General features: G+C 44.8%; 4 protein-coding genes and 3 pseudogenes across 11 annotated transcripts; 3 read left to right on the forward strand and 4 right to left on the reverse strand.

Annotated features, from left to right (window-relative positions):
- Positions 1 to 17,673: 17,673 nt before the first annotated feature.
- On the reverse strand, positions 17,674 to 21,286 carry LOC307107617 (leukocyte elastase inhibitor-like; the record flags this gene model as incomplete). The annotated part of the gene is made up of 2 exons (XM_079784972.1): positions 17,674 to 19,092; positions 21,041 to 21,286. 2 exons carry the CDS (start codon positions 21,284 to 21,286, stop codon positions 17,911 to 17,913), a joined length of 1,428 nt encoding a protein of 475 aa, XP_079641098.1. The 3' UTR covers positions 17,674 to 17,910.
- Positions 21,191 to 33,332, forward strand: CNBP (CCHC-type zinc finger nucleic acid binding protein). 4 transcript variants are annotated; one of them, XM_079784975.1, is made up of 5 exons: positions 21,191 to 21,325; positions 30,716 to 30,832; positions 30,961 to 31,051; positions 31,218 to 31,421; positions 32,075 to 33,332. In XM_079784975.1, exons 2-5 carry the CDS (start codon positions 30,730 to 30,732, stop codon positions 32,190 to 32,192), a joined length of 516 nt encoding a protein of 171 aa, XP_079641101.1. In that variant the 5' UTR covers positions 21,191 to 21,325; positions 30,716 to 30,729; the 3' UTR covers positions 32,193 to 33,332. The 4 variants fall into 4 exon arrangements, with proteins under 4 accessions (XP_079641101.1, XP_079641099.1, XP_079641102.1 ...); XM_079784973.1 differs by having other exon boundaries at positions 30,716 to 30,853; positions 32,075 to 33,324; XM_079784976.1 differs by having other exon boundaries at positions 30,961 to 31,053; positions 31,223 to 31,421; positions 32,075 to 33,322.
- An 11,226-nt stretch (positions 33,333 to 44,558) lies between these two features.
- ISY1 (ISY1 splicing factor homolog) lies at positions 44,559 to 65,741 on the forward strand. Its single transcript, XM_079783572.1, has 11 exons — positions 44,559 to 44,846; positions 47,433 to 47,455; positions 47,948 to 47,999; positions 49,788 to 49,853; positions 50,027 to 50,069; positions 51,957 to 52,069; positions 54,612 to 54,729; positions 56,989 to 57,111; positions 57,906 to 58,027; positions 60,477 to 60,563; positions 60,950 to 65,741. The coding sequence occupies exons 1-11, from the start codon at positions 44,844 to 44,846 to the stop codon at positions 61,055 to 61,057; spliced, it is 858 nt and encodes a 285-aa protein (XP_079639698.1). The 5' UTR covers positions 44,559 to 44,843; the 3' UTR covers positions 61,058 to 65,741.
- Positions 54,752 to 56,333, reverse strand: LOC307107411 (small ribosomal subunit protein eS1-like; annotated as a pseudogene). The gene is made up of 2 exons: positions 56,282 to 56,333; positions 54,752 to 55,585 (listed from the first exon to the last, which is right to left on the reverse strand). The product of its transcript is annotated as a small ribosomal subunit protein eS1-like (transcript).
- A 4,500-nt stretch (positions 65,742 to 70,241) lies between the features above and the next one.
- On the reverse strand, positions 70,242 to 71,166 carry LOC307107387 (small ribosomal subunit protein uS2-like; annotated as a pseudogene). The gene has a single exon. The product of its transcript is annotated as a small ribosomal subunit protein uS2-like (transcript).
- A 1,536-nt stretch (positions 71,167 to 72,702) lies between these two features.
- On the forward strand, positions 72,703 to 101,141 carry RAB43 (RAB43, member RAS oncogene family). 2 transcript variants are annotated; one of them, XM_079783574.1, is made up of 3 exons: positions 72,703 to 73,264; positions 91,408 to 91,585; positions 94,663 to 101,141. In XM_079783574.1, the coding sequence occupies exons 1-3, from the start codon at positions 73,067 to 73,069 to the stop codon at positions 94,911 to 94,913; spliced, it is 627 nt and encodes a 208-aa protein (XP_079639700.1). In that variant the 5' UTR covers positions 72,703 to 73,066; the 3' UTR covers positions 94,914 to 101,141. The 2 variants fall into 2 exon arrangements, with proteins under 2 accessions (XP_079639700.1, XP_079639699.1); XM_079783573.1 differs by having other exon boundaries at positions 72,764 to 73,264; positions 91,402 to 91,585; positions 94,663 to 101,139.
- Positions 85,792 to 88,002, reverse strand: LOC307107412 (keratin, type I cytoskeletal 19-like; annotated as a pseudogene). The gene has a single exon. The product of its transcript is annotated as a keratin, type I cytoskeletal 19-like (transcript).
- Positions 101,142 to 102,767: the final 1,626 nt, after the last annotated feature.

The following is a 102,767-nucleotide window of genomic DNA, read 5'->3' on the forward strand; positions in this document are numbered from 1 at the left end:
GTCTCATTTGATTCTCAAAACAATACCAGGAAACTAACATTCAGAGAGGCATATATGCGTTTACCCAAGATCACATAGCAAACCAGGGACATAAAGCAGCCAGAGTGTGTTACATGGCTGCTGCTCTCCCAATCTGGCTCAGCTGAGTGGCCACCTTCTCAGAGAGGCATTCCTGACCTCCATAGTTAAAGTACCACCCCCTATGTTTACCATGATCTTGTTTTATGTTCTTCATGGAAATTTATCGCTGTCCAAATGATCATTGGTTTGCTTGTTATATTAGTCAGGGTTCTGCAGAGAAATAGAAACAATAAAGTGTGTGTGTGTGTAGAGAGAGAGAGAGAGAGAATAAGGAATTGGCTCATGCAGTTCTGGGAGCTGGCAAATCACAAAGTCAGCAGTCAGCATTCTGGAGACTTAAGAGAGCCAGTGATTTAGTTCCAGTCAAAGTCCAAAGGTCTGAGAACTGAGAGAGCTCATGATATAGTTCATGTCTGAAGACAAGCAAGCTCAAGACCCAGGAAGAACTGATGTTTCAAATCAAGTCCAAAGTCAGGAAAAAAAGCTGATGTCTCAGTTAGAAGGCAATCAAGCAGGTGTAGGTCCCTTTTATTCAGCCTTTTTGTTTCATTCAGGCCTTCAACTGATTGGATGAGGCCCACCCACATTGGGGAGGATTCTCTGCTTTACTCAATCTACTAACTTAAATGTTTATCTCATACAAAAACACCCTTGCAGAAACACCCAGATATCTGGGTGCACCATGACCCAGTTAAGTTGACACAAAATTAACCATCACACTAGTCAATTGTTCTCTCTCTACCTTTAGCTGCTAAGACAGTTCCTTGACACCTGGCACATAGTAGGTGCTCAGTAAATAGCAGTTGAATAAATAAATATCAGAGCTCAGATTCCAGCCCTGGTCTTAGTAACTCCATGTTTATTCTTTTTCTGCAATAAGAAATCTTCACGTTGATCACTGATTTACTAAAAAGAAAAACATTACATCTAAAGTCAAACCAATGTTTGTGTGCAGATGTATGATATTCTTTTTGTGTTATGTTAGCACCCTGAACTGGGACTCTGAGGGTAAATCAGCTTCTTGTGGATCCTCAGTTCCTAAGAAACAAATAAACATCCATCTTGCCCTTCTCTGTGTGTGTGACTGTAAGTCTAACGGGCCTGCCACAGGGCTGCAAAGTTACTGAGAGTTTTCCTGCCACTACAAAGTAGGAGGAGAAGCAATCATCTGCAGGCTCTCTCCACCCTCCAGGAAAGGTGGCGTGGCTGAAAAGTTATTAAATGACTCATTGGAAACTTGTGACAGTGACTGGAAAGGCTTTAGAACATCTCCACCCACCAGCAGACTGAAGAATAATGATGGTCTAACCAAAAGGGAGCGTCTGTAATGAGCTCTGAGGCCTGCACTCAACCCTTGTAAGCTCCTTTATACAATCCGTAACACCTGGACACAGTAAACATTAGATTAAGCCTGGACCTGGGGGTTTTGTAGTCAGGTCCCCAGAACAAGTTTGTCTTTACATAAACAACTAAAACACACACACGATATGGTGGAGTGAGCACAAATCATACTTGTATAAATATAGAAGGAATATATTTCATGTAATAAACCTCGGCACCTGAGTTCTGGCTAGGAAAGGATTCAGAGCCAAGACTCAAATATAAGAGAACATTTATATATATATATATATATATATATATATATATATATATATATTTACTTAAGTTACTATATATATATTTATTGATTTCAGAGAGGAAGGAAGAGGGAGAGAGAGATAGAAACATCCATGATGAGAGAGAATCATGGATCGGCTGCCTCCTGCAAGTCCCCCACTGGGAATCGAGCCCACAACCCGGGCATATCCCCTTGACTGGAATTGAACCTGGGACCTTTCAGTTCGCAGGCCGACGCTCTATCCACTGAGCCAAACCGGCTAGGGCATAAGAGAACATTTATTTGGAAAATCACAGAGGTAGAAGAAGTAATTTGTAGAAGAAATGGGCTTAGGAAACAAGTTTAGAGGCAAAGCAAGGGCCCCCGGAGTTTGGGAGTGAGGAAGGTCAAGGTAAGGAGCCTGTGGGTAGGGAGAAGAGAAAGTGGGCCTGCTCCCAGGAGGGAGGGTGAGCTGGGTCCTCTGTGCTAAGGGGTTTAAGGGCAGAGATTTTGGGGGAGGCCCCAGGGCAAGATCTCAATAGAATATTCAGCAGCTTTCCAGGTGTGTCCTTTCAGGATCTAGGTCTTCACTGATTGGTTGGTCTGCACCAGGACAGGGGTCATTATCCAATGCAGCTGGTCCTGAGATCAACCATGGGGTCACTCTGGTTTTGTTGCTTTTATGGGCCTGGAGCTGAACTATAAGCGGCCTAGATGTTATCTCTAGGGAGGAAAGATCAGGGGGTCCAAACTGCATGACTAGTGATATGGTAGTGGAGGAAAGGTCACCCTGGGGTGAGGTCCCACCTTACAATTGTCCTTTGCTATAGGCATCCATGACTTTCCACCCGGTGACCTTCTGTACCTGGCCCATCGCCCTTGCTCTGCTCATGTCTGTGTAACTGCCTACCACAGATCCATTTCAGATATATTTTGGAAGTAGAATTGACACAATTTGCTGTGGGTGGGTGTAGCAAGGGAAAGGAAAGAATCAAAGAGGATGCCAATATTTTTGGCTTTAATTAGCCAACTTTATTGAACCGGGAAACCTAGAACACTACCTAGTATAGGGAGGGATAGAAACAAGATTCCCAGTGGATATGCCCAGTAGCCCATTTTCTGCATTGTTGCTTGTCCCTCCCTCCCCACCGCCACCCCCTGGTCCAGGCTGTTAGCCTGTCTCCCTGGACTTCTGCAATAGCCTCCATCCTGTTTCATTCCTCTCCAATCCTCCATCACGCTACAGCTGGAGTGGCATTACCCACACAAACCTTCTTCAGTCACTCCCTGACAAGCAAATAATTGCTTAGTCTAAGACTTCAATAGGTGCTATTGACTTACCGATTTATAAGCTGTTAGAGCCAGAAGGGCCCTTAACAGCCGTTTACCTCAAACTCTCAGTCAAGTGGTCTTTATGCTTCCACATTCCTCAACCCCCTGCTCTGTCATTACAAGAGGCAGTGCAACGTGGTGACAGGAGCCAGGTTTTCAGAGTCAAATAGAACCTGCATTCAGTTTAGGTAAGTTACTTACGTTCTGGGGGCCCTAGTCATTTTGTCTGTGAGGGGAAAAAAACTTCCCTTTTTAATTGGTGTGTTGGGGGTCAACAGAACACATTCAGGTTCAGTGATTGGCCAGAGGATTCATACAACTCAGAAAAGCAATTATACTCGTGGTTACAGTTTATGACAACAAAAGAATAAAGATTAAGATCAGCAAAGGAAAAGTGCATAGGGCAGAGTCTAAGAGAGATAAGAGTGAGCTTCCAGGGTGTCCTTACCCAGAAGAGTCCTACAGACAGTGCTTAATTCTCCCAGCAATGATGTGTGACCATATGCTCAAAATGCTGCCAAACAGGGAAACTCACCTGAGCCTTAGTGCTTAGGGGTTTTGTTGAGGGTCAGTCACAATGGCATGGAGCACCGGCATGACTGACCACAGGTATTCAGTCTCCATTACCCCCACCCCCAGGCCAAACTGAAACAGCATGGTCCTTGGCCTCGGGAAATAAAAACAGGTGTTCACCATAAATCACATTGTTAGCATAAGCTATCTGGCATAGCCCAAGGCCCCAGCTATACACAGACATTCTTATTAGGTGGGATATTCTAAGGGTTTCTGTTGTGTCCCAGAAGCCAGTCAAGTCCTTCTTGGAGTGTGCAGAGCTTAGCACCTCAAGCCTGCTGAGTTATCCTTTCACTGCATACTTGTTTTGAACACTTGCCATGGGTATCAGCCACAGTCCAGTCAGGAAAACTGAACCCACTATAGTTATTTTAAAGAGGGGGAATTTAATAGGGATTGGTCACACAGGTAATAGAATAGCTGGGGAGCTAAGCAGGAGACACTGAGGAAACCCAGAAGTTGGGTGCAGAAATAGGAAACTCCTACTGCTCCTAGGACTAGAGGTGGTATTACTAGAGCCCAGAAGCTGAGTCATTGTGGGAACTGATATGTGGGGGCCTACCTGGTGGGCAATGGGCCCACAGAGGGAGGGGATGTCCAGTGGGGAGTGAGAACTACAGAGGAACATCAGGTCCCATTTCACCCCCAAGGAGAGGGAGAAAGGAATAAATACCCTGGCCTCTCACTTCCTCCTGTCTGTCAGTCTCCCACTTGAATGTCCCATTAGCTAAACCCAGCTATGAACCACCTGGTAAGGGAGCCTGGGAAGTGTAGTTTCCACAATGGGGCTGGGAGGGGCGGGTTCCCAGGAAATGAGTCAGACACCATTTACTTAGGACCTGTTCTTTTAAAAAAATTTTTAATTTAATTTATTGGGGTGACATTAGTTAATAAAATTACATAGGTTTCAAGTGTACAATGCTATACTGAATCATCTGTATATTGTATTGTGTGTTCATCACTCAAAGTCAAGTCTCCTTCCATCACCATTTATCCACCTTTATTCTCTTCTACCTGCCCCCATCCCCCTTTCCCTCTGTTAATCACCCTGCTGTTATCTGTGTCTCTTGAGTTTTGTCTTGTTTTCTTAATCGCTTCACCTTTTTCACCCAGTTCCCAACCTCCCTTCTGACAGCTGTAGACTGTTCTCTGCATCTATGACTCTGTTTCTATGTTGTTTGTTTTGTTCATCAGAGTCCACAAATAAGTGAAATCATATGGTATTTGTCTTCCTCTGACGGCTTTTTTCACTTAGCATAATGCTCTCTAGCTCCACCCATGCTGTCCCAAAAGGAAAGAGTTCCTTCTTTTTTATGGCCCAGTAGTATTCCATAGTGTAAATGTACCACAGCTTTTTGTTGTTATTGTTAATCCTCACCCAAGGATATTTTTTCCTTGATTTTTTTAGAGAGAGTGGAAAGGAGGGAGAGAGAGAGAGAGAGAGAGAGAGAGAGAGAGAGAGAGAGAGAGAGAGAGAGAGAGAAACTTCTATGTGAAAGAAGCACATTGATTGGGTGTCTTCCACATGGGGCCCTGACTGGGGGCTGGGGAATGACTCTGCAACCCAGGTGCATGCCCTTGCCTGGGAATAAACCAGGGACCCTTCAGTCCGCAGGCTGACATTCTAACCGATGAGCCACGCCAGCCAGGGCAGCCACAGCTTTTTTATTTACTCATCTACTGATGGCACTTATGCTTTTCCCGATCTTAGCTATTGTAAATAGCCCTGTAAAGAACACAGGAGTGCATATATTCTTTCATTTAGTGTTTCAGGTTTCTTCGGGTATATGCCCAGAAGTGGGTCATAAGGCAGATCCGTTTTTAAATTTTTGAGGAAACTCCATACTGTTTTCTTTTAAAAAAAAAAAATATTTTTATTGATTTCAGAGAGAAAGGGAGAGGGAGAGAGAGATAGAAACATCAATGATGAGAGAGAATAATCATTGATCAACTGCCTCCTGCATGCCCCCTACTGGGGATCGAGCCCACAATCGGGACATGTGTCCTGACTGGAAATCAATTCATGACCTCCTGGTTCATAGGTTGACACTTAACCGCCGAACCATGCTAGCCAGGCAATAACTATTTCTTTTTTTTTTTTTTAATATATTTTATTGATTTTTTACAGAGAGGAAGAGAGAGGGATAGAGAGTTAGAAACATCGATGATAGAGAAACATCGATCAGCTGCCTCTTGCACAACCCCTACTGGGGATGTGCCCGCAACCAAGGTACATGCCCTTGACCGGAATCGAACCTGGGACCTTTCAAGTCCGCAGGCCGACGCTCTATCCACTGAGCCAAACCGGTTTCAGCCAATAACTATTTCTTAAGGTTGTTTTCAGATTTAAAAAGGTTATGTAGCATTCAAACAAGTGTACTATAGCTCTTGATAAATATTGTTTTGTAAGTAGCTGTTCCTTTCCACCTATAGACATAAATTCCTCCAGAGTCTAGACTGAATCTTTTTATATTTTTATCCTTAGTGTTTAGCACAGTACTGGCACTTAGAAGATGCTCAGTAAAGACTTACTGAAGGAATTGGAGGTGAGAGATAAAGTAGAGAGAAGGGCCACAGATGACTCCAGAACTTCTAATCTGGACAAACAGATGGGTTGTGACTGACAGGGACTTCAAGGTGGGAGCAGATTTCATTTTGTTTGTTTATATGAGTAAAGTATATTCTAGTTTATACAAAGTGCATTTGAGCCATCTGTAGAATACCCAGGTTAATTTATCCAAATTTTAATGAAAAAAATACAGGTCTCAAGCTCAAGAAACAAGTGTGGGGTAAAGCTAGAAAATGTGCCACAGGTTGCTAAACAGTGGTCTGTGGGTTAAATCCATGCTATTAATGGGTTTCATTTGGCCAGAGCAATTTTTTAAAATAGAGATTATTTTTTAGAGTACTTTTAGGTTCCCAGCAAAATTGAGCAGAAGGTACAAAGAATTCCTTCATACCCCTTTACCCCCAACACACACACAGCTTCCTTAACTATCAATATCCCCCATCAGAGGGGCACATTTGTTTCAGTCAATGAATCCACATTGACATCATAATCAACCAAAGTCCATAGTTTACCTTAGGGTTCACTCTTAGTGTACATCCTATGGATTTAGGAAAATTTATAATTATATGTATCTGCCATTATAGTATCATATGGAGTGTTTTCAATCTTCCCTAACAATGTTCTGTGCAATTTTTAAAAATATATTTTTATTGATTTCAGAGAAGAAGGGAGAGAGGAGAGAGAGAGAAACATCAATGATGAGAGAGAATTACTGATCATCTGCCTCCTGCACGCCCCCTACTGGGGACCGAGCCCACAACCCAGGCATGTGCCCTTGACCGGAATTGAACCCGTGACTCTTCAGTCCGTAGGCCGGCGCTCTATTCACGGAGCCAAACCAGTTAGGGCGTCTGTGCAATTTTTAAGATAAATTGCCAACAGTTTAAAATTGGGAGATTTGTTATAAAAACCAAGAACTTTAACTTCTGTTGAAAAATAAGACAACTGGAGATCCTAATCCATGTTCTCCAAAGGCAACAACTAGCTGGAGCTTTTAGGCAGGCAGGTTCCCGTGCTCAGGTTTGTTTCAATCATTTTCATTCTACCCCCAAGTTACCTTAGTTGGCTCCTTTGTCTTAGATCGATGGTAGTTAAAACAGGGAGATTAGGGAACGAGGAGAGACTGCAGCCAAGAATGGATCCTACTAAAAATTAAGAGGTAAAAGAAAGTAGGCACAGTGGTAGGTCCTGTGTTCACTGGACCCTTCTACCTCTGGACCCTTTTCTGGGTTTCCCTAATGCTTTACTTGGCTTCTTGTTGCTTCATCAAGAAGCTAATCATTGTTGATCTTGTACTTGGAATTCCTTTCCATACTTCTTTTATTCTCTTTTTTCTTTCCCAGCGGAAGGTTATTGAAAGCTAGAAATTAAAAATAGCTCTGTTCTTCCCATTCATTTTAATAAAACTCTTGGATTGCATACTAAGAGTGAATGAGATAGCAAGTCTTGAGGTATTTTGCCAAAAGGATTAACTGACCAAAAATATTGGAGAATACTGCTTTGTCGCGTAGAATAAAAATGACCTGGAACAATTACTCTTCGTAAGGGCCTATGGGTTGTTTTCTGATATTCTAATCATGACTAACATGTGGATAGCAATTTACAGTGTAAAAAGCACTTCTTACATACATAAGTCTAAACTCACAGCTCTCTAGTGAGATAAGTATCAACCTCCCCTTTGTGTGATAGTTCTATTTGTATTAACATTGATTCTGGATTCTGCTTACTACATCATTGCAAAGGCCAGCATAAAACACTTGCCAACTGATGTCACCAGAAAATCAAGGTTGGAAGGTATTTAAAGAAAACAGGAAAAGCCTGTGGAAAATGCCTTGTCTTAGCAACTTCAGAGTGAGATATAATAAATGCTGGCTCTAAGGACAATGAACAATTTGGGCAGTCTCAGGCCCGATGCCAAGAGGAAAAATGAAATCCTCGTTTACTCAATAAAAATTAGTCAGACTTTGCCAACCTTTGACCTTGGAGGGTCTATAGTTTAAAATCATATAATTAAACTAAAACGTGTTTTCAAAGACTTCCTATGATTTTACTTTTCAGTGTTAATCTGTTTTCTCTGTTGTGAATCTTTTTTTTTTCTGTTGTGAATCTTAAACTACAGTTTCATCATTTATGTCCCTAAACAATAACCCAATATTATTGGGTTTTATATTATCCCTTATATAGGAATATATAAAGATCTTAAAAGTGGGGAGGGGAAATAAAGGTAAGGGTCTGTGGCTATGATGTGAAGAACCCTGAGGAGACTGTACTGTATTAGCCTATCTGTGAAATCTACCACAAAGAATGGAATTGAGGTCTTCAAAAAGGACCCAGAAATCAAGAAAAGCTAAGGTCCTTGGTTTACGTCTCCTAACCTCTCAACAGGAAGTTATTTATTGGCTCTTATTCAGCTGGGACCATTACCTAAGAAGAGTAGAAAGATAATAGTAAGGGGAAAGGGAATTTTGAAAAAGAAGAGGGACAGAAATCAAAGACAAGTTTCACCCTCCAATTGTGTCTTAGGTCTCCTTGAGGCTCCATTAACCCCCTTGGGATGATTTATCTCCATGAGGCTTTACCTCCTGTTATTCTTCCAATCTTCCAATAATCAGGGGCACGTGAAGTGCTGCATGCAGGTGTGGGCGTGCACACACACAGACAGACAGTTGCTCTGAACTTGGGATGATGCCTGGGGCTAAGGAGACTTTTCACCTACCATCTACACTGAATTTTGAAGACATACACATCATTTAGAAATGGAAACTCTTCCATATTCCTTCTATTAGCCCTTTACTCTCATCTTCACCCCAACAAACAGTCCCACGGACAGTTTCCTCAGAATAGCAAACAAACACGAAAAGCTGGTTGAACAGACGGTCTGCAAAATCCTGTACTCCAGATTCTTCTGCTCGGAAGACTGCACAGAAAAGGAATCAGATATAGACACTTGGTTCAGTTCTCCCCAAATTTAAAAACATTGTTCCTCCTCAAGAATAGCTGGCCAAAATGTTATTATTACTCAACAGTTTCATCTTCAAGAGAGAAGACAATCTTGTGTTTTACTTTTAATGATGATAGCATATTTTTAAAAAATATACTTTATTGATTTTTTACAGGGAGGAAGTGAGAGGGATAGAGAGCTAGAAACATCAATGAGAGAGAAACATCAATCAGCTGCCTCCTGCACACTCCCCACTGGGTATGTGCTCACAACCAAGGTACATGCCCCTGACCGGAATTGAACCTGGGACCCTTGAGTCCGCAGGCCGATACTCTATCCACTGAGCCAAACCAGCTAGGGCTGATAGCATATTTTTTGAAGGTCTTTTCTTCTACCATAATCATCACATACATTATACAGGTGATCCCTAAGGCTTGTCAGAGTCTGAAGGCAGATGCCCAAATCGTATTAGGTTTAGAGGCTGTGAAAATGCTGTTCACATACGTCGTTTCTTCTCTTCCACCATTAAATATTCCATTAGATTTCACTGGGTTTCCCCCACTTGTTCCACTTGCATACCATCCACTCCATTTTTGCCAAATTTACCCATCATTGTGCACTATCTTTGTGATTGCTTCCATTTTGTTGTACTTATGCTCTTATTTACTTCACATTTACTTTTAAATTAACTCACACTTTTCTTATTTTAAGAGAAAACTTTTGGAAGCAATCTGTGTCCATTGACAGATGAATGGATAGAGAAAAACTGTACATATATACAATGGACTAGTATTCAGCCATAAAAAAGAGTGAAATCTTGCTATTTGAAACAACATGGACAGACGCTGAGGGCGTTATGCTAAGTGAAATAAGTCAGACAGAGAAAGACAAACACCCTATGATCTCTTTCATATGGAACCTAAAAAAAACAAAAACAAAAAAAAATGAACTAATAGATACAGAGAACAGACTAGTGGGGGATAGAGGGTGTGTAAAATGAGTGAAGGTATACAGGCCATTTTACTGTAAGTGTGCTCTCAGTGCAAATGGGAAAGACTGCTCACTGAGCTCAGGACACTGCTGCCCAGGCCAGTGCGTATAATCCACAGCTTTGTGCCAGGATTGCAGAAGTGTGGCTTCTGCTTCTATCAGGGGAGAAAGAATAAGCAGATGAGAAAGAAAAGAAAAAAACAACAACTATTACCTGAAATTGTACTGACTTTGGCTTGTTCAAAAACTACTTCCCCTTTCAAAGTCACTTTGTGAGCATTGACCATACCAGAATAATGAGCATTCTCTGCGGCTGGCTGAAGGGTGAGTCAGGATTCTAAATTCTGGCTGCAGTGCCGGGGAAATGGAAACACCAGTGAAGGAGTACATCATGATGTCAGCAGTTTCTGAGGGCTGGTCAAAATGCTTAAAAAAACACACACACAAAAAGTGGCTTTGTGATGCAGTAAAAACATCTAAATGCCCCACTGCCCCCAAATGAAGCAAAGGATTTGCTAAAAGCAAATCTAAGGGCTCACAAAAAAAAAAGATGTTTTAAAAAATCTAAAGGCTCAGGGCATCTGTCCTGAAGCAGGAAGAAGTTTTGCTGTTTTGCCTAGCATTCAACATGCCACCATTTAAGCATACTGTGGCATTTAATAGATGCAAAGGAGATGGTACAAAGTGTGGAAGTGCAGCAGTCTCCCCAAACTCTGTGGACAGCTCTGAATGGCATTCCCTGAATAAAACTCCTCTGTCCCTTCATTAACGACCCAAATCCAAGTTTCAGAAATTCTTTATCCCTAAACTTCACATCACTTTGAAAAACAATGATCACCAAAATGTCAACACATACAATCTCGTATAACTGACAAAGGATTGGTATCCAGAACATATAAAGAACTCTTTCAATTCGGTAAGAAAAAGGCAATAATAATCCAATAGAAAAAAGTGAGCAGAATTGGCCCATCTTAAAAGAAGAAACTTGAATAGCTTACAAATATATTACCTCACTGGTAATCTGGGAAATGCTAATTGAAAAAATGAGAAAAATGAATTAAAATTCATGTTCACACCAAAAAACTGTACACGAATGTTCATAGTTGTATTTGTAATAGCCCAAAACTGGAAACAGTATGAGTCTTTCCATGGATTATGGTTAAACAAACTGGCCCATCCGTACCATGGGACACTATTCAATAATGAGGAATGGACTGGGGTTTTTTGTTTTATTTTTAAATAAATCTTTATTGTTGAAAGTATTACATATGTCCCCCTTTTCCTCCCCCCAGTGACTCCCTCCAGCCCGCTCCTGCCCCCACCCCAGGTCTTCAGCACCCTATTGTTTGTGTCAGGAATGGACTGTTGATACACACAACTCAATGACTCTCCAGGAAAGCATGCTGAGTGACAAAAAAGTCAATCATAAAAGGTCACGTACTGCATGATTCCATTTATGTAACATTTTTGAAAGGACAACATTTTGGAAATGGAAAACAGGGATTAGGAAGGAAGGAGAGGGTGGGAGGAAAGTAGGGGTGGCTATAAAAGGGCAATTAGGAGTGAATCATGTGGTGGTGTAACTGCTCTGCACCTTGAGTATAGACCTACGTGCACATGAGATATAATTGTATAGAACTGACTAAAACACACACAGAGAATACAAGTAAAATTGGGAAAATATGAAAAAAGTTGGTGGGCTGTATCAATTTTAATATCCTGGTTGTGACATTATACTATACTTTTGCAAGATGTTACCATTGGGGGAAGTTGGGTAAAGGATATGTGAATCTCTCGGTATTACTTCTTTCAAATATGTGTGACTCTACTATTATCTCAATAAAAACAAACAAAAAAGAGATACCATATTTCATCCATTAGATTGGCAAAAAATTAAATAATCTCACAATATAAAGTGTTGGCAAAAATTTAAAAAACATGATGCCCTTATCCACTGCTGCTGAGAGTATGATTTGGTATGGTCACTTTTGAGAGTAATATGGCAGACAACCAGAGATATTTAAAATACACACTTTCATTTCCCCAGCCATTTTCCTCCTAGGTTTATATACTCTGGGAGACTCTTCCACATGTCCTGAGGAGACCTGTATACAAGGGTGCTTATTACAACATTGTCCAGATAGTAAAACATGAATGTCCTCCAACAGGTGAATGGCTAAATACAAAATAGTATATTTATAATACACAACAAAAAAAATAATGAACTAGATTACATTTATATATCCTATATAGTAAAACCCTATTATGCTAAGTGTCCAGTCGGCCATTCAACCAATCAAAGAGTAATATGCTAATGATATGCTAAGGCCACTCAACCACTCGCTATGACGTGAACTGATCACCAGGGGGCAGATGCTTTGACCAGTAGGTTAGCCTGCTGCTGGGATCCGGCCAATAGGGACTGAGCAAGACAGGCCAGACACACCCTGGAGCCCTCCCATGGTCCTTCCCTGGCTGGCCAACAGCCTGCATCCCTCCCTGGCCCCCATTGATTGTGCACCGGTGGTGTCCCTCGGCCTCGCCTGCACCATCTAGCAATCTGGGACCCCTCGGGGGATGTTGGAGAACCGGTTTCAGCCCGATCCCACAGGCCAGGCCAAGGGACCCTACTGGTGCATGAATTTGTGCACTGGGCCTCTAATATATATATATATATATATATATATATATATATATATATATATATGAAAAACAATATCAGCCGTGGCTGGTGTGGCTCAGTTGGTTGGAGTGTCATCCAGTACACTGAAATATCGTGGGGTTTGATTCCCAGTCAGGGCACATACCTAGGTTTTGGGTTTGAACCTGGTCAAGGCACATCAATGTCTCTCTCTCTCTCTCTCTCTCTCTCTCTCTCTCATCAATAAGCATATCCTTGGCTGAGGATTTTTTTAAAAAAGAAGCACAATATCAAATTTGAAAAGCAAAGTACAGATTGATATTTATTTATTTAGAAAATATTTAAATGCCTCCCCTGTATATGCAGCTGTTCTAGAACCTGGGAATATAGCAGAAAATAGACAAAGTCCTTGCTTTGTGAATATTATGTTCTTGTAAATGTAAGGGGACACAAGTTAGTAAACAGATATGATACTATTTATGTAAAATTTTAATTGTTCATGTATGGTCTGATATATATGTGTATATATAATTTTTAATATACATATAAAAATAGACCAGAAGGATATACACAATTTTATATCAGGAGGAAAGAAAAAAAGTGGGACTTGGGGTGAAGAGGGTTAAAGGGAACATTAGCTGTATCTCTAATATTTGGCTTGCCTAAAAGCCATTCTATTGCCAGGTATATAAATTCAAATGTTCTCATTTGTAGTTACAATGCATAATTGAGAGACATTTTCCTAGCATAAGAATTTACAGTCTAAAGTTAATGTTTCTTAAATTGAAGTCTGAGTACAGCTCTCAAGATTGAGAAATTGATTATTGATTCATCCTTTCCAAACACATGACTAATTTATAAACAAAATGTCCATTTGTGTAAATTTCCAAAGAAAAGGGCTGGAGATATAGGAAACAAATGTATAGATTAGATTTTGACTCTCCTTTTCTTACCACCATGCAATTAATTGGATTAATCAGGTTATGAGTATAGCTAACAGTCCCTTATGATATGTAGGTTAAAAACACCAGTCCAAAAAAAGCAACAACAAAAATCAGTTCTTTTTGGGACTTGTAGGAACTCTGTGCAACTCTATAGGTCTCCTATTTTCATTTAAAATTAGGAGATTAGACTAAATAGTCTGAGATTAGACTAAATATTCTTCTTGATCTTAGATTCTAATTCACCCAATTATATGAGTTGTCAATTTAATTTTGGAAAATCAATTACATTATTTTGTAAATTATGAGAGCTACATGATAAAATTGTACACTTTATAATACTGTCTCAAAGAATAATTTAAGACATCCCGTCAAAATAGTATTTGGAAATGATTTAAACACATTATTTTTCTATTCCTACCTATTTCAAAGTTTCAATAATGTAGGTGCTTAATAAGAAATTACTTTTTAAGAATGAATGCATCTTCCTAGCTGGAGTTTCTCAGTGGTTAGAGCATTGGCCCGCTTCAATTCCTATCAAGGGCATGCACCTGGGTTGCGGGTTTGATTCCCCACCCAGGTGAGGGCGCCTGTGGAAGCTAATCAATAGATGTCTCTCTCTCTCTCCCTACTCGCTCCTTCCCTCCCTTTTACTCTCTCTCAGGTGAGGACAAAATAAATAAATAAAAATAAATGGGTAGTTTTCTTTTAAGAATGGGTAGTTTTACTTTAAAACTTTTAAAATTATTTGCAAATAAAGTTTTTCTCTTACCAGTTAGTTTGCAGAAGTAGAGACAGTTTCAATTTGAGGTCACAGAGGGCAAAGCCAACTGATGGAGCACTAAGTTATTTTTTAAGAATAGTTCTCGGGCCGAAACCTGGGCATGTACCCTGACCAGAACCGAGCCTGCAATCCTCCAGTTCATAGGTCGAAGCTCAATTGAGCCACATGGATCAGGGTGGAATGCTAAGTTATTAATCAGTGTTTCACATTTTCCCTATCATTAGTCAGCATTCCCTATATATCATTTTAAGGAGTCAAATGGGAAATTGTAGGATTAGGTCTCAGTAACTACTGGGACGCTGGAAGCTTTGTGTTCAAGCACTCTGCCTCTGTTTGAAGCATGTCCTGTCATTTATTTACTCTATTACCTTTAACAGATTACTTAAATCCTCTGGACTTTTTCCTCATGGGGATTTTGTGAAAACATATCAAAAGGTTATAGCCTGGCTGGTATAGCTCAGTGGTTGAGCATCAACCTATGAACCAGGACATCATGGTCAGGACACATGCCCAGGTTGTGGGCTCGATCCCCAGTAGGGGGCATGCAGGTGGCAGTTGATCAATGATTCTCTCTCATCATTGATGTTCTGTCTTTCTTCCTTCCTCTCTGAGATCAATAAAAAATATATTAAAAAATAAAATAATAAAATAAAGAAGCTATAAACAATGCCTGGCATATAGTAAGTGCTCAACAAGTAATAACAATCATAATGGTTAACACTTTAGTAGATATTACTCTATGCTAGACACTGTTATAAAACTTTATACTATTAGCTATTTATTAGTATAACTGATGCCTATTTCAGGATTTAGCTTAGTAAACTAAGTTTCTGCTTCAGAAGCGGGCAGGATAGGTGGAAGCAATTTATTTTCCTTAACCTTAGCTGCAAACATTCCAAGTCACACAAAGACTATTTTCCTGCTGGCTGAGATAAGACATAGAAAGGGTTTTAAAGGATATATACCATTTCCTTTCCTTTTATCAGCAGAAGCTAAGGCATATACTATGCAGTTGAGCTCTTTAGCAGAAATTAAGAGTTGGCAAGTATTGCTCTCAACTGGTACGAATTTTAAGAAATCCTGAATCATGCTGAATCATAGCATTTTAGTTGGTCCTCTTAATACTTTCTTATGGCCCTTGTCATCCTACAAGATTACGGGCAAGGTCTGTGACTTAACTAGTCACCTTTGTAATCACTACAATGTTGAGCACAATAACTGGGTAATACTGAACACGAGGGAAGAAGGGGGATAAAACACATTTACTGCCCTAGCTAGTTTGGCTCATGGACTGAAAGGTCCTAGGTTCAATTCCGGTCAAGGGCACATGCCCGGGTTGCGGGCTCAGCTCCCAGTGTGGGGCGTGCAGGAGGCAGCAGATCAATGATTCTCTCTCATCATTGATGTTTCTATCTCGCTCTCCCTTCCTCTCTGAAATCAATAAAAATATATTTTAAAAAACAGCCAAATTTACAGAGGAGGAAAATATAACAGGAACATTTTTTCAAATACAGTTGGCAGTTTATCTTTTTAGTAGATTGGGTTTTTTTCTTTCTTATTTTTATTTTTATTTTATTTTTATTTTTTTATTTTTTCTTTCTTATTTTTAAACGTCTCTGTGAATAGGTGTACCCAAGGGCATATCCAGGCAGCATGAGTAAATGGAGTTAAATTCCATCATAGACCTTCTCTGGAGATAGTCAGACTGCCTCATGATCAGTTGGGTTCTATTAATAATAGTCATTATGGAAAGCTGGATGCCAGGTAGAGAAGAGCCATTAGCTATTACTACTCCCAAAGCCAACCAGCAAAGATTACATTACATTTCCATTCCTTCTACTTAAGTCTTTTAAATCCTATAGAAGAACACTATGTCCAGTGTATTTCACAGCCACCCTCATTAAAAAACATATATTAGGAACATTCATCCTTGAATAGCAAACATTTTATGAAGCTCTATGGTTGGAATTGTAAACAAAAGTCAAGCCAGGAAATATTAATTTGTGTTTCTTGAGACAATTTTAACTTGTCTTCCTAGTATGGCATGGATGCACCCAAGGTGGACTCCCTGCCTAGTCTCTTGCACTTGTTAAAATCAAAGGCAAACAGAGACCAACGTTGAAGATTCCCTGAGCAGATAAAACCAGTTTAGTCATTAATTTAGCTTAATTACCAATCACTGCAAAAACACTACTTTCTCACTGCATAAGCTGCTTTGTAACGGTAAACCCCTACAGCTCATTTGAATGCTCCTAGTCTATAAACTGTCTTTTTGGCATGTGCACTGTAAATTTTTTACCAATTACTACTTCAGTGACTCTGGTTTTATTTTGGCTATTTCTGAACCTTTGACACATTACACTGACTCACTTAGGAAAGCACTACTAAAATGTCTGCAATTATACTATTCCTTACCTCAAGATATTATAAACATTGATCAGTCAGGGAGGGGAAGTCTATAAAGCTGTGTAAGCTTATTGGGAACAAAAGGTTGTTATATTATTAGTAACTCTGTGTTACAACTCAATACATCAAGTAGTAGACAATTCTATCTTATTGGAAATGGGGCCTTTTTATTCTGAATTTTAAAATGTTAACTTTAAATTGTGTTCTTCAACAAAAATTTTAAAAAGATCATTAGTCTTTAAAATAGTCCATTCCCTTGCCCAGCCGGTGTTGCTCAGTGGTTGAGTGGTTGAGCGTGGACCTATGAACCAGGAGGTCATGGTTCGATTTCTGGTCAGAGCACATGCCCAGGTTGCTGGTTTGATCCCCAGTGTGGGGTGTGCAGGAGGCAGCCGATTGATGATTCCCTCTCAACATTGATGTTTCATTTCTCTCTGCTTCTCTCCTCTCCATTCCTCTCTGAAATTAAAAAAAATAATAAAAATAAAAATAAAAACATTTTAAAAAAGAGCAGAGATGCCAAAACCGGTTTGGCTCAGTGGATAAAGCGTCGGCCTTCGGACTGAAGGGTCCCGGGTTCGATTCCGGTCAAGGGCACGTACCTTGGTTGTGGGCACATCCCCAGTGGGGGGTGTGCAGGAGGCAGCTGATCAATGTTTCTAGCTCTCTATCTCTCTCCCTTCCTCTCTGTAAAAAATCAGTAAAATGTATTTTAAAAAAAATAAAAAATAAAAGAAGAGCAGAGGTCTTAAGACTTCAACTTAAAAATTTTATTTTATTTTTTACAGCAGTTTCTTAGTTTACTACACTGTCAAGAATCCACATATCTGCTTGGTGCATTCAAAAGCAATCACTGAATTTTTCAATATAAAGAAAGGAAAATAGATACTTATGCCAAAGTTAATGCGTGTAAACAGCAAACAGAGCTGACATTACAAAGGAAGTTAGAGATTTGTTTTGGGATGGTAGATTTGTTGCGGAAGATATATGAAAACTATCACCATTGAAAGGGCCAGTGACAAAGCTCTGAGCTTGGCCTTGGATTTCCACAGTCTCTACGGGGAAGAAAGTCTGCCTAAGAACAGGATGTTAGTTGAGGGATTGTGTCGAATGAAAAAAATGAATGGATGGTCGGCCACAAAATTTTCCTCTGGCGTAAGCATGCAGAAGGTGGCAATTCCAGCGGTGGCAGCCGCCGCCTCTGTGCCCTCCTCATTGACTTCCACAAAAGACTTGTGGACAATTTTTGATATAAAAAGACCTCCGGCTCTTGACATGCCAGACAGATCAGCCCTGCTAGTAAAGAGATCCTCTATACCCAGGCTGGCCAGGTGAGAGTTGAGGTTGTAGTTCTCTTCCAGCTTGAACCTGGGCAGGTAGACGTTGACTTCAATGGAACTCAGATTCTCAGGTTTGGTCCACTCACGCAGTTTTTCTAAGGTCAATTGATCTTCGATCTTCTTCAGACCCATGGCCTCGTCCTCGATGTCATCTGGCAGCAGGATGACCATGCTGAGCTCCCTGCCCTGGTAAGGCAGCTCCAGCACCCGGCACTTAAGGTCCTCAATGTAGCCAAATGGGAATTTGTTCTTCTGATACATCATTTTCACTCTTTTTGTGTCTTTCTTATTCAATTTGAAAGGTGTATCGATTGTGGCCATTTTACTGAATTTCTCCTGCCAGTTTCCTTTGAAATAGATGGCATTAACTAGCACAAGTTTAGTCATATTATCAACCACGCCTGCAGCCAACAATTCTGGAATTTTCCCTTCAGTCTGCCCTTTGACCCACTCATTTATCACCTTTCTTGCACCTTCAGAGACTCGCTGAAAATCTACACTGGCCAGTTCAACTCCATACATTTTCTGGGTTGAAGCTAAGAACTCAGGGAGGAACTCATAGGTTTTCTCTCCATATAACCTATTAGCAAGTTTCAGAATATAGGGAGCTCCGCGCTTGTGGATATCAGAATTCAGACTCTGAAAACTGGAATGAATCTTCTTAACCGCGTCGAAGTGAAGAGTCTTGGACATCTGTGCTGCGGTAGTGCCTCTGGTCCCCAGAAAGACCATGGCCAGCGCTGAGGAAATGCTTATGGGGGAGAAGAAGATGTTCCCAGAGGGGTTGTTGTCCTTCAGGGTGCGGAAGAGGTCCACTGCGAACTGGGTGTTGGCCAAGCTCAGCTGCTCCATGGTGAGGCAATCCTGACTTCTCTCAGAGCTTGCTTCCACAGAGATCTGCAAGGAAGAATAGTTGTGCTGGCTGCTTCCCGAAGGCCAGGGCTGAGAGAGGGGTAGGCAGCTGGCAGATCCCGGCCCTGGGCAGCCCTCACTGGCTCAGGCCTTAAAAAATTGTTTTTTAAATGAAATTGTCCATTCCCTCTTTATGTTGACAATCTGCTAAATGCTTTACAATGACTAAGTAAGCCCTAGTGATTTGAACCCAGGTTTAATACCTGACCCTTAATATCTATGCTCTTAACTACTTTATTGCCTCTTCACAAACATGATTTAAAAAGTCGCACTAGCCGAAACCGGTTTGGCTCAGTGGATAGAGCGTCAGCCTGCGGACTCAGGGGTCCCAGGTTCGATTCCGGTCAGGGGCATGTACATTGGTTGCGGGCACATCCCCGGTAGGGGGTGTGCAGGAGGCAGCTGGTCGATGTTTCTCTCTCATCGATGTTTCTAGCTCTCTATCCCTCTCCCTTCCTCTCTGTAAAAAAAATCAATAAAATATATATATTTTTAAAAAAAGTCACACTACCTTGAGACTGGAAGGATTAAATGAGTTGAAACTAGGGCAAAAGAATAAGATGGTCATTAAAGGATAAAATGGACATTGCTGGGATATACCAGCCACCAACATGGGTTGCATACTAATCTCAAGCTGCATTTTAAGTCTGTATGAGACTATAGTAATTTCAGGACCTTCTAAAGTTCAAGAGACTGGAGATGACACTTCATTGTTGTTTTTTAAATATATTTTTATTGATTTCAGAAAGGAAGTGAGGAGAGAAACATCAATGATGAGAGAGAATCATCATGGGCTGCCTCCTGCATGCCCCACACTGGGGATAGAGCCCACAACCTGGGCATGTGACCTCCTGGTTTGTAGGTCGATGCTCAACCACTGGGCCACACAGGCTGGGCCTTCCTTTCTTTTTCATTACACGAAAATTATGCAAAATTATGCAATTCTTTAGTTCGCATTGAACAACTTAAGTTGATGTCATCTTAACAGTATCTATGAACATATATATATATATATAACACACACAAATACACTGAGTGGCCAAATTATTATGATCTCTGAACGCAGATATATAGATATTAGAAGCCCAGTGCATGAATTTGTGCATGGGAGGGGTCCGGCCTGCCTGCTGGTCAAACTCCTGGTCAGGGGACAATTTGCATATTAGCCTTTTATTATATAGGATTATATAGGATATACACTGAGTGGCCAGATTATTATGCGTTCAGAGATCATAATAACCTGGCCACTCAGTGTATATATGCAATCGCTTTCGGAGAAAACACCAGATCTAAAGGCCAATCAATTCTGCTTGGGAAAGCCCAGGCTAGATGGATCCCCTAGCACTCACTATTCCACCTTTAGGTCGCAGGGAATGATCATCAATATTCTAAACCGGGCACAAGGTTTGTTGGAAGGCGGTTAAGTCTCAGCGCCATCCTTTCACCATCCTCACACCTTCCCCAAGGCGGGCGCCTTTCCACTTATTTTGAGGCGGGTGTATGGGTCCCATAGGTGAAAGCAGGCAGTTCTTCCGGGCTCTGCCCTGGCTCACACAAACACTAAAACACATTTCAGGGCCTGCGGCCTACAGCCCCAGCCTCTTCTGTGACATGACAGACCACTTTCCCCCCAAACTGATGCATCCCGAGTCGGGGCCTGCCTCTGAAAGCGCGGCCTCGGCAAGAGTCTAAGGGCCGACACTCTTTTCGGAGCCCAAGAAGGGGAAGGAGTTTGTCCCGGCCCCACGCTAACCACAGACCCGTTCCCTGGCATCCCTGCTCGCGAGCTGAGGGGAGAGATCGCCGAGGGCGGGACACACAGGCTTGCCACCCCTCCCCCGGTCCGGCGGGGCGTGGAATAAGCGAGAAAACCGCGAGAGGGGCCGGTGACTGGAAAGCCGAGATGTAAGGGCCGCGCGCGCGGGGAACTGACCGCCGAGCGCGGAAGAAAACAGCCCCGCGCGGCGCCATCCCGCCCCGAGGCCGGGCTGTCTTCCCGGCGGGAGGCTCTGATTGGCCGCCCGCGCCGTGCGCACTGATTGGCCGCGTGGGCGAGGCGGCGGAGAGCCGTGCGCAGCGGCGTGTGTGGGGCCGTGTGCAGACCAGCGTGTGGCGCAGGCAAGGACCCTCCTGAAAATAAACAGCCGCTACCTTGCGAGCCGCTCACCTCGGCCTGCATCTCGTTCTCCGTCGCTGCGGGCCTGCCGGGACGCAGAAGGTGAGGACCGGGAGTGAGGGGAAGGGAAAACGGCGCGGTGGGCCCGTGTCCGAGGCGGACGAAGAGGGCAGGGAGCGGTGAGGCGGCGATGGCGGCCTCGCTTGAGCCTTTTCCGCTGCTGCGTCAGGCGGGAAACTCGGCTGCCACCGCCGTCTCCGGGCCAAGTTTCCGGCCTCCTGCAGTCGGGGTACCCTCCCGCCCTTCCTTCCGACCTGGGAAGCTGGGTCCCCGCGCGTCGGGGCCTCTCTCAGGGCTGAGGCCGCACCCCAGGCCGTATAGCCTTTACGGCCGAGGAGGCCCGGGCTCGTGCGCTCTTGGGACTGAGGCTCGGAGACTTCGAGGGTCTCGGAATGCGGGACGGAGGGTCATTTTGGCGGGAACTTATTAAAAGGAGGCCTTGTGGTGGGAAAAGGCCCTCGGGGCGGATGGAGGGGGATGGGGTTGGGTACTTAATGCAGGCCATGTGCTGGTGTAATGGGCTGGCGGGCCATGTGCCAAGGGTGCAGAACGGGCCTAGGAAAGGGTCCTTGAAGACGTTCTTGCGTTTAGAGGGGTGGCACACCCCGCTGGAAGGCCTGGAAGTCTGGAATCATACTCTCCATACTTGATAGCTTCCCGACTCTTGAGTTTTTATGGTCAAGCGTTAACTTACTTGTCTTAACATTACAATTCGAAAAGGGGCAGTGAGAGCTCGCTTTCATGAATCAACACTATTTAAGTTAGAGGGCCCTTTTTAAAAAAAATCTCGTTATCAAAGGGGAACAAGTCGCCAAACCTCCAAAATCATAGCATCAGTTATTGGATTAATTAAACCAATGCTGTTTAAAAGTGAGACGTGGTTAATTAGCCAGCCTCCCTCTAGATTTTCCAAATGTGAAAACCTATTTTAGAAAGGCATCATCGCCCACATTTGGGTTCTCACGTTAATTTTATTATGGGTAAGGATTTTGCTTGTTGCCACATGTCAACCACGTGGCCTCAGACACAGGGCACTTCCGAGGAAGTGACATCTGTTCATGGGGGTAGCGGGGGGTCTTAGAAAAAGAAAACATTGCTCATTGTGACTTCAGATAGTGTGTAAAAGTCTGTTTTCATTTTTTGTTTCTTTTAAGGTGAAGGAGGATTAATTACATCATCTTGCCCCAAAATTTCAAGTTTTTAAAAATAGGTTTTTCTTTTTTCCTGTTATTTCTGCATCACTTTCTCTTTAATCAATTAAATCAACAGCTTTGTTCCTTTTTTGCTTAAGCACCATAAATTGCAAGTTAGGATTTGAGGGTTTTTAAAAAAGTATGAAATGAAGTTCTACCTCTTAGGCCCCCCCCCCCAAGCAATTATTTTCAAATACTTTTAAAAAAATGACTGATCATGGCTTAATCAAACACCTACAAAATGCCACATACATAGGTGCATGCTCTTTTTAGCTTGTTGAACCTGATTCTTGCCTACAAGGAGCTCTGTGCTGGAATATAAAAGGAATAACTTATTAGATCCCAAGAGCTGGACAAAGAATTTTTCTTTCTAAATTGCAACTCTTGGCAACAGTATTTTTAAAAAAGCTAACCGTTTGAGCCAAATTGGTGGAAAATCAAGGGTCAATTATTACACCAGCATTTGAATACCAGGAACAGGCAGAGTGATATATTTTTTAAGGTATCATAAATGGTTTTGTAATGTGATTTTATGACTGTATTCTTTTTATCTTTTAAAATCTAATAAGAATACGTGGTATGTACATGAGAAGGTACCAAATCAGTGTTTACAAGCAATAGAGCCACAATTCGACCTCAGGCATACCTCATTTTTATGGCATGTCACCTTATTGCAGCAGATGTTACAGTTTTTACAAATTGAAAACAAGACCCGCCCTGGTTGGTTTGGCTCAGTGGATAGAGCGTTGGCCTGCAGACTGAAGGGTCCCAGGTTCGATTCCAGTCAAGGGCACATGCCCGGGTTGTGGGCTCGATCCGCAGTGGGGGGCGTGCAGGAGGCAGCCGATCGATAAGTCTCATCATTGATGTTTCTCTCTCCTCCTCTCCCTTCCTCTCTGAAATCAATAAAAAAATACATATATATATTAAAAAGAAAAGACCCTCCAGCAAAAAGATTAAAAGATTTATTGCTGTGATCTGAAACCAAACCTAAAATGTATATGAGGTGTTCCTGTAATTGGAAAAATAGGTCTGTTGGTTAAACACTTGACCACAAAAGAGATTTTTTGCTTTTTCCCCCTGCAGGAGTGAGAGGTTTTTTTTTTTTTTTTTTTTTAAATATTGGCTTCTTTCCTCTTCCTGGCCTCCTGACAGTAAGTGGAGAGCCAGGAGACTGATGCCAAGGCATCTTGGCCTGCTATGTGGAGAACGCTCTTTCTCTACCATCTCACTTAATAGAACTATTCTGGCAGTGTCAGATGCTGTTGCAGTAAGGAGACGAGTAAACTGCATCCTTTTCATGTTGTAAGTAAAAAGCTTCTGGAATAAAATGAGAGCTTGTGGCCACCAAAATTCAAGTTGTAAGCCAGTGGAGTCTATTAATTAGGAGTATGAGAGTATGGTGCAGTGATTACCTGGTGTTGTTCCATAATTGCAAATTAGAGCATTAATGGGTGAAATCAGGTTGCCACAAGCCCTGGCTAGGTATGTAGGTTGGTTAGAGCATCATCCCAATAAGCAAGGTTGTGGGTTTGATATCCGGTCAGAGAACATACAAGTATCAACCAATGAATGCATAAATAAGTGGGACAAAAAATTAACTTCTCTCTCTTGGAAATCAGTAAATTAAAAAAAGAAATCGGGTTGCCAGTCTTTGGGTCCGTGGTGGCACTCTTTTAAGTTATACCTTGAAGGTTAAGAAAATCTGTCTTGGCTTAAAATTCAGGAAAGCTGTGTGATTGTATACTATGAATAAATTCATTTATGGCTGTGGATTTTTAACTGCTTTACAGTTACTTGCTATATAGCAGTCATATGCTGTATAATATTTTTGAAGTAGGGAGTGAATTGGTGTATTCTTCTGATGATAGCATTTTCCTGTACTTTATTACCACTTAACCCTAGCAAAGGACTCTGCAGAAGACTGTTGAAATGCTGACTTGAGAACTTTCTAGTTATAAGGCTTTGGGTAAGTCACTTGGTCTCAGATCTCCAGTTTCTTTGTCAGTAAAATGGGAGCAAGAGTACATAACTTGCAGGGTTGTGAGGATTATAGATAATATGTTTATTAACCCTTGACTCATAGTAGATATTTAGCTATTAATTAAAACCCTTCGGGAGTAACGAGGGCAGACAGCAGTGTATGTAAATACTAATCAAGGTCATGTAGTAAATGCAGGAACCAGGATAAAAACAGAATTGCTCCCAGTATTGTACTCTGTTCTCCATTATTCTTGTCAGAATGCAGGTAATAACACAATATAACTTCCCTCCAGTTTATCATCTGTAGTTTGTTTTTGCTAATAGTCTGAAGTGTTTCAGTACCCTGTTGGAACACTAAACTGATTCATTAGAGCATAAAAATGAGTGGATACATTCATGGGGCTCAAGCTCTGCTATAGTCTAAATGCAGTTAGGTCAACAATGTTGGATGAGTCAAGGATAACCTTAAGGTGAATATATATAGCTGTGTTGGGAAAATCATATAAAAAAATCTAGCCAGATCCCCACACACACACTTTCCTTTTGCTACTGTGTGTGTGTGTGTGGAGTGAGTTACAGGATTCATTGTTAAGTCTTGGGCATGTACTGTTAAGATTTAAGTAGTTTACTGGCTTTGTTCTTAGTACCAAAAATATGGTTCAATTACTAACATTAATGAAGACAAATCAATATAACCATTTGTGTTTTGATACCAATTCCAGGATTTAAATCTTAAAGCCTAGATGAGTGCAAAATCTGTAAAATAGATCTCTTAGTTTACACTAAGTGAATCTTCAATCTTTTCAAGCAGGATCTTGACTGCCTATAAGTACTGTTGCCTGATTGCCCTGTGCTCTTACCATCTTTAGGTGTGGTTTGTGTCATGAAAATTTGACATGCAAAAATCGAAATGAAAACAGGTAATCTGATTGTTGAAAATATGAAGTCATTTTTTAATTCTCTTTTTTTTTTTTAAGTTGGGCATAACTGATTAAATCACATTAAGCCCAAGTCATTTAAAAAGTATATTTTTATTGATTTTCAGAGAGGGAGAGAGAGAAACATCAATGATGAAAGAGAGTCATTGATCGGCTGCCTCCTGCATGCCCCCTACTGTGGATCGAGCCCGAAACCCAGGCATATGGCCTTGACCGGAATCGAAACCAGGACCCTTCAGTCCGCAGGCTGAAGCTCTATCCAGTGAGCCAAACCAGCTAGGGCTATAATTCTCTTCATTCCATTCTGAAAGTAGACTTTATGAGATGGGAGAGTTGAGTATATGCAGAGTTAGCCTGCTATATAGACGTTAGACTGAGTTCTATCCACTTTTAAGCAGTCTAACTTAATTGGGGGAGGAATGGAAAAGTAACTATATAAGCAGAGGACATAAACCCTTGCAGTTTTTAAAATTTAGAATCTGTTAAGCACTAGACACCTGGCAATAATTCTCATCACAGATCAGTTTTATCATCCTTTTCCAAATAAGGACAGGAGAAGGGGTCAAGTGCCTGAGGTACCACAGCAAGCAGATCCTTAAGCTGGGTCATATGGTTAACCCAGAGTTACCTATGGACTCCAAATCTTGCTATGTAAGGATACATTGGTATAGATACTGCTATGATTTTTAGTAGCAAAAGGAAGAAAATATATGCTCTCCTACTGCCTGACAACAGTGAAAATACAGTATTTTGTCTTGTAAGTGAGTATGTATGTGTGTTTTGTAGCATTCTGTAAAATATTACTGAGGATGTGAATTCTTGGAGTAATAGGAAGAGCCTGGGTGGCAAGTTAGGGGTCCTGGCTTGGCTGCTAACTTTTTTAGTAACCTGGAGTGAAAAGTTTCTGTTACACAGGAGATTTTATTAGATAGTCTGAAATATTCTTGAGTTTAGAGTAGTGGTAGTCTATCCTTAATGGGTACCTAATTGAAAAGACATTGTTGCTTTAAACCAGCAATTTTTTAGCTGGTGCATCCTAAGAATTTTTATATTTTTTATTGATTTCAGAGAGGAAGGGAGAGGGAGAGAGAGAAACATCAATGATGAGAATCATGAATCGGCTGTCTCCTGCACGCCCTCTACTGGGGATCGAGCCCACAACCCGGGCATGTGCCCTTGATGGAATCAAACCCTGGACCCTTCAGTCCCCAGGCTGAAGCTCTATCCACTGAGCCAAACCAGCTAGTCCCTGAGAATTTTTAAAACATGCAGTACCTGACTAAATTAATACATTTTTTGGTGTGCTGCGGCATTTTAGTAATTATTTTACATGTGCCGTTGGTTGAAAATTGCTGCTTTAAACTAATGGTACAGTGACTCTTGATAGCAAGAATTTAGGTATTTTATTGTCAGTACTCAGATTGGATTGGGTCTATACAAGAAACACAATTTGTTTCATTTAGCAAATGACTGTTAGGCCTTTCTCTCTCTCTCTCTCTCTCTCTCTCTCTCTCTCACACACACCCCCCGGCCAAAAGCAGTTAAAATATTGAGTTATACTATAACTACTAAAGGATAATCATGGGGTGTTGTGACGATTCAATGATGAATTACTTGGTCTCTGCCCTAAAGGAATGTTGATAAAGGGCAAATATAGTAGTGCCATCAGACAGATATTAACAAACTGTCCTGAGTCTTAATAGGAAGGAGAGTTCCAGGCTGGGAGATGTCAGATTTTTTTATAGAGTTGGCATTTAAGTTGGCCCTTGAAGGTTGGAAAAGGTTGTGACAGGTGGAGGGGGCAGAGGCAGGACAGTGGAGCAAAATTCTAGCCAAGAGCAGTCATAGGCCTTGAGAATCACGAAGCCTTAGGTCTCGATTCTGTCTTACTTTACTGCCTCTAGTTTTCCTAAGGAATAGCATGAAATTCTTTAAAGACCTCTTGGCTAAATGCAATCTTGTTTATGATGATTAGGATAGGGATCTCTCCCCTCCTTCTCCCCCCCAGGATAAGCAGCATGCCTCTAAACCGGTCGCGCCAACTGGTGGTCCACGGACCACTGGTGGTCGTGAGGTCCGAAAGGTTGGTGACTGCTGCTCTAAAACATATTAGGAATCAGTTGGTTTAATGTTACTATAAGTAAGGAAGATAAATCTATCACAAGGGGCTGAATGAAAATGTAGGCCAGCTGATTGGCTGTGATTGAGCCAAAGGGGAGAAGGCAGATTGCATACACATTACCTGAGCCCCACTGGGATGTGCCCTACTGATGATAGGTCTTTGGACTATTAATGAAATTAATATTTTCTTTACCTTTAAGATTTAGTGGGTTTGTTTATTTTTATTGGTTTCAGAGGGAGGGGGAGAGAGATAGAAACATCAATGACAAGAGAGAATCATTGCTTGGCTGCCTCCTGCATACCCCCTACTGGGGATCAAGCCCACAACCCAGGCATGTGCCTTTGACCGGAATCAGACCCGGGACCCTTACGTCCTCAGGCTGGTGCTCTATCCACTGAGCCAAACTGGGTAGGGAGCTAGTGAGCTTTTTCAAAACCTTAATTTATGTGAGAATAAAATTTGTTGATGTTAACTCAAACATCTAAAACTAGTTTCAATGTGTAAAGTTCTGCCTTTGCCACTGAACTGTGCATGTCTGTTTTGCAGAATAGTTTAATTGCAATCTAATTGGGAGAAATACTGCTTTTCCTAAAATTGAAGTTCATAGAGAAATCACATTATGACCAACTTTTCAATTAGGAATTAGGGTAGGAGGAAGTAGAGTGTTTTGTTCATCTGAAAGTGTTATTTTAGCTAATTGTCTGCTCTCCAAAATACTACTTTTCCTGTCATTTCTTTTTTCTCCGTTCATTTTGGATCTGGGTCCCATGAATGGAGAAGAAAAAGAGTTCGTGAAAAATCTACATATAGGTTAATTGGTTCTTGAGTAGCTTAATTTAATATTTCTGTGCAGAAAGTAAACCTAAAATTTTAACTACTGACTTTATTCCACTGATAAAAATCTGATGATTCATTATAACATGTTTTATTTGTACATCACTATTGTGAAATAAACAGATTATTTTAAAGCAACAGTCTAAAGTGGGGATTGCTCAAACTATCTTTTCTTTAGTTTTAAACAGTTTTTTTAAAAAATATATTTTTATTATTGATTTCAGAGAGGAAGGGAGGAGAGGGAGAGAGAGAAACATCAATGATGAGAGAGAATCATTGATCAGCTGCCTCCTTCCTGCACACCTACACTAGGGATGGAGCCTTCAGCCTGGGTATGTGCCTTGACCAGAAATCGAACTGTGACCTCCTGGTTCACAGGTTGACTCTCAACCGCTGAGCCACGCCAGCTGGGCCATTTCTTTCGTTTTAAAAATGCATGTTGAATTGTCATGTTTTCTAAAAGATAGTATCTTGTTTAAATATTAAATTTTAAAATACTTGGGAAATTTCAAATTGCCTGGATTACCTTGTATAATAAGGTAGTGATTGTTTCTGTGCAAGGAACTCATTGAGAGCAATAGGTAAATGTGCTCAAATTGGTCTGACTGTAAATTGGAGAAGATTGTAAACTGCAGTTCATTTTGTAAACTGCAAAATGAAGAAAATAGGAATGAGGGAAGTATGAAGTACCATAATCAGCTTTTTTTCTGTGATTTTTATGTGGCATTCATTTTTTCATTCTGACTGTTCTTTCAAATGGAAATTAGCACTTTACATGATTTAGACTGACACCAGTATAAGAAAGCAAATGTAATCTCAAATTTTGCAAAAATACATTTTTAATCTTCACTGGCTGGTTTCTTCTGACTAGAAATGTACATTATGTATCTGAGACCAGTACAAATATTGCATGATTTTTTAATAATGACAAGTGGCAAGAGTTGGTAGAAAGATTCCTCTGAAATTTTATACTGAATCTGATTGCAGAGAGTTAGGATAAGTAGACACTGATTTTTTTAAAAATGACAATGGAAGCTTTTGAAACTCAACATTAGCTTAAATTTTTGGTCACTAGATTTCTCTACAACTTGATGAGTCATTTATGCACCATGTACTGACTTTTGGTGCTTTGATGTGTTTGGATGATTCCACTATCCTGTCCATTTTAATTGAAACTATGTTTTGCTAGGTCATGGTGCTAATTATGCTTGGCTTTGAGAGGGTATTTAAAAAACTTGGTGTACTATTGCTTGACACTGGAATTAAGTAAAAATGTTTAGATATGGAAGTATGGCAATGTAAAGGTTACATTATTTTTAGCTAGTTCCTTTTTTAAAAGCCACTATACTAGGAATTTGTCCTGCAACATTCCATTTCCATTTCGTTCCAGGAATAGCCTGTTTATTTTTAGATTGTTATATAAAAAGTATAAAATCCACTTGCTTTGTTAGGAGTTTTGCTTTAAATATAAAATTACAGAAAAATTTGAAAATAGAAAAAATATAAGTGGTCCCAGTTCTTTAGATGGTATCAGCATGTTGGTTTACTTCTTTGTTATTTTTCTTATATATATACATATTTTTATATATTTTTATTGATTTCAGAGAGGAAGGGAGAGAGAGATAGAAACATCAATAATGAGAGAGAATCATTGATCGGCTGCCTCCTACAGGCCCCCATCTTGGGGTCAAGCCCTCAACCTGGGCATGTGCCCTGACTTGGAATCGAACCGTGAACTCCTGGTTCATAGGTCGATGTTCAACCACTGGGCACATCAACCGGGCTGTTCTAATATTTTTAACATACTGTACCCTCTATAGAGAAAATTTATATCCTGCATTTTATCTGCTCTGAAGACTCAATCAGCAAGCAAGAGCTCAGTATAACTAGGCACTGTTAGGTGCTAAGGTTATGGAGAGAAATTATTTTTCTTCACCTATTCCTCACAGAATCCACACTACAACTCCATTGGTTTGGGTTATTCCAATTTTATTACCAGTATATGACTTCCATTTGCCCAAAATAAAGTTTACTGGCTTATAACTATGAAGATGTGTCCATTAAGTTGGACCTGGAAAGAGGTATTATTAATTGTTTAATGAGTTCGTTGGATACGCTGAAAATTGCATAATCTTATTTTTTAACGAATTCTATGAAAATATATAATGTTTTACTTTATTCACTTTTAATATATTTCATAATTAGGTGTATTATGCCTAAGCATATAGTTGTGTGGTTATTTTTCTAAGCAATATATTTGTTGGCTTTTCCCCCAGAATAGTTATCAAAAAACACTAAATGGGGAATAAAAGCTAAAAAGAATTTCAAGTGGTCAAATGTTCTTATTTTTAATATTTTGAAGATCTAACTGCAGCCATGAGCAGCAATGAGTGCTTCAAGTGTGGACGATCTGGCCACTGGGCCCGGGAATGCCCTACTGGTGGAGGCCGTGGTCGTGGAATGAGAAGCCGTGGCAGAGGTGGTTTTACCTCGGATAGAGGTATTTTTGTCGAATAAAAAATTTTGAAGTACTAGAATATTCATTAGTATCAAGACTGGTCTAATTCGTTAAAATTTTGTTTGTTTGTTTGTTTCTACCCAAAATAGGTTTCCAGTTTGTTTCCTCATCTCTTCCAGACATCTGTTATCGCTGTGGTGAGTCTGGTCACCTTGCCAAGGATTGTGATCTTCAGGAGGATGGTAAGTATTTAACACTTCTCATATTCTTCTAGAACTTGGAGAGGTGAGAATGCACAATGCATTGGAAAGATTTTCCACTCTTGACGTTTCCTATTGTATGATTTAAAACATAGCAACATTTTGTAAAGGTTTTATAGTCTTGGTCTGCTTCTTTTTCTTATTGTTGAAGCCTGCTATAACTGCGGTAGAGGTGGCCACATTGCCAAGGACTGCAAGGAGCCCAAGAGAGAGCGAGAGCAATGCTGCTACAACTGTGGCAAACCAGGCCATCTGGCTCGTGACTGTGACCATGCAGATGAGCAGAAGTGCTATTCTTGTGGAGAATTTGGACATATTCAAAAAGACTGCACCAAAGTGAAGTGCTATAGGTAAGTTGTTAGAATGTTGCTGCAGGAAATGCTCATTGAAGATACTGTTTTAGAGATAAATTTGCTATAAATGGAATGACCTTGTGAATCAGTTCAGTGTTTAAAAATAAGAATGGTAAAAGCTTTGAGATGTACATACCTGTGAAATCTTAGAAATTATTTTGCATAAAAATATAACATCTTGGCCTGTTTTTTGGTTTTGATGTTGGTTTATACCTTTTGGTGAAGATTTTAATTTTGTGGCTTTGCTATACAGTTGAGTAGCTTTGTTACCTAATTCCTTCTTGCTTTTAGATTAGGGGTTAATGATAAGACTTAGTGTCCTGAAAACAAAAATATGTTGATTCACTTGTCATTGCATTTTGTTCTGCAATGACTTTATTTTATGTATTTCAGAGAGGAAGGGAGAAGGAGAGAGATAGAAACATCAATTATGAGAGAGAATCATTGATCAGCTGCCTCCTGCACGCCCCAAACTGGGTACTGAGCCCACAACCTGGGCATGTGCCCTGACTGGGAATTGAACCCTGACCTCCTGGTTCATAGGTCAACACTCATCCACTGAGCCACACCAGCCCGGGGTGCAATGACTATTTCTTTAGTACAGTTTTACATTTTCTGAACACCATTGTGAAATTTTTTATTTATTTTAGGTGTGGTGAAACTGGTCATGTAGCCATCAACTGCAGCAAGACAAGTGAAGTCAACTGTTACCGCTGTGGCGAATCAGGGCACCTTGCACGGGAATGCACGATTGAGGCCACAGCTTAATTATTTTCCTTTGTCGCCCCTCCTTTTTCTGATTGATGGTTGTATTATTTTCTCTGAATCCTCTTCACTGGCCAAAGGTTGGCAGATAGAGGCTACTCCCAGGCCAGTGAGCTTTACTTGCCATGTAAAAGGAGGAAAGGGGTGGAAAAAAATCGACTTTCTGCATTTAACTACAAAAAAAGTTTATGTTTAGTTTGGTAGAGGTGTTATGTATAATGCTTTGTTAAAGAACCCCCTTTCCATGCCACTGGTGAATAGGGATTGATGAATGGGAAGAATTGAATCAGACCAGTAAGCCCGTTCTGGGTTTGTTAAATATGTTCCCATGTAGGAGGTAAAAACCAATTTTGGAAGTGTCTGTGAGCTTCCATAAATAACTTTAATTTTAGCATAATAATGGCCTTGGATTGTCTGACCTCAGTAGCTATTAAGTAACATCAAGTAACATCTGTATCAGGCCCTACATAGAACATCCAGTTGAGTGGGAGTAAACAAAATAAGACAAATATGCCTGTTAATGTCTATAGGAGGAAAATCGGGATAAAAGCCTAAATACGAACAACTTAACAGCATTGATGCTGGATATGCAGATGGTGATGGCAAAGGTTTAGAACACATTTTTTGCAAAGACTAAATCTAAAACCCAGAGTAAACATCTATGCTTAGAGTAAGCATAATTTGGAGCTATTCAGGAATTGCAGAGAAATGCATTTTCACAGAAATCAAGATGTTATTTTTGTATACTATATCACTTAGACAACTGTGTTTCATTTGATGTAATCAGTTTTTAAAAGTCAGATGGAAAAAGCAACTGAAGTCTTAGAAAATAGAAATGTAATTTTAAACTATCCAATAAAGCTGGAGGAGGAAGGGGAGTTTGACTGAAGTTCTTTTTGTTTCAATTTTCATTGATGTATATAGTACAAAATGCCATATTAAAGAAGGGAATGTGGAGTACTGAAAGCTGACAGTTTGGACTTTTCTTTGTGTATTAACTCAGTCATGTCTTCAGTAATGAAAAATATATAAACATAGGCTTAACTACCTTGGTGTCGGTTTGCAGGGATATAGAGAAGAATTAATTTTCTTTCCTTGCCATTATAACAGTGCCCTAATTTAGTTCATTGTTGATACTGAACAGTTATAATACCTTTGCTATGTTTTAGCATTTCATATTTTTCCTGGGCTTCACAAGGATCTGAAATGTTGGATTTCTTGTTTTTTCTTTTTTTAGGATCTGATCTAGAGTTGAGATGGACTTTGGAAGTCATTTAGCTTAATGAATTCACTTTATGGATGGGTTAACTAGAAGTTTAATTTGCTTAAAGGATGTATAGCGACCTAAAGCCTAGAACCTCAAGTGTCCTTCCCGCCCTATGTCCTCTATTCTTTTTTGTCCCCCCACTAAACTAAATACAGTTAGTGGCATGATTTCCCAATTTATTTTTTTCTCTTCACAATGCCATGTGATTTCTTTTATCTATTGTGAATTTTTTATCCTTCAAGTGGAATTTGGTCAATTTATGATGGTATATCACTGTAGTGCCACGATGTTGGTGTGTCAGCTGTGCTGTGTACCAATTCAAACTTTGTCAAATAGTCCAACGCAGGCAAGAAAGAAGTCATGGCAGGTTCATTTCCTTATGAATACAGGTTTACATGTACTGTCTCTGATGCTAACTAAGCACATTAAATATGTTAATAATCTTGGTTTCTACCACAGTATGAAGCAGCAAAACAGAAGACCTATTGTCATATGTACTATTTAGAGTTGGGGTGGTGGTGCATGTACATGGGATTGTTTTCCCCCAAGGTTTCTGGCCTCAAGTAGAGGTGTTATGTATAATGCTTTGTTAAAGAACCCCCTTTAGTAGAAAAACCATAGCAAATGAGATATTTAGAACTACTTTGCTTCACACCGTTCTTTGGGCTGCATTTGTACCTAGTAGCCTTTTGTTTTGAGACCTTTTGATAAGAACATTTATTTGTATTGCCCTTAGTTACTGAGCAAGTGCAACATGAAAATATGTTTTGCAGGGAAATCAAGCTAATAACTAGAACCAATAGGTAAGAAACCTAATTCTGAAATTGGAGGGGAATCTTCCAGGAGCTATGAACTAGGAATAAAACCACTCCCCCTGTGTTTCTCATCTCTGCTGATATTCCTATCCCTGTAAGCTAGATAAAAGATCAGGATGTCTCTCTTGCAACATGGGTTGAAGGGATTGATGAAGGAAAGGTAAGTGGGGTAATAACAAATAATTTTGCCTTGTCTAAAGGCTAAGACTTCATCTTGCTCTTGCATCCCTGTTTTACCTACTTCTAGAATAGCTATTTCTCCTTACCCTTTTGAGGCTTTATCACTGACTTAAATGAGTGAATCAAAAAGTCTTAAATAGCCAGTTTTTCCAAACGAGCTTCAGTCAGGGTTTATAAATTGCATTTGGTTAAATTTCTTTAGTCTCTTAATCTCTCAACAATTGTAACCTTGATTTTTTTCCTTCATGGTGTCATTTAGTTTTATATCCCCTGTGTTTCCTGATCTAGAGACTTTATTATTGGGTTCAGCTTGAATTTGCTTTGACAATGTTTAAAAGTGTAATGTTGCTCTGCTAGCATAGCTCTGGCTGAGCATTGACCTATGAACCAAGAGGTCATGGTTCAATTTCCTGTCAGCGCACATGCCTGGGGTTGCAGGCTCCATCCCACTACAGAGCATGCAGGAGGCAGCTGATAGAGGATTCTCATAATTTAGGATTCTATCTCCCACTCTCTAAAATCAATAAAAACATTTTTTTTAAAAATAGCCCTAGCCAGTTTGGCTCAGCTGTTAGAGCGTTGGCCTGAGGACTGAATGGTTGCGGGTTGTATTCTGGCAAAGGGCACATATCTAGGTTGCAAGCTCAATCCCTGGCCTCACTCCGGGCTCCCTGAACCTGCAACCAAGGTATGGGCCTTTCAAACCTGCCACCCTTGTCTGGGCTGACGCTCCACCACTTGAGACAAACCAGCCAGGGTAATATTACACTTTTATTTATTTTTGTTTACTTTCTGTTAATCCTCACCCAAGGATATTTTTTTCCCATTGATTTTTTTTTAGAATGGGAGAGAGGAACATCTGTGGGAGAAATATCAATTGGTTGGTTGCCTGGTGTGTACTTAGATCAGGGCCAGAGATTGAACTCTTAACCACTGAGACACAACGGCCAGAACATTTCTAGGACATTTTACAGAAACATTTATCATAGACATAAGAAGTCTGTTATTTATGGACTTGTAGAGCTCAGGCAAAATAAAGCATGAACTTGAAAAACATTTGAATTAATTTCTGTCTGAGAATTTTAGAATAGCCAATTCTTAAAATTGCTTGCCTTTAAATTTTTTTTAAAAAATATTGATTTCAGAGAGGAAAGGAGAGAGTGAAACATCAATGATGAGAGAATCATTCATTGGCTGCCTCCTACACACCCCCTGCTGGGGATTGAGCCCACAACCTGGGCATGTGCCCTTGACCAGAATCGAACCCAGGATCCTTCAGTCTGCAGGTCAACGCTCTATTCATTGAGCCAAACCAGATAGGGCTGCCTTGAAATTTTAACAATACCATTTGGAGGTAGTAAAGTGTCTCACATTTACAATATATCCTATCTAATAAAAGAGAAACATGCAAATTGACCATACCTCTGCTACATCCACCAGCCAATCAGGAGCAAATATGCAAATTAACCCAACCAAGATGGTGGTTGATTTGCATATCCAGGCGCAGAGTGAAGACTGAAGACAGCATAGAAGGAAGCCAAGTGCTGCAGAAGGGAGCAAAGCTGTGGAGAAGCAAGCAGGCAGGCAGGGCGGGGGAGACGGGAGGGAAGCAGGCGGAGACCGCCGCAGGAATCTTCCTGCAACGGGCCTCTAGTATATATATATGGACTCACATGCAGATACATTTTAGCCATGAGAAAAACACTAAAAGAACAGTGGGATTCAAATTTTGCCCTGGAGGCCTTTACAATTTATGTTTGTCATTGACAAGTCAGGACCCAAATGACCTTCCCTCTTTTAAAATAAGACCAGCCATTTTTAACACTTCAAAAAACTGGGTTGACACCTAAACATCATAGGTTGATCTGTTTATCTAAATCCTCTTCAAAGGTGTGAGAGGCCAATTAAAAATGCTTTCCATTCATTATGCCTATTTTATCATTTTTCTATATTTGGTGCACAAAAATTAATGTAGCTGTATTAAGAATCCTCATTTCAGCCATCTATTTTTCAAATATGTTTAGTGATTTCAGAAAGAGGAAGGGCGAGAGAGAAACCAATGATGAGAGAATTATCAACTGGCGGCCTCCTGCACCTCCCCTACTGGGGATTGAGCCCAAAACCTGGGCATGTGCCCTGACCCAGGATTGAACAGTGACCTCCTGGTTCATGATTTGATGCTCAACCATTGAGCAACACTGGCCAGGCTCAGCCAACTTAGTATCAATGAAGGGCAGATAGTCATGGGACTTACTGGCTTCTGGGAATGATTTCCCATGTTAATTTTGAGTTCTGTAAAGTCTGAACAAACTTCCAGGAAAAACCATGCCTTATGTGTACTCCAGTCACTAAGAATACCCAAGTCAGGGCTAGTAAAAGCTTCCCAGATGCAATGGGAATCAAAAGCATGGATCCCTCAGGGTGCACTCATTCCAAGGTGCCCTGCCCTTCACAAGGCTCCTGTTGGCTTCGGGATCGGGATCAGCTGCGCTACTGCACTGGACGACTGGATGCCCATCTCTGCCACTCCAGGTTCAGGGATCTGGAAAACCCATCACCCCATCGGCTTTTCAGGAACCGCTCAAAAAAAGGCATGGCCCTGCTACTTGAAGCAAGGAGGCCCGGAATTCCAAGAGAAACCCAAGTTCACTGGATGTGTAAAAGGAACCCAGTGGGGCACAATGGGCCCCTGCTGGTACCTCGCATCAGGTCTGGGTCCATTGGGTGGTCCTGGGTGGGCTTCTTTAGAATCCTGTGTTATGCCAAGTAAATTGATGAACTTGTAGAGAATTCTTTTAAATTTTAGAGGAGGGGAGAGAATTTGTTTTTCCACTTATGCATTCATTGGTTGATTCTTAATTTTTTCTTTTTTTTATTTCAGAGAGAGCAAAGAGAAATAGAAACAACAATGATGAAAGAGAATCATTGATCAGCTGCCTCCTGCATGCTCTCTACTGGGGACTGTGCCCTGACTGGGAATCGAAATGTGACCTGGTTCACAGGTCGACGCTCAACACTGAGCCACAATCAATCATTGGTTGATTCTTGTATGTACCCTGACGGGATCAAACCCACAACCTTGAGGTTTTGGGACAATGCTCCAACCAACTAAGCTACCTGGCAGGGCCCCTATAGAGAATTTTTATGAGTTTATTATTTGAGCCAAAACTGATGACATATGCCTGGTAGCAAGATCTCAAATGCACTCAAATTTCATCGAATTTTGATATGCATAGCAAAGCTATCATTTAGCTGTTTGCATATTTTTGCTTATGTAGCAAAGCATTTTTAAAAATTTCTTTATTGCTTTCAGAGTGGAAGGGAGAAGGAGAGAGAGAAACATCAATGATGAGAATCATTGATCGGTTGATTTGTAAGAACTCACCATATTAGAGATGGCAACCCATTGTCCTGTATGTTGCAAATATTTCCCCTAGCTTGTTTCTTTTCTTAGGTTTTCAGTTGTGCATGTAGTCCTATGGGGATGTCCTTGGGATTGGGGTTGTTTCTGTTAGGTCTGATCAAATAATTGAATCAGTACTCCCTCCCCTGGGAACTGACCTTTAGACCACTATGATATTCCCTTTCACTTAAACACATTCCACTTGCCAAGACCACATTCCATTTGCTAAGACCATTATCTTTCCCCTCTGGACCTTCCCAGGATCTGGACCCTAATTCTCCACCCAGAAAAAGCCCACCTAGAGTCCTTTAAAATCTCTGAATCACCATCCCTGGGTGCTGGCGCCATTTTGGGGATCAGCCCATCTGGTCTCCAGATGACCTAATCTATACATATAAAAGCCTAAGTGACCTTTAAAACTGGTTGACTCAATGACTGGTCGCTATGACGGTGCAGTGACCACCAGGGGGCAGATGCTCAACATAGGAGCTGCCCCCTGGTGATCAGTGCACTCCCACAGCCAACCTCCTGCAATCCCTCACCTGCTGGCTGGCCCCGATCAGCCCAATCACCAGCCAGGCTGAGGGACCCCACCCGTACACAAATTTGTGCACCAGACCTCTACTACACTTATAATTCTTTACCCCTTTGGCCTTGTGTGACCCTAACACCAACTTTCCAGTGACCACACCTGGTGCTTAGTGGGAAAACCCTATAGATTTAGGGCTATTGGTTTTATGTGGACCAGTCCTTTCAGTGTTTTGCTTGCTTTTCTCTCTTATTCTGCACCCCACACCCCCAGCCAACCTTCATTTTCTGTGGGAGACATTTTGCATCTGAGGATTACACCCAGCTGGTGCTTTTGTTCTTTTTCCTTGCTAAAGGTAAAATGGCAAATTTTCTTGTAGGTTGCCAGTCTTGGCCCTTCCTTTGGGTTTTCAGATCAGCTCGCTGAGCCACTCACAGGTCTCTCTTTTTTTGTTTTGTTAATCCTCACCTGAGGATATTTTTCATTGATTTTTAAGAGTCTCATGCTCTACCGACTGAGCTAGCCGGGCACTTCTTTTCATTGATTTTTAGAGAGAGTGGAAGGGAGAGGGAGAAACAGAAACATCGATGTGAGAAAAATACATCGAATGGTTGCCTTTGCAGGCGCTCCCTGATCAGGGCCAGGGATTGAGCCGGCAACCGAGGTATGTACCCTTGATGGGAATCGAACCCAGGACCGACTTCAGTCCTAGGGCTGATGCTGTAGTCACTGAGCCAAACAGGCTAGGGCCAAAGGTCTTATTTTCAGTGTCTACTCTTCTAAGCTTGGGGTTATGTGGCTACTGCTGGACCATTATTTGCTAGATTTGGTTCATGTTGTTCAGTTTGGGGAGAAGAGACTTGGTCAATCTGTATCTATGCTGATTTCTTTTCCAGAAACATAAACTTCACTTTTGGTATTTCTCTAGTAACTACATTCTGTCTCTTGGGTCCTTCAAAAGCCACCCTTGCTTAGGGCATGGTTTAAAGTGGGCCAGCAGCATGGCAGAGACAACATGAGCAAATGTACACTTAGGCCATAGTGAAAGAGTGAAAGAAATTTATTCTCTGGCCAAGCAAAATTTTCACAGAAGGTTTTGAGACCTAAATGGTATAGGATCTTTAGAAGCATTCAATATTTATAAATCCCAAGCTATTTTTTTTTTATTTTTTTACCGAATTAGTAGTCCTTTATTTGCTTCAAAAGTGCATTTAGGAGACTAAATGCTTCTTTCATGAAATATTCTTGGCTCTAATAACTGTTATGTTAAAAGACATTTGATGTGGCGAACTCATAAGCGTGCACTGGGTAGTAAAGCCAGTCTTTTCATCTCCAGCGTAACTCACTCCTTCATGTTCTAAGAATCATCTGGGAGCCCTTGCAATCCATTTTCCCTAGTCCTGCCCTCAGAGATTCTGACTTAGTAGGTGGAGTCCAGGAATTTGCATTTTTAAAATATTTTTATTGATTTCAGGGAGGAAGGTAGAGGGAGAGATAGATAGAAACATCAATGATGAGAAAGAATCATTGATAGGCTGCCTCCTGCATGCCCCCTACTGGGGATCCAGCCTGCAACCCAAGCATGGGCCCCTGACTGAAATCAAACCTGGAACCCTTCAGTCTGCAGGCCAATGCTCTATCCACTGAGCCAAACCAGCAGGAAGGGAGAGGGATAGAGTTAGAAACATTGATGGGAGAGAAACATCAATCAGCTGCCTCTTGCACACCTCCTACTAGGGATGTGCCCGCAACCAAGGTATCGAACCTGGGACCTTTCAGTCCACAGGCCGATGCTCTATCCACTGAGCCAAACCAGTTAGGGCAGAAATTTGCATTTTTAATAAGCACAGATGTGGCTCTCATATCTGTGGTTCTTAGTACTGGCTTTGAGTACAGAGCAAGATATCTCAACCTCAGCACTTTGATATTTGGGATGTGATAATTCTTAGTTGGGGGAGGCTGTCCTGGATACTTTAGGATGTTTAGCAACATCCCTGGCCTCTATATATTAAATGCAGTAGTACCCTCCCCCACCATGTAAAAAATGTCTCCAGACATTGCCAAAATGCCCCCTGGAGGGTCAAATCACCCTCAATTGAGAATCGTGAACCTAGGAGAAAATACAATGAGAAAATGTTAATTAAAAACAGTTTTTATGCTCTATCCAGTTTGACTCAGTGGCTAGAGTGTCAGCCTGCAGACTGAAGGGTCCCAGGTTTGATTTCGGTCAAGGGCCCATGCTTGGGTTGCGGGCTGGATCCCAGTAGGGGGTGTACAGGAGGCAGCTGATCAATGATTCTCTCTCATCATAGATCAGTGATGGGCAACCTTTTGAGCTTGGTGTGTCAAACTTCGCCAAAAAACTGAGCATAACTCGGGTAGTGTGTCACTTTGAGGAAAAAACTAACTCCAAGACTCTAGTCGCAAATGTTTCATCCTCAGGAGCAGCAAATGTTTTATCCTCGGCATGTGGCCGCGTGTCATCAGAAATGGCTACGCGTGTCAGTGCTGACATGCGTGTCATAGGTTCGCCATCACTGTCATAGATGTTTCTGTCTCTCTCCCTTCCTCTCTGAAAGAAATAAAAATATATATTTTAAAGTTAATAAAAAACAAAAAAACTCAGTTTTTACTTTTGAATGCAGACAGACATTCATACCCTGGCATTGATTTCATTGAACAAATTAAACAAAAATTTCTGAGCACTTGGTATGTATCAAGCCTTTTATATAAAAACTAGAGGCCCAGTGCATGAAATTCATGCACAGGTAGGGTCCCTAGGCCTGGCTGGCGATCAGGGCCTCTGGCTGCTGGCTGGGGCCTCCCTTCCCTGGCTGCCAGCTGCTGACTGGGGCCTTCCTTCATTCCACGCTGCCCCATGGGGGTCAGGGCACATCATAGCAAGTGATCAGTCTCCCGGTCAAACTCCCGCAGGGACAATTTGCATATTAGGCTCTTATATAGAGAGACTGGAGACCTGGTGCACGAAATTCGTGCACGGGGTGTGTGTGTGTCCCTCAGCCCAGCCTGCACCCCCTCCAATCTGGGACCCCTCGAGGGATGTCCAACTGCCCATTTAGGCCCAATCCTCACAATCCAAGACTGCTGGCTCCCAATTGCTTGCCTGCCTGCCTGCCTGATTGCCCCTAACCACTTCTGCCTGCCAGCCTGATCACCCCCTAACCACTCCTCTGCCTGCCTGGTTGCCCCAGCTGCCCTCTGCAGGCCTGGTCCCCCCCAACTGCCCTCGCCTGCAGGCCTGGGTCCCCCCCCCAACTGTCCCCCTGCGGGCCTGGTCCCCCTGCAACTGCCCTCCCCTCCAGGCCTGGGTCCCCCCCAACTGTTTTCCCCTGCAGGCCTGTTCACGCCACCCCCCCAACTGTCCTCCCCTGCAGGCCTGGACCCTCCCCCGCAACTTCCCTCCCCTGCAGGCCTGGTCGCCCCCAACTGCCCTCCTCTGCTGGCCCGGTCACCCCTAACTGCCCTCCTCTGCAGGACTGATCACCCCCAACTGCCCTCCCTTGCAGGCCTGGTCCCTCCCAACTGCCCTCCCCTGCTGGCCTGATCACCTACAATTGCCCTCCCCTGCCAGCCATCTTGTGGCAGCCATCTTTGACCACATGGGAGTGGCCATCTTGTTTGTTGGAGTGATGGTCAATTTGCATACTACTATTTCATTAGATAGGATATTTAATTTAATCATGGCTACCTTTTTCAAATCTTATAAGATGGAAGAAAAGGAAGTGTTCTTGTAAATTAATATGTATTGAATAGGCATTTTTCCTAAATTAACCTTTTGTACTCGGATGTCGAGTGTGACTCGACACAGTTAGCATCGGTAGCAGCTCTTTTTATACTCTTTGAATGTATCAATAATTTGAAATATAAAAAAATCCAAATAAATAAGTTTGTATGAAAAGAAACTCCAGTTTTTTATTCTACTGCTGCGCTTTGTAAAATCTGGGGTATTTAAAAAATTAAATCCCGAGTAGAATAAAGGAATCGAGAAAAAAGCAAGCGAGTGCAAAGGGTTAATACTCCCAATCATTGTCTATAGGATATACCAGAATGTTAATATTAACAGAAAATTAATATTAATTAACATTGAAACCAATGTTAATATCAATATTAATTAACATTGACATTGCTTTAGGAAAGAACTAATTCAGAATAAAGCCAGTGTAAATTGCTGTATTTTTTTCTAATAAAACAAATTTGATTTATAAACTTTATCCTTATTAAAATATAGGAAAATATGAAGAAAGAGTGATGCTACACCTGTGAAAATACTGTTTATGAAATCTCACCTCTACCGTAATTTTAGACTCTTTCCTTGGTGAGTTTATGGTCCATATAAATAAATAACTGTATCCCTTAAAAAAAAAAACACTCTGTGACTTTCTAAATAAACTTTCATTTGTATTTGAAAAAAAAAAGCATAAATCTTATCAATAGTCTTATGGAGTAGGTGTCAGTAACTTCTTTGCTAGAATTAGAGATGCAGACATTTGGCTTGAATTTGTCGTGGGTCCTAAGCATCAGTATTTTATGATTCCAGATGATTCTAGGGTGGTACTGGATTGAGAACTACTGGGATGAGTAACCAGGGCCATAACCTTTGTGGTACAGTTGGAATTTGAGAACAATTCACTCTATTGCTTATGCTCTTAATTGCAAGTGGTTTACATGTAATTATACTTTTTTGCTTGCCTTAGAATTGAAAGAGCATTCATTAAACATAAATGCTTCACATGTATCCATTTTCAACCCCACTGAAAACCTTGACAAGGAATTTAACTGCTATTTGTACTCTTTTAGTAAGTATTTTGACAGCAAGCTGTGGTATTAAACCTGTCTCCTAAGATAGCTGATACATATCTGATGGCAAGTGTGCTAGGAGTGGTTTCTTAAAAAGAACAAACTTAGTCTTTTTCGCATTTCTGTTTCTCCTCTTTCACTTGTGAAAACATACTTATTTTCCTAAATGGGACTGAGGAGACCAGGGCAGTTCCACTGAGTCGACCTGATACTTCCTGGTCATTTTTCTCCCTGCTCTTGTGGTTCTCCGTTTCCAGCATTGCATTTTTCATCGAAGATACTTTGCAGTATGACCCACACACCAGAGGCTAGAATCTGACTACTTTTGTCTTCCCCACAGAACATCGCTAAGTGACCAAGCTTAGCAAAAATAATTTGGTGGCAGACAGACAGGTAATTAATTCAGTGATATCCCAGTAAGAATTTTTCAACTCGAGGGTTTACTTGTATACTTCATGGAGAACAATTAGTGAAAGGACCCTAAAACGTTTAAAAAGGCAAGCCAACGGTAGAATACCTCGGAAATTAAAGTGTGTAACTTCTAAAACCTGGCCAAGTTATCTGTCACTTTCTTCTCCACGGTCTATCGGTAGTTGTGTGTCGTCCTTTTGAGGCTGTGTAGCATCATGCCAACAACATGGGCTGTAGTGTCAGACCTCGCTGGAATCTCAGCTCAGTCAGTTGGCTTAGATTTGGAACTGAGCAAGTAGCTTCAAATTCTAGTTTCCTCATCGGTGCAGGATCATTATGGATTACAGGAGACATTGTTAGTAAAGGGCCTAGCACTTAGAATATTAAATCGTAGCTCCAGCCGAAACCGGTTTGGCTCAGTGGAAAGAGCGTCAGCCTGAGGACTGAAAGGTCCCAGGTTCGATTCTGGTCAAGGGCATGTACCTTGGTTGCAGGCACATCCCCAGTAGGAGGTGTGCAGGAGGCAGCTGATCGATGTTTCTAACTCTCTATCTCTCTACCTTCCTCTCTGTAAAAAATCAATAAAATATTTCTATAAAAAATAAAATAAAATAAATCGTAGCTACAATTTTCCCCCCCAAACTTCTATAGTGTCACCAGATTCTTTGTGTGCCACCAAAGAGGAATGCTTCTTAGTACATTTGGCAAATCTGAAACCCGCCCAGTCGGTGGTGAGAATTCAGTCCATTCATTGAGAAGAGGAAGAGAGCACGAGAGTCTAGAGTAGCCGCTACAACTTCACTCAACCTCAGACAACTGCACTAGCACTGCTGGCTCCTGCAGTACTGATAATTACCGCGAGACATTTCGCAGTTGTTATCGCGAGAGTGAAACCCGCCGCCCAGGGCGGAGTCGCAGTGCCCCTGCGCAAGCGCAATTTTGCCTACGCCCCGTTTCTTCCTACGCACGCGCTGGTGACGTCTAGAAGTCCAGGGAAGGCCGCCTACGGTAGCCAGGCTGCATTTCCTCCCCCTTCCCTGGCCGATTCTCAGCCTTACTTCCGGTCCCTTATTTCCGGTGCTTTCCCCCTCCCCCCTTTTTTTCCCCCTTCCGACAGAAAAATCGGTGGTGCGGTCAGTTAGAATCTTCAGTTCCCGTCGGGGTTGGCCTCCCCGGAGGCCGGGAAGTTCTCTGGCCACGCGGTCCGAGGGCGGCCCCCCTCACTTGCACCATGGTGAGTAGGGGGGCGGGATGGCGGGAGAGCGAGCCGGCGGGCCGTGAGGATTCCCGGCACCGTCGTAGGCGCTCCGGCGGCATCACTGCGGGCCTCAGGCTCCTAGGCTGTAACTTGGGAATTCTCTTCTTGCCGCTCCTCAGCTGTCAGAATTTGGAGGAGGAAACTGGAATGTCGAGAACCACCATCTCCCAATGGTGTTTTAATCTGGACGGAGCGCTTTGCATTACAGATAGGGGAAACGAAGGAACGGAGAGGCACAAGGACCGGCCCCGATTCAGGGTGTCGGATTGTTTGTCCCCAAGTCACACTGCGGTTGTGACCCTATGTTCCTAGGTTATTTGACTTATGTCCGTGCTTCCCCGCAAGATGTAAACTTTCCGAGGGTAGGGTCTTTTCACCGTTGCTTCTTTAATGTCCAACACTGTGTCACACGTTGTAGGTGTTCAGTAACGCATGAATGCATGTCGTACTGTCATTGCATGAGGGCGTGATCTCTGGTCTGGCCTGGTTAGTGGGCTTCATTCAAGAAGTGCTCACGACGGGTAAATATGAGAGTGCTGGCACAAAAATGATGCTCATACGTGTTGGTTACAACAGTATTTTCATTAAGTGAGGCTCCCATAAGAAGCACTCAATGCCATCGTAAGGTTATAGTATAGAATAATTACAACACAAGGGCATATTGGAAGCCCTTGTAATTGATGAGCACAAGAGCCTAAGAGGAAAGAAACCCGCTGGCTAGAAGCAGCCCTTTCTGTAGGAGGATATGCTCCAAATTTACTGTTGCGTACTGCCCTGATGCTCTTCCTTTCTGAACTCGGGCGAGCATTGGGAATCTCCTAGGACCTGGATATTTATGGTTACCGGAGTTGTTGGGTATTTTATATAACTGTCACCATCACACATTCATATTTGTGGGTTCATCACCCTGGATACATATTCTAATCAGTGATCACTTATAATTGATGCATTGTTTTGGAGGACGTTCCTGTGAGTTCCGTGGGAAGAACCATGGCAGAATTTCCTAGCACCTAGCATGGTGTTTTAAGCATGGAGTAAGCATTGAGAAACACTGAGTTAAATATTTAGGAACTATAGGCTTTAATGAAATACGTAAGACCCAGACAGCCTCAGCCTTCAGCAGAAGGGCTTCCCCTCCGAGAGCCTCTATTTTATTCCTTAGTAGATATTGTGCTCATTTGTCCCGCAAGCATTTGCCAAGTTTGTTCTGTGTCCAGTGATATGGAGGGTCAGAAAGGAGTTTTAAGTGAGCTCACTTTTGCTGAGTATCTATCAACTGCATAACTGATGTCTTCATGTATTTATCTCATCAAGTCATCATGACATTTCTATGAGATAAGAGGTACACACTACTGTTGTAAAGTAGTCTTAGAGAGACTACTTCTTAGGGATGGTAAGTTGAAGAGCCGAGAATAAAATTCAGTTACATGACTCAGCAAGAATTCTTTCTACTTATATCCAGAAAACATCTTCCCTGCTTGACATTGTGTTTTTCAGGGATAATTGACTTGGCACTAATGTGACAATACTTACATAAAACTCACTTTGTAAAAGTCAGGCTTCCTCAAATTGCATTGCCAGGGAACAGACAATTGTGATGCTGGATAGAAAGTGCCATGGTAGGTATACCCAGACAAAGGGTAGCAGTTTAGCTGGGAAGAAGGGGGTCATGAAAGAACTTTCTGGGGTAGTGATGACAAAGGTAAATTTTGAAGGATGACTAGGAGTAAATCAGATCCAAGGGGTTGGGGAGCAGACAAAGATTTTAGATAGAGGGAGCAGCATAGGTAAAGTCACAGGATTTGGATATCTTTTAATATATATCTTTTAGCCCTAGCCAGTTTGGCTCAGTGGATAGAGCATCGGCCTGCGGACTGAAGGGTCCCAGGTTCGATTCTGGTCAAGGGCATGTACCTTGGTTGCGGGCACATCCCCAGTAGGGGGCGTGCAGGAGGCAGCTGATCGATGTTTCTCTCTCATGGATGTTTCTAACTCTCTATCCCTCTCCCTTCCTCTCTGTAAAAAAATCAGTAAAATATATTTAAAAAATATATATATATCTTTTAATATGTTTTTATTGATTTTAGAGAGGAAGGGAGAGGGATAGAGAGAAGGAAATATTCATAAGAGAGAACCATTGATCGGCTGCCTCCTGCATGCCCCCTAATGGGGATCGAACCCGCAACCTGGGTATGTGTCCTGACCAGGAATGGAACTTGTGACCTCTTGGTTCATGGTTCGAGGCTCAACCACTGAGCCACACTGGTGGCACATAATATATTTTTTTTATTTTGAGATTATGTTTACTAAAGCTGGGGGCAAGGAGGGCTTAAGATAGAAGAAGCAATAGGAGAGAGCCTGGGCAGGGTTGCTTTGGGTCTCTAGAAACGTTATAGGAGAGAAATGAGCCTAGGCTGCTTTGGCTTACTGGAAAGTCAGAGAAAAGGAGCCTTGGACACAGGTTCCGGGCTTAGCCCAGGATGAGCTGTTGCTGCCCATTGCTCCTCTGGTTGCAAGTCATTCTAAAAATGGGTATTTTTCTTCCCTTCTCTCTCCTTTTAGGCCCGAAATGCAGAAAAGGCCATGTAAGTATCAACTTGATTTTGTCTGTAAATTTTATGTAACAATTATTACCACAGAGCTCTTTTGGTATTTAGTCCTTTTGGTATATGAGCCTTTTGGTACATGTTTCTTTCTCTACATACTTTAAAATAGTATTCCCATATTTTCCCCTTTAGTGTTTTCTGACAGCTCCTAGAACTTTTACCACATGAACATTCATTCATCTGGGGATGGTGCATGGGCTGTGAGAGTGGCAGCTGGGGCACCTGGGTGTGCTGCTCACCACAGTGCTCTGATAAATAGTTTCCCACAGTCCTTACATGGAGTGAAAAGAAAATAAAAACTCATAACTTTTCTGTGGTTTCTAAATCATAACACACACACACCCACACACACACATATACACACACACAAATGATGTTAAATATGGTCATGAGCAGATTTACCCTATCCAGGAACTTTGGTGATAAGAGTCTGTGAGCAAGATCTAATGGAGTCTTCTCTCTTTCTGGTAGGACGGCCTTAGCAAGATTTCGCCAAGCTCAATTGGAAGAGGGAAAAGTGAAGGTTGGTGTAAATTTTCCTCATAAGTTGTAAATATGAACAATGTGGTAAAATTCCCTCCTCAGTAGTCTTCAAACTCCAAATCTTCCTATTTCTTGTTTGTACTTGCTGACACACTTATGAATCTATACACTTAAATTCCAGGTGTATCTCTCTGTACCTGGGGCAGTGTGATCTGGCTGCTTGTCCTTCTGTCTCTTTTGTATGGTGATAATTGAGTTCTGATATTATCCCAGCTCTGTCTAATATTGGATAATAGGTAGTGGAAATGCTGTGGGGAACAGCTCTAACCTGAAACCAATAAATGATCTCAAACTCACAGAGACTCAGCCAGGTTAGGGATAAAATGTACCATTCTTTGAATTATTTTATTTTTTTCTTTCGTTTTTTGTATTAGTTTCAGGTGTACAGCGTAGTGGTTAGACAATCATATACTTTACAAAGTGTTCCCCCTCATATTTCTAGTTTCACCTGGCACCATACATAATTATTACAGTATTATTGACTATATTCCCTATTCTGCATCCCCATGACTATTTTATAACTACCAATTTGTACTTCTTACTCCCTTTACCTTTTTCACCCCTGTCCCCCAACCTACCCCTTGCCCTTCTGGCAGTCATCAGTCTGTTCTCTATATTTATGAGTCTCTTTCTGTTTTGTTTGTTCATTTATATTGTTCTTCAGATTTCACATATAAGTGAAATCACATGGTGTTTGTCTTTCCCTGACTGACTTATTTTTTTTAATTTTATTTTTTAAAATATATTTTATTGATTTTTTTACAGAGAGGAAGGGAGAGGGATAGAGAGTTAGAAACATCGATGAGAGAGAAACATCGATCAGCTGCCTCCTGCACACTCCCCACCGGGGATGTGCCCGCAACCAAGGTACATGCCCTTGACCGGAATCGAACCTGGGACCCTTCAGTCCGCAGGCCGATGCTCTATTTATTGAGCCAAACCGCTTTTGGCTGACTGACTTATTTTACATAGCATAATACCCTCTAGGTCCATCTATGCTATCACAAATGGTAAGATTTCATTTATTTTAAAAAATATATTTTTATTGATTTTAGAGAGAGAGGAAGGGAGAGGGAAAGAGAGAGAGACATTAATGTGAGAGAGAAACATCTATCAGCTGCTTTCCACATGCACCCCAACGGGGGATTGAGCCTGAAACCTAGACATGTACCCTGACTGGGAATCGAACTGGCGACCTTTTCGGTGGACCTGACAATGCTTGACCAACTGAGCCACACTGGCCAAGGGCGTTCTTCTTTATGGTTGAGTAATATTCCATTGTATATCTGTACCACAATTTTTAAAAATATATTTTTATTGATTTCAGAGAGGAAGGGAGAGAGAGATAGAAACATCAATGATGAGAGAGAATCATTGATCAGCTGTCTCCTACACACCCCACACTGGGGATCAAGCCTGCAACTTGGGCATGTGCCCTGACTGGGAATTGAACCGTGACTTCCTGGTTCACGGGCCAAGGCTCAACTACTGAGCCACGCTGGCCAGGCTATTATTGGACTTTTAAGTTGTTTCCATTGGCTTACTGTATTAAGTACAATACAATGCAATGAATGTTTTTGCTTATAGTTGTTTCCTAAATAGAGACTGTAAAGTGTGTTTAAGGCTTGATGAAGATCTGCAATTGGAACTTCAGATGTGTTTAAATCATTAGACATCTTAGATTTCAGGCCTGAATCAGTTGAATGGTGAATGAAGCTTGTAACTTCATACAATATAGTGGCAACGTGTATAATTTGCTTCCCTTTAGGAACGAAGACCCTTCCTTGCCTCAGAATGTACTGAATTGCCCAAAGCTGAGAAGTGGAGACGACAGGTACATTCAGAATATGATCTTGGAAGTAACAAGTCTCAAATTGCTTATTATCTAAATGACGCTTAAACCAAAATCCTAAGTTTTTTAATAACCAGTTTTTAATTATATTTTCCTGTGCTTTTAGACATAGTCAAAGTCATAAGAATTTACTGGCTTTTATTTTTTTTTCACAGATCATTGGAGAGATCTCTAAAAAAGTGGCTCAAATTCAGAATGGTAAGTTAGTCTGTCTACTTAAAGAGCTTGATTTTAAAATACACAATTAGACTTGGGGACTTCGACACACTGTTCTACCTTTTTATTGATTTATTGATTGATTCCAGAGAGAGAGAGGAGGGGATAGAGAAAGAAAGTATTTGTTCTAGATCTGTGAAATATGCCTTTGGTATTTTTATTTATTTATTTATTTACTAGAGGCCTGGTGCATGAATCCGATGGGGGCCAATTGGGCCGGCTGGTGCGGGGGAGGGGTCATGGGTGGTTGGAGGGGGGCCGATGGGGCCCTGATCAGGCCTCTTGGCTGCTGCAGTGCGCATCATAGTGACTGACCGGTCGTTCCGGTCACTGGGCTTTTACTGATATATATATATATATATATATATATATATATATATATATATATATAGAGTTAATTCTCACCCGAGGATATTTTTCAAGTTATCTTTTTTTAAATTATTTTTTAATGACGCTTTGTTCTCTCTCTCTTTTTTTTTTTTTCATTAATCCTCACCAGAGGATATTTTTCCATTGATTTTTTTAGGGAGAGTGGAAGAGAGAGGGAAAGACAGAGAGAAACATCAATGTGAGAGAGACACATCAATTGGTTGCCTCCTGCACGAGCCCTGACCAGGGCCCGGGCCGGGAGAAGCCTGCAACCAAGGTATGTGCTCTTGACCTGAATCGAACCTGGGACCCTTGGTCCACAGGCCAACTCTCTATCCACTGAGCCAAACCAGCTAGGGCCCAGTGATCTTTTAGAGAGAGTGGATGAGAAAGGAAAAGACCGAGATCAATGTGAGAGAAACACATTGATTGGTTGCCTCTTGCATGCACCCCAACCCAGGGTCCTGGGCCGGGGAGGAGCCTGCAACCAAGGTACGTGCCCAGGACTGGAATCAAACTTGGGACCCTCTGGTCTGCAGATTGACGCTCTATCCACTGAGCCAAACCGGCTAGGGCTGTCTTTGGTATTTTAAAAGGGATTGTGTTGAAGCTATAGATTGCTTTGTGTTGTATGGATATTTTAATTATGCTAATTCTTCCAATCCATGGACACGGTATATGCTTCCATTTATTTGTTTTTTCCTTTATTTCTTTTTTCAATGTCCTGTTTTTCGAGTACAGGTGTTTTACCTCCTTGGTTAAGTTTATTCTTAGGTATCTTATTTTTTTGTTGCAGTGGTCAATGGGGTTATCTTTTTAATTTCTCTTTCGGAGAGTTCATTACTGGTGCATAAAAATGCTATTGATTTCTGAATGTTAATTTTGTATCCTGCTACTTTGCCAAATTCATTTATTAAATCTAGTATTTTTTGGTGGAGTGTTTTGGGTTTTCTATGTACAATATCCTGACATCTGCGAGGAATGACAGTTTTACTTCCTTCTTTACAATTTGGATGACTTTTTCTTCTTGTCTGATTTCTTTTTTTTATCTCATTGGTAACCCATTCATCATTTAATAACATGCTATTTAGCCTCCATGAATTTGAATATTTTTTAGTGCTTTTGTTTTTGATTTCTGTTTTCATGCCATTGTGATCTGAGAAGATGCTAGATATGATTTCAGTCTTCTTAAACTTATAAAGACTTATTTTGTGTTCTAACGTGATCTGTTTTGAGAATGTTCCATGTGCACTTGAGGAGAATGTATATTCTGCAGCTTTGGGATGAAATGTTCTGTAAATATCAATTAAATACATCTGATCTAGAGTGTTGTTTAAGGACATTGTTTACTTGTTGATTTTTTGTTTGAAAGATCTATCCAGTTATGTCAGTGGGGTGTTAAAGTTCCCTAATATGACTGTATCGTTGTGGCATTTATTTTTATGGGCATGACACTGAGTGGTGTTTTGAAGATATGATATGAATGTTTTTGTTTTCTAGCTGGTTTAGGTGAATTCCGAATTCGTGACCTGAATGATGAAATTAACAAACTGCTAAGAGAGAAAGGACACTGGGAGGTCCGGATAAAGGAGCTGGGAGGTCCTGATTATGTAGTAAGTAAGCAACAGCCCCTGTGGCTGTTTGGGATGAGCTTGTGAGATTTTGGGCAGGCTGGATAACCTGTCTAGGAGCCTGCAGCTCCCAGCCTGTGCCTGCTAGAGGGTAAGCACTCAAGACATGAAAGAAGGCTTGAAAAACTGCTTGTGGGCCCTAGCCGGTTTGGCTCAGTGGGCAGAGCATCGGCCTATGGACTGAAGGGTCCCTGGTTCTATTCTGGTCAAGGGCACATGTGTGGGTTGCGGGCTCGATCCCCATTAGGGGGAGTGCAGGAGGTAGCAGATCAATGATTATCTCATCAGTGATGTTTCTATCTCTCTCCCTCTCCCTTCCTCTCTGAAATCAATTAAAAAATATATATATATTTTAAAAAGGTACCTGTTGCTTGTGGACAGGAAACCTATGAAAAGGATAGGTTGGATAATTTTTAAAAAAAATGTATTTTATTGATTTTTTTACAGATAGGAAGGGAGAGGGATAGAGAGTTAGAAACATCAATGAGAGAGAAACATCGATCAGCTGCCTCCTGCACACCTCCCACTGGGGATGTGCCTGCAACCAAGGTACATGCCTTGACCGGAATCGAATCTGGGACCCTTGAGTCCGCAGGCCGACGCTCCATCCACTGAGCCAAACCAGTCAGGGCAGGTCGGATAATTTTTAAAGACTCCACAGAACATGGCTCAGATCAGATAGGATATCTACATATACCAGTCAGATGTTCCTGAGTAAGCCCCTTGATTTCTCTGGGCCTTTTTTAAAATGACCTTGGCCCTGCCCAACTGGCGTGGCTCAGTGTTTGAGCGTCGACCCATGAACCAGGTCATGGTTCTATTCCCAGTCAGGGCACGTGCCCAGGTTGTGGGCGCTCAATCCCCAGTGCAGGGAGTGCAGGAGGCAGCTGATCAGTGATTCTCTCTTGTCATTCATGCTGAGCCACAGCGTGGCGGGTGGCAGCCGACTCTGCCACCGAGGTTAGAGTATCATTTTTATGTACGCATAAGAATGTTTAAGATGGTAAATTATTTTTTTCCTCACCCAAGGATATGTGAAGGTGGGGAGAAGAAGGGGTGAGAGAGAGAAAGAAACATTGATGTATGAGAGAGAATCACATTGATCAGTTCCCATATGTGCCCCCACTGGGAATTAAAATGCTAACCTTTCTGTCCATGGGATAATGCTACAACCAATTGAGCCACACTGACCAGGGCAATGGTAAATTTTATATATGTATTTTTCCACAATAAAAAAAAGAAAAAATAATACATTGTCATCGAGTTCAGAAAAGTATAAAGAAGCAGCCGAGACCGGTTTGGCTCAGTGGATGGAGCGTCGGCCTTTGGACTGAAGGGTCCCAGGTTCGATTCCGGTCAGGGGCATGTACCTTGGTTGCGGGCACATCCCCAGTGGTGGGTGTGCAGGAGGCAGCTGATCGATGTTTCTCTCTCATCGATGTTTCTAACTCTCTGTCCCTCTCCCTTCCTCTCTGTAGAAAATCAATAAAAATATATTTAAAAAAAAAAAAAAGAAAAAAAAGTATAAAGAAGCAGAACAGCATTTAGTTATCTGTGTAATACTTGAATATTTCCTTTTTTTGTAATCCTGCTTTTTTTCTTTGATCGTCATCTGAGGATATCTATAATAATAAAAGCATAATATGATAATTAGACCGGACGTCAGACCAGACGTCCTTCCAGACGAAGCCGGGGCTGCGAGGGAAGCCCGGGTCCTGGGTGCCAGAAGGAAGCTGGTGCCAGCATCTGGGGGAAGGAAGGCCTACTCTTGCACGAATTTCGTGCACCGGTGGAGTCCCTCGGCCTGGCCTGCGGGAATCAGTGGACCTCCATGCGACAGCAGCCCTGCCTTACCCGCTAGCTCATCGGGCTCCAGCCTGCTGTCTGCATCGATCCCGCATGGGACGAAGTAGTACGGGAAGCGGCAGGTGGCCAGGGAGGAGCCCGAGCCCAGACTGGGCGCCCCACCGCTCCCTTTCATCCCGGCCCCACTGCACCTGCTTGAGCGCACAGAGTGAGTGTCCCTGGGAGAGGCTTGCGCTGCCACAGCTGTGCTTGCCAGCAGTGAGCCCGGTGTCTGGTGCTCATCTGTCAGGTGAGTGGTGCTCCTGCTGTAGGAGCACACTGACCACTAGGGGGCAGCTCTTGCATTGAGCATCTGCCCCCTGGTCATCAGTGCACATCATAGCTACTGGCCAGTCATCCGGCCCTCCGGTCACTTAGGCTTTTATATAAATAGATATATTTTTTTATTTAGAGAGAGGAAGGAGGCAGGGAAAGAGAGAAAGAAGTATCCATGTGAGAAAGAAATAATATTTGGTTGCCTCCTGTACCTGGCCTGACCAGGGACCGAACCCACAACCTGGGTTTGTGCCCTGACTGGGAATTGAACCCACCATGTTTCCGTATATGGAAGGACACTCAACCAACTTTTAGGTATTTAGATGGATTTTTAAAGGATAAAAAGGTACCTACATATTTTTTGTGTGTACATAAATATTTTCTCTTTTTCTTTGCCATTAAGAAAGTTGGCCCTAAAATGCTGGATCATGAAGGCAAAGAAGTCCCAGGAAATCGAGGTTACAAATACTTTGGAGCAGCAAAAGATTTGCCTGGTGTTAGAGAGCTATTTGAAAAAGAACGTAAGTAATTAATGTTTGTGTGGGTTTTGGCCTCAACATTTTTTTTTAAACATTACAAATAGACTTTTATTTGTCACCATTGAAGTAAGTTTGAATTTTAAGCAGATTCTTGGACTGGGGGCTCATATGCATTAGGTCACTTAACTTTCAGTACCTGTCTCATCCCTAGTGGCTTTGCCAGAACTGCTATCTTCACCATGAAGCTTCATGAGTTTTCCCAATTCAAACTTGGGCTTCTTCAGCATTTTTACTTTTCTAACAAAGACATCATGGAGCAGACAAATAGATTGCAAGACTTTTCTATGTCTTTTCCAATGCTTTCTGGGATCAATTTATTGACTACTTCCTTCGGGTCATTTGCACCTCCTGGGTCATGATTTTCATCATTTTCCAGATTTGGCAGACTGGTGATACTGAGCCTAAGAAGTCTTTCAAACCTGATTGCTGTGTTTTGTTGTTTTTAGTAAAACCAACACAGAATAGATGAATTAAATAACTATCGATAGTCTTGATATCAACATGAGCTTTAATCATGGGCTACTATTTTTTTAATATGAAACACATTTTGTCACAGGTTAAGATCTGTGTCATGAAAATTGGGCAGTTTTTGCCCTGAGTATCCTCAGTAATTAGCTTGAATTTTCTAAATACAACTCCATCATTGTCAGATAAGTTAGGCTCACTTCAAAAATACGACCCTTAAGACCATCAGGTACAATTTGGGTTTCTTGAGTCCTTGTGACTAGTGTTTTTCTAATATTTCTTACATTGAACATAACTTGTGCTTTCACATCATACCAGTCTTTCTTAGAAAACAGATCAACCACTTTCTCCTTGGCTCCCTTTTTGCCACTTTCTGAAGCCACTCAGAGAACCAAAAATACTAGCCTTGAATTTATTGGTAATCATCATAACAGTAGACATGGTATGTGCTGGGTGCTTCTCCTGTAATACTTCTTAGCTGCACAACAACCCTGTAGTATCAGAATTAGTGTTCCTAGGTTTTAAACAAGAACCTTTAAGCACTAGGAAATGAAGTCACAGGCCCAGGATACACAATTGGGGCTGAAAAGTACCTAGAAATGACTAGTGCCAAATTCCACACTCTTTGCACATAGTAGTCTTTTAATCTGAATGAGGAGTTCCTCTCTTTGAAATTTCCCAAAATTATTGGGGCAGGATTTTAATTGAATTGGATTCATATTTTACTTACCTATTATTTGAAAAAAACAACAACAGATGACAAGTAAAACCTTGGGCCTAACCACAATAGGTAAAGATAGAGAAAAGTCAAGCTGCTCTGTGTCAGTCCAAGTCAGGCACCCTTTTTTATTTTATTTTATTTTATTTTATTTTATTTTATTTTATTTTATTTTATTTTATTTTATTTTATTATTTTATTTTATTTTATTTATTTTATTTTATTTTATTTTATTTTATTTTATTTTATTTTATTTTATTTTTATTAAGCCTTGATTGCTGTTGGTATCACTGGAGGCACCCTTATTTCTCCTGTCCTTTCCTCTATGGCCCTGGGAAACTTCCGTCAAACCTTGGCCTTTCAAAATGGAAACCACTGGTCTGGAGTTTTCATGCACAGGCATACTTTGGAGCTATTACAGGTTCAGTTCCAGACGACAGCAATAAAGCAAATATCACAGTAAAGAGAGTTATGAATATATTGGTTTCCCAGTGTATATAAAGTTGTTTACACTATACTGTAGTCTATTAAGTTTGCAGTAATAGCATTATGCTAACAAATAATGTACACACCTTAATTTAAAAATATTTTATTGCTAAAAAATGTTAACCATCACCTGACCCTTTAGTAAGTAATCATCTTTTTGCTGATGGAGGGTCTTTCCTTGATGTTTATGGCTGATTTCTCATCTGGTTGGTAGTTCCTAAAGATTGGGGTGGCTTTGGCAATTTCTTAATAAGACAGCAGTGAACTTTGCCCCATTGTTTCACTCTGGAATCGAACCCGTGGCTCTTTGGTCCATGGGCCAATGCTTATTAATCCAATGAGCCAAACCGGCAAGGGCAGGATAAATTCTTTTTAAATGGACTAATTGGGTCAAAGGTTTCAACACTGATGGATAGTACCACTTTATATAATCCAATTACTAGTGTAGAGAAGTGTCTTTCATATTTTCATGAACACACATACTATTATATGCCTCTGTAACAATGTGTAGGGAGAAGGCTTGAGTGTGATAATGATGGGAAATTTAGCTAAGTTGGTACTCTTTCTTTTAGCTCTTCCTCCTCCAAGAAAGACACGTGCTGAGCTCATGAAGGCAATTGATTTTGAATACTACGGTTACCTAGATGAAGATGATGGTGTTATTGTGCCTTTGGAACAGGAATATGAAAAGAAATGTAGGTCTACAGGCATTTCGTTTCATATTTGGCATCTGGTTTCTTTCTCTCTTTTGAAACTGAGTTTTTAGATAGTGCATTATGCCAGAGGGAGTTTTCTTTGTTGCTAATGATCTTCAGAGGAAATGATCTGCTAATGCCCTAATTCCCAGTAACTATGAGGCAGTTAGCATGGTGTTGGGCCAGAAGGAGCATGTTGGAGAAGCTACAGAGCGTCATCTCATCTGCTCCCTGTCCACCAGGATTCCTTCCCAGACTAGCCTTTCTTGAAAACATGAAGTATTGCCCACTTAAGGAGATTTAGATCTGCTTTAAACACAAGTAATGGGATATCAGTGTAGAGCAAAATGGGTCTCCCTTTCTGAGAGCTTCCTCCAAGACAAGCAACATGCTGAGCCTTTTATGGACATTCTTTTGAAGCCTCATGACAACTCTGTGAAGAGGAAGTGCTACTCCCTAGGAGGTGCACTGAACTAGGGCTTTAGAAGCAGGTAGTCAGGAGTTGGAGCCCTTTGCCAACATGCTGTATGACAGCGTCTCTTTTCACATGGGCATGTCAGGAAGCCACCAAGGTTGGTGAACTGGGGAGGATTTGAGGATGTTCCCTAAAAAGCTGCCTTGTAGTGACTTAAGTCAGAGCTGTGTGAGACCAGACTGCCCCTCACATCTGATTCCCTCCCACCAGGGCAGAATGAAGGGTGACCCTTTTCTGGGGGAACATCTTGGCTTTGCCCTGCATGATGTTTAAAGCTTATTTAGAAACCAGAGTAACACCTGCTGTCTCTTGTCTTCAGTCAGAGCCCAATTAGTGGAAAAGTGGAAAGCAGAGAGAGAGGCTCGGCTGGCAAGAGGAGAAAAGGAAGAGGAGGAGGAAGAGGAGGAAGAAATCAACATCTATGCTGTCACTGAGGAGGAGGTATTGGTGGGCAGTGAGGATCCCCCTGGCGCTCACTTACCTTCTGCTCTGAGTTGTGAAGCCTGGACCTTTTGGGAAGGGTGTCGGTGCAGGTCAAATTTAGCCACTGCTTTTTGCCTTGCTTGGGGCCTCCTGGTAGGAGCTACAAAGTGATCTGCAGTTGTGGCTGCTTGAAGGCAATGGGAGAGATGTGCTGTGAACCAAGGCCAATGCCCCTAATATTGGGCTTTGGACCCTTTGCTGGACACTGTGATATGAGCTGAGGCCAGCTGCCAGTTGTGCTAGGCTTATGGCTACTTATTTGAAGCTACATTTCAAGCTGTGACTGGCCGCCACTTATGCTAGCCTTGGGGACTCCTGATGGGAGTTATGGTGCAAGTTGTTGAGACCAGTTGCTGCATATACTCAGTCTGGGGCTACTTACCAGGAGATACAAGGCATGCTGAGGCAGCCGCTGCTTGTTTGGGGTTTATGCATCTTTCAGTGATTTTAAGAAAGTGTTTATGTGGAACAGCTGCTGGAAGAGGCTCAGGCCAGGTGATTGAGTTGAGTGCGGCGGGATCTCAGGGAATCATCAGGGTGGGGAGAACCAGGTTAGCCAGGCTGGATGGGAGGAGGGCTCAACAAGGAAACAATGCTGCCTGCCAACATTTCTGTCCTGGAGAGAACTGCCCCGACTCCTGCCCCTCCAGTGCTTGTCCTGAAGCTTGTCAGTTTAGTTCCTCCCCATATGTATCTTGCACTTTTCAAGCTGTTGCCACAGTGCTAGAGCCCAGAGTGAGTGAGTTTGTGAGTAAGTCCATTTCTGGGCCCCTCAAGAGGAGTGCCTCGGTCTCCAGCATTACTCCGTCTCACTTGGATGCATTCTCTGCTTGTTTCCACAGCCAAATGCTATGGGGATTCCTCTTCCTGGCACCGGTGCTCTGGGTTGGGAAGCCTGGTATGGGGGTGGGGCCCCTTGTTCCTCACTGGAGCTATCTCTCTTGATTATTATTATTATTATTTTAATATTTGGATTCTTTTCAGTTGTTTTTTTTTTTCAAGTATATTTTATTGATTTTTTACATAGAGGAAGGGAGAGGGATAGAGAGTCAGAAACATCAACGAGAGAGAAACATCGACCAGCCGCCTCCTGCACACTGGGGATGTGCCTGCAACCAAGGCACATGCCCCTGACCGGAATCGAACCTGGGACCCCCCAGTCCACAGGCCAACGCTCTATCCACTGAGCCAAACCGGTCAGGGCCTTTTTTTTTTTTTTAATATATTTTTATTGATTTCAGAGAGGAAGGGAGAGGGAAAGATAGAAACATCAATGATGAAAGAGAATCATTGATTGGCTGCCTCCTGCATGCTCCCTACTGGGGATTGAGCCCACAATCCGGGCATGTGCCCTTGACTGGAATTGAACTGGGGACCCTTCAGTCTGCAGGCCGATGCTCTATCCACTGAGCCAAACCAACTAGGGCTCTCTAGATTCTTAATTGCCACACTGTGGGTATGAGACCTGCCGGTTCAGAGTCTCTATCCCTCCTACCTGTCTTGACATGACGACTTCTATATAGCTTAGTTATAGGACTTCTAGTTCAGTTGGTCTCCAGGTGGTTCTCATGACAGTCTATAATTTAGTTGTAATTTTGATGTGGTGGTGGGAGGAGGACAATACAGCATTTACCTACTCTGTCATTTTGACCGGACTTTAAATTTAATTTTTTTAAAATAGATAATAAATTTACAAAAGTCAAGAACAAAACAGCATATAAAGATAGTCAACAAAGATTGTCTTTTGCAACTCTGCCCTCCATCTACCTAGTTCTTGCTGCTGTCACTAGTTTCTATTCTTATTTTCTTTCCTAATGCAAAAGTTAGCATAATATACACAATGTTTTGTGGATTCGTGCATCGGTGGGGTCCCTCAGCCCGGCCTGTGCCCTCTCGCAATCAGGGACCCCTTGGGCGTTGTCATACTGCTGGTTTCCACCTGAAACTGTCTGTCCGACATCCCCTGAGGGATGTAGTAGTGCTCGAAGTGGCAGGTGGCTGGGGAGGAGGCGCACTGCTCCCGCTCTTCCCAGCCCCGCTGTGCCTGCTGCAGCCACTCCGTAGCACTGCTGCGCTCGCCAGCTGTGAGCCCAGTGTCTGGCACCCATCAGTCAGCTGAGCGGTGCTCCTGCTATGGAAGCGCACTGACCACCAGGGGGCAGCTCCTGCGTTGAGCATCTGCCCCCTGGTGATCAGTGTGTGTCATAGCGACAGGTCTACCGGTTGCTTAGGATTTTATATAGATAGATAGATGATGTCCTGGCTGTGTTTCTGTATGAGTACAGACTTTCCTAATCCCGCCCCCCTCCCCCTTTTAAACAACTGCAGAGAAGTGCATTTTATAGGACTGCCAATATTTATTTCATGGTCTCCTACTCACGGACTCTTGGTTGTTCTCTGTTTGTAGTCTGATGAGGAAGGCAACCAGGAGAAAGGAGGTGAAGACGAGCAGCAGAAGTTCATCGCCCATGTCCCTGTGCCATCACAGCAAGAGGTAGGGTGAGCTGCGTTGGAGGTGTAGTTTCCCAAGTGCCAGGGGCCTCGCCTCTAAAGGAGACTCCATTGAGTGCTTCACTGGGTTCTTTTCCCATCTATCCATATGAGCAGCTCTGACTCCTGGCCACAGGACACTGGTCACTGTGCTTACAATAGCGGGTGGGATCTAGAGAAGGCAGGATTTTATCTGCTTTAGAGGAAATTGATAAACATTCTATTGTTCACATGCTTCCAGTGGGAAAGAAAGGGACCTTCAAGACACTCTGGGTATTGAGCTCCTCAATGGCCTCCTCCACAGGGACTCCCTCCTGGCTGGGTTCCGGCAGGACACAGAGGGCCTCACTGGAGAGTGTTGCATGAGTCTTTTACTCTTCTTATTCACAGATCGAGGAGGCACTTGTGCGAAGGAAGAAGATGGAACTCCTCCAGAAGTATGCAAGTGAGACCCTGCAGGCCCAGAGCGAAGAGGCCAAAAGACTCATGGGATATTAGGGCTGAGTGAGGGTGCTCCCTGGGGTCTGGAAACCTGTTGGGAGCTCTTCAGCCCCAGCTGGCCCTTGCATTAACCTACAGGGCTCTGCTGCCCTGGGACTGCAGACTGGCAGGCTGGTGCGGCAAGGCTTCCTGCTACTTCTTACCATTCATTCTTTACCTTTTCTTACCTCAGCTATTGGTCTCAGGGGAGGAGTCTGTCCCATCCCTCCCTTGCAGGCTGCCTATCAGTTTAGCTGTCACCTTTATACAAATGTTTTGCAACTGTATGAACCCACTTATTTTTATATTGAATGTGTAAAACAGGCTGCTAACTGGCTGCCTAAATAAGTGTTTTATTTAACCTTTAACTGCCATTTGGTGGGGAGGGTGATCAATTAGTGACCAGCATTTAAAAAATGAAGTTTTTCCTCACAAGACATTATTTGTAACTCCTCTTGAAAAATGAAATGTGTCAATCCTGAGCCCACATCCCATGTGTCAGTAGCCAGCCAGAGCTGTACCTTTTGGGCCTGGCATAGTTTCCTGTGGCCCGCTCAGCTTGCCTCATTCCCCCCTGCCCAGGTGGCAGGAAATTGAATTTGCTATTTCTGTTTTATGACTGGTTCTGTAGAGAGCTATTTTTTTTTATTAAAATTTATTTTTTTTAATTAAATTTATTGGGGTGACATTGGTTAATAGAATCATATAGGTTTCAGGTATAGATGCCTATGATACAAGATCTATATGTTGCACTGCGTACCCACAAACCGAAGTCAATCTTCCATCACCATATATTAGGCCACTTGAGAGCTATTTTTATTAAAGACTTTTATATGAAGGGGAAACCTCCATGTCTGCAGCTTGTTGTTCCCTGGTCTCCCTGTATCCAGGTGGTGGTTGCAGTAAGCTGAGGTCAGTGGGCAGAGCCAGCCTTCCTGTGCCCCCTAAGTGGCCTGGGTGAAAGTACACCGGGGATGCCCAGGAAGCACTAGTTGGATCTAAACCTGCCACCTGAGCTGGGTTTTTTCTTTCCAGTGAGAGAACTGACAGCAGAGGGGCAGCCTCTAGGGCAGTGTTGGGGGCCTCCCCATGCACAGAGGGGTCCTGGGAGTGTCTGAGAGTCAGTGTCAGGGCCAGGAGGTTGGTTCTTCAGGTGAGTCTTGGCTTCTCTGAAAGAAGTGCTGGTGTACCCCAACCCCTACCCAAGCCGCTGGGCAAATGTGTGCAGGGTGCAGGGAGGGGTTGATGTAGGAGCTCTGGGAGTGGAGGCCTTGGGGGCAGAGCAGGGTCAGATTCAGCTCTGGGACCCAGCACCCATCCCGGGCCTGGCCCGAACTAGAAGGTTCAGGTGCACATTCAGTGGGGGCTTTGAACAAGCCCCTCGAGGTCCCTGGCCTCAGTTTCCCTGCCTTAAAGTCCAGGACTGGACTGTGAGTTTGACCCGGGGTCTGGGTAGTCCCTGCTGTGGGCAGAGAAAAGGAAGGACCCTTGGCACAGCCTGGCCCACATCAGAGCTTCTGGGATGGGTGTGCAGTGCCCGATCAGATGTGGGTTTTTCTTTCAAGGGGCACACATTGGGCTTGGGGCTGCCGTGCATTCACTGAGAGCAGGAAATTCAGACAGCGGTGTTTCTTCTCCCTGGAAAAGGTGGTTGGCAAGTGCCTGGAGTGTGGCCCACCTGGAATCTCCAGGGCTCTGGGCCTCCCTCATTCAGTCAGCGGAACCCAGCAGCCTTTGGCCACCTGGGACAGACAGGACAGGAGGCCCTGCTCCAGTCCTTCCATTTACAGAGCTCCTCCCAGCCCAGGATCCCATCACGGCATCCCGGATGCAGGCAGGACAGGAACTAAAGTATCCTATGTCCTTGGAAACTGAGGCCTCTTGTGGAGAAATGACTTGCCCAAGTGCATACAACTAGTCAGGGCAGGTCTGGACTTTGAATGGAGGTTGGTCTGAGCCCATGATGTCAGTTTGTCTGAGAACCAGGCTTGGCAGGTGGATGCATGCCACCTGGCTGCCCTGAGCAGTCATGCCATGCTCTCCTCTCACCCCTTCAGCAGAGGCCTTGTGTGAGCGGCCAGGAGCACACCCCATGATCGTGGTGGACTCTGGGTTCACGGGATTCCTGGTGCCGGAGCCAGTTCAGGCCTCAGCAGTTCCTCAGCCCTAGGTGCCTAGCCCGTTCTCGGCGCTGCGCTGGGAACATAGCAGTGAACAACAACAGTCTGGCCCTCACGGGGTTCTTAGATTTGACTCGGAATAAGAGTTAAACTTTCTTCCCTGACTATAGAAGTACCTGGCCTGACATCCTGCTGCTTTTCCTGACAGAGATGGGATCCACCCAGGCTTCTTCCTCTCCTATAGGTCCTGGCTACTTGTTTGCCAGAGACTCCAGAAATTAGATCTCTGCAGGGCTCGCACCCCAGGCCAGGGACAGCAGGGAAATCTGAGTTGGCTTGGTGGGTGTGACCACTGGTGGGGTTGTGGTCACCTTGGCCCAGCTCATTGCTCTGTCAGGATTCTTTGTTTACCAAATCGGTTTCATGGTTTCCATTACCTTCGGTTCTGCCTGAGTTTCCTAAATGGCAACTTTCTATATACACATTTCCATGGACTTCCCTCCTCTCCCCTCACCCCATCGGTCTTCTGAGTCTAAAACATCAATCTTCCTTCTGTTTTGTTTTAAGATTTGTCGTATCAGCCTCACCCAGACTTCATACTCCCTTCCTTCCCTTGCACCCCTAACCCCTGCACTCTGCCCCCTGACTTCACTTCACATGCCCCTACTTTAGGTAATTTATAAACAAGAGATTAAAAACTTTCTTTTAAATTTTATTATTATTATTATTATTATTGGTTTTTAGAGCAAGAAGAAGGGAGAGGGAGAGAGAAACATCAATGTAAGAGTGAAACATCAATTGTCTGACTCCTGCACACCCCCTACCAGGGATCTAGCCTGCAACTAGGCATGTGTCCTGACTGGGAATCGAACTGGCAGACTTTCAGTGCATGGGACAACACCCAACCAACTTTCCTCCACACCATGGGCTGCTGTGAGAGGGATGGCCTACTAATGGAGAATCAGGGGCTGGTTTTGCTGACTCATTGAATGCCTTACCCCAACTCCATCCTTTACAACTGTCCCATCTTACTGCTTCCTCCCAAAGCCCCTGCTCACATTAATGCAGCAGGATCCCACCTGGGGTCACCAGGTGTTCTCTCACTTCCAGCACGTACTGCGTGGCTAATGAGACGGGTCCACTGGGAGATTACAAGTGGGACCCTGGCCCTTCAGGCATTTTTACGTTTTTACATCTGCTTCCCTCCTGCTTTAAACTCCCCCCCCACACACACACACACACATCCTCCCCAAACAAACAGAAAGAAACCCATAGAGGTAATAACTTCTATAGGGCTGACCCTGTACTATATAGTTCCTACACAGGGTACTTTCTATGAGTCACTGAGCCTGTGTTTCCACCTCGCTAAGATGAGTGGGACAGGCAGATCTGCTCCCAGGCCTCTGTCTGGGGCATGTAGGATTCTGTGAAAACTGGTGTGGGGGAAGAAGAAACTTCTCTGCTCTCAAGGTTCTTCTGGCTGGTCTACTAATCAAATAGACGTGAGACAGCTTAGCAAAAGAAAATGACCAAATTTAATACATACATGTGTATGGGAACCTTGCATGCAGGAGAGGTTCAGAGATAGGGAACATGGATGTATATAAGACATCCTGAGCTAGGGGTGAGGTAAGGTACCTTGGGGACTTCAATGAGTCATTACAGAATGAAAACAAAAATAGACATTTATTTATTATTTATTTTTTGTTAATCCACACCCGAGGATATTTTTCCATTGACTTTTAGAGAGTGAAAGGGAGGGGGAGAGCCAGAGAGTGACACATTGATTGGTTGCCTCCTGCACACGCCCTGACTAGGGCCAGGGATGAGGTACATGCCTTTGACCAGAATAGAACCCAGGACCCTTCCATTTGCCAGGCTGACGTTCAATCCACCAGCTAGGGCCAAATCAGTTAGGGCCAAATACAGACATTTAATAAACAGAAGTTTACCCTTACTTCTAGACAGGTCAAAAGAAATTATGTCTGTCCAACCAGTGTGGCTCAGTGGTTGAGCACCGACCCATGAACCGAGAGCACTGGTTTGATTCCCGTTCGGAGTGTGGGCTCGATCCCCAGGGGGGTTGCACAGAAGGCAGCCTATCGATGATTCTCATCATTGATATTTCTCTCTTCCTCTCCCTTCCTCTCTAAAAAGCAATAAAAACATATTTTAAAAAAGAAAGCTGCAGTTCTCTAAAACTTAAAAAAGTTATTGCCCAGCCGTTGTGGCTCAGTGGTTGATGTTGACCTATGAGCCAGGAGGTTGCAGTTCAATTCTCGGTCAGGGCACATGCCTGGGTTGTGGGCTCGATCCCCAGTGTGGGGCGTGCAGGAGGCAGCCTATTGATGATTCTCTGTCATCATTGATGTTTCTATCTCTCCCTCTCCCTTCCTCTCTGAAATCAATAAAAATATATTTTAAAGTTATTTCTGATAATTTTTTATTATGGGCAAGGCCCCTGATTCAAGTTCTAGGTAGTTAAAGGGAGGGGCAGAAGTTTCTTATGAGCCTTATGCTAAAATTGTTTTTAGCTCAAAGTAATTATATACCACTCATTCTGAACCCCCACACTGTCAAATCTGAGGGCCTGGGAAATAGGGAGAGGGCCTTTTTACCAGGGACCAGATGAGGTAAGGTGAGCCTTGAATGTGCGGGTGTTTTGGAGGGTCTGAGCTTGTCACTGAAGTCTGAGCAGGGGGTCGCTAGGTAAGAGCACTTCTAGTAGGCCCATTTGGTGGGAGGGTAGGGGGGTTGTGGGGCCAACTAGAAGCCGGGAGGGGAGGAAGCTAGGGCAGTCCTCTGGGGGTGGAGGGGCACTGCTCTGGGTCTGAGGGGAGTAATGGGGGAGTTGGGGGAGGTTCAAGTAGGGGTGCTGAGGGCCAGATAACCCCATATTTTCAGTCAGAGCCTCAAGTGTGAGATGGGTACCATCAACACAAACAGGCATGCTCTCCATCTGGGAAGAACACCTGTGCCATTCCATTCCTCCTCTACTTCCCCCACAGGCATGCATCTCCTAAACTGTAAGGGACCCCACAGAGACTTGCAACCAAGGGAGCAATAGGCAGTAGTATTTTGTCCCAGGCTAACCCCCCAACTCTATCTCCAAGGCCCCCTTTTCTCTGACCTCCCTTGAGCCAAAGCAGCCCAGCCTAGGTTCTCCTGTTGATTCTATGCTAAGCCCTTCCTGTTTCACTGTCCTGAGTGTACTTTTGCTGCAGCCAATAAATTCTTGCCTGCTTTGCTGCAAAGCAACAACCCCCCCCCCCCCGCAAAAAAACAACAACCCACACACACACAAAAAAAAACAAAACAAAAATGGAGGGTTGGGGTTCAGTTGACTCCTGTTTATGAAGGTTTGGACTTCTGGGAGGGGAGAATGGGATGACTGTAGTTTTGTTGGCCATCAGGTGAGCTGAGGACTGCCTGGGAGGGAGACTTCCCAGACCTCAGCCAGCATCAGCCCAGGACAATTAAGTCTACAACTGCTATGGCATAGTTTGCTTTCTTGATGTTTTTAATTGTCTAATACTTTGCATCAAGCACTCTTCTATATTAAGAACACAGTGGTATCATGTTTGATGTCTGGTCGTTTTCTTTTTATTTATTTATTTATTTTATTATATATTGTATTGATTTTTTTTTTACAGAGAATAAGGGAGAGGGATAGAGAGTTAGAAACATCGATGACAGAGAAACATTGATCAGCTGCCTTCTGCACACCCCCTATTGGGGATGTGCCCGCAACCAAGGTACATGCCCTTGACCAGAATCGAACCTGGGACCCTTCAATCCGCAGGCCAACACTCTATCCACTGAGCCAAACCGGTTAGGGCTGGTGTCTGGTCGTTTTCATGGTGTTTTTCACCTTAATTTCTAATTGGGAGCACATTATCAGAACTAGTCTGGGTACCATCAAATAAAACAAAATGTGGATAATATTGTTAGAGGCTTTAATGATGGTGACTATAGAAAGAAACAGAAAGCGGAAAGGAAAGGAGAGAGGGAGAAAGAGAAAGAAGGCACTTGTTTCTCTAATTAATCACGGAGTTGTTGTTTTTTAATATATTTTATTGATTTTTTACAGAGGAAGGGAGAGGGATAGAGAGCTAGAAACATCAATGAGAGAGAAACATCAATCAGCTACTCCCTGCATACCCCCTGCTGGGGATGTGCCCGCAACCAAGGTACATGCCCTTGACTGGAATCGAACCCCGGACCCTTCAGTCTGCAGGCCGACGCTCTATCCACTGAGCCAAACCAGTCAGGGCTCACTTGGAGTTCTGATTCATAGAACATTGATGTTATAGCACATGCTACAGATGTTACAGCTAGGATAGTGCCACCGTGTGGCAATAGCACAGTTAAAATTCACTCAGCTTACTGGCCATTAGCTTTAAGGATGTTAAATTCTTGATACATTTTTTAAAAATTGAGGTGTGTCATTTCAAATTTTGGTCATTAAGTGAGACATTGCAAATGTTTTTTTGAATTGCTCTATTTTAAATAAGCATAATTCAATTTCAGATAAAATGCCATTGTGCTATTCAGGAATTTACCACTAAAAGAGAGGAAATGCAGGTTCTTTTTTTTTTTTAACAGCTTTATTGAGATACTAGAGGCCCGGTGCATGAATTTGTGCACAGGTGGGGTCCCTCGGCCTGGCCTGCGATCGGCCGATCAGGACCAATTGGGGCAGCTGGCGGGGCGGGGTGGAGGGACCACAGGAGGTTGGCTGTGGGAGTGCACTAACCACCAGGAGGCAGCTCTTGCATTGTGTGTCTTCCCTGTGGTGGTCAGTGCACGTCATAGCTACCGTCTGGTTGTCAGGGCTTAACCTTTTGCACTCGGATGTCGAGTGTGACTTGACACGGTTAGCATCGATAGCAGCTCGAGAAAAAAGCAAGTGAGTGCAAAGGGTTAATGGTTACTTAGGCCTTTATATACAGTAGGTCCTCGGGTTACATCGGAGATCCGTTCCTACGTGATGGAACACGATTTTTGTCGTAAGTCAGAACCCACCTACATAAGCACCTATGTCACTCACATGGAGCACATACACAGCAGTAATGAAGTGAAACAGTAAAAAAAATTTAAAAGAAAGATAACAATTCCTGACCTTTACTTGTGGTAAATAAATAATAAAAAACAAAGCACAACCGAAACCGGTTTGGCTCAGTGGATAGAGCGTCGGCCTGCGGACTCAAGGGTCCCAGGTTCGATTCCGGTCAAGGGCATGTACCTTGGTTGCGGGCACATCCCCAGTAGGGGGTGTGCAAGAGGCAACTGATCAACGTTTCTCTCTCATCAATGTTTCTAACTCTCTATCCCTCTCTCTTCCTCTCTGTAAAAAAAATCAATAAAATATATATTTTTTTAAATGGCTGAATTTAAAAACAAAACAAAAAACCAAAGCACATATGTACATATGTTGAAATGACAGAACTTCTTTTTTATAAATAAATGAGAGATGGCGACGTAACTATGAAATGACATAAGTTGAGTCTGATGTAACCCAAGGACTGCCTGTATATAGACTAGAGGCCCAGTGTACAGATTCATGCACTGGTGGGGTCCCTTGGCCTGGCCTTTGCCCTCTCACAATCCGGGACCCCTCAGGGGATATTGGACTGCCGGTTTTGGCCCAATCCCCACAGGCCAGGCCGAGAGACCCCACCGGTGCATGAATCCATGCACTGGGTCTCTAGTATGCATATAAGATCTTTGGCTAATCTCTTCCTGACCACCTCCCTTCCCCCTTCCCACTGAGATTCATTAGTCTGTTCCATGTTTCCATGCCTGTGCATTGAGCATCTGCCCCCTGGTCGTCAGTGCACATCATAGCTACTGGTTGAACAGTCAAATGATCACTTAGGCTTTTATATATATAGATAGATAATTTGCATACCATAAAATTCACCTACTATAAATGTACATTTGAAAGATTTTGATAAATTTTATGAGTCATACAATACTCATGACAGTCCAGTTTTAGAACATTTCCATCATCCTACAAAAGCAAGTGGTAGTTGGGCTCTCTGGCAAAATTTATGCCAACACCAACATGCACTACCCCATCCCAAACTAATTCCAGGCAAGGCCAATATAAAAACCAACTGGGCTATCTGGCCACTTGTCCATCCCATCCCATCCCATCCCATTCCATCCCATCCCACATGTTCAATATTCCTCCTCTTCCTCCTCTCCTCATGCCTCTAATTGGTGACAGTCTTGTCTCATACTGACTCCTAGACTCATCTTTCCCTTCCCCTTCTCCACCCTGTGCTTTGGGTAGCCACTCTGATCTGGAGGCAGATGTTTTCTGGGATTCTGAGTTTTGACATGCCCCACCATCCCAGAGACATTCCATCTCATCTACTTAAAAAAAAAGAAAAGATTTTTACATTGATTTTCAGAGAGAGAAACATTGATGTGAGAGCGTACCATCCATTAGCGTCCTTCTGCATGCCTCTTACTGGGGATGGAGCTGGAAACCCTGACTGGGAATAAAACCAGCAACCTTTCAGTACACGGGAGGACGCCCAACGAACTGAGCCACATTGCCCACGGCTACTACTCTTTTAAAAAAAATTTTTTAAATTGATTTCAGAGAGGAAGGGAGAGGGAGAGAGAAATAGAAACATCAATGATGAGAGAGAATCATTGATCAGCTGCCTCCTGCATGCCCCACACTGGGGATCGAGCCTGCAACCTGGGCATGTGCCCTGACCAGGAGCCGAACCATGACCTCCTGGTTCATAGGTTAACGCTCAACCATTGAGCCACACTGGCCGGGCCAGAGGGGATTTTATGAATGACCCGGGCATATGCTCCAACCAGGAATCAAACTGTGACTTCCTGGTTTACAGGACGAAGCTTAACCACTGAGCAACACTGGTGAGGCTGCTACTCCTTTTGAGTGGAGGCTATTTCCTGCTGCTCCCGCTGTCTGTGCCTGTCTGACATACCAAAGCTGTGCCCCCAGCATTGCTTTTCCATGGCACTTTATTTATTTATTTATTTATTAGAAACTGTTTATTTTCCATCAACCTTATTTCCGTTCTGTGAAGAATTTGTGGAAGAACAGCTTAGGACCACTCAGTGGTTGTTGCTACCCATTCAGTAGCCTGAGCAGTGGGGGCTGCAGACCAGTCTTCAGTGGCAGGCTGAACCCTCCAGTCTTCGGTAGGAAACTGCTGAATGGGTACAGAGGGCACCTGCACGCCTTCAGACCAGTCTGTGACCTCAGGCTGAGCAGCAGTGAACTCAGGAGCAGGAGCAGTCCCTTCACCCTGAGATTCCTCCTTGGTCACAGCCTTTTCAGCAGCGGCCTGCTCTTCCTTTTCAATCTCTTTAGGATCTCTGTAGAAGTATACATCAGGCATGACTTCCCACGGGTGTTCACGGGAGATGGTGCCACGCATGCGTAGTACTTCCCGGGCCAGCATCCACCACATCAGACCCACTGAGTGAGCCCCCTTGTTGTTGCAAGGGATGGCAATGTCCACATAGCGCAGAGGAGGGTCTGTGTTGCACAGAGCAATGGTGGGCAGGTTAACATAAGACGCCTCTGTGAGAGGCTGGTGGTCAGCCCTGGGATCGGTAACCACCAGAAGTCTTGGCTCCCGGAAGGCTGCCTGGATCTGGTTGGTGAAGGTTCCAGGAGTGAAGTGGCCGGCAATAGGAGTGGCTCCAGTGGCAGCAGCAAACTTCAGCACAGCTTGCGGGCCAGTGTCCTGGACGATAGGACACTGACGTCAGCTGGGTTTTCGATGGCAACAATGGCCCGAGCTGCCAGCAGAAGCTTCTCCCAGGTCCTCTTCAGATTGATGATGTAGATGCCATCACTTTTCCTTTTGTAGATGTACTGTTCCATTTGGAAGTCAAGGTTGGTGCCACCTAAGTGGGTTCCTGCTGCAAGGAATGTGAGGACATCCTCCTCCTTCATTTGCAGGACATCAAGGGCTCCGGACATTGTGAAGTTTCCCTTTAAGTTACGTGGGAACCGAGAACAACGCCGTATGGAGCCCTCCCTGGGTAGCGCGGAAAGTTCCATGGCACTTTAGGGTTGCCTGTCTAGTACTGTTGGTTATTTCCCATGGTTACAGAATTCAAATTCTTCCAGAACAAATAACCCTTCCACCTTCACCATGGGTCTACCTTTGCCTCCTCATCCAGTCTCTTCCCCACTTGGCCAGTAAAGCTGGTGAAGGGTCCTCAGGGGGTATACTAGTCCTGGGGGACTTGTTCTCTGTGGTCTCCTTAAGCTACGAGGAGGAGGTTATGGATTTTTGTCGGCTTTGTTCACTGATGTATTCAAGACCCTAGAACAATACCTGATCCATAGTAGGCATTAATCAAACTTATTGAATTAAATGGAATTGGAGTGCTATAGCCCCATTGTAAGAGAACTGTACGAAGAGGGCAGGAATGTTCTCAATTCCCTTTCATCTTGATAGCTGGAAAGTGCTTTGGAAAATAGGTTCTATTTGATCTATTTTAAGCTTCTTACAGAGGTTTGAATATAATTTCTCTGAGAATCCCTGGTTCACTGGGCCATCTTGGGAGCTGGTCTGCCCAACAGAACTGCCCACAAACCTCCCTTATTCCTCTGCTCAGGCCAATCTTCAGTGCATTTCAACTGGGTTAGTTCCCCCAACTGGACCCATAACACCAACTGAGCCAGCCTATTCTGAGACATTTGAGCAGCTGTTTCAACCACTAGGCTTTCTTTTGGGGTTGTGATTTCCCAACTCCTCTTTCTGGCTTAGCTGTCCACCAAATGAGGCTCCCTAATTCTCCTCTCCCCAGAGTCCTGGGAGGTCATCTTGAGCCACAGCTTTCAGGTGCCTCTCCACAAGGATTCTGGCCTCCTTCCCAGTTTTGTAACCAGCTTAATTTCTTAGAATTCTCCTTTATCTTTTTTAGTGTGCTGCCAGGCCTTTTCCTTCTTCAGTGTGGGAAAATTCTTCCATCCATCCCATCTTCCGGTAGAGGGATTCTGCATCATTTGCCCTGTTAGTGTGAACACTAAGATGACACTGCTGTGGTTGTCCACTCCCCCAGTGAGCACTCGAGAGAGGAGGACATTCTGGGTCCAAATGCTGGGTCAACAGGCCCCCAGGCCTGCAGGCCCAGAGACCCCACCATTCCCATGAGCCTGCTTCTAACTGTGGAAGAGCAGCAGGTAGGCGACCCCAGGCAGGCTGGCCGGGCCTGGGGAACGGGAGGAAGGACGGGAGGCACTGGACAGCATCTGGGGTCTGGGCTGTAGAGTAGCTTAGCTAAGGGTCTGAGGTGGGCAGTGGTTTGGGGCGGTGCGGAGCGCGGAATAAATAGGCGGAGGGGGCGTGGCGAGTGCTGGGGCGGTGCCGAGGGCGACTGGAAATCTGGGTGATGCTGAGCTAGGTGTTGAGGGCGGAGTCGGGATGTGGGCGGATCCGGGGGCGGAGTCTTGCTGCGGAGGAGCTGTGGGCGGAGCTGTGGACAGAGCCTGGTAGGGGCGGAGCTGTGGGCGGTGCTGAGGGCGGAGCCTGACAGGGAAGGAGCTGTGGGCGGTGCTGAGGGCGGGGCCGGCAGGAGCTGTGGGCGGAGCCTGGCAGGGGCGGAGCTGTGGGCGGTGCTGAGGGCCGACCTGAGGGCCGGACTGGCCTGGCGCGGAACCGTGGGCCAGCAGCGCGCTCCGCAGATTCCGGATTAGGAGAGTTGGGGCGGAGCCGGGGCCGGCGGGCTTCGGGCTGGCCGGGGCGGGGCGGAGGGCCGGCCCGGGCGGACCGGGGCCGGTGATCGGCGGCGCCCCAGCTTCAGGTGTTGGGGTGGCTCCACGTCTCCCGGCGCCTGTGGCTTCCGTGAACCCAGGCCGCCCCCAGCGTCCGGAGTGCCGGCCCTCGGCTCCCGCGAAGCCATGGCAGGGCCGGGCCCGGGGGACCCAGACGAGCAGTACGATTTCCTGTTCAAACTGGTGCTGGTGGGCGACGCGAGCGTGGGCAAGACGTGCGTGGTGCAGCGCTTCAAGACCGGCGCCTTCTCGGAGCGCCAGAGCAGCACCATCGGCGTGGACTTCACCATGAAGACGTTGGAGATCCAGGGCAAGCGGGTCAAGGTGGGAGGCCCGGCCTGGGGTCCCCGGGCCGGTGGCCTGGCCCTCTTCGGCCACTGCGCAGCCCGGGCTCCGACGTGCGCGAGGGTGGGCCAGTGCCCCTGGAAGGTGTCCCCCAGCGGGGGCGGGGAGTGCTCCGTGCCCGCCGTCCCTAGCGTCCCGGATAGTTCTGAGGTGTCTGGCAAACCCCTTTCGCTTTTCCTTTTCCCTCCTCCTGTCGGGGCAGGCCTGGGCCTTGGGGTCTGAGCCCGGTACAGTCCACACGGCGCCTGCCTTGGGGTGTGTGTGTGTGTGTGTGTGTGTGAGTGAGTCTGGGGGTGTCTGGGGTAGTGGGGAGGAGACTGCCCTCGCGAACTCACACCCTTTCCTTTGCTCCAAAGTAACTGGAAGGCAGCTGAGCGCCTCAGTGCCGGGGGCTGATGGACGCCAGGCCGGCCCGACCCGTCCCCACCGCGGTGGAAGCCGAGCTCGGCCCCTGGGGCGGAGAACCCGGCGCGAAAACGACCCCCGCCCCGCGGCTGGGAGGGATCAGGAAGTAGTTGCTTCTGGGACCCGAGGGCCCAAACTTTTGGTCAGAATTTCCGGCCTGGCCACGCCTCTCTAGGCTCTTTGTGGACTTGCTGGTGGAACTTGACTCGTCTAAGGCCAGCGCTGGGTCCCCTCCCCCAGCTGGGGTTTTATAGAAACTGAAAACTTCGCAGATACCGGAAGGTAGGGCAGAGGACCAGTCTTTGGCAATGCCTCGGAGTAGAAACAGCAGGATGTAGTTGCCACAGTGTTCTGGCCGTTGTTTGATAAATAATATTTGTGATTATGAATCAGAATTTCTGAACCTGGTGTCAGCCCTCTCTAACAGAGTCCGAGACCAGGACAAAGCATTGTTCTTTCTTGCTCAGGAACTTTACTTAACTTCGCTGTACAGAAATCCTTTTCCTTCTTTCACGGTTTTGAGTTCACATGATCTCCAGGACAACTTTTTTTTCTTTCTTTAAATTGTGATTATCTTTTACTTTATTAATTTGAGAGAGAGAGGGGAAAGGAGAGAGACAGAGAAACATCAATTTGTTGTTCCACTTATCTTTGCATTCATTGGTTGATTCTTTTTAAAAAATATATATTTGTATTGATTTCAGAGAAGGAGGGAGAAGGATGGAGAGATAGAAACATCAATGATGAGAGAGAATCTTTGATCGGCTGCGTGCCCCACACTGGGGATGGAGCCCGCAACCCAGGCATGTGCCCTGACCGGGAATTGAACCTTGACCTCCTGGTTCATAGGTCAGCGTTCAACTACTGGAGCCTGGGGGCTCCAGGACAACTCTTAAGAGCACTGGGCAGGGGCAGTACAGGGCAAGTGTTATCTCTGTGTTTCTGAGAAGTTGAGCCAGGGTATTGGAGTTGTTGAGTCCTGATGCTGTAGGGGCTCTGCCTCCTTGGTCTGCTGTAGCCTGCTCATGGTTGCCTTTGGCCCAGATACTTAGCTCTTTGTTCCTGCAAAAGTTGGATAATTTCTCAGTGTTGCCTCCCTCCTGCTCCTTCAAGGACAAAAAGTAAGCCAGTAGCCCTAACCGGTTTGGCTCAGTGGATAGAGCGTCAGCCTTCGGACTGAAGGGTCCCAGGTTCGATTCTGGTCAAGGGCATGTACCTTGGTTGCGGACACATCCCCAGTAGGGGGTGTGCAGGAGGCAGCTGATTGATGTTTCTCTCTCATCGATGTTTCTAACTCTCTATCCCTCTCCCTTCCTCTCTGTAAAAAAATCAATAAAATATATATAAAAAAAGTAAGCCAATAGTCTTTACATGACAGTGCATCTGTAGTAGATGAGACAATGGAAGCAGAAACTACCTGCCTGAAGGGTTTTTTTCTCACCTTAGGACATGTTCATTGATTTTTAGAAAGAGGGGAAGGGAGAGAGAGAGAGAGAGAGAGAGAGAGAGAGAGAGAAAGAGAGACATCGAAATGAGAGAGAAACATCGATTTGTCTCCTGTAAGTAAGTGCCCGGACCTGGGATTGAACCCACTACCTAGGTATGTGCCCTGACTGAGAATTGAACTGGCGACCTTTTGGTGTGCAGGACCGAGGCTCCAACCACTGGAGCCACACCAGCCAGGCCTGAAGATTTTTTATTTATTTCTAAATATATATTTAAAAAATATATTTTTATTGATTTTAGAGAGGAAGGGGAGGGAGAGAGAAAGAAACATCAGTGTTGAAGTCCGCTGCCTCCTGCTCGCCCCCTACTGGTGATTGAGCCTGCAACCCAGGCATGTGCCCTGACAGGGATGCTCAACCACTGAGCCACACCCGTCAGGCTGAGGGTTTTTTGTTTGTTTTATTTTGTTTTAAATAGTCTTTTGGGTTTCTGTGTGTTTTTGGTCTCCTTGGAACAGAAGGGGGAAAAAAAGCAAGGTGTGGCAGGCAGCATTGAGTCATTATTTGGGACCACCCCTTTTAGAGCAGGTGGCCAGGAAAGGGCTGTGATGGGTGGAATATATCCAGGGGGAAATTTGTGCCCTGTAACCAGAAGCCACAGGGAACGTGGAGTATTAAAATACAGGCATAATCAGCAGTGGCGCTCTCGCAAGCTGTTAGGCCGCTCCGACTCCACTGTTTGTGGTGGCCCAGGCTGAAGGTGGTCAAGGAGGGGGCAGGGTGTTCCTGTTTACCCGGCGAGATAACAACCTGTGCCCCTTTGGAGCCCAGGGTGTACTGTGTACCAGAGCACAGGTTATGCAATGCAGAGCAGGCAGTTCATTATTTCTTTTTCTTATGGTCACCTCCAGATTTTTCCTAGGAAGCAGCCAGGAGGGACTGGGAATAGGACAACAGTGTAGAATCATTGCCCTTCTTGAGAGTTCGTTTGCCGGCTATTTTACAGATGTGCTCTCACTATTAACCCCCTGTCACACAGGACACACTTGCACCAGAGCACACAGCTAGTGAGTGACAGAAGTTGGAATTTTTCTTCCAGTTTTTCTGATTCCAAAGCATTGAGATCTTTCTCCTCCTCCTTAGAATCTGATTGTTTGAAGTGGGAAAGCCTTTGGCGGTTATTTACCTCCTCATTTTGCAGTCAGAGAAATCTGAAGCCCAGTGCACGGAAGAGGCTCTGAATTAAAGCTGAGTGGGTGAGGGCCAGTCTCTGAAGTCAGGCTATCTGGGCTCTACTGACTCATCAGGAACAAGTCATCTTTCCTCTCTCAAAGACTGTTTTCTCATCTATAAAATAACTGTGAGGTGTCTTCCAGCAATGTAATTAAAAAACAGTGTTATTGAGGTTTAATTTACATACAGTTAACTTCACCCATTTTTAGGTGTATAGTTCTGTGAACTTTGACAAACATATACAGTCCTGTAACCACAGCCACAATCAAGGTCTAGAATACTTCTATCAATCCAGAAAGTTCCCTTGTATCCTTTTGTGTTATCTCCCTTCACCCCAGCCCTGGCAAACACTGATCTGTTTTCTGCCCCTATAGTTTCACCAGTGTGATTTTAACTGGAACCTTTGATGAACAGAAGCATGTCCACATCAGGGATTTAGTTTTAGAACCTTTCCAGGTTCTGTCCAGGGTCCAACAAGCATCTAGTGTGATCTCCTAAACTCCCTTTTCCTGGAATGCTGGCTTTTGCTCGATTTAAGCTTAAGGAACCTTAGAGATAGATCATCTAGTGGTTTTCCAGCTCCTCCGAGCTCCAGTGCCTGGAGATATGGTGGGGTGAAGGGGGAAGGTCAAGAGACCACAGGTTTACAAGAGCCTTAATGAGCTTCTCACACAGCCAGAACAACACTAATTTTAGTTAGTTTTATATTGAAGTCCCACTTGTTTTCATTTGACTAAAAAGTTCTGCTAGCCCTAGCTGGTTTGGCTCAGTGGATAGAGTGTCGGCCTGTGGACTGAAGGGTCCTGGGTTCGATTCCGGCCAAGGGCACATGCCCGGGTTGGGGGCTCGACCCCTAGTAGGGGGCATGCAGGAGGCAGCCGATCAATGATTCCCTCTCATCATTGATGTTTCTATCTCCCTCTCCCTTCCTCTCTGAAATCAATAAAAATATATTTTAAAAAAAGTTCCACTAAAAAATCAACAGTTTGAGACATCACAGATATAATTGAATCCCTTTATTTTTATAGTCACTTCCTATTGGAACCAGAATAACATTCAAACTCCTTACCTGAAGAAATGGGCCCCTGCCTGCCTTGCGGACTTCATCTGTCTCCCTGTGCCCCTTACTCAGTACTCTCCAGCCTCTCTAGCCTTTTCTGTTCTTCAACCATACTTGCCTCAGGCCTATTGTATTTTTGTCCCTGCCTGTCACCCTCTGCCCCAAGGGGATCTGCTTGAGACCACTGCTTCATCATTTGGTTTCCACTGAGAATGCCACCTCTTCAGAGAGCTCTTCCCTGGCCTCCCACCACTCTTTTTTTATTAAGGGGTAAGTTTAAGGATAAGTTCATCGCACTTAGCAAGACTTGAAATCATTTTGTTGTTGGTTGCCCCCTGTACAATTTCAGCTTCTTGAAAGCTCAGGGATCAGTCTGCCTTGTGTAATCAGTGAATCCCTACACCTACAACAGTGTTAGAGCGATGGTGTTCAATACATGTCTGTTAATTGATTTTTATATTGAGGAAGCTGAGGCCAAAATACAAAAGTGAAGTGACCAACATGCCCAAGGCCACATGCAAGCAGTGGTAAAACCAGGATTTGAACCCAGTCAGGCTGGCTTCTAAGCCCAATGTTTTTTTTACACTTGACCACTCTTCTGAGTCCCTTTGTGTTCATAATGATAATCCTGCGATCTTGCAAGTTAATGAATCTAGTAAAGTGCAGTTGTGGCCACCACACTTGGAGAAAAGAATGTGAACGTGTGCATTTTATAGATTTTCAATTATAAAGATTGAAATCCCAAAGAATTTCAGGGTAAATAGATGTTCAGCTAACACAACATGTAGTCAGTCCCAAATAGCTCTCATAGCTGCTGTGCTGGTTAGTAAGGCTCTGTGTGTGGTGATTGGTTCTGTCCCCTACCTCATGTGAATTCCTTTTGCTCTAGCTATGCAGACTGAACTTCTGAGAGTGAATCTGGGTGCTGCCAGTCTTTCAAATTGTGGAGTCTCTGAAAGAAAACACTGGATTAGGATTCTGAAGGTCTAGGTTTTATGTCCAACCACAACTGTGGCCAGTTCCTTGGCATTTATGAAATGGAATTAATGATCTTTTAAAAAAATATATTTTTTAATATATTTTATTGATTTTTTACAGAGAGGAAGGGAGAGGGAGAGAGAGTTAGAAACATCGATGAGAGAGAAACATTGATCAGCTGCCTCCTGCACACCCCCTACTGGGGATGTGCCTGCAACCTGAATCGAACCTGGGACCCTTCAGTCCGCAGGCATCGTCTCTATCCACTGAGCCAAACCGGTTAGGGCGGAATTAATGATCTTCATTCTGCCTACTTCTTAGGGTTGTTGGAAAACTATGGACATGATTAAAATAGTTTAACATTCTCTTTATACATTTTTTAAAAATATATTTTATTGATTTTTTACTGAGAGGAAGGGAGATGGATAGAGAGCTAGAAACATCAATGAGAGAAACATTGATCAGTTGCCTCCTGCACACCCCCCCACTGGGGATGTACCCACAACCAAGGCATGTGCCCTTGACCGGAATCGAACCCGGGACCCTTCAGTCTGCAGGCCGATGCTCTATCCACTGAGCCAAACTGGTCAGGGCTCTTTATATATTTTTGGATAATTCATTCACATGTTTCAGAATTCCAAATTTCAAAGATGTGAAAGGACATACAGTAAAAAATCTCTTTCCACATTTGTTTCCTAAGCCACCAAGTGCTCTCTACTAAGAGGCAATCAGTGTTAACCCATTTTTTTTGTCTATCCTGAAAGTATTGTAAATAAAACCAAGGAGCCCTAGCCAGTTTGGCTCAGTGGATAGAGCATCGGCTTGTGGACCGAAGGGTCCCAGGTTCTATTGCGGTTAAGGGCACATACCTCGGTTGCAGGCTCCTCCCCAGCCAAGGCCCTGGTCGAGGCACGTGCAGGAGGCAACCAATCGATGTGTATATTTCACATCGATAGTTCTGTCTTTCCCTCTCTTCCACTCTCTAAAATCAATGAAAAAATATCCTTGGGTGATGATTAAAACAACAACAACAAAAAAGCCCCCCAGGAATCACAAATATAAGGAATTATTTTATTGCTGTTGTTACTATTTTTCTTTGTAGATTAGACAAATTATTTTTTATTTTTAAATTACAAATTTTTTCAATTATAGTTTACATTCAGTATTATTTTGAGTTAGTTTCAGGTGTACAGTACCGTGGTTAGACAATCACAAATTTTACAAAGTGTCCCCGCAATATTTCCAGCACTTACCTGGCCCCATACATAATTATTACAATATTATTGACTATATTCCCTGTGCTGTACTATACATCCCATGACTATTTTTGTAACTACCAATTTGTACTTCTTAATCCCTTCACCTTTTTTACCCAGTTCCCCAATCCCCATCCCTCTGGCAAGCACCAGTCTATTTGTATTTATGAGTCTGTTTCTATTTTGTTTGTTTGTTTATATTGTTCTTTAGATTTCACATGTAAATGAAATCATATGGTATTTGTCTTTCTCTTATTTCACTGAGCATAATATTCTCTAGGTCCACTCATGCTTAGACACATTATTTCTTAACCTGCCCCTCTCCCACACCTCATTCCTCCCCAACCTCACTGTCCCCTAGGAAATTTCAGTTGGTTCTAAATCCTTAAAACATTCTGACTGTTCCTCTACTCACTCTTATCTGGGACAACACAAAGGCCTGTTATGTAAACTTGTTTTTGCAGATTACTTGGGATGCAGGCCTCAAGTTTACACAGAGAGGTTAACCTTGTAAAATTATACACCATTTATTTAGCTCTCCATCAGGTTCACTCTCCCCTTTTTGGGGACTGGATCTCTCATTCACAGAGGTAAAGTCCACACCCCTGGGCCTGGGTCTCCAGAGTTCAGGACCTTCAGCCTTGACTCTAAAGCTTCCCTTGGCCCTACAATCATTGTTTTGTGGCACTTCCAAAAGAGGAGGTAAGGGTAGGTAAAAAGAACCAGCTTCTTTTTAAAGATTGCATCCATAGTCTTTCCAACCAAGGGTCTGGCTTTGCTCGTGTGCTATTCCTATTTAAATAAAACTGGTTTGACTTTTTTAGTTTTGATCAGAGGTAGCAAAAGGACTGTTAATTAAGAAAGAAGTTCTGGGTCATATTGCTTGTCTGAAGAAACCTGGTCTTAAAATATATATATATTGATTTTAGAGAGAGGGTAAGGGAGAGGGAGAGAGAAACATTGATGTGAGAGAAACTTCAAACATCAACTGACTGCCTCTCCTCTCCTCTACTCCCCAAGGATCAAGCCCCCAGCCTGGGCATGTCCTGACTGGGAATCGAACTGGCGACCTCTTGGTGCATGGGTTGATGCTCAACCACTGAACCATACTGGCTGGGCTGAAGAAATCTCTTCTTTTTTAAAAAAAAATATATTTTATTGATTTTTTACAGAGATTAAGGGAGAGGGAGAGAGAGTTAGAAACATCAATGAGACAAACATCGATCAGCTGCCTCCTGCACACCCCCTACTGGGGATGTGCCTGCAACCAAGGTACATGCCCTTGACCGGAATCAAACCTGGGACCCTTCAGTCCACAGGCCGACGCTCTATCCACTGAGCCAAACCAGTCAGGGCCGAAATCTGTTCTTGATACCAGTGGCAACCATCCTCACTGCAAAATAAGCCTTGCCTTTCAAGTTTTCTGAAAGTCCTGAGGCAGCATGTGAAGTGGAAAGAGGGCCAGTGTTAGAGCCCAACAACATCAGGTTAAAATTTTGGCTTTGTCAGATAGGCCCTTGGGCACCTGATGTCACTGCTTTTAATCTGCTTCACCTGCAAACCCCTAACTTTAAGGACCTGGTTGGTGTATAGCAGACCATCAGTAGATGGGAACTGATGTTGGTGTGGAAATCACCTGAGAGAGACAGTGGCATGGGAAGACAGGAAGTGTGGGGTTTCCCATGTTACTTCACTGAGCTCTTACTGTATCAGTCAAATGAAGAAAACAACCCTTGTCTTGCCTACCCATATAGGGTTTTCTGTGTAAGAAAAAGCAAGGGCCTGGCCCTTGCAACGCATGTGGGCAGAGATTCCACAAGTCACTGCAGGCCTTTTAGCACCTTGAGACATACTACATGTCAGGTAGATCTTTCAGTGGCAATGAGTTCGTGGTTTATTTATCCATACTGTAAGTATCTATTCTTTCTCAGGCATTGTTATAAGCACTGATGAGGAAAAAAGGGAAATAAGAGACAGTTCTTGTTCTTTAGGAGCTAACATCTGGTTGGCGAACATCTGTGGAAACCAATACCTAGCATGCACTGGTGTTAATGCTGTTTCTGTAGTGACTGTGATTTCTGAACCAAGAAGTGGAAGACATGGCCTGACAAGTACATATGTGTTTATTGTGGTGACAGCAGGAATGACGTTTTAAAATTAGTACTGTTCCTCAAAGCAGGATCCTGTGGTTGTCATAGGGATGTGTGTTGAGTGCTGCAGGGGCACAGAGGAGGCAGCAATCTGCTCGTCCCAGGGTTACAGAGATAGTGAGGTTGAGTTGGGCCCTGAAAGATAAGTGAGAGTTTCCCAATAGGGACAGTCAGAAAGGACTTTGCTACCTAGGTCACGTATGTACAAATTATGGAGATGTGAAAGTGGAAGTGTGTGTGTTCAAGTCAAGTGTAGTTGGAGTGTGGGGGTAGTGAGACTATGGATGGGGTCAGGACCAGCCTTCTGATCATGCTAGAAGGTGTGTTGCCTGTCCTAAGGGAGGACACTGGTAGGGTTTGTCTGGGAAAACCACCGTTTTTTCCTGAGGGTTGACATGGGCCGGAGGCATAATCGGCAGTGATTTTAGGGCAGCCAAGGGGTCAAGTCTGAGTGAGCCTCCCAGCTTGGCCCACGCTCCATTAATTCAAGTAGTAGGGCCTAGGAGGCAAGTTTGAGGGAAGGCAAAGTTCACTTTAGGACATATGGCATCCGAGCCCCCTGTAAGCCAGGCCCTTGTTTATGAGAAGTTTTGGAAAAAAAGAAGCAAGTTGAGTTTCAGGGAATTATTGCAGAGGCTGTGAGGGCTCCTTAACACCATTTACCAAAGAAATCAGGATTTGTAGCCGGGCTGAAAATGATTTGTATAGTTGCTGTGCACACAGAATAGAGCATGGGGTTACACAGAACTCTTCTTCTTTTTTAAAATTAAATTTATTGGGGAGCCCAGCCAATGTGGCTCAGTGGTTGAGCGTCGACCTATGAACCCAGGAGGTCACGGTTCGATTAATGGTCAGGGCATATGCCCGGGTTGTGGGCTTGATTTCCAGTGTGGGGTGTGCAGGAGGCAGCCAATCAGTGATTCTCTCTCATCATTGATGTTTCTAGCTCCCTCTCCCTCGCCCTTCCTCTCTGAAATCAATAAAAATATTTTAAAAAAAATTTATTGCAGAGACAGAGCTCTTTTTATATTACTTTCCTGTGACTCCTCATCTAAAAAGTAATTAGACTTACCTTTTAGGGTTGTTTTGAGTATAAAACGGACCAATAGTTGTGAAGCACTAATAGTGCTAGTGCCTGAAGGTTCTCAAGCATGTTAGAACCCCACCTTCACCCTGTGCTCCCACTGGCTCTGCAAAATGAAGCTGGTCACTGCTATTCCCAAGTTACTGGCAAGGAAACACAGACTCTCGGAAGCTACTAGACCATCCTTGATCACTTGACTGATGGAGTAGGTCAGGATTCCTGATTTCACTTTCATTCAAACTGCATATGGCTCTACCAAGGAGAGCTGCATTGTGACAAAGGACAAAGAAAATAATCCTTCATGCTGGGATTTGAGTAACCCATGTTTAGGGGCTTGAGGAGCCCATGCCCAGCCTTATTGCTGACTGCAGAGAAGTTGGCTGTGTTAGGTTCACGTTGTTTACTCCTCCCTGTATTGCTAGCTCAGCATTCTCACTTTTCTCTTCACTTGGTCTCTGTCCAGCTCCCTGACTGTCTTCATTCCACGAATAGACCGGAGGTTTTGCAGTGTCTACTATCCTATTGGTGCACTCATGTCTCAGGCTGTGACTTGTTTGTGAGCCTGGGCCAACCTCTTCTCTTCCCTTGGAGAACCGAGGCAGGGGAGTGACAACAGTGTTGGCTGGAGGAGTGGCCCACAAACCACCTCCTGGTTCGACTCACTGTATCCCAAGATACCATGAAAAATAGCTCAGGAACTTGTATTTGGGTCACTCTGACCAGTTTTTAGAGTTTTGCCCTGAGCACTAATTTTACCAAAGTCCTTTTCTACTGTGAAGAAGCAAGGAACTTTCCACTGCCTGATTTGTCACGCAGGAGAAAGGCTATTCAAATAAAATCCTCTTGTGTTTCCATTCGGCGGGACAGTGCTGGACACAGTTTTTGGGAACTTAATCACGTGTGCTTTTTGTTTGTTTGTTTGCAAGAATAGTGTTTATAAGGTAAACAAATAGCAAAAGTACAGCCTTGGCTTCCACTAACCCCACAGTCTTGGTGCAGGAAGGTCATCTTCCAGCAGTGAGTTGGAAGAGGCAAGCAATGCAGTGTCATCAGTCTCTGTGTTTCAGAGCAAGGTCCTACTGTCAAAAGACTCCATACTTCTTCAAAGGCTGTGGTAAGGTTTGTGCAGGTGAAGGCCGCAGAAAAGGGGTAGTTGCTGACGGACACTCTTTTCTCTGGATACTCCACGCTGAGCTTGCCATGGGCAAAGGCCCCCACTTCATAAGCAATAGGGTTGCTGCTGGGCACCAACTCCTGCACATTACTGACAACTGGGATGGAAAAAGAAGTACCAGTTTTCATGCATCCAACTGGGAAATGATCTCACACTGGATTCTTAATTACCTTCAAGAGCTTCTGGGGCCATCAGTTGCTCGAACACTGCATTTGTACAAAAGCTGAACCATGAGGCCACAAAAGCGGTCAGAGGTTCTGGGAATTCGAGCCTGGGGGTTCACTTCACTCAACACATTATTCTGTGTATGGATGTAACCCTGCAGCAGGACAGCTCAGTTGAGAGGACTGAGGTTTGCAGTGTCTACTATCGTCCTATCGGTGCACCCATGTCTCAGGGTGCATTTTATGTTCCCTGCCTGGGCCCCAAAGACACCTTAGTTTGGGACATTTGACTTAAATGGCTAACATATTCTGTGGTGAGGGCTGTTCTAGAGTCAAGAATTAAAGGGTATGGGAGCATGACGGAAAGAATGAATTCTGCTAGGGTGGGACCCAGGCCTGTGTGTCAGGGAGAGCTCTACTGACCACGTGACTTTTTTTTTTTTAAAATATATTTTATTGACTTTTTTACAGAGAGGAAGGGAGAAGGATAGAGTTAGAAACATGGATGAATCAGCTGCCTCCTGCACACTCTCCTCTGGGGATGTGCCCGCAACCAAAGAACATGCCCTTGACCAGAATTGAACCTGGGACCCTTGAGTCCATAGGCTGACGCTCTATCCACTGAGCCTAACCGGTTAGGACCTGACCACATGACTTTTGAACTGGGGTCCTGAAGGTTTGGTAGGAGTTCACCAAAAGATCAAGATGAATGCATTCTATCTTAGAAAAAGGAGATAATGATAATACCCCACCATGGGTGTGGGGACTCAGAGGGACAGTGTACACTGGGAGTTGTTAGGTGTGGAACTTAGAAGAGAAAATAAACGTCATGGAGACTGCGCTTCCCTGACTGAGACAGCAGTTGGTGGGCTGGAGCTTGCTCGCCACCAAGGCAAAAGAAGGATGGAAACAAGGACTCTTGCTCTCTTGAAACCCCCACCCCACCCTCCCCATTTGAAACTTACCTGACCATCCCCTGTTGAGTGGGAGGCGGGCGCTCCTATCTTCTGAGCTGACACCCTCTGGGAGCCATTGCCATCCTAACTGGACCTCACTTCAACCCTTTTTGCCCAGCAGATTCTTCTGGACTTCACTCCAGATATCAGCAGCCAAGGCAGTTTCCCCTAAAGAGAAAGCGTGGCAGGGAGAGAAGCTGGAGGTGTGCCAGGTGGGGGGTGAGACAGTTAAGGAGTGAGGGCGCAGGTACAGTTCACAGTACAAAGTTCCTGCCTGTTTGTCAAATGAGAGTACAGGAGAGTGCCTCTGGGGGGTGGGGTAGCTGGTTTCCTAAATGAGGGCCTATCGTCCAGCTACTAGATGGAGAGCAGGCAGCGCAGGGTAAGAGGCTTGTAAGGGCAGAAACAGTACTCCTCCATCCACCATATGTTTATGGAGCGCCTTCTACATGCCAGACACTGTGCTGGGTGCTGGACACATGGAGAAAGCCAGACAGACACAAGTCTCCCAGGGAGATTCTCTTCACTGTCATTTATCGGAAAAGATCTTTATTTAACCCTCATTTTTGAGAGATTTTCTTTTTTCCTGGATAGACTTTGGTGCTGAGAGTTTTTTCTTTAGGTTCCTTTTTTTCCTTTTCAACACTTCTCAGCACTGTCTTCTGGTATTCATTATTTCTGATGAGAAGTCACTTGTCATTTTTGTTGTTGTTCCTTTATGTATTTTTATTCCTCCCAACTGGTTTAAGAATTTCTTTTTTACTTTTGGTTTTTATCAGTTTGGCTATGGTCTCCCCTGATATATTTTGTATTTCTTCTGCTTGGGGTTTGCTGAGTTTTTTTGATAATTAAGTTAGTCGTTTCATCAAATTTGCAATTTCAGTCATTAGTTCTGCTACATTCTCAATATTTTCTACTTCTGGGACTGCAATTATGTGAATATGAGACTGTTTGATATTGTCCCACAGATCCCTGTTCATTTTTTTCAATATTTTTCCCTTATTCTTCAGATTGAATATTTCTATTGATTTTTCTTAAAATTCACTGGTTCTTTTTTTTTGCATTTTCATGCTGCTGTTAACATTATTGAACGAATATTCCACTTCACTTATTGTACTTCTAAGTTCTAGAACCTCGGGTCTCTTTTAAATATCTTTAAAAATTATTTTCATTTTTTTTGCTGAAATCCCCTATTTACTCACTTATTATGATCATATTTGCTCTAATTCTTTGACCATATCTTCCTTTAGTTTTTTAATTATATTTACAATAACTGTTTCAAAGTATTTGTCTATTAAATCTATATATGGGCCATTTTGGCATCATTTTTAAATTTATTTTTAATCCTCACCCAAGGACATGTTTAGAGAGAGGAAGGGGGGAGTGTCTATTGGCCATCTGTACATTCTCTTTGGAGAAGTGTCCACTCAGGTTCTCTGCTTATTTTTTTCCTCCCTTGAGCCATAACATTTTATTGACAGGCCAGAGGAAGAGCCAGGGGCAAGGCTCCCTCCCTTCCAGAGCATCCTTCTGCTGGAAGCCGGAAGCCCAGGAGGCTGCAGGACTCAGGCAGTCTCGGTGATGGGCAGGCTGGTGATAGGCATCCTGGCCCTGAAACAGGCTGTGGTAGGTGGCGATCTCCTGCTCCAGCTATGTCTTGATGTCAAGAGTTGCTGTTACTCCAGGTTCTGACGCTTAGTGCCAGCACAAATGTCACTCTGCTAGGCTTGGATACTGCTGATAAGCGCCTGGATCTGTCAGCTGGGCTCTAAAGCAAGCCTGTGTTTCAGCCAGCATGCCTTCTAGGGTGGCTTTCATGCTGAGCTGAACTGAAGCTTGATCTCCAGACCGGTGGGTGACCTCTGTCTTGCTAATCGGTTTTTTTCTTTTTTTTTAAAGAGAGAGAGAGAAAGAGAAACATCAGTTTGTTGTTTCACTTATTTATGCATTCATTGGTTGCTTCTTGTGTGTGCCCTGACCAGAGATCAAACTGTAACCTTGGTGTATCCGGACAATGCTCTAACCAACTGAGCTACCCGGCCGGGGCAGTCTTGCTAATGGGCTAAATCGGCAGTTACTCTGTGTGGCCAGCGACCTCCTGGTTCAGCTCCTCAGTCTGTCTGGTGAACCAGGTCAGCATCCTTCCAGTTCTTCTCAACCATGACCAGGTTTCTCATATCACTCAGGATCTTAGCAGGTCAGTGCTGGAGCGGAATCCACCTCCACACTGACCTTGTCACCATCTGGCCCTTTAGGGCACTGATTTCCTCCTCATGGTTCTTCAGGTAGGCCAGCTCTTCCTTCATGCCTTCAGTCTGCATCTCCAGATCTGCTCCTGCCTTGGTCAGCTCCTCCAGCTCTTTGCACAGGCCATTGATGTCAGCCTCCATGCTCACGCGTGGGGCCTGCTCTACCTCGAACTTGGTTGGAAGTCACCCCCAGCCAGACGGCATTGTTAATCTGTAGGACAGTCTTGGAGTTCTCAATGGTGGCACCAAGAATCTTGTCTCAGAGATCACCAATGGTCTGGTAGTAGTGGCCTTAGTCACAGGCACCCCGGGTGCCTGCTTCTGGTGCCAGTCATGATCTTCACCTCCAGGTCACCTGTTGGCCTCCTCCAGGGCACGTAACTTCTCCAGGTGTGAGGCACTGAGGTCTTGAGGTTCTGCATGGTCACTGTCTCGTTGCCCACCAGAAGCCTGTGGGGCCCAGCCATGGTGCCCACATAGCCACCTCTGTAGCCCCCAGAGGAGGGGTGAGGACATGAAGCAGACGGAGGACATTGGCACACCACAGTCCTCCAAGCCCCCATGAACGGTGGTGTGCGGTAGGTGCCTCTTGCTCTGAAGTGCAAGGTGCCCACCCATGCCCTGGAAGGATGAGGAGGCCCACAACTGGCAATGCAACTATAGGAAGTCATAGTGAAAGAGGACTCCGTGACACTCGTCAGAGGAGTGGAGAGGCTGTTACCTCTCTCTTATTTTTAATTTGGGTTGGTTGTGTGTTTTTTTGTTTTTGCTTTTGTTTTTTTAAAAAAATATATGGCCCTAGCCGGTTTGGCTCAGTGGATAGAGCGTCAGCTTGTGGACTGAAGGGTCCCAGGTTCGATTCTGGTCAAGGACACATGCCCAGGTTGCGGGCTCGATCCCGAATAGGGGACATGCAGGAGGCAGCCAATCAATGATTCTCTCATCATTAATGTTTCTCTCTCTCTCCCTCTTCCTTTCTCTCTGAAATCAATTAAAATATATATATATATATATATATATATATATATATATATATATATATATATATATATATATGTTTTCTTGCCTAGCTGGTTTGGCTCAGTGTGTAGATCATTGGCCTGCGGACTGAAGGGTCCCAGGTTCGATTCCAGTCAAGGGTACATGCCTGGGTTGCAGGCTCCTCCCTGGCTCGTGCAGGATCTTAGTAGTTAATTAAATCACCAGTTGATCACTTTGAACCTGTGTATGTTTGTTTTTATGTTTTGTTAGTGTTCGAGGATGTTTGTTTTGCCTCTCTAACCTGACAGAACTTAGCTTCCAAACCTGAGACTTACATTGGGTCTTGGTTTTAGGCTTTGTTGGGGCAGGTTTATGAAGGCCTTCCTCCAGCCATGGTTCTCACTCATAGTATACAGCCTTCCTGATGTCTCAGCTTAATATCAGGGTCATTAACAAGGTGATAAAGAGGCACCTTGATGTGTCTGGGGGGGGGGGCTGGGGGAACTTCAGCATCCCCTAGCACTGCTCAACCTCTATTTCTATGTTTGGTCTATTCTCAACCCCATTGGAGCCACTCTGGTAAGATTCTGGTAGTCTGATCCTGTGCATGGAGTCCTCAGGTGAGGACTCACTGGGAACTCCCCCACATAGACTTTTGGGCTCTCACACCCCCTGCATTGCTCCATCCATCACATCCAGAGATGCTGACCTTTGCCTCCCTGGCTCAGTGGGACCACCATGCTCTGCTTGGATTCTATCCCACTGTCCTGTGGTTAGGAAACCGCCCTTGGTAGAGAGTTTTGGTGATCATGAGGTACATTTCATGAGTTTTGCTTCCTTCAGGGTTACAGTTTTGTGCTGCTTGTTGTTTACATCCTGAAAATGGCAGCCTCCCTGTTTTCCTCAGTCTAATGGTTGTTTACGGAGGGAAGGTTTGTCTGCTACTGATCACTGTGCCAGAGCTGGAAGTTGTCCTGGAGCTCTGGGCCTGCTCTGGGTGGGTTAGCATCCACATTCCCTGCTTGGCTGTTGTCTTAGGATCTCACTTAGGGATTCCCTTTGCTTCTCTTTTGAGTTGAATTCTCTGTTTTCTGAAGCCCACATTTTCTTAATTTTGATTGGTTTCTTTAGGTAGAGGAACCTTCAGTAGTTTCCTGATAAAGGGTGGTTAGGAAGGTACATTTTTTGAGGCCTACATGCCTGAAAATACCTTTATTAAGCCATCACACTTGACTGATAGTTGATTGAGTAAAGAATTCTAGATTGGAAATAATTTTCCCTCATAATTTTAGGCATTGTTTGATTGAATATATAATACCATGTGAATCTTGAAACCTGTATTTTCTTTTTCTGTTTTTACTCTGGAAGTTTTTCTTTCCTATTGTTCTGGAATTCTCAGTCATGTGTTTTGTGTGGGTCTGTTTTCCTTCATTGTGTGTGTGCTTAGTGGATCCTTTCAATCAGTTCTGGGGCATTTTCTTGAAGTATTTCTTTGATTTTACGCCCCCCCCCTCCCCGAACCTATTACTATCACATATTGTACCTCCTAGGCTGGTTCTACAATTTTCTTTTCTCTCTTTTCCATCTCTGTATTTTTTTCTTTACTATGGAGGGATTTCTTCAACTTTTATCTCCCAACCCTTACGTTGTATTACTCATTTATGTTATATAGTTAATTTTCAAGAGCTCTTTTTTATTTCTGAATGTTCCCTCTACTTAAAGTGTTTATTGTTTCACAGATCTTTCCTATCTTTGAAACTCTTGATGATTGCTTTTGAGGTTTTTGCTTTTGCATAATTTCTGTTTCCTCCAAGTTGCTTTTTTCCATGTTTGTTCAGCCTCTGTCTGTAGTGTTATATGCTCTCCTCTGGGGTGTGGAGATGAGTGCTTGGTCACTTGGATCCCAGGTTTGTGTAGTGTCAATGTTTACACCTTTTGCTTCACCCCATGCATGAGCTAGCAGACAGCATAAGCTGTGGGGTCTGGAGCCTGGTTTCCTTGTAGCCTCTTAGAGCTGAAGAGTAAAGAGGAATCCTCGGGACTGGAGGATTTTATGTGGCCCAGAGGTTAACTCTCAGACTTTTCTTGGTGGGGCCTAGGGAAAAGCTTGTCACCTCCATAAGGAGAGGGTCATTATCCCTGCCCCCAGGAACTGCCTGAGACCCCTGAGGTCTGTCCCACTCCGGACAGACTAGAGGGCCTCTGACACCGTGAGAACTAGATAGAGGCACTGACAGTACTTTCACCAGCAAAGGAGGAGGGAGGGACCTGCAGCCCAGTGTGGGCCAAAGGCTCGTGTTCGTCCTCAGAGAGCCCCGAGAACCTGTGACTTAGGAGTGGAGAAGGCAATCCCTGAGCTCCTGAGAGCCCTGGTACCTGCCTGCTCCGATGCCTGCCCAGTCTCTCCCAGTCCTAGTCCTAGAGTGGGAGGCCTCCTCGTCTGGGCACAGTGTAGGGCCAGGTCTGCCCTGCTCTATCTTGTGTCTATCTTGCCAGACTGCTGCCTCTATAGCAGGCTAGGGAAGCTCCTGCCACACACAGGTACCTCTCCTGCGTGGCCAGTGTCCAGGAGGGCTGGGTAGTGGGCGCTAATGAGTGTTGTTAAGTGAAGACATGGCAGGAAAAGATGCCAAGGTTTTTGCTTTTGGTCAAGATGGGTCAATTGCTGGTAAAGGCCCCAGCAAGGGCTCTGCCCACTGCTTCCCCTAAGCTCTCATTGACACAGCCTAGGCCTCCCTTACCACCAAGTAGTGAGCATATTCCTGGGTATTTCTGAGTCAGATAGAGAACCCTAGTTCTGGGGTTCTCTCTCTCTCTCTCTCTCGTTTCTCTCTCCTCCTTCTAGACCTTCTGTGTAATTCCAGTCAAGGTGTGGGCTGGTGGCCTGCCCATTGGAACCAGTGCTTTGGGCATGGGTGTGTGGGGTTGCCCTCCCTGTCCCGGCCATGTCATCCGGTTCATGGGAGGCCCTGTTTCTTTAGCTGCAGATCTGGGACACTGCCGGCCAGGAGCGATTCCGCACCATCACCCAGAGCTACTACCGCAGCGCGAACGGGGCCATTCTTGCTTACGACATCACCAAGAGGAGCTCCTTTCTGTCAGTGCCTCATTGGATCGAGGACGTGAGGAAGTACGCTGGCTCCAACATTGTGCAGCTGCTGATCGGTGAGCTGGGAGGGAGGAAGTCGGGGCTGGCAGGGTTCCTTGGGGCCACAGATCCCGTCTGTCTCAGTTTCTCCTTTTTTTTTTTTTTAGATATATTTTATTGATTTTTTACAGAGAGGAAGGGAGAGGGAGAGATAGAAACATCAATGGTGAGAAAGAATCGTTGATCGGCTGCCTTCTGCACACCCCCCTATGAGGGATCGAGCCTGCAACCCAGCATGTGCCCTGACTGGAATCGAACCGTGACTTCCTGGTTCATAGGTCGATGCTCAACCATTGAGCCACACTGGCTGGGCGCTCTCTCGCGCTCTCTCGCGCTCTCTCTCTCTCTCTCTTTTTAATCCTCACCCAAGGATATTTTTCCATTGATCTTTTAGAGAGAGGAAAGGACAGAGCGAAACATCAATGGGAGAGAAACACATCAATTGGTTGCCTCCTGCATGTGCCCTGACCAGGGCCCAGGCTGGGGAGGAGCCTGCAACCAAGGCATGTGCCCTTAACGGCAATCGAACCCGGGACTCTTTGGTCTGCAGGCCAACACTCTATCCACTGAGCCAAACTGGCTAGGGCTTCTCTCTCCTTTTTAAACAAAGGCAAGCCAGAGCGCAGAGAGGGGCTGCGCTTATCCAGGCAGGAACGGAGCCAGAACTTGACATTCTGATTCTGCTAGTCACTTGTAAAGTTATATTTAAAATTGGAATTTGGGAAGAAAGGAAGCTAAAATTTGATTTGCAGTGTGCTGTATCTGCACAGTGGTTAACACTGGTTAAGTCGTCACACGTGTCTTTGGATTTAATTCCCATAATCTGGCTACTCCTTATTTGTCAGGGTGTGGGCATGAGGCTCAGAGAAGTGAAATAATTTCTTTTTTTTTTTTCCATTTTTTTAATTAAGGTATTATATGTGTACATATCTTACCATTGCACACCTCCCCCCCCCGTCCCACTCCCATACATGCCCTCACCCCCCAGTGTTTTGCGTCTATTGGTTATGCTTATATGCATGCATACAAGTCCTTCGGTTGATCTCTTATCTCCCCCACCTCTGCCTAACCTTCCCGCTATAAATTGACAGTCTGATGCTTTACTGCCTCTGTATCTATCTTTTTGTTCATCAGTTTATAAAGTTCTTTATTATCCACAAATGAGTGATATCATGTGGAATTTTTCTTTCATTGACTGGCTTATTGAGAAGTGAAATAATTTCTCAGTTCACACAGTCTGTGAGCATACACATGTGAAGTTTGAGTTTAGTTCTACTAACCGTAATTCAGCAGAGTAGGGCTCCTCAAATGTTCCCATGCCTCCAAAGCCGTAAAGCGCAGATGCTGGGCACCACTTCCAGAGCATTCAGTTCAGGAGGTCTGGGTGAGGCCCAGGAATGCGCATTTCTAACAAGTTCCCAGGTGACATCTGGGACATACCTGTTGCCGGCTCGGGGACCCCACTTTGAGAACTATGTTGCAGAGATGCGGATACCTCCATTTTCCATTTTTTTCCCTACATAAACTTCCCAGAACTGGGCTCCAGAAGCTTTGGACCACTTGTGTGACCCCTGGGTCCTCCCCTCAGCAGTCAGACTGGTTTTTCTAAGATGAGGTTGTACAGGTGGGTCCTGGATGTCGCTCCAGCTGGGGAAGGTGGCTTGTTCCCACACAGCCTGCCTGGACGGGTGAGAGGGTCAGCGGAGCTCGTCTGCCTGGGCAGTGATGGAGCTCTCCCTACCCAGCCTTCCACGTCCCTCTTACCCAGGACATTTGAAATAAGACATTTTATTGTCGAGTATTTTCCACAAATACAGAAATAACCTAGTGTAACGAACCTTAGATACCCATCACCCAGCTTCAGCAACTCCTGTCACATTTCACCTCCACCTGCATCTCCTCCCTCCCTTGTGTTATTTTTCAAGCGATTCCTAAACACTTAAAAATATATGACAACAGTACCATTTTCACATCTAAAAATGTTGACATTTCCTGAGTAAAATCAAATAGCTGACCTGTATTCAGATTTATAATTACTCCTAAACAACATACGCTTTTTTTCTTTTTGAAATTAGGATCAGTTTCACACATTGAAATTGGTTGCTACATCATTTAAGGTTACCAAAGAAATTTCAGATATTTATAGACATTTATCTATTTTTTTGTCCTCCCTATAATCACATTATAAAAGTCAACCACTTAGAAACTTTAAAAAATTCTTTTAAAAATTGGGTCAAGGAGTAGTTTACCAGATGATTTAGAATGTAATGAGACATCTCACACCTATAGGAGAAGCCAAAGATGTTCTCTCAGGTAAAGTGGTAGTCTGTGTTCTTAGTAGTAGAAAAATAGGAGAGAATAAATAATAAGCATAGTAACAGAATTTTAGCAAAAAAACAAAAACCAAAAAACACACAAAAAGAGCAGTGCCAGATTTCTTTAACTTACACATTTATGGAGTACCTGCCAGATGCCAGTTGTTTTCATATTTGTTGTATCATTTAATCCCTGCTCTGTAGAGGGTGGCATCATTGATGGGGAAATGGAGGCTTCCTAAGTCAGTGGTCGGCAAACTCATTAGTCAAGAGAGCCAAATATCAACAGTACAACAATTGAAATTTCTTTTGAGAGCCGAAAACCGACTTCTGCGCATGGGCCATGAAGTTTCAATCGCCCGCACGTGGTATTTTGTGGAAGAGCCACACTCAAGGGGCCAAAGAGCCGCATGTGGCTCGCAAGCCGCAGTTTGCCGACCACTGTCCTAAGTGATAGGAAACTGGAGTTTCTACCCAGATTTTCTTCTAGCTTTACAGTATGGTATTCGTTTACCTAAATTTTACTGCTTCTATTTCTTAGAAAGAGTCAAAATATACAATCCTCTGGCAAAGGTTAAAAACAAAGAGCGGGGTGGACTAAAGGATAGAATAACAGCTTTAAAATAAAAGTCTGGTTGTTTTAAAGATCACTGTGCACAACTAGTAGTTGACAGAGGGCATCGGGTGGGATTGGGCTTGTCAGCTTGGCCCTGCCAGGTAGGACAGGGCTTCCCTGCACCAGCCGACCTCACCACGCTGCTCCTGGCCTTTCCCTGCAGGGAACAAGTCGGACCTTGGCGAGCTCCGGGAGGTCCCCCTGGCTGAAGCGCAGAGCCTGGTGGAGCACTATGACATCCTGTGTGCCATTGAGACGTCTGCCAAGGACTCGAGCAACGTGGAGGAGGCCTTCGTGAGGATGGCCACAGAGCTGGTCATGAGGCACGGGGGTCCTCTGCTCAGTGAGAAGAGCACCGACCACATCCAGCTGGATAGCAAGGACATTGGAGAAAGCTGGGGCTGCGGGTGCTGACGGGGGTGCAGGGCAGGCAGGCAGGGGCCTCCCCTTCTCCTTGCTCTGGTCTGCCAAGCCCAGCCCTCCACAGCTGGCCCTCCAGGGCACCAGTGGTTCTAGAGCAGCTGGATAAAGTCCTGGAGTCATTCATCCCATGGCCTGGATGCTTGATGGGAAAGCTACCCCGAGGAAAGGAGAAGCAGGATTCCTCTGCAGGAGGCCTGCTGTCACAGGGCAGGGTGTGGGCCCGCCCTGCCAGTCAGTGGCTGTTGCCTTCACGCTCTTACATTTCAGGACCGGCTCGAGTTCACAGTGCGGACCACAGCTGGAGCGGGGCCTGGACTGTGCCTCCCCTGCTTTATACAGACGAGTTCTGACCATTTCACACCTGGGTCTGCTGCAGCCGTAGCAGCAGGTGGCTGCCTCCCAGGGATGTCACTGGTGCCCAGGTCATTCCAGGGCCTCCATATGTAGCTGCAGAGAGCAGAGCAACCAGCCAATAGGTGGTTTCTGAGCACAGCCCAGGGAAGCCCTAACTCCTTTCAGGCCAGGAACCTTCTTCACTGCCAGCTCTAAGCTCACAGACACCATGGGTCCAACTTGCTGCCTTAGCAAGACCTCTCAAGTTTTCCATGTAGTTTCTTGTTTTCAGTCACAAAAGTGTAGGGTCATGGCCAAGCAGGGACTGTCTGCTGGCTTGGGGCCCAAAGTTTTGTCACTCAGGTTGCAAAAACAGCTAATTCTTCAGTTCTGGGGTCTCAGAAGCTTGGGGGTTGGGGAATGAGATAGGAATGTGGGCATTTAAGGGAAAAGTAAAATCTTGCATCCTTGAGGCTCAGGTCTGAGAAATCTTTCCTGTCATGTTTAGAGCACCAGCTCTCCACCTCTCCAGTCTAGCTTAGAGTTTCCCAAACAAAAGGGGCGAGGCCTCGAAGCTCTGGGCCTGGGCATTTCACCACCCCATCCTCGCCCCCTTTCCGCGTGCTCCTCCCTCCCCCCACCTGCCCTCAGCCAGCTCCACATGCACAGGTGCTGAGGTAAGGCAGGGTGGAGCCGAGGTCACTGAGGGTCTTCGAAGCAGCACCAGACGCTGGTGTAGCTCAGAGGATCCCAGGGTCTGGACTTAGGTGATCTTCCTAAGGCAGTCCCAGTTCTCCCATGTCAGCCCCGTTCAGCCCCTCTGGCCTCAGTGTGGGGCCTCAGGAAATGAACTGCGAGGCCGATCATGGAGAGGCAGCCCAGAGCCTGTCGGGCCCGCAGCACCCCAGGCTCAGCCCCAGTCCCCAAGGCAGGCTGTGGCGCTCCAGCGGACTCCCCTGGCCTTCTACTCCAAGCACCTTGGTCTGCGTTGGCCCCTCCCCTGGGCAGGCCCGACTGCAGAGCAAGAAGCCAGACCTTTGCAGTAGCCCTGCAGCAGTCTGATGAGTCAGGGTCGGGCATGGATGGCCGAGACAGACATGAGGCTGGGGGCTCCCTTTCAAGCAGGAGGCATCCGTGGAACTGCTGAGCCTGGTTCTGGCTGGGAAGGATGTTAGCCGGTTGGGCCAGGAGCTGCTGAGCAGGGGTCTGCACTTAGGGGAATCAGCCCATTTTGGGCCGGGGTGGGGTGGGTGGGAGCAAGAAGGCTGCCTGGCTTCAGTCCTCAGTGGCCTTGCTGATGAATGGGGCCAGTTGCTGGCAGGGAGTTGGTGCCTGCCCGGCCCCTCCATTGCAGTGCCTGGACTCCACCTGCAGAGTAGAAAGTGCCTGTCACCGAGGGGTTCCTTGAAGAGGGTTCCATTAAGGTCAAGGGCAAAGGTCCTCCAGCCCCATGACCTCTCTGCTAGGGGCTAGTATTTGGGCAGAGCTGGGCGTTGAATTGAGGCCCCAGCTAGAAAATGTCTCACGAAGCCCTACCTGCTGTTTTTGGGGTCTTGGAGCAGAGGCATGGGCCTGCATCCCTATGATTGACTTGCAGCCCCAGTTCCAGCCGAGAGCACAGGAACCCAGCCGCATAGGGTTTAGGGAAAGGGAGGTCCTTCTACCCCTCAGATGGATGTCCTTGGCGAGGAGGCACAGGAACAGGTAGCTGGCAGGTGACAGGCTCATTTGTCACTTTGGAATGTGAGCCACCACAACCCCCGTCCTGGGGGCAGGAGGCCTGAAGCCCTGCAAAGCCTTGGCTTAGAAGGGGAAGGAAGAGCGACCTAGCCTGGGACCAGGGAGGCTGCTCACTGGTCACCCCTTGGTTTACCCAGAAACCAAGGAAACAGACGTCTGAAACTCTGGGCCTCGCAGCCTCTCACCTGGCCGTCTCCCTGACCTTGGCTCCTGGGCTTCTAGTCTCGCTGCCCCAACCCCCTCCTGCGGCCGTCAGTGTCCACCGTGAAAGGTCACTCCTGGTCCTGCCACTCCCCCCAACACCTTTCAGGGGGCCCTAGGGTACCTGGAGTGCTGTCCACACTTGACCCAGAAGCCCAAGGCCTTCACAGCTCCACCCTGGCTTCGTTCCAGCACCTGCCTGTCCCCCAGGACCATCCTGCCCCCCTCCACTTACCCTTCCGGCCCCGCCTCCACTTACCCTGCCCTTTTATTCATGTCACTTATAATCCCACAGATGACCCAGCTGGACACCCCTTAGAACTGGCCCCGCCCCAAGCTAATCTCTTGTTCATAGTTCTCTCCAGCAGGAATGAGTTCTTCCCTTCCGCCTCCGCCTGTGAGGTTCCTCCACCCACTCCTGGGCTGAGGCCATTTCCTTATGCTCCGAGAGAGATGCCCGCACCCTCAGACACACATGCTAGTGCTGAGGGCGAGGCATTGACTGCGTGCCACGTGGGGTCCCTGCTCTGTGTGCCCGTCAGGCTGGGCCTCTATCTCTGGGCCTTAATCCTGTGTCAGTTGGAGTAAGAAAATGAGGGAAGTATATGAGACAGCAAGTAAGACTTGTTTCTGTTTCCTTCCCCAGCAGCCTCTGGGGCAAGAGAACACTTTAATCTCTATTTATTTTATTTTATTAGTTTATTTATTTTACTTGTAGAGAGGGAATCGAACCTGCAACCCTCCTGTGCATGGGATGATGCTCCAACCAACTGAGCCACACCAGCCAGGGCTTGCTCTTTGTTTATAAATCACCTAAGAGCAGGAGTAGGTGGGGAGGGGCCAGGGTGTGGGAGAGGGAGCAGGGGAAGGACATCAAGGAAGTGTCCTGGCAGCCAGGCCTGGGGAAGGGCAGTGGTCTGGGTGAGGCAGATGTGACATGGGCTGAGGGAGAACAAGAGGGAAGTTGATATGGTTATGGGAGGAGGACTGGGGTGGGCAAGAGACACGTGATCCTGACTCCTAAGCCAGAGAGGTGGTCCCCTGTCCTCGGGGGTGGGGATGGGGTAGGGGTGGGGACTGACCCCAAAGGCACAAGCCCCGGCAGACGCGGAGCTGGAGGAAGCTCCTAATTCATATTGAATTCAGTCACTCTTCTCCTGGAGGGCTGCCGGGGAGCGGCCGGGGGCTCTTAGGGACGATCTGAGCCCCACTGTTCTGGACTGTTTGGGGCGGGGAGTGCCTTAGCCAGCCCAAGGATGCCATTTACCTTGGGAATTTACATTATCTGTTTATATAAACCTTTATGTCACATCTATTTTTAAAAACATGGGAAAGTTGCCTTTATGGAAACTTAACAGAGCCAGAGTGTACACATTCCTAAACCATTAAACAGTTTTCTCTAATGAGCCAGTGGCACCCAAGACTGGTTCTCTTACCTTTGAGCCCAGAGCCAGCCCGGGGGGCTATATCCCCACAGATGGTCCCACCTGCCTACCTGCCCCTCCCCTCCCCCTGCTCGTCTCCAGGCTTGGAGTTGGTTGATGAGCCTACATGTTGCCCACTGCCCGACGGTTAAGATCTCTGCCCCAGACGAGTGTGGGATCCCCTGGGCAGAGAAAGAGTCAACTACCCAAGGAGCGGGAAGGAGTTTGGGTCCCATCTCTGCCAGGGATACTCACGTGACCTTGGGCACGTCACTGTGCCTTTTGGACCCAGGTTCCTTCCGTGTGTTTGTGTGGGGAGGGAGGTTGGGAATATTTGGTGGTTGCCCGGAGCACGAGGCATTCCTCACACTTCTTCAAATGTCTACTTTTTCAGATGAGCCAACAGACTCGGGTTGGGAGTCCCATGCTTGCCAAAGCCTTGTAGCCGCAAGGAAATTTAGCTCTTATTCCAAGTCAAATCTAAGAACCCCGTGAGGGCCAGACTGTTGTTGTTCACTGCTATGTTCCCAGCGCAGCGCCGAGAACGGGCTAGGCACCTAGGGCTGAGGAACTGCTGAGGCCTGAACTGGCTCCGGCGCCAGGAATCCCGTGAACCCAGAGTCCACCACGATCATGGGGTGTGCTCCTGGCCGCTCACAAAGGCCTCTGCTGAAGGGGTGAGAGGAGAGCATGGCATGACTGCTCATGGCAGCCAGGTGGCATGCATCCACCTGCCAAGCCTTGTTCTCAGACACACTGACATCATGGGCTCAGACCAACCTCCATTCAAAGTCCAGACCTGCCCTGACTAGTTGTATGCACTTGGGCAAGTCATTTCTCCCCTCGGGGCCTCAGTTTCCAAGGACATAGGATACTTTAGTTCCTGTCCTGCCTGCATCCGGGATGCCGTGATGAGATCCTGGGCTGGGAGGAGCTCTGTAAACGGAAGGACTGGAGCAGGGCCCCCTGTCCTGTCTGTCCCAGGTGGCCAAAGGCTGCTGAGTTCCGCTGACTGAATGAGGGAGGCCCAGAGCCCTGGAGATTCCAGGTGGGCCACACTCCAGGCACTTGCCAGCCACCTTTTCCAGGAAGAAACACCGCTGTCTGAATTTCCTGCTCTCAGTGAATGCATGGCAGCCCCAAGCCCAGTGTGTGCCCCTTGAAAGAAAAACCCACATCTGATCGGGCACTGCACACCCATCCCAGAGGCTCTGATGTGGGCCAGGCTGTGCCAAGGGTCCTTCCTTTTCTCTGCCCACAGCAGGGACTACCCAGACCCCGGGTCAAACTCACAGTCCAGTCCTGGACTTTAAGGCAGGGAAACGGAGGCCAGGGACCTGGAGGGGTTTGTTCAAAGCCCCCACTGAATGTGCACCTGAACCTTCTATTTTGGGCCAGGCCCGGGATGGGTGCTGGGCCCCGAGCTGAATCTGCCCCTGCTCGGCCTCAGCCCCGCCCTGCACCCTGCACCCTGCACACATCTGCCCAGCAGCTGGGCTGGGGACAGGGGCCGCCAGCACTCCCTCAGAGAAGCCAGGATGCAGGGTGCCTGGCCCCAGTGTCCCCTCTCATCCTCACAGCTCTGAGGTCCCTCCTCTGTCACCTTCCCCACACGCCACTCCCCACCCACCCAGCCTCTGCCCAGCCTCTGTCTGACGTGGCTCCTGCCTCCAGTTCCACATCTGACTGCAGGTCGCACACTGACCAGGTCACCCCCTTGCTCAGACCGCTGCACGGCTCCCTGCTGCCCTCAGTCTCCTTCAAGAGGCCCCAGGACCACCCATGGCCCGGCTGCACTCTCCCCGACCCTTGCCACCCCTAGCCACACGTGACCCTGCCATTTCCCCAATGTGCTGCCTCCAGGCAGGCACCCCCCGCCCCACACCCACCTGCTGTGTAAAGGGCTTCTCCAGCAGGACAACCTCCTGGCCCTGATGCTGACTCTCAGACACGCCCAGGGCCCCTCTGAGCATGGGGAGGGCCCCACTGCCCTAGAGGCTGCCCCTCTGCTGTCAGGTCTCCCGCTGGGAAGAAAAGACCCAGGAGGCAGGTCTGGATCCACCTGGTGCTTCCTGGGCATCCCGGTGTACAGGCCACCTCGGGGGCACAGGAAGGTTGGCTCTGGCACCGACCTCGGGACAGGGAGCCCAGGGAACAAGCTGCAGACAGGGAGGCTTCCCCTTCATATACAGTTCAGCGCTGCCAGTGAGGATGGTGCCCCGGGGAGCTGGAGGCTGTGTGCGGGGCTGCGGGGACCCAGGAGACGGGGCCATCATGAAGTGGGCTTGGGAGAGGAGGCCAGGAGGGAGGGTTTCAGAGGCCCATGAATCCCAGCGAGGTTCACAGGCCAGCGGCGGGCATCATGCAGGAGCTTGTTAGAAATACTGACTCTCAGCATCCACCTCAGACTCCTGAGTCAGAATCTAAATTTTAATAAGATCTCCAGGGATTTGTGTGCATGTTACAGTTTTTAAAGATATATTTTTATTGATTTCAGAGAGGAAGACGAGAGAGAGAGAGAGAGAGAGAGAGAGAGAGAGAGAGAGAGGAGAGAAACATCAATGATGAGAGAGAATCATTGGTCAGCTGCCTCCTGCACAAGCCCTACTGGGGATTGAGACCGAAACCTGGGTATGTGCCTTGACTGGGAATTGAACTGTGACCTCCTGGCTCATAGGTTGACGCTCAACCACTGAGCCACGCCAGCCAGACCGCATGTTATAGTTTGAAGAACACTGGTCTACACACCTGCCCACCCCACCCGGGTGCATGGTCAGGCCCTGACCTCTCAGAAGTTTTTAGGTTCTTCTTAAAAAAGAAATCCTCAGAGATCTTGCCCATTTCCCTCTGGGCAAAGAGTGTTTTCCTTCCTTTGTCTGAATGCAGACTTGATGTGTAGACATCAAGGGCAAAGGGCTGGTGGTTGGCTCCTTGACAAGACCCAGGCTCTGACTCTGACCAAGATGGACAGAGACAGGGCCCTGGAGCGGGGAGTGGAATCCCCGGGGTCAACCTAAAACCCGTCTTCCATGCACACTCTCACTCTGTCTGCCAACGTTGGACAGTCATCCCTGATAGGGATTCTTGTTTTCTTCTGGGTCCATGCGCACTTTAAGCTGTATACCTTTTTTTCAGAAAACATGTAGATTCGTATATAGCCCCAAATATGGCACATCGCCAGGATGAGGAGGCAGGAGGGTGGATTTCTGTCTCCAGGATCTTCTGACTTCCATTTGGACGGTGGTGACAGCCGTCGGAGGCGATGGAGTCTGAGAGGTGTCTCTGCTACTTCACTGGAGAGTGTAAACACGGGCCTTGAGAGCCAGCGGCCGAGATAAGACGCGAGCCCTGGCCATCAGGCTCCTTGAAATCCCGGGAGGGAACTGTGGGTTTGTGGATGAGGCTGCGGCTACAACAACAGCTACCACGTTCTCAGGTTTAGATTTGACAAGATGGACATGATTCTAAGTGGACCCTCCTTGTGGGAAATCCATCCAAGGAACGAATCCTAAAAGCAATGACACCTCTGGCACAGGAATATCCCTGAGAGCCGGTGTGAACACGAAAGGGGCCTCCCTGAGCCTGACGAGCTCAGGGGCCCGTGTGGCGGGCCTGACAAGCTCAGAGGCCGAAAGTGCCCCCAGAGGGTGGTCTGAACATTAAAATTCCCCTAAACGTGAATTGTGGCTGGTAGTCCCTCCTGGGCCTATACCTTCCTCCATAAAGGCCAGTCTCTACCTGAGTGAGTCTATTCTCTCCTTTCCCCGCCCCCAGGGCACCGAGCTGGGGAGCACAGCACCCCTCGCTGTTACCTGTTCCCCGCACACCATCTCTATGTGCGGTAAGTGTTACTTATTAACTCTCCTGTAAGACAAGGGTTCCTCCATTTTACTTTTTTTCACTCCCTGAGATTTCCCCACTTTGCTTTCTCTCACCCCCTTAATGTACCACCAGTGTATGTCATGTAACCCTCCCACGGCTCCTCCTTTTATTGTAACGTATAACATAAGCTGCAAAACGGCCGTTCTCCAGAGCATTTTCTCAGTCAGTTGAGATGTTGCTTCCCAGCAATGATCAATTTGGCTCAAGTAAACTCATAAACATTCTCCGCAGGTTTATCGATACTTACTTGCCATAGTGAGCAGGT

Source organism: Cnephaeus nilssonii (genome assembly GCF_951640355.1).
Source record: "Cnephaeus nilssonii genome assembly, chromosome: 11".
Lineage (NCBI taxonomy): Eukaryota > Metazoa > Chordata > Mammalia > Chiroptera > Vespertilionidae > Cnephaeus > Cnephaeus nilssonii.

Coding starts and splice junctions, on each gene's coding strand:
- ISY1 (XM_079783572.1), top strand. Junction 50,070..51,956: donor AGTGGCTCAAATTCAGAATG/GTAAGTTAGTCT, acceptor TTTGTTTTCTAG/CTGGTTTAGGTGAATTCCGA. Junction 60,564..60,949: donor CTGTGCCATCACAGCAAGAG/GTAGGGTGAGCT, acceptor TCTTATTCACAG/ATCGAGGAGGCACTTGTGCG.
- RAB43 (XM_079783573.1), top strand. CDS start 73,067: ATGGCAGGGCCGGGCCCGGGGGACCCAGACGAGCAGTACGATTTCCTG. Junction 73,265..91,401: donor TCCAGGGCAAGCGGGTCAAG/GTGGGAGGCCCG, acceptor CTGTTTCTTTAG/CTGCAGATCTGGGACACTGC. Junction 91,586..94,662: donor CATTGTGCAGCTGCTGATCG/GTGAGCTGGGAG, acceptor CTTTCCCTGCAG/GGAACAAGTCGGACCTTGGC.
- CNBP (XM_079784973.1), top strand. CDS start 30,730: ATGAGCAGCAATGAGTGCTTCAAGTGTGGACGATCTGGCCACTGGGCC. Junction 30,854..30,960: donor TGGTTTTACCTCGGATAGAG/GTATTTTTGTCG, acceptor TACCCAAAATAG/GTTTCCAGTTTGTTTCCTCA. Junction 31,052..31,217: donor GATTGTGATCTTCAGGAGGA/TGGTAAGTATTT, acceptor TTTTCTTATTGT/TGAAGCCTGCTATAACTGCG.